This window comes from Triticum urartu, chromosome 3 (assembly GCF_003073215.2).
Source record: "Triticum urartu cultivar G1812 chromosome 3, Tu2.1, whole genome shotgun sequence".
Taxonomy (NCBI): Eukaryota; Viridiplantae; Streptophyta; class Magnoliopsida; order Poales; family Poaceae; genus Triticum; species Triticum urartu.
Window position 1 is genome coordinate 400,932,751 of NC_053024.1, and position 144,179 is coordinate 401,076,929.

Below are 144,179 nucleotides of genomic sequence, written 5' to 3' on the forward strand. Positions count from 1 at the left end.
TACATTAAAGATCCACCCAAAATACTTTTTCCGCCGCCACAATTTTCTGTTCTTCGGAGATCCCATCTGGGGACCTTTTCCGATAATCTGTCAGAGGGGAAATCGATCATGGAGGGACTCTACGTCAACCTTGCTACCCTTTTGATGATGTGTGAGTAGTTTACAACAGACCTAGGGATCCAAAGCTAGTATCTAGACGACTTCTTCTCTCTCTTTGATCTTCAATACAATGTTCTCCTCGATGTTCTTGGAGATCTGTTTGATGTAATCCTTTTTTGCGGTTTGTTTGTTGGGATCTGATGAATTCTGGATTTATGATCAGATTATTCATGAATATTATTTGAGTCTTTTTTGATACATGATTGTTATTGCTTTGTATTTCTCTCTGATCTATTCATTTGGTTTGGCCAACTAGATTGATTTATCTTGCAATGGGAGAGGTGCTATCTGATGGGTTTGATCTTGCAGTGTTCAATCCCAGTGACAGAATGGGACATGCCACATATTTGTATCCATGCCATTAAGGATAAAAGTATGGGGTTTATTCATATTGATTGGGTTTACTTTTTATAGATCATATCATCTTACTTAAGGCATTACTCCGTTCTTTATGAACTTAATACTCTAGATGCATGCTGGATAACGGTCGATGTGTAGAGTAATAGTAGTAGATGCATGCATGAGTTGGTATACTTGTCTCGGACGTGATGCCTATATACATGATCATTGCCTTGAACATCGTCATAACTATGCGCTTTTCTATCAATTGCCCAACAGTAATTTGTTTACCCACCGTATGATATGTTCAAGAGAGAAACCTCTAGTGAAAACTATGGTCCACGGGTCTATATTTATCATGTATTAAAATCCAAAAATACCTTGCTACAATTTATTTATCATTATTTTATTTTGTGTTTTTGTTTATCTATATACCATTATCAGACTTGATCCTTGCAATTAACCGCCGAGGGGATTGACAACCCCCTTGTTCGCGTTGGGTGCAAGGATTTGTTCTTTTGTGTGTAGGTGTTGTTCATGAGGTCTTGCGTGGTTTTCCTACTAGTTTGTTAACCTTGGTTCTTAACTCAGGCAAATACTTATCTCTACTATACTACATCATCCTCTCCTCTTAGGAAATCCTAACGCAGCTCACAAGTAGCACAACCTTAAGTATCTGTAGGGGAACTATCCAAGGTTGTAGTTAAGCATGCCTGAGACTGGTGCGATCAGATTCCTCACCCCTTATGATAATAGCTGATGACTTTCAATAATTTATGCGTACGACCGATGCCTCTCCAAAAGCATGAAGGCTGCTCCTGACGAATGACACGTCTTGCGATGATGGCTGAATGAAGAGGGCAACATTGTCAACATAAATAGATAGCCGCTGAGTTGCCAAGATGCCCGGGAAGGTACTGATAACCCCCACCTCCATCACTTTACTGATAGATCAGTCAAGGCCTCCATCGCCATGACAAATAAGGGGAAGATGGGATCCTGTTGGTGCAACCCACGCGCGTGTGCAATTTTCCTTCCATGGACGCCATTTACCACCACCTCGGTGCCAGAAGATTGTAATGGGATGGCAATCCATCTCATCCAAGTCATCCCAAAGCCCTTGATGCACAATACTTCAAAGGGGAAAGGCCATGAAAGTGACTCAAATGCTCTTGATATGTCAAGTTTCAGGAACAAGGCCACCTCTTTGTGAGCATGAATCTTCCTGGCAACCTGTCTAATTAGAATGAAGTTGTCATGGAAGTTTCTTCCTTGTACGAAGGTCGACTGGTTGAGCCCTACAATCTCTTGCATGCACCGCCTAGCTTGATTTCCAAGCATTGTCGCGAATAGTTTAGCGAAGCTATGCACGAGGCTAATCAGCCAGAAGTGACCTACCTCCTCGGCATCTAGTTTATTTGGTATGAGAACGATGAGGGCCTTGTTTAGTTTCCTGATACCAGGACCATCTCCCACATACAGCTTCAACAAGATGGACATTATGTCATGCTTAATTATAGGCCAAGATTTGTAATAAAAAGCCCACTGGCAATTCCTTTATCACCTCCGAAACCTCCTTCTCTGTAAATATGTTTTCTAACTCCTGGAGGTTCAGCTGATTCATACCTAGGTAGCCCAAATCTAAGGTCTGCTCTCTAGCGACGGCAAAGCCAAGAATATTCTCATAAGCCTCCATAAAAATTTCTTGTTTTGGCTCTGCTCCGTGATCACCTTGCTGTCATGCTTCAGATGAAGGATGAAGTTCTTAGACCTCTTGCCATTGTCCACATCTTAGAATAGCTTGGTATTCGCGCCCTCCTTCAACCAGCGGATTCGAGACCTTTGCCGAGCAATGGTCCGCTCAAGCCATGCTAATCCAAGGAGTGACATTTTGAGTGATCGTCCTAGCCATAGTTCCTCCAAAAACAAGGCCATGTTCTCTTGTGCCTGCTCCAGCTTGAATACTACATAGTTAGCCACTGCCATCATGATCTTGACATTGCCGATTTTCCGTTGACCCCATGCTTGAAGAGCCACAACTGTGTTCTGAATAGCGCATCCAATCTGTTAAAAGGATCAACAATATTTTCGTCACATACCCAAGCATCTCGAACAACATCTTCAAACCCCTCCATCTTGTCCCAGGAGAACTCAAAGTGAAACCTCTTCTTGGAACAGAATGGGGCGGTCATGGAAAGGTGTAGTGGCGCGTGATCTGAGACACCCGTAGACAAAGCTTGTAGAATGCAGTCAGGGTTGTCAAGCTCCTAGTCCATCGAGACTAATAGCCGGTCAATCTTAGTCATCATAGGGGAATCACACTTATTAGTTCATGTGAACCTTCTTCCAAGCATGCATAACTCTTTTAGCTCATGATCATCCAAAAAGCTCCTATACTTATTGATGGTATTGTAATTTAAGTTAGAATTTTTCTTCTCTGTCACCCTGAAAATCATGTCAAAGTCACCCCAAATCACCACAACCTCGAGTAAACAATGCACCTATCCCTTGGCTCCTCCAAGAACTGGAACTTAAGATCATCTCCTTATGGACCGTAGACACAAGAGATCTACCACTTGCTGCCATCTTTAGTGTGCACAAGGCCTGTGAGAAAGCTAGTGTTGAGGACAATGTTATCAATCAACATCCAATAAATGTCCCACACAAGAATAATGCCACCATGTGTTTCAATCATCAGTAAGTAAGAAAATCTGTCCATGGATGGTCCAAGACATTGCATAACAATGAAATTGTCAATTACATCAAGTTTGGTCTCTTGAGGGCACACCGGATTCTCCTTAATAGACCGAAATAACTCCCTAACTGCGTTGCTCTTTGCAGGATTGTTTAGGACATGAACATTCCAATGTAATACTTCAAGGTTTATATCCATAGGGAACGAGAACTACCATCCACCGAACATGCACCAATTAGTGTGCACTGACCATCGATGTTACATTCACCTGGAGCTCATCTCTAGATGGGAGAGATCTGCCAAAGATTGTAGTGATGACTCAAACATGTTGCTCGCATAGGGGTGAATCAAATAGTCCAATACAATCTCCAAGGCTCGCGGAAGCACATGCCCGAGGATACCTGAGACTCAGTTGGATCGTCATCACCTTGCCTACTGATACGTCTCCAACATATCTATAATTTATGAAGTATTCATGCCATGTTTACAACAATTTTATATGGTTTTGGTATGATTTACATGGAACTAACCCGGACTGACGTTGTTTTCAGCAAACTACCATGGTGTTATTTTTTGTGCAGAAATGAAAGTTCTCCAAATGAGCTGAAACTTTCTGATGATTTTTTTGGAACAAAAGAGACCTCCGAAGCTTCGTGGGAGGGCCAGATGAGCCACGAGGAGGGCACAACCCACCAGGGCACGCCTGGTGGGCCTGGCTTGCCCCGGTGGGTTGTGCTCACCTCGAGGCCCATCTTAGCGTGAAACCAACGCCAAAAAATCCTATAAATAGAGAAACCATCAGGGGTTAACCTAGATCAGAAGTTCCGCCGCCGCAGGCCTCTATAGCCACCGAAAACCAATCTAGACCCTGTTCCGACACCCCGCCGGAGGGGGGAATCATCTCCGGTGGCCATCTTCATCATCGCGGCGGCCACCATGATGAGGAGGGAGTAGTCCACCCTCGGGGCTGAGGGTTTGTACCAGTAGCTATGTGTTTAATCTCTCTCTCTCGTGTTCTTGAGATGTCATGATCTTGATGTATCGCGGGCTTTGTTAATATAGTTAGATCATATGGTGTTTTCCCCTCTCTATCTTGTGATGAATTGAGTTTCCCCTTTGAGATTTCGTTTTATCGGATTGAATACTTTTAGGGATTTAAGAGTACTTGATATATGTCTTGCAAATGAATACTCGTGGTGACAATGGGGTATTATTTTGATTCACTTGATATATGTTTTGGCACTCAACTCGCAGATTCCCGAGGTGACATTGGGGTAATCTACGCATAGGGGTTGATGCACGTTCTTGTATTTGTTTCTCTGGTAGAAATCTTGGGACACTCTTTGAAGTTCTTTGTGTTGGATTGAGTATTATGAATCTGAAATTATTTGGTGTTATTTTAGTACGAACTCTTGGATAGATCGATCGGAAAGAATAGCTTCGAGGTGGTTTCGTACCCTACAAACGATTTCTCTTATGTTCTCCGCTAGATAGGAACTCTGGAGTGATTCTTCATCGCACTTTGAGGGGTGGTTATATGATCCAATTATATTAGCACTGTTGAGAGATTGCACAAGCGAAAGTACGGACTCTAGGCCTCATTTTCAAGCATTGCAATACCGTTTTTGTGCCCGTTTACTATTTGCTACCTGACTGTTTTTATTTATTCAGATTATAAAAATATATTTCTACCATCAATATTACACTTTTATCACCATCTCTTCATCGAGCTAGTGCACCTATACAAATTACAATTGTATTTGGTGTGTTGGGGACACAAGAGACTTTCTATTATTTGGTTGCAGGGTTGCTTGAGAGAGACCATCTTCATCCTACACCTCCCACGGATTGATAAACCTTAGGTCATCCACTTGAGGAAAAATTGCTACTGTCCTACAAAACTCTGCGCTTGGAGGTCCAACACGTGTCTACAAGAATAACGTTGCGTAGTAGACATCAAGCTCTTTTCTGGAGCCGTTGTCAAGGAGGTTACGTAAGCAGCACTCACACCCCGTCAACGAAGCTCTTTTCTGGCACCGTTACCCGGGAGGTGAGTGCTTGAAGGTATATCTTTAGATCTTGCAATTGAATCTTTTAGTTTCTTGTTTTATCACTAGTTTGGTTTATAAAAGAAAACTACAAAAAATGGAATTGAGGTTGCATCATATTATTCATCTTTATAATGTCTTCCGTGAAAATGATGGAAAGTAAAATTGTGCTCAATTGATAGAAGAAGAATTCAATAAAATGTTTGGCATAAATGATGAGCATGATTGCAATGTTGTTAGTATGAATTCTTTGAATATCCACGATGCTAATGATATGCAAAGCCATAAGCTTGGGCATGCTATGTTCGATGAAGATGATATTTTTACTCCTCTAAGATTTGATGTGAAAATTTGTTATAATGATTGCATGCCTCCTATTTATGATGAATATAATGACGAAAGTGGATTTGGAGAGGTCATGACTTTATTTATTGACGAATTCACCATTTTGGATGAGGCTTCAATTGACTATGATAACAAAGTTGATATCTATGATGATTATGGTGATGACATGTATGCTATAAAGAATAATGATAACCATGAAACTTGTCATCATGATTTTAATTTTCAATCACATGATAGTTATTTTGTTGAGTTTGCTCCGACTACTATTCATGAGAATAAATTTGCTTATGTGGAGAGTAATAAAATTTCTATGCTTGTGGATCATGAAAAGAATGCTTTATATGATAGTTATATTGTTGAATTCATTCATGATGCTACTGAAAATTATTACGAGGGAGGAACTTATGCTTGTAGGAATTGCAATAATATCAAGTTTCCTCTCTATGTGTTGAAAATATTGAAGTTATGCTTGTTTTGCCTTCCTATGCTAGTTGATTCTTGCTCCCATAGATTGTTTGCTCACAAAATCCCTATGCGTAAGAAGTGGGTTAGTCTTAAATGTGCTTGTCATGTGATTCATGATGCTCTCTTTGTGCTTCAATTCTTATCTTTTATGTGAGCATCATTGAAATCATCATGCCTAGCTAAAAAAGCATTAAAGAAAAGCGCTTGTTGGCAGACAACCCGACACTTTTACCTACTGTTTTTGTGTGTTCACATGATTAGGCTACTGTAGTAATCTGTTTTATTTCTTTCATTTCAATAAAGTGCCAAGTAAGACCTTTGGGATGGCCTATGGTGATAGTTGATTTGATCTTGCTGAAAAACAGAAACTTTTGCGCTCAGGAAAACAATTCTCATTTTTAAAAGAAGCATGATAAAATGCTGATTCTTTTTGCAGAAGATTAATAGACATATTACCCAGGCTTTCGTATTTTTTCATAAGTTTTTGAGTAGCAGAAGTATGGTTGGAGTACAGATTACTATAGGTTGTTCTGTTTTTGACAGATTCTGTTTTCAATGCATGGTTTGCTTGTTTTCTAGTTTTATGGCTTACATTGCTCAATATAAATTGTGGAAATGATATGCTACAGTAGGCATTGTATGATAACAATTATGAATCTTGTCTTTGACAGTACCAAAAGTGAAATGGTTTGCTCTTTATCATACCAACCTATCTCACAAAGTTCCGTTAAGTTTTGTGTGATTGAAGTTTTCAAGTTTTGGGTGAGATGTCGATATGTGGAGAATAAGGAGTGAAAAGATCCTAATCTTGGGGATTCCCAAGGCACCAAGGTAATATTCAAGGAAAATCCAAGCAAATAAGCTTGGGGATGCCCCAGAAGGCATCCCCTCTTTCGTCTGCAACATTATTGGTAACCTCACTTGGAGCTATGTTTTCATTCGTCACATGATATGTGTTTTGCTTGGAGAGTCATTTTATTTTGTTAGGATTTGCTTGCTGTTATTTAGAATAATTTTTTGCATCTTTTATTTCAATAAAAGTGGCAATGATAGCCTTTGTCATGCTTATTTTGCAAGTATACATGTTGCTGTTTGAAAACAGAAAGTTTACCGCTGTTGAAAAAATTCCCTAGAAAAGTTAGAATGTGATAAAATGTTGAAACTTTTTGCAAAATTATATCTGATAAATTTTATACAATGTGGCAAATTTTTGTAACTTTTGGAGTTAGGGAAGTATTGATACTCTTGCATTCTTTACATACTGTACTATTTTGGCAGATTGCTGTTATGTTTGCATTGTTTGCATATGTTTGCTTGTTTAATGATTATATTTGAGGATAGGAGTATTAAATATGCAGAGGCATTTAGTATGAAATGTTGAATAATAATTTTAGTGATTTGCTACAGTAGAGAATGATAAGGTTTTTGCATTGGTTTATACTAACTTATCTCACGAGTTCTTGTTGAGTTTTGTGTGGATGAAGCTTTAGAGATTTAGGAAAATCGTGATATGAGAAGAATTAAGGAGACATGAGCTCAAGCCTGGGGATGCCCAAGGCATCCTAAGGTAATATTTCAAGAAGTCTCAAGCATCTAAGCTTGGGGATGCCCCGGTAGGCATCCCACCTTTCTTCTTCAACAATTATCGGTTAGTACTGGTTGAGCCTAAATTTTTGCTTCTTCACATGATGTGTGATATTCTTAGAATGTCATTTTGTTTTGTTTTTTCTTGCTGTTTTAATAAAATACTTAGATCTGAAAGTTTTCAAATAAGAGAGAGTCCTCACATATCTACCTATTTACTTAACTACTCGCTTGATCCTCACTTATATCTTTTTGGAGTAGCTTGTCACATGCTCATGATCTTCACTTATATCTGTTTGAGCTTATCAAAAGCAACATATGAAAATTAGTCCCAAAGTGATAGATATCCATGAAGGATATAATAAAAACTTTCATGAAGATCATTCGACAAAATAAACTTGATTCCTCGTAATAGTTTTGAGATATGATGATGCGATATGTGAGTCATGTTAATGAGTAATTATGCTTTAGTAAGAATATTGGTGTTATGGTTTGTGATTCCCTATGCAAGCACGAAAGTCAATAGTTGTGCAATGAAATTACATCCTACTTGTGGTGCATTATTCGGTGTTAATGATGCTCAATGCTCTCTTATGAGATTATTTGTTTCTTGGTTGGTCACTTCTCAATCTTTTGCTAGCCTTCATTTTGCACTAAGTATGATCATTACTTGTGCATCCAAAATCCTTTAAACTAGTTTTGACACATGAGTCCACTATACCTACCTATATGCGGTATGCCGTTCTAAGCAAATTTGTATGTGCCATCTCTAATTTTCAAAATAAATTTCTCTTTTGTGTGCTCGTACCGCTCGCGAGGCGGTGAGGGGTGGCCAATATTTTCCATGCTAGATGTGTTATTCTCACAATGAGTGTTTATTCACTTGTCATGGCACGAGAGTAAGGCAAAGGTATTAGGGATTCCTAGTCCGGAAATGAAAAATGAATTTACTTTATGTTGTCAAATAATAAATTCCTTGGAAAGTGTTGGTATGGAGGGCACTCGTGGATACGATTAGCCATGGAAAGTGAAAGTATGGTGGAAAAAGGAATAAACTTTATTTTCTGTTTGGGAACTGCCTATGATATATCTATCATGGAAAGTCTTGGGAGCTCTAAGTCGTTTTCGTTGGTGGGAAAAGTATGCCTCTCAAAATGTTTTTATCTCTCAATTTTCGCTTTAAGCTTTGGCACCTCTACAAATCCCTACTTCCCTTCGCGAAGGGCGTTTCTGTTACTTTATGCAATTTTTATTTTTAATTTGAGTCTCCATCTTCTCTTATAAACACTACAAAAAAGACACATCTGTGACATTTTGGGCCGAACAAATTTTTTTTCTATCATGCTTATGACACTTCTATGACGATAATTGTGACAAAACCTAGTATCATCATAGATGTGGTGGGCTCCTACTTCTATGACAAAAAATCATGACAGAAAATGGGCTTTTCGTCCTGGGCGGGCCGGAGACGCAGCTGCATGACATTCTTTGGGCCGTCCATGATGGAAAAAACCGTGGTAGAAGCGAGGGTGAGGAAAATATCGGAGAGTTCCCGGTTACGGTGAGTGGTCGGGGGCCGAGCGATGCGCGTTTCTCTCGTACACGTACGCACGTGGGTGCGAGGCGTTGGGCTCTAACTGAACCCGAGCGAGGCGTTCACCTACTGAACCCGAGCGATTGCACTGTAGGCTACACATTACTGAACCTGAGCGATCGATCGATGGCTGTTAACTGAACCTGATCGAGCGATTCCTTCGCCACACTGCTGCTAACTGAAGCCGATCAATGCTGCCTCTGGATGAACAGTGAGCGTTGTTGGGGGGGGGGGGTTAGATGAACAGTTCCCGGTGGGGGTCGGATGAACCGGACCCCGTGGTAGTAGAGGCCGTTGCCGCTGGATGAACAGGACCCCGATCGAGCCGGTTGGGAGTGGATGAACAGGACCCCATGGAGGGTTGGATGAACAGGACCCCATGGAGGGCTGGTTGAATAGTAGCCGGTGGAGGGCTGGATGAACAGTAGCCCGTGGAGGGGTGGTTGAACAGGACCCCATGGAGAGGGCTGGTTGAACAGTAGCCGGTGGAGGAGCAGTGGAGGCTGGATGAACAGGAGCCCGTGGATGAACAGGCGCATGTGGAGGCTGGAGGAGGTCGACGGTGGATGAATAGTAGCCCGTGGAGGCTGGAGGAGGTCGACGGTGGAGATGAACTGTATCCCATGGAGTCCCGTTTTGCGGTACGCCACACCCCTCCCGATGAACAGGACCCCTATTTCGACCGTAGTGCTCCAACACAAGTCCGTTTCCTCCATTTCGCGGTACGCCACACCCCTCCCGATGAAAAGGACCTCGTTTCGACTGTACGAGGTCCAAGAGAAGTCCGTTTCCTCCATTTTGTGGTACGCCAGACCCCTCCCGATGAATTTCGACCGTGTCCGCTCGAACACAAGGCCGTTTCCTCCGTTCTGCGGTACGCCAGACCTCGTTTTGATCGGCTGTTCCGTCCAAGCCGGTTGGCTCCCGATGAACACGACATATTCCGTTGCCTCCTGATGAACACGACGCATTCGGTTGCCTCCCCATGAACACGACGACGACGCATTTTCTCCGTTCCTACCCAGCCATGTACACGAGCCCTGGCCATATGTATGCGTGAGTAGGCGTTCGAGACCCCGCCCGTATGTACGTACGTGGCCGTATTTACTTTCTTGCACCCTGGCCCTTGTACGTACGTGTACATGCTACGTGCGTGCCTTTACTACGACACATGCGCGCCTATACTACGACAGTGCACGCCTCTACATCGACCAGTATATACGTACACGTTCGCGACCAGAATGCCAATGCTACATACGCTTCGACCAGGTGGGTCCTGATTGCCAGGCGCTTCCTTGCGTGCGAAGATGTAGATGGTGGGTCCCAGCAGTCAGGGGGAAATGTTTTTTTCACGAAATACGATGGCCCGTCCGATGGGTCCCTGCTGTCAGGTGGAGGAATCATTATTTTGTGCGTAATAAGAAGGCACTTCCTTGCTGTGGCTGTGGACCCAGCTGTCAGCCTCTCCACGTATAGTACTCTTTCGATGGAAGTCGTTCCTTGACCACGTTGACCACGCCACACCGAGAGCACCAGAGCGGTGGACGACGACGAGACCTAGGAAGGGGACGACGCGGAGCCGGGGAAGACGCGATAGTGGAAGCCCACGCGGAGAGGAGTACGAGGGTTCACTGGTTTGGTTGCGGTGTGAGGCTGTCGTCGCAGCAGAATAACAGGGGGTGCGGGTGAGTAGAGGGATGGCCTGGCCAGCGGCGGGAGTAGTAGGAGGCGGTGAGGCCTCCGCGGCAGCACAACCAGCCACGGGAGGCAGGAGCAGGCGGCACGACTACCACTGGTTTGGGCGGCTGGAGCAAGACGACCAGAGGTTGAAGAAGCACTACGGCCGTTGGATGGACATCGTACGGTCACTGGAGCTAATATCGTTCATATTGACTAAGTTGACAAAGCGCTCCGTCCCCGTCAACTTAGTAGGCCCACAAGTCAGCCTCCCACTACGGTGGGTCCCAACTAGCAGGGGGAGTATTCATTTTTTGTGTGTAATAAGGAGACACTTCCTTGCGTGCGAAGATATAGCTGGTGGGTCCGAGCTGACACAGGGGGAACGTTTTTAGTGAAATACAAAGGCCCTTCCAGTGGGTCCCAGCTGTCAGGTGGAGGAATCATTATTTATGCACGTAATAAGGAGGCATTTCATTGTGTGGTCCCCTACTGTCAGCCTCTTCCGATGGTTGTTGTTTGTTGACCATGTTGACCTCGCCATGCCGAGAGCACAAACGCGGTGGACGAGGGCGAGGCCCAGGAAGGGAACGACCCAGAGCTGGCGAAGCCACCGCAGCGGATGCCCACGCTGAGGGGAGTACGAGCGCTGACTGGTCGGCTGCGGGGTGAGGCTGACGTCACCAGAAAATAACTGGATGTGCTAGTGGGTAGAGGGATGGCTTGGCGGCAGCACAACCAGCCATGGGAGGAGGGAGCACGCAGTCCCGCCAGCGCTGGTTTGGGCGGCTGGAGCAGGAAGATCATAGAATGAAGAAGCACGGAGGCCGTTGGATGGACATCCAACAATCACTACTGTGTGTTGATTAAGTTTACAAAGCTTTGCGTATGTGTCAATTTTTTTAGGATAGCGTCATCGTCAACCTAGTAGGCCCAGAAGTCAGCCTCCAAATATGTGAAAAATAGCATACAGCCCATTAGCCATTATTTTCAATAATTTACATCCCATTTGCTAATTCTTAAGGATATTTGAAGCCCATATTCTTTTTATTAGCATTATAGACCATATATTTTGGGCACTCCTAAAAAAATCAATGAAATTTTGCATATTTAGGTGGGGTCCAAACTCTTTTAATCACGAAATTCCGAGTCACGTTAAAAATAATTAAAAAAAATTATATCAAAATAAAATTCAAAAAAAAATCTCTACAAAAAAGAGAATGAAATTCAAAATCTTAACTAGCAAGATGCTCGTGCATTGCACGGAACATGAAGATGCATTTGTGTGAGTAGTTTATCTTGTGGGAGAAAAGACGACATTTTAATGTAATTGCCAGTTGGCTTTGGTTTTTATAAGAGTAGAGAGTAGAGAAATCCAGAGAAAATGATATTTTAATGTGATTGCCAGTTGGCTTTGGTTTAAAAATTTATAGCCCATTTCTTACAACTTATAGCCCATTTTCTGGGGAAGCCCATTTCTTACTACTTACATCCCTCCTCGTCTTGAAAGATTTGCAGCCCAGCAGGGCTGAGAGAAGCAAGTAGGCCTCGGTTTTGGTATTCTCCAAAAAAAAGAATTGGGCTAGCCATTTTCAGAAAGAAAAAAAGATATCAATTGGGCTCGTCATGTGCTTAAATAAAAGCGTAAGCGTGGGCTAGACGGGCCACAACCCCCTCACTCGCATAGTTGAGCTCTATCTCTGAAACTAAAAAACAACTGGGCGAGTTGCTGGGTCCCTGGTGTTATCCGCTCGTTGTGTAATTTTCTCGTTTATTGACTACATTGACAATGGCGTGGGACCTAGTTGTCGAACAATTAGGAGGAAGCATTTTTTTGGCTTGTAATAACGAGGCACCTGCTTGCGTAATGCAATGACCCTGGTTGTTGACCATGTTGACAATGCCAGACGGCGGCGGGCACAATGAGCGAACCAAGGCGGAGAACGACGGCGAGGCCTCGGACGGGAACGAACAGCAACCATGGAAGATGCGGCAGTGTAGTGGCAGGTGGAGGGGAGTACGAGGGCAACAACATGCGACTCAAGCTTACAAACGGTACAAAAAGCCCAAGGATTAATTGTTCATCAAATTTTTAGACAAAACCCAGATTGAACTTGGCAGTAACATCTAACCCAACCACTCGTTTTCACAGTCACAAACAAATGGATCGGGCTGATCCATAAAATCAACATCCCGTGCAAAAAAAATTATTTCAGGACCACTACAACTTGTTGTAAATAGAAGCCGAGCATGTTTAGAAGCCCATTTGTCCACCTAAAACTTCTTTTTTGCTGTTCAACGTGTCCATCCGTGAGAAATCTCTTGTTGTAAAACTTAAGCGTCATGGACAACCTCGCATTCAAAAGGAAGAATGTGACAAAGCTTCTGTTTGCCTGGTTGGATGCATTTCTTTCCATCGTTATTGTCCTCAAACGAATGTCATGAGAACTGAAAAAATCCTAGTGCTTATTACGCCACCGATTGGTTATACATTTTTCTCCATGTGATCACAGTACCTAAGTAGACATGAAGATTGAAAACAGCTGAACGGTTAATTCTAGTACAATATATACGGGCTTTCAATGTGCATGAAATCATCACCTCTCTATATAAAAATTCTCCAGAGATCGAAAGCATCACAACAAGCCAATAATTATGTTCAGATCAAAACTAGACATTCCGATATATAAGATCTTGACAGAATCCAGCAGCATTGATAGGCTATCCATGGACGAACTCTTCATTGAGCATATAACATAATATTAGTACCCAAAGTGTACTCCAGGATGATATAAAACTTATGCGCACAAATGAAAAATGCAGCTTATGATTACAAATGTGTAGATGATAATATACGGTACCTGAAAAGTGAGGAGCCAAACACCAACTTCCTGTGATCATTAAACGGATCAAGAATTACACCCAATGTCTCCAGTTCTGGCGCAGAGACAACAGTTATTTGCGAAGGTTTATAACAATTATCAAGGAGCAACCTTAGTGAATAGGCATCTTTGATGATGAGCTGCTGTCCTTCAAAACAAATTCCAATGCTTTTATGGTGAGGTGACTTTATTTGGAGACAACTGATAGGGATTTCTACTCCCAAAATAACCAGCAAGCGCTCCAGGGCAGGGCAACTGGAGTGGATGATGTTGTGCAGTGAGGCTTCCGACAGACAAACCACCACAAGTGAAAGTTTTTTTAGCAGTGGGAGTCGAAGCATTTGTACCAGATCGTCTGGTAGATGGCACCAGGCGAAGGTGGCGGTGTGGAGAGAGGAGGAAAACCGCGAGATGGACAACGGTGGTGTGGGCACGAATTCTTGGTGTGTTCATGGTATGAAACTTTCGTGGTAATGGTAGAACTCAAACTTCTGGAGTTTTCCGAATTTAGGGGATGTCAGCTAAGCGTCCATCGTGTCGGGTATGGACAGCAGGTAGCATGTCGGGATGCAGAGGCGTTGAACGGGGCCCTACTGGTGACAGGAGACGATGGCTTTGAGGAGACCAAGTTTAGGAAGGACAGATATCTAATGACGGTCGAGATTGAGGGGCGCGGTGCACCATAGAGTGCGCCACCGAGTTGAGAGGACTTGTGTGCGATAGCAATCCTTGGTGGGGAGAAGCTAGATGATCTCCTCAAGGATGACGTCTGGGAGATCGCTAATGTGGTCCACCGGAGATTCTACCGGTTCCTCAGATCCGAGTGTGTGTGTGTGTGTGGGGGGGGGGGGGGGGGGGGGCTCGCCGCTTCTCCCCGCACTGCCGGGTGCGGGATCTACAACTGGCGTCGCCGCTGGCAGGAGCCTCATCTTCTTGGCGCTGGGGACAGTCGACTCAATTTTCCTTGTGGGTGTTGCACTGAGCTCATGGGTTTGAGCAGAGTAGCCAGCGATGAGCCTAGTGGCAGTGCGAGTGGGGAAGAAGGAGGGTTGGGGTTTTCTGTAGGAGTGGAAGAAGAGGAGCAGGCATTTTCTGTACGGTTGAGGAAGAAGGTGAGCGGAGGTTTTCTGGACGAGTGAGGAAGATGGGGAGCGGGGGGAATTGGGGGGAGACGGAAGCAGGAGAGCGAACTGCAGTATAAGTGGAAGCGAGGAGGAAGGAGGGTTTTTCTAGGATCACCCCCTCTTCAAGAAATATGGGCTTCTCCTCGCAAAAAATAAAAACAAATGGGCTTTAAGATGGATATGCTTTTGTATCGGCCCAGTCGGCTACCCGTGTTTCGTACCGGTGGGCCTTGTGCTAGAGGCAACCCATTAGAGACACTCTCCAGCTCTCCAGCTTATTGCCCATTCAAAATAAAATAAGAGACGCCTCCAGCTTAATTATGCTCCTCATCGGTAACATTTTTCAACTTGAAAAAAAGTTATAGCTCCTTTTCGGGCCGGCTTGGCATCCACCAAATTAGAGGATGGTGTACTGCATGCAGACACTCACATTGGTCGTAGCGCGGAAAAATGAGGGGCCAAATAACATGCCCACAATATACATAGATTAACAGGGATTGTGGGGGATTAAATCATGTACAAGCCAAATTCCCCTCCATTCCTCTCCAAACCCCTTGGGAGGAGGTTGAACTGAACAAGGCCTAAGACTAACCACAGGGGGAGTAACTTAGGTAGTAACATAGGGCACTCCAAGAAAATTTTGCTTATGTGGCATGTAGTTAATGAGGAGAGAGATGTTTAGAGTAACATAGTAATATGTTACAGTATAAGTTACTCCCCATTGGGAGTAACTTAGGTAGTAACATAGCGCATTTCCAGATTTTTTTTGCTTATGTTGCAAGTAGTTAATGAGAAATGGTAACATAATATGTTACTATAACATAGCGCTTCCCAAGACAAGTTGAGTCTACAAGCCATTAAATGAAGCCACATATGACACTACTACTATGTTACTTTGCACTATGAAGATAGTAACTTAGACTAGTGCCATACACATGACATTAGTATAAGTTACTCCCCACTATGACCAGCCTTAAGCCTCTCCCAGTGCTCCACCATGTATAGGTGCTAAGCCTGCCACATAGGCATAAAATATGATGTGGGCAAGTTAATTAAGAAGAGAGAGACTAGTTTGGTGACCCCAGGAAGAAACGGTGCTAAGCGCGTGTACCTAGGTGGAAAGACAATTTTGAGTCTATAGCTAATTAAATGAAGCAAGCTTAGCAACAACAAACTAAGCACCTATGCATTGGAGACTTGAGTTGCTAAGCCATTTAATGCACTTAGCACCTCATCTAAGCACATTTGCATTGGAAGAGGTCTTATATATTCCATAAGGTCTCATAATATGATACTCAACTCTCTCTTTCTTCATTTAATTCTACGCCACCTAATCAAATTTGCCTACAACTAGCTGGCATGCATGAGACTATTTATAATACTCCCATTACAACCAGCCTGGTAGAATTAAAATACCTAATCTAAATGGTCGCCGCCCGATCTCTTTGTCCTCCTCCAACATCCGACAGAAGAAGAATTGTGCAAGACACTGGCTGTATTCGCCGGCGTCGCCTCGGCGGTGGCCTTCATGGGATACAATCGACGACGGCCTCCCGTGTTCTACATCTCCTTGATGATGGCGGCGGGCGGGGACGTGCTGCCCGTCATCTTGTCGACATCCGCGTAGCCGCGTTACCTCGTCGACATCCGTGGCGGCTTCTTTCTCTACCTGCATGTCCCGGCTACGCGCGCGTCGACGACGGATGGTGCAGTCGCAGACACTGGAGGCATTGTATGACGTGGCGGCGTCGAGGGCAGCGACGATGCTTGTGCCGCCGTGCTCCCCGACAAGCCGGCGTGGAGCAAGTCGGCACTCTTCCTCGAGCTGTATTGGAGAGGCCAGCTGCGGAACCACACGCTGGTTAGTGCGGCAACTGCCTCCGATGGGCTAGGCGAGGTAGGTGGAGAAGCAAGCGGCCTCGCTCATAACTGCTGGGCTCGGCGGGCCATCCAGACGGCTTTTATGCCGGAGAACTGCTCTTCCTACTCATCGGATGCCGCCGAAGGAGTGGACAAAATGGTGGAAGGAGGATCTTGGCCCGTTGGCCAGCGTCCTGCTCCTGAACGGACATGTGTGGACGGAGTTGGTTTCTCGCATTCCACGTGGGTTTAAATGTACTAGGTTTTTGAATGCGGCGAGGAGGCTGGTACAACTGGGAGTGTAGCGGGCGGCGCCCTGGGCCGGCGCGCCTCTTGAAATGGCGGACGCAGTGAGAGGTCGCGTCCGCCCTGACCCCCTTGACCGTGGACCTTGACGGTGTACGTCACCTTGTGTCCAGATCTAAGATGCCACATTTACCAGATGAATGACTCCAAGTTCGACCACCATGATGCTAGAGGTGCGAGCCGAGGAACACTGTTGGAGACACCCCCCTCAGACTAGCCACAATGGGTAGTAACATAGACTAGTAACATGCTCATGTTACTAGTCTATATGTTACTACCTCTATAGTGGGGACATGCAACACTTCATTTATTAGGCTATAGACACATCTTGCGTTGATATGTGTGATGTTACTCATACTACTAGTAACTAGCTATGTTACTCCATAATATTGCTTGCCACATTATCTACTTTATCTAGATATGTGTGATGTTACTACCTATGTTACTCCCACTTTGAGTAGTCTCATAATTTTCCTCATCATCATCTGAGTCCTAGAAGATCTCACCCACATCATCATTAGGCATGCAACCGCCTTCATAGACAACGTGCGCAGAAGGATTAGAGGCGACTGGGGACGCACCACGTCGTGGGCACTCCGTACGTGCTTGTGTGCATGCAGTGTGCGTGCTTTTCCATTGGTGCTAGCTCTAAGGCCGAGGCTGCGGTCGTCTTCGTCTCCAGATAGTTGTTGAGCAACGACGGCAAAGAGGTGCTACAAGAGATGCGTAGGCGCCGTTGTGTGCGAGCTTCGCCATAGCACGACGAACTAGACGTCACCGTAGATGGCGCACGCCTCCATGCAGCTGAGTGTGTGCGCATGCATGTGTTATTCACGTGCATTCTGTGGCCGAGTGTGTGTGCATGCATGTGTTGTGTACGTGTGTTGTGTGCTCCATGTTGTGCGCGTATGTGCATGCGTTGCATCGACATGAGTTAGTGTGTTCACGTGTGTACATGCGTGGATGCATGCGTCCTGTACATGCGTGACTTCTTGCTTGGTTATCAATATAAACTATACAATATCTTCAAATTAGCATCTTGATGTATCGTCTCTAGTGGTTAGCGAAGAGTTCATGTTCTTTTATTTTTTATGGGTGGGTAGGTGGCAAAAAACAGGGGAAAACGTGTAAGGTTCCTTGCGTACGCTCCACCACGAGGTTCCTTGCTCCTTCTCGGTCGTCGGGAATCTATGTTCTTCCACTCTTTTTTTACGTGAGCTTTGTTCATCCTTTTGCCAACACGCGAGACATCTAGCATCAAGGTGCATGTGTCATGCAAGAAAATGGAGATAATCAGATAAGCAGTGCGTAAGTGAGTCATGCACTTCGATGGCACCTACTACGCAATATTTTTTCTCCTCAATGGCACATGAATAGTGCATGTACTCAACGACGGAGCACAAGATGGTAGCCATGACATGGCCAACCCTTTTTTTGGAGAGAGTACGTACTAAATAACTCTGATCTGTCCCGTCAACTCATAGAACGACGAGAAGCTTGCTTACTATGCCTTCTCCCTTGCCAACGCGTGCGCGGTGGCTCGTAGCACGAGGAGAAAAAATTGCTTACAAGCGGTGGACGTGCAGCAGTTCATTTGGTGTCAGATTGCCAGAAGTACTACTATAGTACCATCATATTGTCCGACTTCCAGAAGAGGCGAAGAGCCAAGCGCAAGGTCACCTACTAACCTTAGGCTAGCCATAGTGGGAGTAACATAAGTAGGAGTACCTCCTCTTTTTTCCTCTAGAAACAACCACAAGAGAATATTGGATGGTAGCAGCACAGTAACTGAATCAAAAATCGAAACCAACCAATGAACTAGTACTACTGATGGTGAGCGTTTGCTAGTATCATGTACTCCGTCTGTCCATGTATATAAGGCTTAATGCGTTTTGCGAGACTAACTTTGGCCCTGTTTGGATCCATGGGTTAGAGTTAGTTTGAGCTAGTTGGGGCTCAAATAGCCCTAAAGTATCCAAACATGAGGGTTAAATTGGAGCAAGTTGCCCCAAACCCACCAAAAAAACTATCCCACCCAAGAGTCGCTAACATGTGATGAGTTAACTGACCTCAATAGACGGCAAAAACGCCAGCCCGCCGCACTTTGAGAGAGACGAGGAGCGAGAAGCGATACAAGCTGCTGGATTACTAGAGCTAGGTGTCGCATGGAGGCCAAGAAATATGGTGATACCGTAGGTTAGTCATGTAGTATGATGTAACTACATTGGGCTGCCGTGTTTCATACTCTTCCGGTCTACTGTGGAGATTATTGGTTGATTTTATATCACTGAATAATATAAAATATTATGAGTGCAGACGCTCCACCACGAGGTTCCTTGCTCCTTCTCGGTCATCGAGAATCTATGTTCTTCCACTCTCTTTTTTGACGTGAGCTTTGTTCTTCCTTTTGCCAACACGCGGGACATCTAGCGTCAAGGTGCACATGTCATGCAAGAAAATGGAGATAAGCAGTGCGTAAGTGAGTCATGCACTGCGATGGCACCTAGTGCTACGCAATATTTTCCCTCCTCGATGGCATGTGAATAGTGCATGTACTCAATGACCGAGCACGGGATGGTAGCCATGGACATGGTCGGCCCTTTTTGGAGAGAGTACTAAATACATATTAATTTTGATGTGTCCCATCAACTCGCAGAACGACGAGAAGCACATGCTGAATGACAAAGCATGGGATGGTAGCCATGGACAAGGTCAACCCTTTTTGGAGATTAATGCACTACTTTTGACGTGTTTGGGCCCCATGCTCATGTATGCCAACGTGGTACAAGTTAATTATTTTGCCAGAGTCAGCTATCACACCCTTTCGATGCCACGTCAATGGTACCCACTAGAAATAAGTTAGATTTGTTCGGTTCAACCGCCTCCCTAGGTGTTTGGAGAGGAATTGGCCAGCGCAAGGCAGTTCTATAGGTGGGCAGGCGGCTTAAGACGAGGGAGGGAAAATTCTACATTCGCAGGGGATGTGGAATTGGCTATTGGGCGGCAACATGTGGTCATCCGGTACACCATAAAGGATAAGAAGATGCATCCTATATCAGCAAGGACCAACTTCCCTACCGATAGCTCATCTAACAAAACTCTCAAGTTAACTGTGCTGAGACTGGTGTAGTCATGAGATGGGTGACCGGATGGGAAGTGGACTCGATATTAGCTAGACGGATGGGTCACTGCAAGGTCTTTGTTTTGTAATTTTTGACATTTTTTGTTTTTTTGAACACATGTTAATCGATGGTTTTTTTGAACATAACGCATCCCAAGACATATATGCTTATGTGGCATGGAGTTAATGAGGAGAGAGGTGTTTGTAGTAACATAATATGTTACCGTAACATAACGCACACCAATGCAAAATGAGTCTACAACATAATAAATGAAGGCTTGCATGACACTACATTTATGTTACTACCACTATGATGATAACATGCATATGTTACTAGTCTAAATTACTGCCCACTATGACTAGCCTTAGCATGGTTAATAATATAGTCAACTGATGGCTACAAGGAACCGCCATGTCATCTACAACCATCATCTATATGCACTCATGCAATAGTGTGGGCTATAAGGTTGGCTATTAGTACATTAGTACTTTTTTCCATCTTCTCTCTATCTCTTTCTTCACATTTATTGCATTTATTACATTATTACTTTCTTCACATTTATCTCATGCAAGAGCCTAGCTATATGCGGATTCCTAGACAGATAGAATAAATGTGAAGAAAGAGAAAAAGAGAAGGTTGAAAAAAGTAGTAATGTTATAGCCAACCTTGTAGCCCACACTACTATATGAGTGACTATAAATGATGGCTATACATGACATGGCAGTTTCTTATAGCCATCAGCTGGCTATACTATTAACCATGCTCTTAGTAGTTGACCTTGCGCTTGGCTCTTCGCCTCTTCTGGAAGTCGAATGAGAGCATGGTTAATAGTAGAGCCAGCTAATGGCTATATGACATTGCCATAGCATCTACAGTCAACCTTGTAGCCTTCAAGTATAATAGTAAGATACAAAGATGTGCTACTTCATTAATACATGGCCCACCTCTCACTCTCACATAGTGCCTAGGAGCATGTGTTGCAGCTAGCTCTTATTCTGTAGCTGGCTCATCTTCTCTCTCCTCTTCTCTTCCCTCCATGTCAGCAGAAAAACAATATTTTAATCCTTACAGCCTACTTACATAAGCTTATTATACTTGCTCTGAACTGCTGGCAATCTGAGACCAAATGAACTGCTGCACGTCCACTGTTTGTAGGCAACAGTTCCTCCTCGTGCTGCGAGCCACCATGCACGTGTTGGCGAGGGAGAAGGCGTAGTAAGAAAGCTTCTCGTCGTTCTATGAGTTGCCGCATGTTGGCAAAAGGATGAACAAAGCTCATGTAAAAAAGAGTGGAAGAACATAGATTCCCGACGACCGAGAAGGAGCAAGGAACCTCGTGGTGGAGTGTCTGACTCATAATATTTTATATTATTCAGCAATATAAAATCAACCAATCATCTCCACAGTAGACCGGAAGAGTACGAAACACGGCATCCCAGTGTAGTTACATCATACTGCATGGCTAACCCACGCTATCACCATATTTCTTGGCCTCCGTGCGACACCTAGCTCTAGTAATCCGGCAGCCCGTATCACTTCCCGCTCCTCGTCTCTCTCAAAGTGCGGCCGGCTGGCGTTATTGCCGTCTATTGAGGTCGGTTAACTCATCACATGTTAGCGACATGCCAAGAGCATTCTAAAAAAATTAGTGTACTCTATTGTTATGCCAAGAAGAGGAAGCGCTTTGACCGATGGACCAAACGAGACAGGCGTGCCATGCCACGAGTGGGTCCAGTTTCCCATTTTGAACTTGTTTGGTGTAGTAGTAACACTTGGTTTTGACTATTGATAAGATTTTATATAGGGCCTAATGTATTCTTCCAGGATGTCATTGACTATTGATAAGATTTTATATAATTTGAAAATTATATCATTTGAAGATCCTTTCATGTCCCGTTTAAAAAAATATCCTTTCACGTACGAATTTGACTGTATGCTTTGAGCAACTTGCATGTCCTATACTGCTCCTGTTTGGATACTCAACTTAGCTAGAGGTTAGACTAACTCATCACTAACCCTGAACTAATTGTAGCCAAAGAGGTTTTTGGGTGACAGGGTTAGATTGACAATAAATGCACTTAATGGAGAGAGAAAAGTGATTTTCTAGTGGGCCCAATGAGAACTATCTCCAATTAGCACCTCTTGGGTGGGATAGTTTTTTTGGTGGGATCCATGCAACTTGCTCCAATTTAACCCTCATGCTTGGATACTTTAGGGCTATTTGAGCCCCAACTAACTCAAACTAACTCTAACCCATGGATCCAAACAGGGCCAAAGTTAGTCTCATAAAACACATTAAGCCCTATATACATGGACAGACGGAGTACATGATACTAGCAAACGCTCACCATTAGTAGTACTAGTTCATTGGTTGGTTTCAATTTTTGATTCAGTTACTGTGCTGCTACCGTCCAATATTCGCGTGTGGTTGTTTCTAGAGGAAAAAAGGAGGTACTAGTACTTACTGTGGGAAAGGTGAAGTGATGGTTGCTCCGTCCGAGCAACTTATTACTCTGGGAATATGGGAGTACCAGCGGATTCAACGAATAGAGAAATGATGGTTGCTTTGTCCGAGCAACTTACTATGGCGAAGGTGGGGCTCTATGATATGACTGCTCACTAGTCATTACTACTGCGGCACAACGACCGGGGTGAATCTTTCCCTGTAGTTGTGCACTCAATATTGCTACATGGTAGGTGGAGCCGATGAAGGATGTCCCACATGTCAGCGAAACGAAGTTGAATTGTTTCTGGCATTGCTATCAATCCTTCAGGATTTGTTTATATGTACGCATAATTTTAATAAAATTTTACTGTGATGCTATGAAGGTTTCAACTTTGGTTCCCGCAGGAAAAAAGGTTTCAACTTAGGATTCATGTGTCCTCTTGCCTCAAGATTATCTCGTTACAACATTCCATCAAATACAAATGAAACTACCATGGCTGCTAATGCATCTCAATGGTTCGCAAATTAGTGCCAATATTCACATCACAACCGAAGACAAAGTTGTGAGAAGGTGTACAAATAAAGAAAAATATATAATTGATCGATGTTGTTCATAGGCATGGCTCCATTTCCTGGGCACAATGTTCATTGGTTGGCAGCTAGTTTCACCCAGCTCTGTAGCCAAAAAAGAGGTGTATTGAGGACACCACAATCCGATCATTTTGTGCAGCTCCACTACAATCGAGCTGACCATCCCGGTTTGCAAAGATATCCAGTCAGTGTGATCACAATAATAGTGAAACTAGTTGATGAAACATAACACACACAAATAGAAGCCGATCACCTCTGTGATCTCTCTTTAGGAATAACTACTTGTTGGAGAAGATTAGGCACGGGGTTGGATGAGGAGGATAGCAAAATCAATATCCCTTTCCGCAGTCCCACAAAAATGTAAAAATGTTGCCCGTGTGACATTTTGGCGGAACTGCACAAAACACTCTTAAGAAAAAAGTGATTTGTGCAGTTCGCCAAAAGGTCGCAATATCAACGAGGTGAAATGGATAGCCCTGTTTGCAAAAGGAGGTAGAAAGGAAACAATTACTTCCCAATAACATGAGTTGAAGACACACACGCCGACAAAAAAAGAAGCATATTCCATGTAATAAGGGAAAGATAGAAGCATGGTGGTTTATCAAAAATGGTTTGAGGACGAGATTGCAAGATGGAAAGTACGCCGGCCGAGATACGTTTTAAGCAAACAACTAAAGAAGATCCACATGCAGCAATGTGGGAAGATGGGCAGTGGAGCAAGGCCGAAGGAAGCCGTACCTGAGGATAGTCGGGATGTTACTAGGAGGACGCCGACGGCCGGGATCTGCCCATATTGTGGCAGCTAGCAAGTGGCGAAGGCCCTACCACGCCGGAGCTTGGTTAGAGAGAACGACGGGTACCGCGGATCGGGACATGCTGCCTCAACGCCGTCGAATGGAGAAATGATGCACATCCTCCCTTTCCGCTGGCGGACGGGCTGCGGCCGGATCACTGACCAACGATGTGTGTGAGAGAGATGCCACCGCCGCCTTGTGTGAGATGGTGTGATGAGAGACAAACCCCGACAGGCAGGCTTCGTTGTATATAGTGGAGCAGATTTTTCCATTTCCCCCACGACAATCATTTTATATTCTGTACGTGCCATTGAGGAATATATAACTTTATTTAATACTAACGCGTCAAGTCGAACTTTGTTCCGTCTAGCGTGGTACCTGACCCTCCTTCGAGTAAACAACCGCTACACGCGTCAAATTATCATGTGTGCTGCCTTTTCGTACAGAAACGAACTCCACCGTGTACCCGTGCGGGTGTGGCCGGGAACGAGACGTGAGCACGTGTGTCCTGGGTGCACCTCTTCTTTAGGTGCAGGTACGTACGTGGGTGGGTGGGAGAGAGATGGTTTGTGCAAAACAGAGGCAATGTGTTGATGATATCTCAAACAAAAAAACGTAACATATGCAATGTGTGTGAAATAGAGTCATGGATATATCATATATAGAGGGAGCGATCCACGAGAAGAGAGTGGGGGGATCATCGGCGTGAGATATTGATAGAATCGAAAATAGGGATGAAGTGTGTGGCTGCGCGATCGATAAAGAGTGCCATCGAATTTGTGTTTGCCCACGTCAAAGATACAGGGTGGCTGGCCTACTGGAATTTGAGAGGGCAGAGGTGCAGTTTTTCTCTATGGCATGGATACCTACCTACAACGTTCGACTATCGGTGTGTGTGTGGGGGGGGGGGCAGAGACCTAACTATAGAGAGGTAGATCGACTAGTATATGTGTGGAGAAGGAGAGAGACCTAGCTATGTATTGAGGGAGATCGATCGACATCCATGCATATGTGTAGTAGAGGAATAAGGTTGGGAGAAAGACAAAGGTAGAGTGTTGGAGGGTTGGTGGTGGAGTGGCGTCTCACAAATGGAGGGAGAGGCCTGCTAGACAAACAAAGGGTACGAGTGCAATATCAATAAGAGAGGGCTGGGGATGTTTGTCTGTCTATGGACGTGCGTGTGAGAGACGGGTCGGGAGGTATGCAAGGATGATGAGGGGAGACGATATGGTTGTGGTAAGCATACGTAACTACATAGGAAGATCAATCGTCGTGTGTCCGAGAAAGGGAGAGACATAACTAGTGAGGTAAGTCTATCGGTGCGTGGGGAAAACGAATTATAGTCAACCTGGCTATATGTAGGGAGATCGGTACGTATACATGCATGCATGTGTTAGAAGCAAATAAGGTCCGGAGAGACAGACAGGGGGAGATGGGTGCGGCTGGGAGGTGGTGCGACAGGCCTACCATGTCGAGGGGGAGAAGTGTGCGAGTATGAGATCGATGAAAAGAGGGGTGGGAGTGTGCACCTACGTGGAACCGTATTGGACATAGGGGGCATGGACGGTGAGAAGAGAAGAGGGGGAAGTATGTGTTTGTGGTAGGCACACTTGGCTAGAGAGGTATATCGACCGGTGTGTGCCGGAAAGAAGGAGCCGGGGGGCCTACACACACCGCGGGTGAACGACCTAAAGAGAAATAAGGAACATGCGCGATGGAGGGGACGCTCAGGGAGGGTGAGAGGGGGCGGGTGTGTGCATGCACGATAGAAAGTTAGTGCTAGCTAGCTACAAAGAGAAGAGGATCGTGAAGGTGTAAAAGACGAGCAGAGATCATAATTCATTATGAAAAAGTGGATACAGATACTTGAAGAAGATATCATAATGTAGAACATTGATTATAATTTGGGCTAATGTGTGGCTTTTGCAGCTCAGGGCTAAATACTCATCATAATGTAGGGGGCAGGGCACTATACTTTGTGTGATAAACACGGTGTATGTATGGAACATGGTTTAGATTATGAATATATAGTTAGTACATCAAATGTACTATTATTTGGAATCAACATCAAGTGTATTAAAAAAATTGAATTCGAGTTCATGTAGTACACATAGTTCATATCTATGTCTATAGTAATCATGTGGTGTGTTGTTAAGGTAATACATGAATGGTGGTTGAAGTCGGCAACAATCATGATTATAGATTCTTATTGAAATAGAGAAACGAATTCAAATTTAGTTCGAATTGCAGCGGTAGTATAGACATTTGGAATGCACTAAAATGTTGGTATGAGTAGGTTACATGCATTATACAGCCACCAAAAAAATTTAATTGGACATAACATGTTGGTATGAGTAGCTTTGAATAGCATTTGTATAGTAAAACGGGACAAGACTCTCTTTGTGTGGTGTGAATAGTTTTATTTTTTTCATTTTTTTCGTTGAGGGAAGTGTGAATTGATTTGGTATGTACAAGTACAATATTACACGTTAGGCTTGTCCCTAAAATTCAACCCGCGCCTTGTTATATCCCGAAAATTCATATATTGTGCTCCCAAAACTGGCGCCTTCACAACCCGCGCCTTGCTTTCCCGAAAATACAACGCGCACAAAAACTCCCTCCAGCTGCCAAATACCGACATGCGAAATCCCCCTTATAACCCTGAGCCGAAAGGGCCGCTAGTTCAAATCGGTGGGGGTACTTTTGTAACACACCCTACATTTTGGACAAGTGCGTCCCTAAGTCATGGTTCCCCCTCCCATCGCCTCCTTTTCGCAATTCGAAATCCTATGCCGCCATAACCTCTCTGCTCTAGCCGCGAAACCCCACCCTCCTCCGTCCGCCACCTCACCGCTGCCCAGCCGGAGCCTCTTCCCTGACGACGTCGTCCACCGCAACAGCTCGACGTCCCTCATCCACCTCCCCGGATGAGGATCCGTCGTCCATCTCGTTGTCCCGCCGGTTCAGCCGCCCCGTCCTCCACCTCCAAGGAGCTGCTCCGACGATCGCCTCGTCTATCACGGCTGCTCCAACCCCATAGCGCCTCCTTAACCTGCTCCACCGGAACCGTAGCATCCTCGCCGACTCCTCGGACAAAGTCGAGGCCTACTCGGCGCCACTAATGAGGTTGTACACTCATCGCATCGCACCTTCTCCTTAACTCGACCTCTCGGCACCGACTGTGCTCCATCCCGCACCCCCATGGAGTGGCTACCTCGAAGCCGACGCCGCGGGCAACATCTCCACGGCGGCTCTCCCCTAGTGCGAGGCCCCTTCAGCGGCGGTGTCCATACCAGCCAGATCTTCTGCTGCTACTTCGGTTCTCGCTCGCTCGCTCGCACTGCTGCTACTCCGGCTCTCGCTCGCTCGCGCAGTAGCTGCTGCTGCTCCGGCTCTCGCTCGCTCGCGCTGCTGCTGCTCTCCCCCTCACTCGTGCTGCTGTTCTGCTCCAATTTAGCTACACTTCAGTCGACTGTATCGACTTTTGGGTCAGTCGATTTTCAGGGGGGGGCTCGCAGGAGTTAAGGAAGAACCACCCGCAGCGGGGAGGGGGGCTCGCCAGTGAGGTACCCCACTATCTATCTCAGGGTTCATGGTGGGGGCGGTGGTCGTTGACGGTGGGGGCGGTGGCCGTGGGGATCGCCGAGAAAAAGCTCGGCGGGGGGGGGGGGGGCTAGAGGGACGGACCGGGCGACGATGGACCGGCGGTGGGGAGTTGTTTCGGGGCGGTAGGGGGACGGCCGACCGACGGTGGGGAGTTGTTTCGGGGTGGCGAGGCGGCGATGGACTGGCAGTGGGGAGTTGTTTCAGGGCGGCGAGGCGGCGCGGGGGCCGGTGGTGGCTGGCGGCTGCTACGTCTTGAGCTTGCGTTGGTTTTCCCCGAAGAGGAAGGGATGATGCAGCAGAGTAGCGTAAGCATTTCCCTCAGTTTTTGAGAACCAAGGTATCAATCCAGTAGGAGGCCACGCTCAAGTCCCTCGTACCTGCACAAAACGATAGCTACTCGCAACCAACTCGATTAGGGGTTGTCAATCCCTTCACGGCCACTTACGAGAGTGAGATCTGATAGATATAATATTTTTGGTATTTTTGATATAAAGATGCAAAGTAAAAAGTAAAGGCAAAGTAAAAATCAAAGCAAGATTAAAGTGATGGAGATTGATATGATGAGAATAGACCTGGGGGCCATAGGTTTCACTAGTGGCTTCTCTCAAGAGCATAAGTATTCTACGGTGGGTGAACAAATTACTGTTGAGCAATTGACAGAATTGAGCATAGTTATGAGAATATCTAGGCATGATCATGTATATAGGCATCACGTCCGTGACAAGTAGACCGAAACGATTCTGCATCTACTACTATTACTCCACTCATCGACCGCTATCCAGCATGCATCTAGAGTATTAAGTTAAAAGCAGAGTAACGCCTTAAGCAAGATGACATGATGTAGAGAGATAAATTCATGCAATATGAAATAAACCCCATCTTGTTATCCTCGATGGCAACGATGCAATACGTGCCTTGCTGCCCCTTCTGTGACTGGGAAAGGACACCGCAAGATCGAACCCAAAGCTAAACACTTCTCCCATGGCAAGAACTACCAATCTAGTTGGCCAAACCAAATGGATAATTCGAAGAGACTTGCAAAGATAACCAATCATACATAAAAGAATTTAGAGAATATTCAAATATTATTCATAGATAGACTTGATCATAAACCCACAATTCATCGATCTCAACAAACACACCGCAAAAAGAAGATTACATCGAATAGATCTCCACGAGAGAGGGGGAGAACTTTGTATTGAGATTCAAAGAGAGAGAAGAAGCCATCTAGCTACTAACTGTGGACCCGAAAGTCTGAGGTAAACTAGTCACACTTCATCGGAGGGGCTAGGATGACGTAGAAGCCCTCCGTGATGACGGCCCTCTTCCGGCGGAGCTCCGGAACAGGCCCCAAGATGGGATCTCGTGGATACAGAAAGTTGCGGCGGTGGAGTTAGGTTTTTGGCTCCTGTTCTGATCGTTTGGGGGTACGTAGGTATATATAGGAGGAAGGAGTACGTCGGTGGAGCACCGAGGGGCCCATGAGGCAGGGGGCGCGCCCTAGGGGGGGGGCGCTCCCACCCTCGTGACCTCCTCTTTGACTCCTTGGAGTAGGGTCCAAGTTTCCTGGATCACGTTTGGTGAGAAAATCACGTTCCCGAAGATTTTATTTTGTTTGGACTCCGTTTGATATTCTGTTTCTCCGAAACACTGAAATAGGCAAAAAATAGCAATTCTGGGCTGGGCCTCCGGTTAATAGGTTAGTCCCAAAAATAATATAAAAGTGGAAAATAAAGCCCAATATAGTCCAAAACAGTAGATAATATAGCATGGAGCAATCAAAAATTATAGATACGTTGGAGACGTATCAGGCATCTCCAAGCTTAATTCCTGCTCGTCCTCGAGTAGGTAAATGATAAAGATAGAATTTTTGATGCGGAGTGCTACTTGGCATAATTTCAATGCAAATCTTCTTAATTGTGGTATGAATATTCAGATTAGAAAGATTCAAGACAAAAGTTTATATTAACATAAAAATAATAATACTTCAAGCATACTAACAAAGCAATTATGTCTTCTCAAAATAACATGGCCAAAGAAATTTATCCCTACAAAATCATATAGTCTGGCTATGCTCCATCTTCACCACACAAAGTATTTAAAGCATGCACAACCCCGATGACAAGCCAAGCAATTGTTTCATACTCTAACTTTTTCAAAACTTTTTCAATCTTCACGCAATACATGAGCATGAGCCATGGATATAACACTATAGGTGGAATAGAATAGTGGTTGTGGATAAGACAAAAAGGAGGGGAAGATAGTCTCACATCAACTAGGTGTATCAACGGGCTATGGAGATGCCCATCAATAGATATCAATGTGAGTGAGTAGGGATTGCCATGCAATGGATGCACTAGAGGTATAAACGTATGAAAGCTCAACAAAATAAACTAGTGGTGTGCATCCAGCTTGCTTGCTCATGAAGACCTAGGGCAATTTGAGGAAGCCCATCATTGGAATATACAAGCCAAGTTCTATAATGTAAAATTCCCACTAGTATATAAAAGTGACAACATATGAGACTCTCTATATGAAGAACATGGTGCTACTTTGAAGCATAATATATGAGACTCGCTATATCATGGTGCTACTTTGAAGCACAAGTGTGGAAAAAGATAGTAGCATTGCCCTTTTTTATTTTTTTGGGCCCTCTTTTTTTCTTTGGCCTCCCCCCTTTTTTGGGATAATGCTCTATTGAATGATGATCATCACACTTCTATTTATTTACAACTCAATGATTACAACTCGATACTAAAACAAAGTATGACTCTATATGGATGCCTCCGGCGGTGTACCGGGATATGCAATGAATCAAGAGTGACAAGTATGAAAAAATTATGAACGATGGCTTTGCCACAAATACTATGTCAACTACATGATCATGCTAAGCAATATGACAATGATGAATGTGTCATGATGAACTAGATGGTGGAAAGTTGCATGGCAATATATCTCGGAATGGCTATGGAAATGCCATAATAGGTAGGTATGGTGGCTGTTTTGAGGAAGGTATATGGTAGGTGTATGATACCGGCGAAAGGTGCACGGTATTAGAGAGGCTAGCAAAGGTAGAAGGGTGAGAGTGCGTATGATCCATGGACTCAACATTAGTCATAAAGAACTCATATACTTATTGCAAAAATCTAGAAGTTATCAAAGCAAAGTACTACGCACATGCTCCTAGGGGGATAGATTGGTAGGAAAAGACCATAGCTCGTCCCCGACCGCCACTCATAAGGAAGATAATCAATAAATAAATCATGCTCCGACTTCATCACATAACGGTTCACCATACATGCATGCTACGGGAATCACAAACTTTAACACTAGTATTCTTTAAATTCACAACTACTCAACTAGCATGACTTTAATATTATCACCTCCATATCTCAAAACAATTATCATGCTTCAATCTTTTCTTAGTATTCAACACACTCAAAAGAAAGTTTCACAAATCTTGAATACCAAGAATATTATTATTAAGCAAATTACCATGATATTAAGACTCTCAAAATAATTTAAGTGAAGCATGAGAGATCAATAGTTTCTTTAAAATAAATCCACCACCGTGCTCTAAAAGATCTAAGTGAAGCACATAGAGCAAAATTATAACGCTCAAAAGATATAAATGAAGCATATAGAGCAAAACTACTTAGCTCAAAAGATATAAGTGAAGCACATAGAGTATTTTATCAAATTTTAATTCATGGATGGCTCTCTCAAAAGGTGTGTACAGCAAGGATGATTGTGGCATACTAAGACACAAAGACACAAATAATACAAGACGCTCCAAGCAAAACACATATCATGTTGGTGAATAAAAATATAGCTCCAAGTAAATTACCGATGGAAGTGGACGAAAGAGGGGATGCCTTCCGGGGCATCCCCAAGCTTTGACTTTTTGGTGTCCTTGGATTATCTTGGGGGTTCCATGGGCATCCCCAAGCTTAGGCTCTTGCCACTCCTTGTTCCATAATCCATCAAATCCTTACCCAAAACTTGAAAACTTCACAACACAAAACTCAAAATAGAAAACTCGTGAGCTCCGTTAGCGAAAGAAAACAAAAGACCACTTCAAGGTACTGTAATGAACTCATTCTTTATTTATATTGGTGTTAAACCTACTGTATTCCAACTTCTCTATGGTTTATAAACTATTTTACTAGCCATAGATTCATCAAAATAAGCAAACAACACACGAAAAACAGAATCTGTCAAAAACAGAACAGTCTGTAGTAATCTGTAGCCAGCGCAAGATCTGGAACCCCAAAAATTCTAAAATAAATTGCTGGACGTGAGGAATTTATCTATTAATCATCTGAAAAAATAATTAACTAAATATCACTCTTCAAATAAAAATGACAGCAGTTCTCGTGAGCGCTAAAGTTTCTGTTTTTTACCGCAAGTTCAACAAGACTTTCCCCAAGTCTTCCCAACGGTTCTACTTGGCACAAACACTAATTAAACACAAAAAACACAACCAAAACAGAGGCTAGATAATTTATTTATTACTAAACAGGAGCAAAAATCAAGGAATAAAAATAAAATTGGGTTGCCTCCCAACAAGCGCTATCGTTTAACGCCCCTAGCTAGGCATAAAAGCGAGGATAGATCTAGGTATTGCCATAGTAGTAAGATAGATTATTAAAACTCATTTCATATTCTCTACGTTCGGCAGCAAGTTTTCTTTGAGGCAAGCAAAAGTAATCAAAAGGGCTAAATTTAACGCGACAAAAGTCCCCAAGATCAACCTTGGGAGGTATAGGTTCCTCCTGTGGTCCTTCATAATGCACAACCAATTCATCATTATAAGCATTCTTTTGACAGAACTTTGTGAGCCTATATTCAAGAGAATATCCCAGTTCATTATTTTGAATAGCCAAATCATCATTAAGTTCAGAAATTATGTCAACTAAAACATTGGTAGGAACCCTTTTTCTAAGATTTTCATTGAAAGCAACATAGTCTAGAGATTGAAAACACATTATTTCTTCTTGATCAAAGAGGATAGTCTCTATGGGAGGACGGCAAGCGTCCACCCTATAATGCGCAAAGATTTCTTTGGCCTCTTTTATTATGAATCTAAACTCATGACCCAAAAAGATAGTAGCGGCACGCTTAACAGAAGAATGCTCAATATTAGAAAATTCCAGAAAAATCCTTTGTATGGAAGGATGCATGTGCATGAATTGTCTTTCAAGTTCAACTACAAGAATGGCAATAGCGTCCGCAAGACTACTAGTTCTGTGAAGGATAGAACTACACATAGAAGGTAAAGCACCGGCACAAGTAAAGAAATCTTGAATAACTCCTTTTCCAATAATATTACCACTACCAACACGGAATTTTTCTGTATGAAAGATGGTAGGTTCTTTAGCGGGAGCATCAGAATTTTTCATTATATTATTATTGTCCATATCGACAATAATTTCCCCAATTTCAGACATATAGGCAGAGGGTAAAGGACTAGACATAATGACAAGCAAACTAACTAACACACGAGCAAACAAAGGCAAACGGGCAAAAGAGGCAAATAGAGAGGGAGGATAGAGAGAGAGAGGGCGAATAAAACGGTAAGGGTGAAGTGGGGGAGAGGAAAACGAGAGGCAAATGGCAAATAATGTAATGCGAGAGATAGGGATTGCGATGGGTACTTGGTATGTTGACTTTTTGCGTAGACTCCCCGGCAACGGTGCCAGAAATCCTTCTTGCTACGTCTTGAGCTTGCGTTGGTTTTCCCTGAAGAGGAAGGGATGATGCAGCAGAGTAGCATAAGCATTTCCCTCAGTTTTTGAGAACCAAGGTATCAATCCAGTAGGAGGCCAGGCTCAAGTCCCTCGTACCTGCACAAAACGATAGCTACTCGCAACCAACTCGATTAGGGGTTGTCAATCCCTTCACGGCCACTTACGAGAGTGAGATCTGATAGATATAATATTTTTGGTATTTTTGATATAAAGATGCAAAGTAAAAAGTAAAGGCAAAGTAAAAAAGCAAAGCAAGATGAAAGTGATGGAGATTGATATGATGAGAATAGACCCGGGGGCCATAGGTTTCACTAGTGGCTTCTCTTAAGAGCATAAGTATTCTACGGTGGGTGAACAAATTACTGTTGAACAATTGACAGAATTGAGCAGATTTATGAGAATATCTAGGCATGATCATGTATATAGGCATCACATCCATGACAAGTAGACCGAAACGATTCTGCATCTACTACTATTACTCCACTCATCGACTGCTACCCAACATGCATCTAGAGTATTAAGTTAAAAACAGAGATGTAGAGAGATAAATTCATGCAATATGAAATAAACCCCATCTTGTTATCCTCGATGGCAACGATGCAATACGTTCATTGCTGCCCCTTCTGTCACTGGGAAAGGTGTAGGATCTTGAAGTAGATGTGTCTAGAGGGGGGGTGATTAGACACTTAATGCTAAAGTTGCAATTTTTAAGCTTTTTCGGTTTAAGTGGAGTTTAGGCATAATTTCAACATTCACAATACATATCAAGCAAGTATGCAAAGAGTGTATAGGCAGCGGAAAGTAAAGCATGCAACTTGCAAGAATGTAAAGGGAAGGGTTTGGAGAATTCAAACGCAATTGGAGACACGGATGTTTTTCCCGTTGTTCGGATAGGTGGTGCTATCCTACATCCACGTTGATGGAGACTTCAACCCACGAAGGGTAACGGTTGCGCGAGTCCATGGAGGGCTCCACCCACGAAGGGTAATGGTTGCGCGAGTCCAACGGAGGGCTCCACCCACGAAGGGTCCACGAAGAAGCAACCTTGTCTATCCCACCATGGCCATCGCCCACGAAGGACTTGCCTCACTAGCGGTAGATCTTCACGAAGTAGGCGATCTCCTTGCCCTTACAAACTCCTTGGTTCAACTCCACAATCTTGTCGGAGGCTCCCAAGTGACACCTAGCCAATCTAGGAGACACCACTCTCCAAGAAGTAACAAATGGTGTGTTGATGATGAAACTCCTTGCTCTTGTGCTTCAAATGATAGTCTCCCCAACACTCAACTCTCTCTCATAGGATTTGGATCTGGTGGAAAGAAGGTTTGAGTGGAAAGCAACTTGGGGAAAGCTAGAGATCAAGATTCATATGGTAGGAATGGAATATCTTGGCCTCAACACATGAGTAGGTAGTTCTCTCTCAGAAATAGGATGCTGGAAGTGTAGGCTTAGTCTGATGGCTCTCTCACGAATGAAGAGGAGGTGGAGGGGTATATATAGCCTCCACACAAAATCCAACCGTTACACACAGTTTTCAATCTCGGTGGGACCGAATCAACAAACTCGGTCGGACCGAAATAGCAAACCTAGTGACCGTTAGAGATTTTAGTGGGACCGACTGGATCAACTCGGTGGGACCGATGTGCTAGGGTTAGGGTAAAACCAAAACTCGGTTTGACCGATTACTCAAACTCGGTGGGGCCGATTTGGGTAATAAGTGAAACAGAGAGTTGGCCAAGCAAACTCGGTGGGACCGATTGCATATCTCGGTGGGACCGAGAATATTGCAATAGGTAACAGAGAGTTTGCAAGCCCATCTCGGTGAGACCGAGATCCCATCGGTGAGACCGAACTGATTAGGGTTTGGCAGTGGCTATGACAAGTGAAACTCGGTGGCGTCGGATAGGAAGAATCGATAGGTCCGAGTTTGGCTTTGGGTTTTAGGTCATATGTGGAAGTGGGAAAGTAGCTGAGGATTTTGGAGCATATCATTAAGCACTTGAAGCAAGAGGCTCATTAAGCAACACCTCATCCCTCCTTGATAGTATTGGCTTTTCCTATGGACTCAATGTGATCTTGGATCACTAAAATGTAAAATGAAGAGTCTTGAGCTTTAAGCTTTAGCCAATCCTTTGTCCTTCGCATCTTGGAGAACTTCCCACAACCTTTAGTCCATGCCACTCCATTGTTGAACTTATCTGAAACAAACATTAGTCCAACAAGAGATATGTTGTCATCAATTATCAAAACCACCTAGGGAGCACTTGTGCTTTCAATCTCCCCCTTTTTGGTAATTGATGGCAACATACATCAAAGCTTTAGATAAAGATATAAAGAATAGCAAGTAAAGCTTTGGAAGGACATGTAACAAACATAGGCTCCCCCTTACATGTATGCAATCATATGAATAAAATATAGAAGCATGTGAGAGCATAATCATGACAGTGTAGGCAATGTGTTACATGTATCTTGGCCATATGCATCAGAGCAAAAGATTATCAAGGAAAATATCTTCATGCTTACGAGTCCTTCTTGCAAATAGTATGTACATAAGCAAGAATCCCTCATACTCATGATTTTGATGCATACACTTACCTTGTAGTCTTTGAGTAGGCTTAGGATGGAATGAACCTGCACAAACAAAGTTAGATAACATAGGTACATCCACTAGCGAGAGCAAACAAAAGAAACCACAAGAATACCAAGACTGGGATGACATGTAGAGAGTAAGTACTAGGTACTACATTGAATTCAACATGTCCCCAAGAGTAAATATATGCAATGAATTTGAATGATTTCTTTCCCTTAGGTGTCTTGCTCCCCCTGAATCTTTCATGGGATATTGGGAGAAGATAGGGAACAGAAAATCAGAGCTGAAAGATACAACTGGATAGAACTTAATGCAAATAAGCGTATATGAACATGTCTTTCCCCCAAAAAGACATGTGACATCTCTCCTCTTGAACATCAAGCATCTGGGATCCTTGAGTATTTTCTTTCCCTGGAAATCTCTCTCTCCCCCTTAATAACATCTGGGAAATCTCTCTCTCCCCCTTAACAACATCTGGGATCCTTGAGACTTTCTCTCCCCCTTGAGCTTCCCTTAACAACATCTGGGATCCTTGAGACTTTCTCTCCCCCTTGAGCTTTGATGTGATCTCTTTCTCCTCCTTTGACATCAATTTACAAGAAGGGCTTTCTGGAATCCGTCGTATAGGTTTGGTCCTTGAGACTCAGCACAAAGCAAAGGATAAAATTGTGATGCTTGTAGAGGACAAGATTCATTGAGTGGAGCTGGATCAGAAGAAATGTAGAACAAGTGGCAAACTGTTTTTCTGATTGCAAAGTCGGTGGCACCGAGTGGCACATTCGGTGGTACCGAAAGGATTCGGTTGGACCGAAAATTACAAGTCGGTGAAACCGAGTTTACACAGAGAAAAACATTTGTCACCTCAGCTCACTAGACATGTAGGATCTCACAAAGATTTGCAATGAATTACCTGAAGGATTTTCAAGGAATTGAATGCAGAAAATGCAGACCAAAATCAAAAAGAAAAGAGAAGAAACTGAAAGATCTAGATGAAGTTTTTCTTTGTTTTTGAAAAAGAGAAAGAAAATAAATATGCATGAGACAAATGCAATAACACAAAGAAAGAACACAAGAGAGCTTCATCTAGAGTTGGGCGGTGACATAGTCTCCTATGTTAGAGTATATTGACTTAGGAGTCAAGTGAGAACACTTGATCATAGGTCATACTCATCGTTTAAGCTCAAAAATGGGGTTACCATTTTTCGTTTGAGCATCTTGATGTATTCACATCTTGTTGAGTTGCTTTGACTCATGTCTTGGAGTAAAGCTTCTCTAAGATGGAATAACATACCTTGGGTGGTGGTGTGGTTCTTGCTCATGTAGTTGAACTTGTGTGGGTGCTCAAGGTTGATGTAGCTCATCAAGAGTTGGGAGCACCACTTGGAGTTTGAGTTCATCTTCCTACATGGGTTAGTTCTTGCAAGGAAAAGCACTTGTGTATCCAAAAATGACAATCATGAAGCTCAACATAGAATTTGTCAAAGGATATGTTTGAATGGTTTTGTGCTTCCTTGTCTTCAACCACCATTATGTAGAGTCTTGGTGATGTAGAGATTGCTCAAGATGTGAGTGAGTCACAATCTCATGGAATTAGATTCAACCAAGCACCTACATGGGTTAGACAACATGCAAGGTGCAAATATATCCAAGACATAAGATAGTTATCATAAGAGATATATCATGGATTAGTCATAAGCTCATGTCTTGCATGTATCCAATGGAGTTTCTACTCCAAGTTCGAAGCATCAATAATGTTCAATTCACCTCTCAACCTGCAAAACACTTTCTCATCAAGTGGTTTAGTGAATATATCCGCTAATTGCTTATCGGTGCGAACATGCTTAAGATTAATGTCACCCTTAGCAACATGATCTCGAATGAAATGATGACGAACTTCAATATGCTTAGTTCGAGAATGTTGTACAGGATTATGACCAATTTTGATAGCACTTTCATTGTCACAAAGCAATGGAACATGTTTCACATAGATCCCATAATCTTTAAGAGTTTGGGTCATCCAAAGCAATTGAGCACAACATGAACCAGCGGCAATGTATTCCGCTTCGGCGGTGGATAAGGACACCGAGTTTTGTTTCTTGGAAGACCAAGACACAAGAGATCTACCAAGAAATTGACAAGTACCCGAAGTGGACTTTCTATCAACCTTGTCTCTGGCATAATCCGAGTCGGAATAGCCAACAAGATCAAAAGAGGACCTCTTAGGATACCAAATGCCAAAATTTGGTGTATGGATTAAGTATCTCACTATCCTTTTCACAGCCTTAAGATGACATTCTTTAGGAGCAGCTTGATATCGTGCACACATGCACACACTTAGCATAATATCGGGACATGAAGCACATAGGTATAACAATGAACCAATCATAGAGCGATAAACCTTTTGATCAACCGATTCACCATCTTTGGTTAAATCATTATGTCCACTCGTAGGCATGGGTGTAGACATACCTTTGCATTCTTGCATATTGAACTTCTTGAATACGTCCTTGGTGTACTTTGTTTGAGAGACAAATGTACCTTCCTTAGTTTTCTTGATTTGCAAACCGAGAAAGAATTTGAGTTCACTCATCATAGACATCTCAAACTTCTCTGACATTAGCTTTCCAAACTTTTCACTAAAGAGAGGGTTAGTTGAACCAAATATGATATCATCAACATAAATTTGGCATACAAATAGTTCTCCATTAACCCTTTTAGTAAAAAGAGTAGAATCAATTTTACCAATTTCAAAACCACTTGCAATAAGGAACTTGGTCAAGCATTTATACCATGCTCTAGGAGCTTGTTTAAGACCATAAAGAGCTTTGTGAAGTTTGTAAACATGATTTGGTTTCTTAGGATTGATGAAGCCGGGAGGTTGTTTGACATAAACTTCCTCCTCTATTTCACCATTTAGAAAAGCACTTTTGATGTCCATTTGGTACAAGGTGATATTATGGTGATTAGCATAGGCAAGTAAGATGCGAATGGACTCAAGTCTAGCAACGGGAGCATATGTCTCACCATACTCCATACCTTCGACTTGTGTGTACCCTTGGGCGACGAGACGTGCTTTGTTGCGAACCACTTGTCCATCTTCATCTTGCTTGTTGCGAAACACCCATTTGGTACCAATGATGTTATGGTTGTTGTCGGGCTTCTCAACCAATGTCCAAACTTGGTTTCTCTCAAAGTTGTGTAGCTCTTCATGCATAGCGTTTATCCAATCCGGATCTTCCAATGCTTCTTCAACCTTCATAGGTTCAATGCTAGAGATGAATGAATAGTTTTCACAAAAGTTAGCTAAACGAGTCTTTGAGCGAGTGATTCTCCCGGTTTGTATATCGTTGAGGATTTGCTCGACGGGATGATCTTTGGCAATTCTTGCTCGAACTCGTGGGAGCTTTTGCTTGGGTCTTCATTGAACGTCTTCTTCATCTTGTTCTTCTTCTTGGCCTTCTTCATTGTTGACGTCGTCGTTCTCTTGTCGTGGTGGAGAAGGAGGTTGTTGATGTTCGTCTTGATGCATTTCCTTGTCTTCTTCATCTTGGTGTGTCCCACTTGTGGATGCTTCCGTATCAATTCTTGGTTCACCTTGTCGTGAAGTGGAAGCTTCCACTTGGACGGATGATGTACTCTCCTTCACCTCCGTTGGACGAACTTTGCCTATGGACAAGTCTTGGATTGCTTCTGAAGGGTCTTTGTCTCCTACATCAATTGGCAATTGCTCTACTTGCGAGCCATTAGATTCATCAAACTTCACATCTACCGTCTCTTCAACCTTTCGGGTGAAATTGTTGTAGACACGGTAAGTGTGAGAGTTTGAGCCATAACCGAGTAGGAAACCTTCATGAGATTTAGGAGCAAACTTTGAACGATGATGCTTATCAAGAATGTAGCACTTTGAGCCGAATACTCGAAAGTATCCAACTTAGGGTTTGTTACCGGTGAGAAGCTCGTATGCCGTCTTGCCGAGTAGCTTGTGAAGATACAAGCGATTTGTTGCGTGACAAGCTGTCTCAACCGCTTCTACCCAAAAGTGTTTCGGCGTCTTGTATTCATCAAGCATCGTTCTTGCCATCTCGATGAGCGTCCGGTTCTTCCTCGCAACAACTCCATTTTGTTGAGGTGTGTACGTAGCCAAGAACTCATGTGAAATCCCTTCTTCGTCAAGAAAGGTGTCCACATTTGCGTTCTTGAACTCCGTTCCGTTGTCACTCCGAACCTTCTTGATCTTCACGTCAAACTGATTTTGGGCCTTCCTAGCGAAGTTTTTGAAGATCTTCTGGACCCGCGACTTGTCATTAAGAAAGAACACCCACGTAAATCTTGAAAAATCATCAACTATAACTAGACCAAAAGAATTTCCACCGAGACTCTTGTAGGCGTTGGGACCAAAAAGATCCATATGAAGTAGCTCGAGTGGCCTCCTTGTGGTCATGATGTTCTTCACGGGATGTCTTCCTCCAACCTGTTTACCTGCTTGACAAGCACTGCAAAGTCTATCCTTATCAAATATGACATCGTTAACTCCAAGGATATGATTTCCTTTAATAAGCTTGTCAAGGTTTCTCATGCCAACGTGACCTAGTCGTCTATGCCACAACCAACCTTTTGAGGATTTAGCAATAAAGCAAGTTTTAGGTTGTGCCTTTTTAGAGAAATCGACAATGTAAAGATCACCTCTACGCATACCGGTAAAGACCATTTTATGATTGTCTCGACGAAATACTTGGCAATCTACCTTAGTAAATAGGACATTCAAACCGAAATCAGCAAGTCTAGATACTGAAAGTAAGTTATAGCCAAGAGATTCAACGAGCATGACATTTTGAATGGAACTATCATGTGAGATGGCCACCTTACCAAGGCCAACCACTTTAACCTTTGAATTATCACCAAAGGTGACATATTTTCGAGGGCCGTCATTTTCAGCAAGCTCAAGGAACATCTCTTCATCTCTAGTCATATGATCAGTACATCCACTATCAAGAACCCATTCCTTTCCTCCTGACGCATATCCCCGAAGATTTGCCATAAGACCAAAATGTCTCATTGCATCATCAAGATCGAAGTCACTATCATCATCATCATCATCATCATCATCATCATCATCATCATCATCATAGTATCCATGTTCATCATGATCTTGTGACTCATCATTTCCTAGAGAGGGTAATTCATTAGATAAATGGTCATCAAAGTGGTCACTTTTATGAATTCTTATAGCTTCGAATATAATATCACTAATGATTCCAACATCTCCTTTAGCATGCTTGAGATTGGTAAGCTCAAATAGACAATCATCAAAACTAGGATCACTAGAGTTCATCTTACTCAAGGCAATAGATTTATGGAGAATATCATCCAAATTTTTCAAGGAATGATCGGGAAATCGTTCCTCAAGAAATTTCCATATAGTATAGGCACAATTAAGAGTAGGCAAACTAGCAATCAAATTTTTGGGCAATCCTCTAATGATGAGCTCAATAGTTCTAAGATTGCGAATCATGTCAATATCTTCATCTAGGGTAGGATGCAAGGGATCAATATGAGGTGCACAAGGGCTAGCAATATACTTGTTCAAATGATATCGATTGAAGATTACAAGCATCTCATTTTTCCACTCATGAAAATATTTTTCATCAACAATAGGCACTCTATGTCTAAGACTCCCTAAAGTAGACACATCCATATTCCTCCAATGGTGATTAAACCAAGGCAATGGAGACCAAAGCTCTGATACCACTTGTAGGATCTTGAAGTAGATGTGTCTAGAGGGGGGGTGATTAGACACTTAATGCTAAAGTTGCAATTTTTAAGCTTTTTCGGTTTAAGTGGAGTTTAGGCATAATTTCAACATTCACAATACATATCAAGCAAGTATGCAAAGAGTGTATAGGCAGCGGAAAGTAAAGCATGCAACTTGCAAGAATGTAAAGGGAAGGGTTTGGAGAATTCAAACGCAATTGGAGACACGGATGTTTTTCTCGTGGTTCGGATAGGTGGTGCTATCCTACATCCACGTTGATGGAGACTTCAACCCACGAAGGGTAACGGTTGCGCGAGTCCACGGAGGGCTCCACCCACGAAGGGTAATGGTTGCGCGAGTCCACGGAGGGCTCCACCCACGAAGGGTCCACGAAGAAGCAACCACCCACGAAGGGTCCACGAAGAAGCAACCTTGTCTATCCCACCATGGCCATCGCCCACGAAGGACTTGCCTCACTAGCGGTAGATCTTCACGAAGTAGGCGATCTCCTTGCCCTTACAAACTCCTTGGTTCAACTCCACAATCTTGTCGGAGGCTCCCAAGTGACACCTAGCCAATCTAGGAGACACCACTCTCCAAGAAGTAACAAACGGTGTGTTGATGATGAACTCCTTGCTCTTGTGCTTCAAATGATAGTCTCCCCAACACTCAACTCTCTCTCATAGGATTTGGATCTGGTGGAAAGAAGGTTTGAGTGGAAAGCAACTTGGGGAAGGCTAGAGATCAAGATTCATATGGTAGGAATGGAATATCTTGATCTCAACACATGAGTAGGTAGCTCTTTCTCAGAAATAGGATGCTGGAAGTGTAGGCTTAGTCTGATGGCTCTCTCCACGAATGAAGAGGAGGTGGAGGGGTATATATAGCCTCCACACAAAATCCAACTGTTACACACAGTTTTCCAATCTCGGTGGGACCGAATCAACAAACTCGGTCAAACCGAAATAGGAAACCTAGTGACCGTTAGAGATTTTCGGTGGGACCGACTGGATCAACTCGGTGGGACCGATGTGCTAGGGTTAGGGTAAAACCAAAACTTGGTTTGACCGATTACTCAAACTCGGTGGGACCGATTTGGGTAATAAGTGAAACAGAGAGTTGGCCAAGCAAACTCGGTGGGACCGATTGCATATCTCGGTGGGACCGAGAATATTGCAATAGGTAACAGAGAGTTTGCAAGCCCATCTCGGTGAGACCGAGATCCCATCGGTGAGACCGAAATGATTAGGGTTTGGCAGTGGCTATGACAAGTGAAACTCGGTGGCGCCGGATAGGAAGAATCGATAGGTTCGAGTTTGGCTTTGGGTTTTAGGTCATATGTGGAAGTGGGAAAGTAGCTGAGGATTTTGGAGCATATCATTAAGCACATGAAGCAAGAGGATCATTAAGCAACACCCCATCCCTCCTTGATAGTATTGGCTTTTCCTATGGACTCAATGTGATCTTGGATCACTAAAATGTAAAATGAAGAGTCTTGAGCTTTAAGCTTTAGCCAATCCTTTGTCCTTCGCATCTTGGAGAACTTCCCACAACCTTTAGTCCATGCCACTCCATTGTTGAACTTATCTGAAACATACTAGATGAAAACGTTAGTCCAACAAGAGATATGTTGTCATCAATTATCAAAACCACCTAGGGAGCACTTGTGCTTTCAAAAGGACACCGCAAGATCAAACCCAAAGCTAAACACTTCTCCCATGGCAAGAACTACCAATCTAGTTGGCCAAACCAAACGGATAATTCAAAGATACTTGCAAAGATAACCAATCATACATAAAAGAATCCAGAGAAGATTCAAATATTATTCATAGATAGACTTGATCATAAACCCACAATTCACCGATCTCAACAAACACACCGCAAAAATAAGATTACATCGAATAGATCTCCATGAGAAAGGGGGAGAACTTTGTATTGAGATTCAAAGAGAGAGAAGAAGCCATCTAGCTACTAACTATGGACCTGAAGGTCTGAGATAAACTACTCACACTTCATCGGAGGGGCTAGGATGATGTAGAAGCCCTCCGTGATGATGGCCCTCTTCCGGTGGAGCTCCGAAGCAGGCCCCAAGTTGGGATCTCGTGGATACAGAAAGTTGCGGCGGTGGAATTAGGTTTTTGGCTCCTGTTCTGATCGTTTGGGGTACATAGGTATATATAGGAGGAAGGAGTACGTCGGTGGAGCACCGAGGGGCCCATGAGGCAGGGGGCGCGCCCTAGGGGGGGCACCCCCACCCTCGTGACCTCCTATTTGACTCCCTGGAGTAGGGTCCAAGTCTCCTGAATCACGTTTGGTGAGAAAATCACGTTCCCGAAGATTTTATTCCGTTTGGACTCCGTTTGATATTCTGTTTCTCCGAAACACTGAAATAGGCAAAAAACAACAATTCTGGAGGCAAAACATCCACCTAGACCTACTTTTCAATATCCTATGCATGAAAAGAAGACCAAGTGCATTGGTGGCAGAATAACATTCTAATTGTACACACTTTCATATGGTTTCACTTTGTTTTGGCTATGTTTCTTTGCATTCCGCCGCTCTTCCAATTCCTGTGAACCAAACACCCAAATTGACAGAAATCCTGTGTTTACAAATGCTCTATTTACCATGTGCTTTCCTATCCTATTCTGGTGTTTTTCCTATCCATGCGTTTTTAGAATCATGCAAGCCAAATGAGCCTTACAGAAGTACTTCAGTTACAGGTAGGTGTCGAAGGAAACTTTGTGTCGTTTGTCCTTCTCCTGTCGTGACATCGTCCACCTCACCTGAGCTCCTCCATCGACAGAAGCATCCACCAAACCAGACATCATGACTCCTGACCATCTTTCGCCGCCTCAGATCTCCTTCCCTGCCGTCGGCACCCACCGCAACGGCATCACCATCATCGACTCAGCAGATGCACCTAAGGAGTACACGGGTCCACAAGAGAGGTCACACTCTTTTGTTTCTGCTTATGGTATGCATTGCTTAAAATTACCTGCTACTTTATCGTCCTGTTCACCTCTTAGACTCCAAGTTAGGTCCAAATTAATGTTCAAACTTGATTTCTAAATTAGTTGTGGGGCACATATCGAGGCAACAATGAATAGTATCTGTGTCTAATATCTGGTTCACCTAGGGTATGCCTATGTTGTTCATCTTGGGTGGGAAACAAATAGTAAAGCAATCATCATCTATCTTTTTTATTAAATTAATGCAATCATCAGCCTGCTATCATTATTTTTGGATCCATCCACTGGTTGTTACCATCACTCTAGATTTCCGCATGCTCTCCTTACATAATCTGACCATATTTTTTTCGTATGCATGTCAGATATTGTACACAGTCATGATGAACATGTAGAGAAAAAGAGAAGAGTTTTGCGCGGCAATACAATGTCATGCAGACATCGCTCCATGGTGGGTTCAATGGCAAACCCTCCCCCACTCTCCAGATTGTAATCCAGAGGAAGATATCTGTTCTGAGGCGGATTGAGACGCAGCTAACCACTCCTATTTACCCCCAAGGTGTTTGCTCTACCTTGGCATGATGATGTTAGTCATATCATGCATATGTTGCCTTGCAGTGCCTATTTTTGACATCATATATGTCATTTGCTTAGTTTAGACACGTTCTGTAATGCCAACTATTTAGTTTCTATATCATATATGGGAATTATGCAGTCTCATGTCTTTTAGCCAGCCATAATATATGTGAAATGTGCAATGCCATCCTGTTTAACCAGGCATCATATATTTGAATGATATCTTGCCCATCCTTTTCTACATTACATTTCCATTTGTCGATAATGTTTGTACATTGAACTACTCTTATTGTGAATCAGCCATTTGGGTGGGAGATGGAAAAATCTGGAGTGAAAACAAGTCCTTCAGAGCAGACAGTGCTACCTGTCGAAGAAGATCTCTTGTTGGGCCCCGATAGCTCCTCAGAGATGGATTCAGAGACAGATGACCAGTCCTATTCCCCCATCGAGGTGTATGCTCTAACTTGGCACGGTTATACTGCTCATATCATGCATATGGTGTATTGCATTGCATAGTTTAGACATCATATACACAATATTCAACACCATGTTCTTAGTTCAGACATCATATATGCGAATGCCCTCTGCTTAGCATATATCACATATGTGAATTAAATCATGCGATCCTGATTACTTAGATAACATGTATGTGAATTATGTATGCGATCCTGTTTAGTTATTCATCATATCTTTGAATTATGTTATGCTATGCTATCCAGTTTAGATAGACATCATATAGGTGAAATTATGTCATGCTATCCATTTTAGTTAAACAATATACATGTCAACTATTTCATGCCCTGTTTTTTCCACACTATCTATTGCATCTGTCTCTCATACAATGTCTGCACATTCAACTATGTTTCATGTTTATCAGCCATTTGAATTGGAGCGGGTGATGCCAGTATCTAGCGGAGTAAAAACGGTCTTCAAATAAAACAATGCTACCTCTTGGTGAAGATAGCACCCCGGTTGTACATGCACGAGAACCAGCCCTACCACACATAACCCAGACTCTCGCAGATTGTACCCCTACTGTGATGGACAGAGAACCAACTTCACCCAATCTAACCCCAACCCCAGCAGATAGTAACACAGTTCCTATTGACACAGCACCATCTCCACCATAGAGCTCCCAAACAAGAGCAGTTAGTAAGGCAGCTCCAGTTCCCAAAGGTCCAGTACTACCACGGCGAACCCCAACTCCACCAGTTAGTACGCCTATTCCTGTGGAGGAAGCACAACCAACCAATCGTAGTTTAGCATCTATCGCATTTGGTGTTGTTAAATCCTATGCGCGTATCTTCCCATCATGGAAATATTATACTAAAGATGAAGGAAAATGCCAGTTGTAGCTGTTTGTCCAGGAGTTATGTGTAAGTAATGTTATTCATGGCAATTACTTTGCTTTGTCCCATACATTCTACCTCCATGATGGTTATAATACAGAAAATTTTCCCATTTTTCTATATAGAGAAGGACCAATTTGGAATCTCAGGATGAGGTAACCTGTGCTAATACCTCTACTATCTTCAAGAATGCTTGGTGGCAGTATCGAAATTACCTGAAGAAAGCGTACTTCACTGGCAAAGAAACTCATCAAATTCCCTTACGTTCTCCTGAGACACATTTACTGGATGATGACTGGGAATGCCTTGTTTTGTACTGGTCCCGAACCAAGAATTTGGTAAGGTCTATGAGCTCATTTTCTATTTTTAAGTACTATATTCTTGCATCTTACTGTAGTCTGTTCATGTAGAACAAGTGCTTAAACCTGAAGAACAATTGTTCTAATTTAAGATTCCATTGCTATCGTGCATATTGCTTTGCTCTTGTATCACTGTATTTACTCATACAAACTTATTTTTAAATTGAAGGATCCAATCGAAACTCCAATGGCACAACAGGTATGTTCACGCATGTTTCTTTAACAGGTTTGCTCTTATCAATAACTCTGTTGATTTCAATTTCAGTTGTGTATACAGTTGACCTCTCATATCATGCACATTACTAGCATTACAACATAGCTAATAGTGTTGTTGTACATGTAGACCCGTGGTACCCATCTGGAATCTTGTTGTGCAATGTAGTTTCCCACGCTTTGTATTCTAGCAGTGCTGCTTTGTCTTGAACTGATATGATTTGAACCATGTCTCTATTTTTATTTGGCAATACAATCCAGTGACCATAGGAGATAGATATATGTTTGTTTGATGCTTTTATTATGTACTGCTTGGCAATAGAAGACTTGGTAGTTTAATCTTGTCCACCTTACTAATGAACTGGTTCACCGAAATGAGTTTCATATACTACTACATGCTAAACCTGTTATGTGTCTACTTGTTTCTTATTTTAGAATGCTGACAAAATATTGGGGAAGAGTGCCTTATTAAGCACTGGTAAAGGAAGTAATGCAGATAAGAGACATCCTTGTTGGTTTCCAACAAAGCTGATAAAACAGCTAAGGAAAACTATCTTGAAGACAGTGAGACTACCCCAAAGTCCTGTCTTGGTTTAGTGTTCGAGTTACTGGCCACTACCGCTTGCACAAGCTATTCAAACTCACTGTCTGAATCAGTTCGGTTTCTTGAGTCTCAACTACAAGCTGAAAGACATCGATTAGCTGTGCTGCGACAAGAAGCGGAAGGACTGTGTAAGTCCCTGGAGCATTCAGATGCATACTTTCGGGTGCAACAACAAGCGTTGGAGGATTTTAGCGTCAAACAGGATAAAGCTAATAAGATTGCCAAGGTTATTGCCAGCATGGTGGATACCCAGGATAACGTTTCTTGAGCTCTTCGGAAATTGTTTCAGTTATGGACTTGTTTTGCGGCCGCGTTTATTTGCACTGGTGGCCAATTTAGACGACCATTGTATGTAATATGCTGCTTTGTTCCCTATATTTGCACTGGCGGCGAACTTTGATGCCAGTGGATGTAATATGTGTAACAGCCGTAATAGCCTAGCGTTAGTTCCTTGCTTATTTATTTCCTTATTGTCTTGTTTAGTTGTTCCCTTGTAGTCACTGTAGTTCTTTTTCCGCGTTTTTCTAGTGGCCACAATAAAGTAGGCCACAATAACCATGGCAACACACGGACCGTTGTGACCATGGTCTTGCTACCTGCGTAGTGACCATGGCCCTCCATGGGCTGTACGATCCATGGGCCTTCCACGGGCCATAAGATCCATGGGCCTTCTACGGGCTGTAGGATCCATGGGCCTTCTACGGGCCGTAGGATCCATGGGCCTTCTACAGACCGTCTCATCTATGGGCCTTCTATGGGCCATATAATCGTTTCGCCAAACATGGGCCGTACTATTCATGGACAAATGACGAACCGCAAAATGGGCTATAAACGGGCTAGAGTGGAAATCATCTATTTTATGGCCCGACCATAACAGGCCATTAATGGGCCATAATTGATGATGCTACGAAAACAGCCCAACGTGTTAACAGGCCACAAGCAGGACGACTGTAACCATGGGCTGAATTTGGCCCACAAACTGAACATGCCAGTAACGGACCGTAAGTAATCGAATTCTGGAAATGAGCCCAAGAATAAATGGGCCCTTATGGTGGATGCCACGTGTCGGTCACCTTTGACGAAAGCACTTCGGTCACCCTTGTCGACAAGAAGCGGAAGGACTGCGGAAGTCCCTGGAGCATTCAGATGCATACTTTCTGGTGCAACAACAAGCGTTGGAGGATTTTAGCGTCAAACAGGATAAAGCTAATAAGATTGCCAAGGTTATTGCCAGCATGGTGGATACCCAGGATAACATTTCTTGAGCTCTTCGGAAATTGTTTCAGTTATGGACATGTTTTGCGGCCGCGTTTATTTGCACTGGTGGCCAATTTAGACGACCATTGTATGTAATATGCTGCTTTGTTCCCTATATTTGCACTGGCGGCGAACTTTGATGCCCAGTGGATGTAATATGTGTAACAGCCGTAATAGCCTAGCGTTAGTTCCTTGCTTATTTATTTCCTTATTGTCTTGTTTAGTTGTTTGCTTGTAGTCACTATAGTTCTTTTTCCACGTTTTTCTAGTGGCCACAATAAACTAGGCCACAATAACCATGGCAACACACGGACCGTTGTGGCCATGGTCCTGCTACCTACGTAGTGACCGTGGCCCTCCACGGGCTGTACGATCCATGGGCCTTCCACGGGCCATAAGATCCATGGGCCTTCTATGGGCTGTAGGATCCATGGGCCTTCTACGGGCCGTAGGATCCATGGGCCTTCTACAGACCGTCTCATCTATGGGCCTTCTATGGGCCATATAATCGTTTCGCCAAACATGGGCCGTACTATTCGTGGACAAATGACGAACCGCAAAATGGGCTATAAACGGGCTAGAGTGGAAATCATCTGTTTTATGGCCCGACCATAACAGGCCATTATTGGGCCGTAATTGATGATGCTACGAAAACAGCCCAACGTGTTAACAGGCCACAAGCAGGACGACTGTAACCACAAGCTGAATTTGGCCCACAAACTGAACATGCAGGTAACGGACCGTAAGTAATCGAATTCTGGAAATGAGCCCAAGAATAAATGGGCCCTTACGGTGGATGCCACGTGTCGGTCACCTTTGACGAAAGCACTTCGGTCACCCTTGTCGACAAGAAGCGGAAGGACTGCGGAAGTCCCTGGAGCATTCAGATGCATACTTTCTGGTGCAACAACAAGCGTTGGAGGATTTTAGCTCAAACAAGACAAAGCTAATAAGATTGCTAAGGTTATTGCCAGCATGGTGGATACCCAGGATAACATTTCTTGAGCTCTTCCAAAGTTGTTTCAGTTATGGACTTGTTTTGCTGCCCTGTTTATTTGCATTGGTGGCCAATTTAGACGACCATTGTATGTAATATGCTGCTTTGTTCCCTATATTTGCACTCGCGGCGAACTTTGATGCCCAGTGGATGTAATATGTGTAATAGCCGTAATAGCCTAGCGTTAGTTCCTTGCTTATTTATTTCCTTATTGTCTTGTTTAGTTGTTTGCTTGTAGTCACTATAGTTCTTTTTCCGCGTTTTTCTAGTGGCCACAATAAACTAGGCCACAATAACCATGGCAACACACGGACTGTTGTGGCCATGGTCCTGCTACCTACATAGTGACCATGGCCCTCCACGGGCTGTACGATCCATGGGCCTTCCACAGGCCGTAGGATGCATGGGCCTTCTACGGGCTATAGGATCCATGGGCCTTCTACGGACCGTAGGATCCATCGGCCATCTACAGGCCGTAGGATCCATGGGCCTTCTACGGGCCGTCTCATCTATGGGCCTTCTACGGGCCGTATAATCGTTTCGCCAAACATGGGCCGTACTATTCATGGACCTATGACGGACCGCAAAATGGGCCGTGAACGGGCTAGAGTAGAAATCGTCTGTTTTATGGCCCGACCATAACGGGCCGTTAATGAGCCATAATTGATGACGCTACGAAAACATCCCAACGTGTTAATGGGCCACAAGCAGGCTGACTGTAACCACGGGCTGAATTTGGCCCACAAACTGAATAGGCCAGTAACGGACCGTAAGTAATCGAATTCTGGAAATGAGCCCAAGAATAAATGGGCCCTTAGAAGGCTGAAAGTTAACACGGGCTGGAAACGGCCGACTGACTAATGGGTCATTAATGGGTATAAAGCGATACACTGTTCATTACGGGCTAGTTTCACCACGGGTTGTTAATGGGCCAAGATTTACAAAGGGCCTCATATGGGCACAAATATGCCATGGGCCAGACATTGGGCCGGAAGTTACAACGGGCTGGAATCATACTGGACGGCCCAGATGAGGCTACTAGGCCTAATTCGGATGAGCTGTAATGGGCCATGACCTAGCGGGTTGTATATGGGCTATATGGTAACATGCCATTAATAGGCTTTCTGTGGGCCAACCCTCTACCTCTTTGACCAAGTCAAACGGGCCGGCCTTTTCACCGGAATGTGCCTCTGTTGGGCCGTGCGACGTGTCGATGTATCATAGGCACCTCCTGTCCACTGAGTGGATGACATCTGTCCCAATGGTGAGCCAACATGTGTTTCCTCCGGCCAATGAGAATTCTACACGTGGAAAATCCCCATTGGTCCAGGCTGTTAACGGGTTATCAGATCCAAAACCGGACCCGATAGCTTAACGGCGACCCGTTATGGTGGATGCCATGTGTCGGTCACCCTTGACGAAAGCACTTCGGTCACCCTTGTCGACAAGAAGCGGAAGGACTGCGGAAGTCCCTGGAGCATTCAGATGCATACTTTCTGGTGTAACAATAAGCGTTGGAGGATTTTAGCGTCAAACAGGACAAAGCTAATAAGATTGCTAAGGTTATTGCCAGCATGGTGGATACCCAGGATAACGTTTCTTGAGCTCTTCTGAAGTTGTTTCAGTTATGGACTTGTTTTGCTGCCGCGTTTATTTGCACTGGTGGCCAATTTAGATGACCATTGTATGTAATATGCTGCTTTGTTCCCTATATTTGCACTAGCAGTGAACTTTGATGCCCAGTGGATGTAATATGTGTAATAGCCGTAATAGCCTAGCGTTAGTTCCTTGCTTATTTATTTCCTTATTGTCTTGTTTAGTTTTTTTTCTTGTAGTCACTATAGTTCTCTTTCCGCATTTTCCTAGTGGCCATAATAAAGTAGGCCACAATAACCATGGCAACACACGGACTGTTGTGACCATGGTCCTACTACCTGCGTAGTGACCATGGCCCTCCATGGGCTGTACGATCCATGAGCCTTCCACGGGCCGTAGGATCCATGGGCCTTCTACGGGCCGTAGGATCCATGGGCCTTCTACGGGCCATAGGATCCATGGGCCTTCTACGGGCCGTAGGATCCATGGGCCTTCTATGGGCCCTCTCATCAATGGGCCTTCTACGGGCCGTATAATCGTTTCGCCAAACATGGGCCGTACTATTCGTGGACCAATGACGGACTGCAAAATGGGCCGTAAACGGGCTAGAGTGTAAATCGTCTGTTTTATGGCCCAACCATAAAGGGCCGTTAATGGGCCGTAATTGATGACGCTACGAAAACAGCCCAACGTGTTAACGGGCCACATGTAGGCCGACTGTAACCACGGGCTGAATTTGGCCCACAAACTGAACAGGCGAGTAACGTACCGTAAGTAATCGAATTGTGGAAATGAGCCCAAGAATAAATGGGCCCTTAGAAGGCCGAAAGTTAACACGGGCTGGAAACGGCAGACTGACTAATGGCCCGTTAATGGGTATAAAGCGATACACTGTTCATTATGGGCCAGTTTCACCATGGGTCGTTAATGGGCCAAGATTTACAAAGGGCCTCATATGGGCAGAAAGGCGTCATGGGCCAGACATTGGGCCGGAAGTTACAACGGGCTGGAATCATACTGGACGGCCCAGATGAGGCTACTAGGCCTAGTTCGGGTAAGCCGTAATGGGCCGTGACCTAGCGGGCTGTATATGGGCTATATGGTAACATGCCATTAATAGGCTTTCCATGGGCCGGCCGCTACCTCTTTGACCAAGTCAAACGGGCTGACCTTTTCACCGGAATGTGCCTCTGTTGGGCCGTGCCATGTGTCGACGTATCATAGGCGCCTCCTGTCCACTGAGTGGATGACATCTGTCCCAACGGTGAGCCAACACGTGTTTCCTCCGGCCAATGAGAATTTTACATGTGGAAAATCCCCATTGGTCCGGGCTATTAACGGGTTATCGGATCCAAAACCGGACCTGATAGCTTAACGGTGACCCGTTACGGTGGGTGCCACGTGTCGGTCACCCTTGACGAAAGTACTTCCATGACGCGCCATTTATCGTCATGGAAGTGGACACTTCCGTGATGATAATTTTGATAATGTCATGTAACACTTCTACGACAGCACAGGTATGACTATCTTGATTCTGCCATAAAATCTTCATGGATGTACATGCATGACAGAAAACGCGACCTATTGTGACAAACACGTATCATCACATAAGTGTATTTTTTTGTAGTGAAAGCACCAACTAGGGGGCACTATGATCGTACTTGAGCATTGGGTGTAGTTAATATGCGAGTGTGTTTCATGAATGGATCAATGATTGAGCATGATGGGCTAGGGATAACTTATTTTAGCATTGATATTTTGAAAGACATGGTTTCTTGGTGATATGCTTGAGTATTGATGTCCTCATGTCAAATTATAGACTATTAGTTTGAATCATTGAAGTACAAATGTCCATGCTACAAAAGAAAAGAGTATATGATGAATATGATAGGTAGCATTCCACAACAAAAATTCCGTTTTAAATTGGTACTTTATCATGATAAGTTTTATGAGAAAGAGTTGTTGTTATGATGCTAGGAAAAGTGATTGAAATTATCATTGCTCAAACTTATGCACTTTGCTAGCATTCACAGTTCATAAATTATTTCTTTTATCATTCACCTACTCAAGGACGAGTAGGAATTAAGCTTGGGGATGCTGATACGTCTCCAACGTATCTATAATTTATGAAGTATTCATGCCATGTTTACAACAATTTTATATGGTTTTGGTATGATTTGCATGGAACTAACCCGGACTGTGGCTGTTTTCAGCAAAACTACCATGGTGTTGTTTTTTGTGCAGAAATGAAAGTTCTCCAAATGAGTTGAAACCTTTTGATGATTTTTTTGGAACAAAAGAGACCCCCGAAGCTTCATGGGAGGGCCAGAAGAGCCACGAGGAGGGCACAACCCACCAAGGCTCACCTGGTGGGCCTGGCTTGCCCCGGTGGGTTGTGCTCACCTCGAGGCCCATATTAGCGTGAAACCAACGTAAAAAATTCCTATAAATAGAGAAACCATAGGGGTTAACCTAGATCAGAAGTTCCGCCGCTGCAGGCCTCCGTAGCCACCGAAAACCAATCTAGACCCCGTTCCGGCACCCCACCGGAGGGGGGAATCATCTCTGGTGGCCATCTTCATCATCCCGGCGGCCACCATGATGAGGAGGGAGTAGTCCACCCTCGGGGCTGAGGGTTCGTACCAGTAGCCATGTGTTTAATCTCTCTCTCTCTCTCTCTCTCTCTCGTGTTCTTGAGATGTCATGATCTTGATGTGTCGCGGGCTTCGTTAATATAGTCGGATCATATGGTGTTTTCCCCTCTCTATCTTTTTGTGATGAATTGAGTTTTTCCCTTTGAGATTTCGTTGTTATCGGATTGAATACTTTTATGGATTTGAGAGTACATGATATATATCTTGCAAATGAATACTCGTAGTGACAATGGGGTCTTATTTTGATTCACTTGATATATGTTTTGGCAATCAACTCACGGATTCCCGAGGTGACATTGGGGTAATCTACGCATAGGGGTTGATGCATGTTCTTGTCTTTGTTTCTCTGGTAGAAATCTTGGGGCACTCTTTGAAGTTCTTTGTGTTGGATTGAGTATTGTGAATTTGAAATTATTTGGTGTTATTTAGTACGAACTCTTGGATAGATCGATTGGAAAGTATAGCTTCAAGGTTGTTTCGTACCCTACAAACGATTTCTTCTTATGTTCTCTGCTAGATAGGAACTTTGGAGTGATTCTTCATCGCACTTTGAGGGGTGGTTACATGATCCAATTATATTAGCACTGTCTAGAGATTGCACTAGCGGAAGTACGGACCCTAGGCCTCATTTTCAAGCATTGCAATACCGTTTTTGTGCCCGTTTAATATTTGCTACCTTGCTGTTTTTATTTATTCAGATTATAAAAATATATTTCTACCATCAATAATTACACTTTTATCACCATCTCTTCACCAAACTAGTGCACCTATGCAAATTACAATTATATTTGGTGTGCTGGGGACACAAGAGACTTTTTATTATTTGGTTGCAGTGTTGTTTGAGAGAGACCATCTTCATCCTACACCTCCGACGGATTGATAAACCTTAGGTCATCCACTTGAGGAAAAATTGCTACTGCCCTACAAAACTCTGTGCTTGGAGGCCCAACACGTGTCTACAAGAATAAAATGGCGTAGTAGACATCACCTACCTGTGTGGTCTGCTTGCATCGCTAATTCTCATTGCCTCTCCTCTTAAACCACCTAGCATGGAACCACCTCCTTAGGGAAACTCCAACGCGTCGATGCAAATGGTCTGCACTTGTCCATTTGGGTCGAAACAGACGAAAACATTGGCCTAACGCACCGAGCAAACCCAAAATCTATCTGCTTGCTATCCATCTGGAAGCATTCCCGACTCAAATTTGCATCTAATTTGCGTCCAGTCAGACATGAGATGGACGGGCCGCGCGCCCCCTTGATGTCTGCCTTGGGCCTGCGTGTCGGCTGCCCAACTACCCCACACAGCTGCAGTCAATGGGGCTCTCCACTTCTCCTACCACTCCCCTCCACATCTGACCACCCTCACTCCCTCGTCGGTGATAGAAAAACCTAACTAGCCCGTGGGTCCGCCATGGGGTTCTTCAGCAACAAGTGCAAGTTCGACGATGGCAGTGGCTCATCCTGCGCACAGCCAGATGCCTTAATGTTGGTGCCGCAAGAGGGGAGGACTCGCCAGCCACATGACTGGCTCTACATCCTGGTGCACCACGCACATTACCACTAGCAGTACCACATGCCACTATCGTGGAACGACGTCAACCTCCCCCACGTCTAGCACCCGCACTGCATCCCGGTGCTGGTAATGCCGAGGTCGATGCGCGCACACATGTAGGAGGTGCGCAGACCCCGTGCCTTCCTGGTGCCAGAGTGGTGTTGCGACCCTACATACGCGCCAGACTCCCCCAAATGGGAAGTCTGGCTCGCCGCTACTTGTGAACTGCGTTGGGATTTCCCTGAAGAGGAGAGGATGATGTAGTACAATGGAGATACGTATTTGGCACAACTTTAGGTTTAAGGAATTGGATGCACTAGCAGTATTTCCGCTTAGTACAAGTGGAGGCTAGCAAATAGATTGAGAAGCGACCAACCAAAAAATGAAAACGGTCATAAACATGCATTGAACATAACTAACACTGAAGAATGCACCGTAAGTATGATGTAACTTCGTTGCATAACTATTGACTTTACATGCATGCATACGGAATCACAAACCTTAACACCAATATTCTTACTAAAGCACAATTACTCACTAGCATAACTCACATATTATCCTCTCCATATCGCAAAACTATTGCAAGGAATCAAGCTTATCACATCCAATGATCTATATGAAAGTTTTTATTATATTCCTCTTGGATATTCATCATATTGGGACCAAATTCATATTTTGTGCAAATTACCATCACTATTATCAACTCTCAAAAACATATAAGTGAAGCATGAGAGTGCAAATATTTACATAAAATATAATCTTATCATCTCTCAAAATAATATAAGTAAAGCATGGGAGTGCAAATATTTCTTTAAAATATAATCACCGCCGTGCTAAAAAAGATATAAGTGAAGCACTAGAGCAACTGTCTAGCTCAAAAGATATAAGTGAAGCACATAGAATATTCTAACATATCATGATAAACGTGTGGCTCTCTCAAATAAGTGTGTTCAGCAAGGATGATTGTAACAAACTAAAAAGCAAACAAAGCAAAGACTCATATAATACATGACGCTCCAAGCAAAACTCATGATATGTGACGAATAAAAATATAGCTCCGGGTAAAATTACCGATAGTTGGTAGAAGAAAGAGGGGATGCCTTCCGGGGCATCTCCAAACTTAGTTGCTTGGGAATCCTTGAATATTATCTTGGGGTGCCTCGGGCATCACCAAGCTTAGGCTCTTGCCACTCCTTATTCCTTCATCCATCGTGATCTCACCCAAAACTTGAAAACTTTAATCACATAAAACTTAACAGAACCTTCATGAGATCCGTTAGTATAATAAAGAAAATCACCACTTTAAGTATTGTTGCAAACCGATTCATATTTTGTTATTGCATTATATCTATTGTATTCTAACTTTACCATGGCTCGTACCCCCGGATACAATCCATAGATTCCAAAATAAGCACACAATGCAACAAAAACAGAATCTGTCAAAAATAGGACAGCCTGCAGTAATCTGAACATTGACCATATTTCTGTTACCCAAAAATTCTGAAAAAGGACAACGTGGGAAATTTGTATATAAATTATGTGTAACAAATTCAGAGCAAAAGCATGTTTATGTGAATTTACAAAATTCCAGAACTGAGCGCAAAAGTTTTTTTTCACAGAATCGAATCAACTATCATCCAAACCATCCTAAAGGCTTCACTTTGTACAAACACTAACTAAAACACAAAAACACAATCATAATAGTAGCATAATTGTGTTCTTATTAAAAACAGAAAAGAAACAAAAAAAATTAAACGATAACTATTGGGTTGCCTCCCAATTAGCACTATTGTTTTACGCCCCTAGCTAGGCATAATGCATAGTTTCAAGTGTTATCATCTTTGGTTTTGATAATCTTAGGAGTTTTGTCAAACCCAGGAGGTTCTTCACTCTTCCCATTATTTTCAGGAAATGAGGCTGTCGGTGTCAAAACCGGCGGATCTCGGGTAGGGGGTCCCGAACTATGCGTCTAGGCGGATGGTAACAGGAGACAAGGGACACGATGTTTTTACCCAGGTTCGGGCCCTCTCGATGGAGGTAAAACCCTACTCCTGCTTGATTAATATTGATGATATGGGTAGTACAAGAGTAGATCTACCACGAGATCAAGGAGGCTAAACCCTAGAAGCTAGCCTATGGTATGATTGTTGCTCGTCCTATGGACTAAAACCCTCCGGTTTATATAGACACCGGAGAGGGCTAGGGTTACACAGAGTCGGTTAAAATGGTAGGAGATCTACATATCCGTATCGCCAAGCTTGCCTTCCATGCCAAGGAAAGTCCCTTCCGGACACGGGACGAGGTCTTCAATCTTGTATCTTCATAGTCCAGGAGTCCGGCCGAAGGTATAGTCCGGCTATCCGGACACCCCCTAATCCAGGACTCCCTCAGTAGCCCCTGAACCAGGCTTCAATGATGACGAGTCCGGCGCGCAGATTGTCTTCGGCATTGCAAGGCGGGTTCCTCCTCCAAGTACTTCATAGAAGATTTTGAACACAAAGGTAGTGTCCGGCTCTACAAAATAAGTTTCCACATTCTTGCCATAGAGAGAATAATATTTACACAAATCTAATCTGCTGACGTATTCCGTAGCATGACATTACACCATGTCCAAGTCTTTATTCGAATCATTTTACTGTCCCACCTCAGCGTGTTTAGCGAGGCGGTTTCCTTGGAACGTCTTGTCAAAGCAGAGATCGTGTCCCCTTATTCCGGGATTCTCATCAATACGGGCGTGGGTAACCCAACCGTACCCGTTGGTATGTTTTCTCGATCAAAGGCGAGTCCCAAACGGTCACGGGGAGGGCCCTTAGTATTCAACCTCTTATAAAGAGATCAAGGCCCTACTCCTTTCTTTCAATCTCAAACGAGTTCGCCCTTCGCCTCGAGTTCCAACACCGAAGGCTCCAGATTTCAGGCGCTTCGGACCTTCGATAATGTCCGGTTCTGACCTTCGAGGTCGATGGATGCCCTCCTCCGTCATGGAGGAGGACGTGCTGAAGTTGAGAGAGGCCAGGTTCTTGACCGGCGAAATCTGGCATAGGCTGCCTGCTCAAGGGCAGGTCATTCCCACTCCCAAGCCTAGTGAGAGTGTGGTGTTCATGTCTCACTTCCTTCGGGGGCTAGGCTTCCCGACGGATCCCTTCATGAGGGGGCTCATGTTTTATTATGGGCTGGAATTTCACGACTTATCTCTGGAGTCCATCCTCCATATTTCCTCATTCATCGTCGTGTGTGAAGCCTTCCTCCGTATTACTCCTCACTTCGGACTATGGCTCAAGACCTTCAAAGTAGAGCCGAAGATGATCGAGGGACGGCATGCGGAGTGCGGAGGTGCTTTTATAAGCAAGAATGCTGGTGCTCCATGGCCCGAGGGCTCTTTTCAAGAGGAGTCCAGCTTATGGCAACGAGAGTGGTTTTACATCACAGCTCCCAGGAGCACCAAGTGGGTGGCGCTGCCTGCTTTCCGCTCGGGTCCCCCGCCACGACTGGCGTCATGGGTTAATAAGGGGCTGGACTGGGGGTCGGCAAAGGACGTGCTCCTGTTGCAGGGCCGCATCTGAGATCTCCTAGAAAGAGACATCAGTCTGGTCATGGTGATGCAGGTTATGTTAATTTGCCGAGTTCTGCCCTGCAAACATCGCCCCCTCCGCCTGTGGGAGTTCAACCCAGAGGGACCACGAGTTCTCCAACATTTTCTTGGCATGACGCCCGTGGAGATGTAGAAATTGTTCTTCGGACCACAAGTAGTGTGTCCGGATTCTACGGAGGACGCAGGTCTGAGCTGCAATCGTCCGGATACTCAAGTAAGTAGCCTTGTGCCTGGACTCGCTATCCGTATATTTGTCATAAAATTGCCCCTAAAAGAGCTGTCCTTTAAACAGGAGTGGATAGCGAAAGCAAAGCTAATCAGGTGTCCGCCCCCCCTCCCCGAGACCACGCCAGATCCCGTGCTAGTCAGGATGTTGGAGGTTGTGCCTTCGGACGAAAGTGAGGGAGGGGACAAGGAAGCTACAGCCTCCTCGAAGAAGGTTGTCCGGAAGGGAGGAATCAAAAATTCCTCTCCTCAGGGGAAGAAGAGGAGCGCCTCTGACGACCCGGAGACCATGGCCTCAAAGCGGGGGAAGAAATCTTCGTCAGAGGGTCCTGCGCCGGGGGATACTTCGGCCGAATTATGCCCTCAAGGGGATCAGCCCTCCACCAAGCCGTAAGTAGAGAGGAGTTTTTCTTTTTAAGAAATGAGAGAAATCCTTGCATTATATCTGAGAAGAGTAATCAAAAATTTACCTTGTAGCTCGGACCTTAGCCCTTCTCAACAGAGCTTGTCTTCGGGGGATCTTCTTCCGGAGATGATGGAGAGCGGAACGCCTCCCCCTACCGTACCGCCTTGCGAGGCGGGCGATCCTGAGGTATCGTCGCGGAGGGTTTCTCCGAATCCGGCAGGGCCGGAAGGTAGTCATATGGCCCCCCAAAGCCCTCCGCGTCCGGCCTTTGAAAAGGGCCATCGGACGAGTCCGGCACCGTCTAGTGCGCGGTCGGAGGAGCTGAAGGATCTGCTAGGGCGAACATCTATCTCAAAGGAGCACCGTGCATTGATGAGTACGGTGATTGAGAGGATTTCATCCGCGGAGAGCGGATTGCATGAGGCCGTCAGGAGTTTACTGACAGGTTTTGAGGTACGCGAAATAATGTACCCTTTTTGGACAGTTGCGCATAAATAAGATACGCCCTGTGTAGATAGTTGCCCCTGAGACTCTGTGCGTTGTCAAAAGTGACGGCGTGCAGAGGATCATAATCCCAGGTCTAATATGCCGCCTTCATACGTAGGTGGCGAAGTGTCGGGTGGCCAGCCGGACTGATGAATTTGCCGAGCTAAAGCGGCAACTTGACATGGCAGATGCCGACATCGCGCTTGTAAACAAGCGGCTTGACGAGGCACAAGGTATATAATTACTCCGGCGACACCTGGTAAGAGGAGCTTTATGCCAGTATCTTACAATGTGTGCGCTTGATGCAGATGGTGCTGCTGCCATGGAGAATCTTTGGGCAGAACTTGCCCGAGCCAAGGAGCAAGCCAGGAAAAGTGATGCGGCTGCCGGTGGCAATTGAAGAGCTGAAAGCCGAACAGGCTGCTCACTGCCGAAGCAAGAAGGAAATGGCCGAGATGGCTGTGAAGCTGAAGAGCGCTGCTGACCGTTGCAAGCTTCTTGAAAAAGAAGATCAAGCAGAACAGACGAACCTGGAGAAGGCCGTTGCCGATGCCAAGGATGCTCGCTCTGCGATGAGAGCTATGAAGGAGGAGCTGTGTTAGGCCAGAGAGATCGTGGCTGGAAAGCCCTTTTATGCTGCGGAGGAAGTTCTGTGATCCTAAACATGCTCTGTTAAACCGGATGTGGAGTACGGCGGACACCTATCTGGATTTGGCAGCGAGTGCCGCAGATGCGGCCGAACACTTCCGAGATCAAGAAGATCGCGAAGTGGAAAAGCTCTTTTGGTCACAGTTCCACAATCCGGAGCGTCCACTGTCATTAGCCGATCGTTTGGCCGAATGGGCCGAGCTAAATAGGTTGTCCGGACTCGCCATGAAGTATGTCATGAGTCATCTGTGGCTAGAGAGGCCAGAGCCGAAAAGTTATTTCAACTTGGTGCAGCAGTTCCTTGGTGCGGCACCGCATATCAATGCGATGAAGAGGTCAGCGTGCATAGAGGGTGCACGGATGGCTCTTGCCCGTGTCAAGACATACTGGGCGGAAATGGAGGCCACCGCTGTTGCATCCCCAGACTCGGATGGAAGCCGAGTACCTGCCGAGCACTATTTTCAGGAAGTTCTACAAGGCGCTCGTTTAATAGAGACGCAGTGCTCGAAGGATACTATATTCGAATAGCATATATTATTGTAAAACAATATTTTGATAAATTGTAGAAGCTTTTTATACTTGTGCCTGCAAGTATTATAATACCTCCTGTGCGGCCGTTTAACATATATGTATATATAATCTGAAAGATGGCAGTCGTCGGCTTCAGCCCCCACGCACATAATGCGGGGGTGTTCGCAGAAGGTGAATTTTCACACTTGATCCAACGTCTTGGTCCTACAAAGGAGGTGATAGCGCAGCGAACTAGGCAATCGGACTATGATGCTTTATCACTTTCACTTAGCCATAAGAGTTTGACAGTGAGGCTACTTATATAGCCCCTGGTGGCGCCTGCGCTTGCCCGAACTTGGGGCGCGTATGTGTCTGGCCGGGAAGCGGCCCTTCATTAATGCGGAGGAATCCTAAAGATTCCGGTAAGTCATCGAGTGGTTGACCAGTCTCACGCTATATCATGACAGTCAGTTTTCGGCTTTCTCTACTAAGGTGCTCGCCTGGCCGAACCGGGGCACAATCGCAGTAGTTCTCCTGGTGCCGCCTTAGCCGATAGAGCGGAACGTAAGTTAGCAGAACACAGGAGCCGGGCAAACCCAACATTTGACCAAAGACATGATTCGGAGCTGATGCATATAAGGCCAAACTCGCGACGCCGAACACTCCCTAAGGTATTCAGTCTTTATGAGGGCGGGCGGGATAACGCCCTTAGTAATAAGCCCCTGGTGTCCAGGTACGTGCAAAACTCTGACGTGGCCACATGCCAAAACGCCAGCCTCCTCCTTGGTTATACCAAGAAACCAGGGGATGTGTATCAACAAGAGACAGTAAAAAAGGTTTACGCAGGGTCTTAATCTGAAAAGAATCCTTGGAACGGGTCCCTGCTGCACGTCTGCGCCTGTGTCTCCGTTGTGCCGTATCCTGGACGGGCGTAGCACGGTGTTCATCTGTAAAACAGAGGAACTTAGTTGAAGAAAGATCGTGCCGAACATGAGTTATACTAAATAAACAAATTATAAATCGAAATGGGTAAAATTGAGCTTTATTGTCTCTTGTTTTATATGTGTCGAGCCCCTAGTACAGGGGTATACGGCTATTAAGCCTTTATCAATTGTATGTTTATGCCGAACTTGTCTAGCCGTGTCCGTGGTCTTGATGACCTATTAGGTGCTTTGGCTAGTGAAGCCGCTTTATTGTGGGGCTGTCAAGGCAGCCGCACTGTCTTCCGCGTGGGAGGAACACTCAATGTTTTCCCTTTAATGAGATGATGCCTCATGGACCGGGCATCTTAAGCATAAGAGATGCATAATGCGGTATTGTGTTAAAGCGGGTGAAAGCTTCGCGTCCCAGCAGTGCTTGATAGCTACTTGAGAATGGGGCGATGTGGAAAGTTAGCTGTTCGCGACGGAAGTTATCGGGGGAGCCGAACATAACTTCTAGCCAGAGAGAACCCATGCAACGGGTATCCGGGCCTGGCGTTACCCCTTAAAAGGAGGTTTTGCTATGGCGAATTTTTGTTGGGTCTATCCCCATGTTGCGGATTGTGTCCTGGTATAACAGGTTTAGACCACTGCTGCCGTCCATCAGGACATTTGTAAAGTGGAGTTTGCTGATTATTGGATCTAATACCAAGGCAGTCCTGCCTGCGTTCCGAATACTTCTAGAGTAATCATGATGGTCGAAGGTGATTGCTTTTAACAACCATTGGCGAGACTCCTTTGGGATAGGCCGTATGGCGCGTATCTCCGTTGGCGTAAGGTTGTCCGGACTGTTGTTTTCGCCGGGGACGGGGTGTTCGGTTTGTTTATCCAAGTTGCCTTGTTCGGACGGTTGCTTGAAGGCATGTTCGTCGTCCGCCGGCTCGTCCTGCTCTATGGCTGGGTCTGTATGGCTGCTGTCTCTGTCGAGGCGGGGCTTGGAGTGGCGCTTACGTCGCCGCTTTGATTGCTTTTCGAGTGAACGATCCCTCGTTGCATCCCTGTGTTCCTCATCGTCGCTTCCTTTGGGTGTGTCCACCATGTATACATCATGAGATGAGGTGGCTGTCCAGTGCCTTATAGGCGTTGGTTCATGTTCATCTCCTACATCGTCATCCATACCATCGATGTCTTCGGAGTCGAAGTCGAGGACATCGTTTAAATTATCGACATTGGCTACGAAGTGGGTGGTGGGTGGGCATCGAATTTCTTCGTCATCCGCATCCCAATCCTGCCGGTCATAGTCCGGCCAGGACTCTCCTGACAAAGAGAGAGACTTGGGTGAATTCAGAATGTCACCAAAGGGCGAGTGCTGAAAGATGTCTGTGGCGGTGAACTCCATGATTGGCACCTAATCGGATTCGATCGGTAGGGGCGTGGAGGGCTCGGAGTCCGGAGAGGAGTCCAGCATCTTGGAGTCACGGGCTTCGCGGAGGACAAGGCTGGTGTTCGGCTTGATCGCCGTAGAGATTGCAGCCCTCGAGGCGGTGTCTAGCCACCCATCCTCGATTGGTGTGGTCGGCTCCGAGCCAAGGGTCGGAGCGGACACAGGTGCGTCCTCCAGGGCACTGTTCGGCGGCAGAGCTAGATCATGCCCACCGGGACAGTGTGGCGCGCTCGGCTGTGGCTCAGATCCGTCGAAGATCAAGTCTCCACGGTCGTCCGTTGTGTATTTTAAACTTCCAAATCTGACCTGACGGCTAGGGGCGTAGCTTTCGATCTGCTCCAGATGGCCAAGCGAATTGGCCCGCAGTGCAAAGCCGCGAAATACGAAGATCTGTCCGGGGAAAAAAGTCTCACCCTGGATCGCATCATCGTTGATGATCGGAGGAGCCATCGGGCCTAAAAGTGACGACACAGAGGAACTCTCAATGAAAGCACCAATGTCGGTATCAAAACCGGCGGATCTCGGGTAGGGGGTCCCGAACTGTGCGTCTAGGCGGATGGTAACAGGAGACAAGGGACACGATGTTTTTACCCAGGTTCGGGCCCTCTCGATGGAGGTAAAACCCTACTCCTGCTTGATTAATATTGATGATATGGGTAGTACAAGAGTAGATCTACCACGAGATCAAGGAGGCTAAACCCTAGAAGCTAGCCTATGGTATGATTGTTGTTCGTCCTACGGACTAAAACCCTCCGGTTTATATAGACACCGGAGAGGGCTAGGGTTACACAGAGTCGGTTACAATGGTAGGAGATCTACATATCCGTATCGCCAAGCTTGCCTTCCATGCCAAGGAAAGTCCCTTCCGGACACGGGACGAAGTCTTCAATCTTGTATCTTCATAGTCCAGGAGTCTGGCCGAAGGTATAGTCCGGCTATCCGGACACCCCCTAATCCAGGACTCCCTCAGAGGCCATTTTAAGATCTAGAATATCCAATCGCTTATTGCAAAGAGTAATCAAAGTGTTCATGCGTTTGAGGTTTCCCCTGATCTTTTGAGAGGTTCGTTAGACTTTTGCAATTCAGTCGAATTTTTCTGCATATCACACAATTTGTCTAATATTTGAATCCTCTCTTGAGTAAAAACAAATCCCTTTTGTGGTGGTGGAACCCCCAATGTACCCTCTATTATTTCAGAGGTTGTTTTGGCATCACTCTCAATAAAATTCCCTTTTGTGGCAAAATCCAAAAGTTGTCTATGGTGCACGGTTAAACCTATAGAAATTGCGAAGCAAAAATTTTACGTCCCCTTTTATAGAACAAACACGGTACGATTCCTTTAAACTATACCAAGCATCTTTCAAATTTTCTTCTTGTTTCTGTTTGAAGTACAGGACTTCAAAATCTGGTGACAAAGGAGGGATAATTATGCTAGTCATAATGGCAAGGCAAGCAAACACGAGAAAGGCAAACAGAAAATATTTTTGTATTTTTGTGAAAACATTTTAGAAGTGGGGGAGATGAATATGAGAGGAAAATGGCAAATAATGTAAATTCAAGGAGATGAAAGTTTATGCGAAGGTACTTGATAGATGTTGATGATGTCTCCTCGGCAACGGCGCCAGAAATTCTTCCTGCTACTTGTGAACTGCGTTGGGATTTCCCCGAAGAGGAGAGGGTGATGTGGTACAGTAGAGAAAAATATTTACCTCAGATAAGAACCAAGGCTATCAATCTAGTAGGAGAACAAAGCAACACCTCATTAGTAGCACCTGCACACAAACAACAAATCCTTGCAACCCAACGCGAACAAGGGGTTGTCAATCCCTCGACGGTTACGAGCAAGATTAAATTGTATGATGATAGATAGATAGATCAAACAAAAATACCAAATAAAATAAATAAAAGAAAAACGCAACAAGGTATTTTTGGTTTTAATATTTGATAAAAGATAGATCTGGGGGCATAGTTTTCACCAGAGGCTTCTCTCGTGAAAATAGCATATGGTGGGTAAACAAATTAATGTTGGGCAATTGATAGAAAAGCAAATAATTATAACGATCCAAGGTAATGATCATATAGAGGCATCACGTCCGAGACAAGTAGACCAAAACGATTCTACATCAACTACTATTACTCCACACATCGACCGCTATGCAGCATGCATCTTGTGTATTAAGTTCATTGAAAATGAAGTAACGCCTTAAGCAAGATGACATGATGTAGACAAGATAAACTCAGGTATGAATAAACCCCATTTTTTACCCTTAATAGAAATGATACATACGTGTCATGTCCCCTTTTGTCACTAGGATTGAGCACGACAAGATCGAACCCATTACAAAGCACCTCTCCCATTGCAAGAAAAATCAATTTAGTTGGCCAAACCAAATCAATAGATCAAAAAAGAGTTTAGAGAAAACTCAAATAATATTCATGGATAGATCTGATCATAATCTCACAATTCATCGGATCCCAAGAAATACACCGCAAAAGTCATTACATCAAGTAGATCTCCAAAAACATCAAGGAGAACAAATCAATAGATCAAAAAAGAGTTTAGAGAAAACTCAAATAATATTCATGGATAGATCTGATCATAATCTCACAATTCATCGGATCCCAAGAAATACACCGCAAAAGTCATTACATCAAGTAGATCTCCAAAAACATCAAGGAGAACAAATCAATAGATCAAAAAAGAGTTTAGAGAAAACTCAAATAATATTCATGGATAGATCTGATCATAATCTCACAATTCATCGGATCCCAAGAAATACACCGCAAAAGTCATTACATCAAGTAGATCTCCAAAAACATCAAGGAGAACATTGTATCGAACATCAAAGAGAGAAGAATCCATCTAACTACTAACTATGGACCCGTAGGTCTATGGTAAACTACTCATGCATCATCGGAAGGGTGGCAAGGTTGATGTAGAGCCCCTCCATGATCGATTCTCCCTCCGGCAGAGTATCGGAGAAGGCCTCCAGATGGGATCTCGTGGTTCTCAAATTTTCAGTGGCAGAAAAAGTGTTTTAGGTGGCTCTCTGATGTTAGGGGAATATTTGAAAATTTATAGAGGTGGAATTAGGGTTGGAGGTGCCATGAGCGACCCACAAGCCTGGGGGCCGCCCCCCAAGGGCGCGCCCTTAGGGCTTGTTGCTCCCTCATGGCTCTTATGGCCTTCTCCCAAACCTTCTAGGGTCTCTTCTGGTCCAGAAAAAATTAATCAAAGTTTTTTCTCCATTTGGACTTCGTCCCGAGAAGCCAAAAACATGCAAAAAAGCAGCAATTGGCACTGAGCACTAAGTTAATAGGTTAGTCCCAAAAAATGATATATAATTGCATATAATGACATATAAAACATCCAAAGTTGATACTATAATAGCATGGAACAATAAAAAAATATAGATATGTTGGGGACATATCACTCGCCACCGAGCATGACATGTGTCACCCCTGGTGGCGGCGCGGGAGGAGGAGCAGCCAGAGGCGGCATATCAGGCCACACTCGAGGAGGCGCTCTAGCACGCTTATACATCTCCACTCATGGCAATCCTTACTCCTCGCATTGATATCTATTGTAGGACATCTACATTGCCTAACGATCCACCTAGTTGTTGCGAGACTTCCTAAAAAGGTTGTCCTACATTATAAACCCCAATCATCATTCTCTTTTCCGTTCAAAGTGCTACTTCCATGGCTCACACTCATGTATTGAGTGTAGTTGAAAAAATATGAAGTGAGAAAAAATATGACACAATTGCTTGGTTTGGCATTGGAGAAAAAATATGATACAATTGCTTGGTTTGGCACCGGAGAAAAAACATGATACAATTTCTTGGTTTGGCATCGGAGAAAAAATATGGTACAATTGCTTGGTTTGGCACCGGGGAGATCATGATTTATACTTTACGTTAGGAAGATGGAGCTATGACATGCTTACATGATTAAATGAGTAGGAATACCATTCTTTATTTTGAAGGGTAATGATTACTTTCTAGTACTCATGCATATTATTATTTTTGATATCAAATAAATCATCGCCTCCCAATATTCAAACCGTAAAGAATTACATGAATAAGACATGTTAGATAGCATTTCACATAATGTGCCGCCGCCAATTCAGTTGTACACTAATCATACACGCAAATGTGTAAGATCAAGATTAGGGAATCATAGGAAGATATCACAACACAACTCTAGACACAAATTAAAGTCATACAAGCTTCATATTACAAGCCAGGGGCCTCGAGGGCTCGAATACAGAAGTTCGATCATAAACGAGTTAGCGGAAGCAACAATATCTAAGTATAGACATAAGTTAAACAAGGTACCATAAGATGGCTAGCACAAGCATGGATACAAATCGAAGAGGCGCATGCCTCTGATACGTCTCCAACGTATCTATAATTTTTGATTGTTCCATGCTATTATATTATCCATCTAGGATGTTTTATATGCATTTATATGCTATTTTATATGATTTTTGGGACTAACCTATTAACCTAGAGCCCAGTGCCAGTTTATGTTTTTTCCTTGTTTTTGAGTTTTACAAAAAAGGAATACCAAACGGAGTCCAATTGACCTGCCAATTTTTGTGGATTTTTTATGGACCAAAAGAAGCCCCAGAGTAAAAGAGTTGGGCCAGAAGAGTCCCTAGCCATCCACGAGGGTGGGGGGCGCACCCTACCCCCTATGCGTGGGCCCCTATCTCGTGGACGAGTCGGAGACCCCCCTGGCGTGAGACCTATGCCAAAAATACCTATAAATACAGAAACCTCCAAAAAATAACCTAGATCGGGAGTTCCGTCGCCGCAAGCCTCTGTAGCAACCAAAAACCAATCGGGACCCTGTTCCGGCACCCTGCCGGAGGGGGGAATCATCACCGGTGGCCATCTTCATCATCCCGGCGCTCTCCATGATGAGGAGGGAGTAGTTCACCCTCGGGGATGAGGGTATGTACCAGTAGCTATGTGTTTGATCTCTCTCTCTCTCTCTCGTGTTCTTGATTTGGCACGATCTTGATGTATCGCGAGCTTTGCTATTATAGTTGGATCTTATGATGTTTCTCCCCCTCTAGTCTCTTGTAATGGATTGAGTTTTCCGTTTGAAGTTATCTTATCGGATTGAGTCTTTAAGGATTTGAGAACACTTGATGTATGTCTTGCATGTGCTTATCTGTGGTGACAATGGGATATTCAGGTGATCCACTTCATGTATGTTTTGGTGATTAACTTGCGAGTTCCGTGACCTCGTGAACTTATGCATAGGGGTTGGCACACGTTTTCGCCTTTACTCTCCGGTAGAAACTTTGGGGAACTCTTTGAAGTTCTTTGTGTTGGTTGAATAGATGAATATGAGATTGTGCGATGCATATCGTATAATCATACCCACAGATACTTGAGGTGACATTGGAGTATCTAGGGGACATTAGGGTTTTGGTTGATTTGTGTCTTAAGGTGTTATTCTAGTACGAACTCTAGGATAGATCAAACGGAAAGAATAGCTTCCTGTTATTTTACTACGAACTCTTGAATAGATCGATCAGAAGAATAACTTTGAAGTGTTTTCGTACCCTACAATAATCTCTTCGTTTGTTCTCCGCTATTAGTAACTTTGGAGTGACTCTTTGTTGCATGTTGACGGATTGTTATATGATCCAATTATGTTATTATTGTTGAGAGAACTTGCACTAGTGAAAGTATGAACCCTAGGCCTTGTTTCAACGCATTGCAATACCGTTTTCGCTCACTTTTATCATTAGTTACCTTGCTGTTTTTATATTTTCAGATTACAAAAACCTATATCTACCATCCATATTGCACTTGTATCACCATCTCTTCGCGAACTAGTGCACCTATACAATTTACCATTGTATTGGGTGTGTTGGGGACACAAGAGACTCTTTGTTATTTGGTTGTAGGGTTGTTTGAGAGAGACCATCTTCATCCTATACCTCCCACAGATTGATAAACGTTAGGTCATCCACTTGAGGGAAATTTTCTATTGTCCTACAAACCTCTGCACTTGGAGGCCCAACAACGTCTACAAGAAGAAGGTTGTGTAGTAGACATCAAGCTCTTTTCTGGCGCCATTGTCGGGGAGGTTAGCGCTTGAAGGTATATCTTTAGATCTTGCAATAGAATCTTTTTGTTTCTTGTTTTATCACTAGTTTAGTCTATAAAAGAAAACTACAAAAAATGGAATTAAGGTTGCCTCATATGCTTCATCTTTTTAATGTCTTTCGTGAAAATAAGGATTCTGATAATTGTGCCAAAGTGTTAGAAGAAGAATGTATTAAAATGTTTGGCACTAAATCTTTGGATGATGAGCATGATTGCAATGTTGTTAGTATGAATTCTTTTAATATCCATGATGCTAATGATATGCAAAGCCACAAGCTTGGGGATGCTATGTTTGATGAAGATGATATTTTTTGTCCCCCAGGTTTTGATGAGAAAATTTATTTTGATGATAGCATGCCTCCTATTTATGATGATTATATTGATGAAAATGGGTTTGGAAGAGTGTTAACTTTAGGAAGTAATGATCCCTCTACTTTGGAGGGTGTTGAATCTTATTGTGATAATTATGAAAGTGGGTTTGGAGAGGTCGTGACTTTATTTAATGTTAATCCCACTATTTTGGAAGAGTGTCAACTTTGCATACATGTGGATCGTGTTAAGAATATTTTTGTGATAGCTATATTGTTGAATTTGCTTATTATCCCACATGTAATTATTATAAGGGAGGAACATATGCTTGTAGGAATTGCAATAATATCAAGGTTCCTCTCTATGTGTTGAAAATCTTGAAAATTTGCTTGTTTTACCCTCCTATGAAAGGTGATTCTTGTTCCCACAAGTTGTTTTCTCACAAAATCCCTATGCATAGGAAGTGGGTTAGACTTAAATGTTCTAGTCATATTCTTCATGATGCTCTCTTTATGTTTCAATTCTTATCCTTTATGTGAGCATCATTGAAATCATCATGCCTAGCTAGGGGCGTTTAATAATAGCGCTTGTTGGGAGGCAACCCAATTTTATTTTTTTCCTTTCTTTTTGTTCATGTTTAGTAATAAATAATCCATTTATCCTCTGTTATGATTGTGTTTTATGTTTTAATTAGTGTTTGTGCCAAGTAAAGCCTTTAGGATCTTCTTGGGTGATTGTTATTTGATCTTGCAGTAAAAAACAGAAAGTATGCACTCACAAGAATAATTTTAATTTTTTACCAGAGGGCGATAAAATACCAATTCTACTTGCAGCAGATTAATAAACAAATTGCCTAGGACTTCCTAATTTCTCAGGATTTTTGGATTTACAGAAGTATTCGAAACCTACAGATTACTACAGACTGTTCTGTTTTTGACAGATTTTGTTTTCTATGTGTTGTTTGCTTATTTTGATGAACTTATGAGTAGTATCTGTCGGATGTGGGGTTCCGGAAAACCCTTAAGGTTCGAACACTGGGGTGCGCGCGAATTCTCTTCCTTCTACCAATCTACGCCCTAGCTCGCTAAGATATCACGGACGAACTCGATGAACTCGCAGCACAGAAAGAAACATGATTTATACTGGTTCGGGCCACCGTTGTGGTGTAATACCCTACTCCAGTGTGGTGGTGGTGGATTGTGTCTTGGGCTGATGATGAACAATACAAGGGGAAGAACGGCCTCCTCAGGTTGAGGCGTTCTTGTGCTTGGCTAACTTGTGAGGGTGAGAGTGATCTAAGATGTCATCTCCTCTCGCCCCTCACCTCTCTTCTCCCTTTCTATGGTGGTGGCTAGCCCTACTTATTGGGGCCCTAGTCCTCTTCCCAAATATTGAGCGGGAAGGGAGACAACAACGGTGGGCTAATTTGAAGGGGGACAACTAGTACAAGCCGTCCTGACAAAAGGTGGTCTGCGCCTGCGAAAGGCTCTGGTGGTGACGCAGTCTTGGGCTCCACGATGACCTCCGTCTTGCCGTCCTTCTGGTCTTGGTCTTGTTACACCAAAATGGCAACCTTTGCCTGATGCCTCGGTACTCCTCGCCTGCGCTAGTGTCCTTAGCACCAAAGAGGAAACAAGGATGTTGTGCGCGCTGGCGCCCGCCTGGCGCCCGCTTGGTGTCGATCGTCATGGCTCACGTCACGAGAGCCTCGTGAGGTTCGCCTCGCCTTGATGTCTCCGCTCCTCGTGAGCTTTCCTGGCTAGGACGCTCCAGAGGAGATTTCATGTCGCCCTCCTCGCGTGGCTTATCCCCTTGCAAATGTCTTGGATGCCTTGTTGGTGAAGATGGGCCGTACGGCCTGATGACTTAGCCACGCAGCGGGTCGCAGGCAGGCAAGTCTGGGGACCCCTGTTCCCAGGATGCCGACAGTAGCCCCCGGGCCCAAGGTGCGCTCGAGCTTGGCTTTGCGGCGAAGCCAAGGGCCAAGCACGGAGCACCGCGGGCCCCCAAAGCCTGCAGCCTTGGTTGACGCGTGGCGGTTGATTGGTCGTGGGCGTCTCCTCTCCCCCATGCTGCCTCGGCGACTGCACGACTTGACGGGTCCCTACGACATTCAAGGGAAACCATCATTACCTGCGGTCGTGGGAGGTGCCGGTTGGCCTTCTTTTGCTATAAATGGGGAGGGGGGCGGAGCCCCCGTCGCCCATCTCTTCCTCGCTTGCTGCTTCTTCTTCCTCGCTCCACTCCTAGCTTCTTCTTCCTTGCTTCGTTGCTCGTTGTGCCACCAATGGCGCCTATCAGAAGGTTCTCCGCTGAAGAAAAGGGGAAAGCCCCCCGGGATGTCCCGGAGCGACTCCCGCCGAAGAAGAGGGCGACCTACCACCGTGAAGAAGCGGAGATGCAGGTGGTGGCGAGGCCTTGGTGCGAGCGGCCTCCTCCAGGGTACCCGCTACCCCTGTACGCCCAAGCCGAGGGCTCGGGAGGGCGGGGCGACGAGCAACGCCGCCTGCGCTACGCCCGGGGTCGCCGTGCCACGGCGACGCATGCCGTCGCCCCCAGAATCCACGCCGCGGACTCCTCGCGTGAGCTGGTGCTGTGGGTGCTGATGCCGCCAAGCTCTTGGATCCGCTTCCCGCGGTTCTTCTCTGACGTGATGCCGCGGAGGGGGCCTCTCGAGCTCTAGTTGCAGCACGCCGACTGCGGCGCTCCTGCTACTAGATCGGAGACCGAAGCGGTCCCCTTAGGCAAGATCTTCATGACCCGCGACTGGGGCGAGATCGCGCGGGTCTGCCGCGCAAGGGGCGCCCTCGCAATCCATCTTGAGTACGACGGCGCCTCCATGCTCTTCTTCAAGGTCTTCGACACCGAGGGCCGCCGCCTGGAGTGCTGCTCCGGAGAGGAGCGCGAGGCTGATGTGTGCTCCGCTCGCCACCACTCAAGCAGTAGCAGCCCCTGGGAGTCCAGCAGCTCTCCTGAGCTCTACGAGACTCCGGAGACGAGCGACGGCAGCTACGTGCCCCCGAGCTCTCGCCGCGCTCGAGGCAGTGCCGCCGCGTTCGGCCGCCGCCGCCGCTGATCTGGATGGGCTTGGCGCCGGCCTCCCGTGGCCCACTGTTGATGATGGCATTTGCCACGGGGGGTTGTAGATAGGATCCTCCTCAGTTTTAGCTTTTGTTTCCTGCGAAGAACCATGAAGCACCCTGTGGGGGCATGTAAGGGTCTGTAATGTCTTTTGTGCTTTTCTTCCCTGTTATGAAGATTTGATGAATGCGTGTCTCGTTAAGGCTCGGTCCCCCCTTTCTTTCCTCGAGATAGCTTGTTGCTCTAAGCCGACAGGTCCCGGTCCCCAGGCAGGCTACAACCATCGCTGGTATGCCAGGTCGCCTGCTGTGGTCAAGGCCAGGAGGTGTGCGGCCCGAGGTCCAGTAAGAGCCCCTGAGGCGCGATGCTCAGGAGGTCCCCCTTAGCGCTCAAGCGGCCATGGTTAGGGAAGAAAGGGAGTTGACGTGGTCGCAAGGGGATTGCGGTAAGGCGTGAGTGTCCATGAGGCCTAGACATTTAGCCGATCCGAGGGTGAGACTTATCTTGCGAACTTCATGACGATTCCTAACGTTGCGCTGGGGATGCGCGCCAACTTGTGCGGCATAGCCAGGCCGGCCCATACAAGTTTCCCTCCTCCCATGCTATCCTTGGTGCTCTGTGTCCTCAGGTCCCGGCCCTCGAGTGAGCTCAGCCGTCGCTGGTATGCCAGGTCGCGATGCCGTGGTCAAGGCCAGGGGGTGAGGGCTGGAGAGCCAGTAAGAGCTCCTGAGTCGCGATGCTCAGAAGCCCCCCTTTTAACGCGCAAGCGAATTGCACGAGAGAAAAGGAGACTTGCGGTGCCGCCTGCTATCCTTCCTGCGGGGTCCCTGTGAACAGGCACAAGAAGAACAGGGTTTGCCGTTACAACCGTCGGCCTGCCGCTGGTTGGTCCAGATGAAATGAAGGCACTGAGGGCCTAGTGAGGTGACGTGCGCGGGGCATGCCGCAAGCCAGAGCTCGAACGCTCAGGTTTGTCGACGTGGCAGGGACGGACCCATGCACCAGCGCCGTGCCTGTGAGGAGGCCCCGTGGGAGGCGATGATCGGGCAGATGATGACCGTAGGAAGGTTAAGCAGGGAAGGCAAATCAGCTTGGGTAAATGCAGGAAGATACATGCCAATGGGTCCGGCCCGAGCGGCTTGGGGATGATGCAGCACGAGGGGCGCCCCCAGCAAGGTAAGTTAAAGACATAAGCAAATGGGATACATGCCGTAGGGACGGACCCACATGGCCTGGGAATGATGCAGCCCAAGGGGCGCTCCCAGCTTAACGAGCTCGGAAGATGTCACCTGGTTCTGTAGACAAAGAAGAGTTGGTGCAGCTGAAGGCGCGCATTGAAGAAACGACTCCTCATGAGCCACCGGAGCCCTGAGCCTTGCGAGGCTCTGGGGGCTTAGGAGGCTCCCTGAAGACCATCTCCATTCCCTCCAGGACGACGCGGTACCTGGCCTCTTGAGCCGCCAGGTCACGCCGCATGGCGCGCCGATAGTCCAACGGCACGCTGGGCAAGCCAAGGGGCATGCAGACATAGCTGTGTGGCGGGCCTCCACAACGGCCCACACGTGAAGGCCAGAAGCGCTCCTGAGATGCGGCCCTGTTGAGCCCTTTAATGTCGATGTAGACACGCAGCTCGGCATCCTCGCCTGGGTGGTGAGCCGCGCCCTGTGTGCGGCTATCGCCGCGCATGGCCCCTGCGTCTTGCAGTTCCTGTGTGGTCTTGGCGATGAACTCCCGAGTGTTGGACACCCCTTGCCCTATGTTCTCCTAAGGAAAGCGTGCCATGTAGCACGCCTCCAAGTGGTGCCCAAGTGCCTCCCTCGTGAGGTGGGCAAGGTTTGAGGCCCTCCAGAAGAGAGCCCCCGAGCCCTGCCCGAGGAGGGCGCCAGGCGCGCCTCCCTATGCGATGGAGGGAGGCGCCCCTGGGACGGACGCTGATCCTGATGAGGCTCCTGCCGCGGCGCCATCCTCCTAAGGTCCTGCGTGGCGCAGCCGCTTCTTCTTGGGGATGGCCTCCGGAGGACCCTCACTTCTGCTGTCGGGGTTGTCGATTGCTGCAGCTTGGAAGGCGCGCTCGAGGGAGCACACCATATCCCTCTCTTCACATGGGACCGTGATGACCCCTCCACTTCTAGGCATCTTGAGGACGTTGTAGCCGTGGTGGGTGACCGCCATGAACTTCGCCAGGGATGGATACCCAAGGATGGCATTGTACGTCAGGCGAATGTGCGCGACGTCGAAGTCGATGAGCTCAGTGCGGTAGTTGTCGCGTGTGCCGAAGGTGACAGGCAGGCGGACCTGCCCTATCGGTGTGGTGGAGCCGTCGGTCACTCCCGAGAAAGGTTTGGTAGGCTGGAGCTGCTCATATGGCACTTGGAGGTTGTCGAAAGTGTCGATGGACAGGACATTGAGTCCTGCACCGCCATCGATGAGAGTCTTGGTAACATGCACATTGCTAATGACTGGGGAACACAACATCGGGAGGACGCTGGCGGTGGCCGCGCACTTGAGCTGATCTGCCGAGTTGAAAGTGATGGCGCACTGGGACCACTTGAGTGGGCGCGCGACCTCAAGCTTGGGGAGCGTCGCGTTCATCTCGCGAGCGAATCGTTTGAAGATGCGCTGAGAGGCTGGGGCCTGGGCGCCGCCCAAGATGCAGACGATTGCACGCGGCTCCTGGAAGCCCCCAGCCCCCTCGTCCTGATGATGGTCGTCGTTCCTTCTTGGTGGCGGCAGTGGGGGAAGACTGGTGTTGCCTTGGGGGCGATCCTCACGAGGCTGGTCCCTCCAGGGCCCCTCGCGAGGATGGTCCTGCCAGCGGTCCTCACGAGGCCTGTCGCGCCATTCCTGGCGCAGGCTGCGGTCGTCCCAGCGTCCGCCCCTCATCTTCCTCCACGGCCGTAGCCCCGGTCACCGCGCTCGGGGCGTCGACCATAGCGTCCCTCACGTAGGGCTCGGAGCTCTTGGCAGTCGCTGGTGTTGTGGGTGTTCAGGTTGTGGAAGGCGCAGAACGGTCGGCTGTTCTTGTATGACTCGGGCTGAACTCTGCCCCGTTTGGTGTCAGGCTCCGCAGCTAACACTACCACTTCCTTGCACTTCACGTCCTTGGCCTTGGCTTTCTTCTCCTCTATGCCTACGGCTGGCAGCTCAAGGAGGGAAAGGTGGCCCTCCTCAGCTCTTGCGCACCTGGTTGCTAGGCTGAACAGCTCCTATGACGTGCAGAGCTCCTCGTGGATGGCGAGCTCTTCCTTCATCTTGACATCACGGACGCCGTCGGAGAACACGGAGATGATGGCCTCATCCGTGACCTTGGGGATCTTAAGGAGGGTGTTGTTGAAGCACTAGATGTACTTCCGGAGGGTCTCCCCTAGTTGTTGCTTGATGTGGCGCAGATCGGTCGCGGCCGGTGGGCGGTCGCGAGTGCCCTAGAAGTTGGTGACGAAGCGGTTGCGCATCTCGTCCCAGGAGGAGATCGAGGCGTGCTGCAAGTTCAGGAGCCAAGTGCAGGCCCCATCCTTGAGAGCCATGGGAAACCAGTTCGCCATGACTTTCTCGTTGTCGTTGGCTTCTTCGATGCTCAGCTCGTAGAGCTACAGGAACTCTGCGGGGTCGTCAGTGCCGTCGTAGCGAGGAGGCAGATCCGGCTTGAACTTGCCAGGCCAGGCGACACTACGGAGCTCAGGGGTGAAGGCGTGGCAGCCGACCATGGTTACCGGGGCCCGCCTCGGAGGTGGAGCCTGGTATTGTCGAGGTCCGCGCGGCGCTGCCGCAAGCGGCGCACGGTCTTGATAAGGTGGTGCGGGAAGCGCGGGTGCAGCTTCTCGCGGCCGTGGGATTTCTTGGCAGCTTCTCTCTTCGCGCGTGGGCACCGGTCGTGGCGGATCGCATCGCGGGGCCGCGCGCCTTGGTGCCAAGGCTCCGTCTTTGGGCTAGGGTGGTGGAGGCGTGCCTCGGGCCTCGTCGCCCGTGGCTGGCTGAGGGTGAGGCCGAGAGAGGGACGGCGTCTGGGAGCCCCCTGCGGCGCGGACGAGGCCGGCGACGCGGTCGAGCCACTCCTTGTAGAGGTTGTCGACTGGGCGGTAGCGCAGGAGCTCGTTTGTAGCGAGGAGTGCGGCCCGTGCCTCCATGGGAGCGCGGTGTGCGTGAGACGAAGAACCGGCTGGGGCCAGCAATGGAGTGGCGGTGCGGCCGTCCTGCCGCACCGAAGGATCCAGCGAAGACGCTTGCTGCTCGTTCCCCACCGGGCCAGTGACAACATTGGCAGCGGGGGACGGAGAATGACGTGGTGGCCCGCGGATGGGAGCTGTCTGAGCAACGCGAGCGGTGAGAGCAGCCTGATGCTCAGCTCGAGCACGGCGAGTGTCCGACATGGAGACGATGGAGCGGTGGAGCGACGAACTGACAGAAGGAAAGCTTCAGCGCACCCCTACCTGGCGCGCCAAATGTCAGATGTGGTGTTCCGGCAAACCCTTAAGGTTCAAACATTGGGGTGCACGCGAAGTCTCTCCCTCCTACCAATCTACGCCCTAGCTCGCGAAGATCTCGCGGACGAACTCGCAGCATAGAAAGACACATGATTTATACTGGTTCGTGCCACCGTTGTGGTGTAATACCCTACTCTAGTGCGGTGGTGGTGGATTGCCTCTTGGGCTGATGATGAACAATACAAGGGGAAGAACGACCTCCTCAGGTTGAGGCGTTCTTGTGCTTGGCTAACTTGTGAGGGTGAGAGTGATCTAAGATGTCGTCTCCTCTCGCCCCTCGCCTCTCTTCTCCCTTTCAATGGTGGTGGCTAGCCCTACTTATTGGGGCCCTGGTCCTCTTCCAAAATATTGAGTGGGAAGGCTGTTGGGGATCGTTGCAGAAATTTAAAATTTTCTACGCATCACCAAGATCAATCTATGGAGTAATCTAGCAACGAGGGGAAGGAGAGTGCATCTTCATACCCTTGTAGATCGCTAAGCGGAAGCGTTGCAAGAACACGGATGAAGGAGTCGTACTCGTAGCGATTCAAATCGCGGTTGATTCCGATCTAAGCGCCGAACCACGGCGCCTCCGCGTTCAACACACGTGCAGCCCGGTGACGTCTCTCACGCCTTGATCCAGCAAGGGGAGAAGGAGAGGTTGGGAAGACTCCGTCCAGCAGCAGCACGACGGTGTGGTGGTGGTGGAGGAGCGCGGAACTCCAGCAGGGCTTCGCCAAGCACTACGAGAGACGAGGAGCGAGAGAGGTAGGGCTACGCCAAGAGAGAGATCGAATCGTGTGTTGGGCAGCCCCCATACCTCAAGTATATATAGGGGGAGGGGAGAGGGCTGCGCCCCCTCTAGGGTTCCCACCCCAAGGGGTGTGGCAGCCCTAGATCCCATCTAGGGTGGCGGCCACAAGGGGGAGAGGGGGAGGCGTACCTGGGGTGGGCCTTAGGGCCCATCTGCCCTAGGGTTTGCCCCCTTCCCCTCTTGGAGACACCTTGGGCCTTGGTGGGAGGCGCCCCAGCCCACCTAGGGGCTGGTCCCCTCCCACACTTGGCCCACGCAGCCTTCTAGGGCTGGTCGCCCCACCTGGTGGACCCCCGGGACCCTCCCGGTGGTCCCGGTACGTTACCGTTAGCACCCGAAATATTTCGATGACCAAAACAGGACTTCCCATATATAAATCTTTACCTCCGAACCATTCCGGAACTCCTCGTGACGTCCGAGATCTCATCCGGGACTCCGAACAACATTCGGTAACCGCGTACATACTTTCCCTATAACCCTAGTGTCATCGAACCTTAAGTGTGTAGGCCCTACGGGTTCAGGAGTCATGCAGACATGGCCGAGACAACTCTCCGGTTAATAACCAACAGCAGGATCTGGATACCCATGTTGGTTCCCACATTCTCCATGATGATCTCATCGGATGAACCACGATGTCAAGGATTCAATCAATCCCGTATACAATTCCCTTTGTCTATCGGTACGATACTTGCCCGAGATTCGATCGTCGGTATCCCGATACCTTGTTCAATCTCGTTACCGGCAAGTCTCTTTACTCGTTCCATAACACATCATCCCGTGATCAACTCCTTGGTCACATTGTGCACATTATGATGATGTCCTACCGAGTGGGCCCAGAGATACCTCTCCGTTACACGGAGTGACAAATCCCAGTCTCGATTCGTGCCAACCCAATAGACACTTTTGGAGATACCCGTAGTATACCTTTATGGCCACCCAATTACGTTGTGACGTTTGGCACACCCAAAGCACTCCTACGGTATCCGGGAGTTGCACAATCTCATGGTCTAAGGAAATGATACTTGACAATAGAAAAGCTTTAGCATATGAACTACACGATCTTTGTGCTAGGCTTAGGATTGGGTCTTGTCCATCACATCATTCTCCTAATGATGTGATCCCGTTATCAACGACATCCAATGTCCATGGTTAGGAAACCGTAACCATCTATTGATCAACGAGCTAGTCAACTAGAGGCTTACTAGGGACATGGTCTTGTTTATGTATCCACACATGTATCTGAGTTTCCTATCAATACAATTCTAGCATGGATAATAAACGATTATCATGAACAAGGAAATATAATAATAACCAATTTATCGTTGCCTCTAGGGCATATTTCCAATAGTCTCCCACTTGCACTAGAATCAATAATCTAGTTCACATCGCCATGTGATTAACACTCACAGGTCACATCTCCATGTGACCAACATCCAAAGAGTTTACTAGACTCAATAATCTAGTTCACATCACTATGTGATTAACACTCAATGAGTTCTGGGTTTGATCATGTTATGCTTGTGAGAGAGGCTATAGTCAACGGGTCTGCAATATTCAGATCCCTATGTATTTCGCAAAATTTTATGTCATATTGTAGATGCTGCTACCACGTTCCACTTGGAGCTATTCCAAATTGTTGCTCCATTATACGTATCCGGTATCTCTACTCAGAGCTATCCGGATAGGTGTTAAGCTTGCATCGACGTAACTCTTTACGCCGAACTCTTTATCACCTCCATAACCGAGAAACATTTCCTTATTCCTCTAAGGATAATTTTGACCGCTATCTGGTAATCCACTCCTAGATCACCTTTGTACCCTCTTGCCAGACATGTGGCAAGGCACACATTAGGTGCGGTACTTAGCATGGCATACCGTATAGAGCCTATGACAAAAGCATAGGGGACGACCTTCGTCCTTCCTCTTTCTTTCGCCATGGTCAATCTTTGAGTCTTACTCAACTTCACACCTTACAACTTAGGTAAGAACCCCTTCTTTGACTAATCTATTTTGAACTCCTTCAAAAACGTGTCAAGGTGTGCGTTCTTTGAAAGTATCATCAGGCGTCTTGATCTATTTCTATAGATCTTGATGCCCAATATGTAAGCAGCTTTATCCAGGTCTTCCTTTGAAAATCACTCTTCAAACAACTGTTTATGCTTTCCAGAAATTCTACATTATTTCGAATCAACAATATGTCATCCACATATACTTATCAGAAATGTTGTAGTGCTCCCACTCACTTTCTTGTAAATACAAGTTTCTAGCAAACATTGTATAAACCTAAAAGCTTTGATCACTCCATCAAAGCATATATTCTGACTCCGAGATGCTTGCTCTAGTCCATAGAAGGATCGCTGGAGCCAGCATACCTTTTAGCATCCTTAGGATCGACAAAACTTTGATTGTATCACATACAACTCTTTCTTACGAAAACTGGTAAGAAAACTTGTTTTTGACATCCATCTGTCAGATTTCATAATCGAAAAATATAGCTAATGCTAACATGATTCCGATGGACTTAAACATCGCTATGGGTGAGAAAATCTCATCGTAGTCAACTCCTTGAACTTGTGAAAAGACTCTTTCCCACAAGTCGAGCTTCATAGACAGTAACATTACCGCCCACGCCCGTCTTCTTCTTAAAGATCCATTTATCTCAATGGCTTGCCGATCAACGGGCAAGTCCACCAAAGTCCATACTTTGTTCTGATACATGGATCCTATCTCAGATTTCATGGCTTCTAACCATTTGTCGGAATACTGGCCCACCATCGCTTCTCCATAGCTCGTAGGTTCATTGTTGTCTAACAACATGATATCTAAGACAGGATTACCGTACCACTCAGGAGTAGTACATATCCTTGTCGACCTATGAGGTTCGATAGCAACTTGATCCGAAGCTTCATGATCACTCTTATTAAATTCCTATTCAACAGGTGTAGGCGCCATAGAAAACATCTTTCTGTGTTGCATCACTCTCTGGTTGAAGTAAAGCTTCGACAACCTCATCAAGTTCTACCTTCCTCCCACTCAATTCTTTCGAGAGAAACTCCTTCTCGAGAAAGGACCCGTTCTTAGCGACAAACAATTTGCCCTCGGATCTGAGATAGAAGGTGTACCCAACTGCCACCTTTGGGTATCCTATGAAGATGTATTTGTCCATTTTTGGGTTCGAGCCTTTCCGGCTGAAGCCTTAAGCATCGCAGCCGCAAACATTAAGAAACGACAACTTTGGTTTCTTGCCAAAGCAATGTTCATACGACGTTGTCTCAACGGACTTATATGGTGTCCTATCTAAAGTGAATGCAGTTGTCTCTAATGCATAACCTCAAAATAATAGCGGTAGATCGGTAAGAGACATCATAGATCGCACCATGTCTCATAAGGTTCGATTATGACGTCCGGACACACCATTACGCTGTGGTGTTCCAGGTGGCTTCAACTGCGAAACAATTCCACAATGTCTTAAGTGATTTCCAAACTCATGACTAAAAAAATCCCCTTTTGATCAGATCGTAGGAACATGATCTTCTTGTTATGATGATTCTTCACTTCACTCTGAAATCGCTTGAACTTTTCAAACGTTTTAGACTTGTGCTTCATTAAGTAAATATACCTATATCTACTCAAATCGTCAGCGAAGATGATAAAATAGCGATATCCACCGCACGCTTCAATTCTCATTGGATCACACGCATCAGCATGTATGATTTCCAACAAGTCACTTGCCCGTTTCATTGTACCTGAAAACAGGGTCTTAGTCATCCTGCCCGTGAGGCATGGCTCGCATGTGTCAAGCGATTCAAAATCAAGTGACTCCAAACATCCATCGACATGGAGTTTCTTCATGCATCTTACGCCAATATGACCTAAGCGGCAGTGCCACAAGAAAGTGGTACTATCATTATTAACTCTACATCTTTTGGCGTGAACATGTGTATTACCACGACCGAGATTCACTGAACCTATTCACATAGGGTGCATGACCATGAAAGGTATTATTCATGTAAACAGAATAACCATTATTCTCTAACTTAAATGAATAACTGTATTGCAATGAACATGATCTAATCATATTCATGCTCAACGTAGACACTTGATAACATTTATCTAGGTTCAATACTAATCCCGAAGGCAGATGGAGCGTGTGATGGTGATCTCATCAACTTTGGAAACACTTCCAACACACATCGTCACCTCGCCCTTAGCCAGTCTTCGTTTAGTCCGTAGCTTTTGCTTCAAGTCACCAATAATAGCAACCGAACCGGTATCCAATACCCAGGTGCTACCAGGAGTACTAGTGAGGTACACATTAGTAACACATATATACTTTGTTGAAGTTTCCAGCCTTCTTATCTACCATGCATTTGGGGTAATTCCGCTACCAGTGACCATTCCCCTTACAATAGAAGCACTTAGTCTCGAGTTTGGGTTCAACCTTGGGTTCCTTCACTGGAGCGGCAACTAGTTTGCCATCCATGAAGTCTCCCTTCTAGCCCTTGCCCTTCTTGAAACCAGTGGTCTTGTTAAACCATCAACACTTGATGCACCTTCTTGATTTCTACCTTTTGATGTCTTAAGCACCGCGAACAGCTCCGGGATCAACTCCATCCCTTGCATGTCATAGTTCATCACGAAGATCTAGTAGCTTAGTGATAGTGGCTAGAGAACTCTATCAATCACTATCTTATCTCGAAGTTTAACTCCCACTTGATTTAAGTGATTGTAGCACCCAGACATTCTGAGCACATTCTCACTAGCTGAGCTATTCTCCTCCATCTTGTTGGCAAAAGAACTTGTCAGAGGTCTCATACCTCTCAACACGGGCATGAGCCTGAAATCCCAATTTCAGCTCTTGGAACATCTCATATGCCTTATGGCGTTCAAAACGTCATCGGAATCCCGATTCTAAGCCGTAAAGTATGGTGCACTAAACTATCAAGTAGTCATCAGGACATGTCTGTCAGGTGTTCACAACATCCACAGACGACGTTGTAGGGGTCTGCACATCGAGCGGTGCATCAAAGACGTAAGCCTTCTATGTAGCAGTGAGGACACTCCTCGGACTACGGACCTAGTCCGCATCATTTCTTACAATATCTTTCAACTTAGTCTTTTCTCTAGGAACGTATTAAAACAGGGAGCTAAAGCGTGAGCTATTTATCCACAACATATTTGCAAAGACAATTTAGACTATGTTCATGATAATTAAGTTCATCTAATCAAATTATTCAATGAACTCCCACTCAGATAGACATCCCTCTAGTCATCTAAGTGAAACATGATCCGAGTCAACTAGGCCGTGTCCGATCATCACGTGAGACGGACTAGTCAACATCGGTGAACATCTTCATGTTGATCGTATCTTCTATACGACTCATGCTCGACCTTTCGGTCTTCCGTGTTCCGAGGCCATGTCTGTACATGCTAGGCTCGTCAAGTCAACCTAAGTGTATTGCGTGTGTAAATCTGGCTTACACCCGTTGTATTCGAACGTTAGAATCTATCACACCCGATCATCACGTGGTGCTTCGAAACAACGAACCTTCGCAACGGTGCACAGTTAGGGGGAACACTTTCTTGAAATTATTGCGAGGGATCATCTTATTTAAGCTACCATCGTTCTAAGCAAATAAGATGTAAAACATGATAAACATCACATGCAATCAAATAGTGACATGATATGGCCAATATCATTTTGCTCCTTTTGATCTCCATCTTCGGGGCTCCATGATCATCGTTGTCACCGGCATGACACCATGATCTCCATCATCATGATCTCCATCATCATGATCTCCATCATCGTGTCTTCTTGAAGTTGTCTCGTCATCTATTACTTCTACTACTATGGCTAACGCTTTAGCAATAAAGTAAAGTAATTACATGACGTTTATGTTGACACGCAGGTCATAAATAAATTAAGTCAACTCCTATGGCTCCTGCCGGTTGTCATACTCATTGACATGCAAGTCGTGATTCATATTACAAGAACATGATCAATCTCATACATCACATATATCATTCATCACATCCTTTTGGCCATATCACATCACAAGGCATATGCTGCAAAAACAAGTTAGACGTCCTCTAATTGTTGTTGCAAGTTTTTACGTGGCTGCTATAGGTTTTGAGCAAGAACGTTTCTTACCTACGCCAAAACCACAACGTGATATGCCAATTTCTATTTACCCTTCATAAGGACCCTTTTCATCGAATCCGATCCGACTAAAGTGGGAGAGATAGACACCCGCTAGCCACCTTATGCAACTAGTGCATGTCAGTCGGTGGAACCAGTCTCACGTAAGAGAACGTGTAAGGTCGGTCCGGGCCGCTTCATCCCACGATGCTGCCGAATCAAGATAAGACTAGTAACGGCAAGTAAATTGACAAAATTGATGCCCACAACAACTTGTGTTCTACTCGTGCATAGAAACTACGCATAGACCTAGCTCATGATGCCACTGTTGGGGATCATTGCAGAAATTTAAAATTTTCTACGCATCACCAAGATCAATCTATGGAGTAATATAGCAACGAGGGGAAGGAGAGTGCATCTACATACCCTTGTAGATCGCTAAGCGGAAGCGTTGCAAGAACGCGGATGAAGGATTCATACTCGTAGCGATTCAGATCGCGGTTGATTCCGATCTAAGCGCCGAACCACGGCGCCTCCGTGTTCAACACACGTGCATCCCAGTGACGTCTCCCACACCTTGATCCAGCAAGGGGAGAAGGATAGGTTGGTAAGACTCCGTCCAGCAGCAGCACGACGGCGTGGTGGTGGTGGAGGAGCACAGAACTCCAGCAGGGCTTCGCCAAGCACTACGAGAGACGAGGAGGGAGAGAGGTAGGGCTGCGCCAAGAGAGAGATCGAATCGTGTGTTGGGCAGCCCCCATACCTCAAGTATATATAGGGGGATGGGAGGGGGCTGCGCCCCCTCTAGGGTTCCCACCCCAAGGGGAGCGGCAGCCCTAGATCCCATCTAGGGTGGCGGCCACAAGGGGGAGAGGGGGAGGCACACCTGGGGTGGGCCTTAGGGCCCATCTACCCTAGGGTTTTCCCACTTCCCCTCTTGGAGGCGCCTTGGGCCTTGGTGGGAGGCACCCCAGCCCACATAGGGGCTGGTCCCCTCCCACACTTGGCCCATGAAGCCTTCTAGGGCTGGTGGCCCCACCTGGTGGACCCCGGGACCCTCCCGGTGGTCCCGGTACGTTACCGATAGCACCCGAAATCTTTTCGATGACCAAAACGGGACTTCCCATATATAAATCTTTACCTCCGGACCATTTCGGAACTCCTCGTGACGTCCGGGATCTCATCCGGGACTCCGAACAACATTCGGTAACCGCGTACATACTTTCCCTATAACCCTAGCGTCATCGAACCTTAAGTGTGTAGACCCTACGGTTTCGGGAGTCATGCAGACATGGCCGAGACAACTCTCTGGTCAATAACCAACAGCGGGATCTGGATACCCATGTTGGTTCCCACATGCTCCATGATGATCTCATCGGATGAACCACGATGTCAAGGATTCAATCAATCCCGTATACAATTCCCTTTGTCTATCGGTACGATACTTGCCCGAGATTCGATCGTCGGTATCCCGATACCTTGTTCAATCTCGTTACCGGCAAGTCTCTTTACTCGTTCAGTAACATATCATCCCGTGATCAACTCCTCGGTCACATTGTGCACATTATGATGATGTCCTACCGAGTGGGCCCAGAGATACCTCTCCGTTACACGGAGTGACAAATCCCAGTCTCGATTCGTGCCAACCCAACAGACACTTTTGGAGATACCCGTAGTATACCTTTATGGCCACCCAATTACGTTGTGACGTTTGGCACACCCAAAGCACTCCTACGGTATCCGGGAGTTGCACAATCTCATGGTCTAAGGAAATGATACTTGACAATAGAAAAGCTTTAGCATACGAACTACACGATCTTTGTGCTAGGCTTAGGATTGGGTCTTGTCCATCACATCATTCTCCTAATGATGTGATCCCGTTATCAACGACATCCAATGTCCATGGTTAGGAAACCATAACCATCTATTGATCAACGAGCTAGTCAACTAGAGGCTTACTAGGGACATGGTCTTGTCTATGTATCCACACATGTATCTGAGTTTCCTATCAATACAATTCTAGCATGGATAATAAATGATTATCATGAACAAGGAAATATAATAATAACCAATTTATCATTGCCTCTAGGGCATATTTCCAACAAAGGGAGCCAAGAATGGCGGGCTAATTTGAAGGGGGACATCTAGTACAAGCCGTCCTGACAAAAGGTGGTCTGCGCCTGCGAAAGGCTCTGGTGGTGACGCCGTCTTGGGCTCCATGATAACCTCTGTCTTGCCGTCCTTCTGCTCTTGGTCTTGTTGCACCAAAATGGCAACCTTTGCCTGATGCCTCGGTACTCCTCTGTGACACCCATGATGCGGCTATATCTCCCACGTGTCGGAGCACGACTTAGAGGCATAACCGTATTGTAGGCATGTTGCAAGAGGGGTAATCTTTACACATCCCATGTACTGAATAAGAGAGGGATGAAGAGTTGGCTTACAATCGCCACTTCACACAATACATAAATATAGCATTACATCATCCAGAATACAAACAAGGTCCGACTACGGAACCAAATAAAGAAAGACCACCCCTAATGCAAAAGATCCTCGATCACCCCAACTGGACTCCACTATTGATCGAAAGGAAAACGAAACAACACAACGAACATGATCTTCATCGAGCTCCTCCTTGAGCTCGGTTGCGTCACCTGCACGGTTATCATCGGCACCTGCAACTATTTGAAGTAATACGTGAGTCACAGGGACTCAGCAATCTCACACCCGCGAGATCAAAACTATTTAAGCTTATGGGTAGGAAAAGATAGTGAGGTGGAGCTGCAGAAAGCGCTAGCATATATGGTCGCTAACTTACGCAAATGAGAGCGAGAAGATGAGCAAATCATGGTCACAAACTAGAAGTGATCAAGAAGTGATCCTGAAACTACTTACGTCAAGCATAACACAAGAACCGTGTTCACTTCCCGGACTCCGCTGGAAAGAGACCATCATGGCTACACACGCGGTTGATGCATTTTAATTAAGTTAAGTGTCAAGTTCTCTACAACCGGACATTAACAAATTCCCATCTGCCCATAACCGCGGGCACGGCTTTCGAAAGTTCAAAACCCTGCGGAGGTGTCCCAACTTAGCCCATCACAAGCTCTCACAGTCAACGAAGGATATTCCTTCTCCCAGGAAGATCCAATCAGACTCGGAATCCCGGATACAAGACATTTTGACAATGGTAAAACAAAACCAGCAAAGCTGCCCGAATGTGCTGACAAATCCCGATAGGAGGTGCACATATCTCGTTCTCAGGGCACACCGGATTTGTCCAAGATTCCGGTAGGCCAACCCAGAGTTGCCCCTGGTGGTCACCGGCTGCTGACAGGTTGGACCAACAGTCAGAGGAGCACTGGCCCGGGGGGTTTAAAATAAAGATGACCCTTGAGTCTGCAGAACCCAAGGGAAAAAAGGCTTAGGTGGCAAGTGGTAAAACCAAGGTTGGGCCTTGCTGGAGGAGTTTTATTCAAGGAGAACTGTCAAGGTGTTCCCATTATAACCCAACCGCGTAAGGAACGCAAAATCAAGGAACATAATACCGGTATGACGGAAACTAGGGCGGCAAGAGTGGAACAAAACACCAGGCATAAGGCCGAGCCTTCCACCCTTTACCAAGTATATAGGTGCATTAAAGTAAATAAGAGATATTGTGGTATCCCAACAATAACCATGTTCCAACAAGGAACAAACTCCATCTTCACCCGCAACTAACAATACTATAAGAGGGGCTGAGCAAAGTGGTAACATAGCCAAACAACGGTTCGCTAGGAAAGGTGGGTTAGAGGCTTGACATGGCAATATGGGCGACATGATATAGCAAGTGGTGGGTATCGCGACACAGCAATAGAGCGAGCAACTAGCAAGCAAAGATAGAAGTGATTTCGAGGGTATGGTCATCTTGCCTAAGATCCCGCAAGGAAGAAGAACGAGTCCATGAAGAAGACAAACAGACAAATTCAAACGAATCCTCACAAACACGACGTTACCGGAACTAACACAAAGAAGCAACACCGGAAAGGAGCAAACAACATAGTAAACAACCATCACATAAACATGGCATGATGCACAACCAAGTATGATGCATGTCCGGTTTAATGAAGCATGGCATGGCAAAGTGCAACAAACAACACTACAAATTAAGTGGAGCTCAATATACAACAGAGTTGCATATTGAAGAAAACACCACATGACTTATTTAGTTCTCTCCGGTTTATATACTCAACAATATTAAATGTTGGTTAGCATGGCAAGAGGTGAAGCAAAAGAAAACTACCTATCTAGTCAAGTTTAAATGAGGCCGGAACAACAAACAACAAATCTGGAAACTCCTCATGTGCATATATTAGGTTTGGTCCTGTTCTGCCCTAAACCATATTTAAGAGTTGTTAAACATGCAAAGAGATGCCACCATGTTAAACTATGCATTTTTCTACCCCATTTACATATAAAGATTATTAAATTTGGAGCTACGGTTAAATAGTTATGAATTAAATCATTTTAGCATGGCATATGGGCAAAATTACACAAACAACATTTTAAACATGGATGAAAATGACATATTATGAGACTAGACAAAATTCTAAGCATGTTACATATATAACTTATTTTAATCCGATGCACGGTTCTGAAGTTACTATATGCATGAACATTAAGGGGTTTTCTAAAAAACTGCAGTCTCTGGAATAAAGTCTAAATTCGTTACACAGAAAAAATGAATCGGGCCGCATCTGAGATTGGGCCCAACAGAAGGAAAAAAAAGAAGGGGCACTCGGGTGTGGCATCACCCAGTGGGCCTGGCCCAGTAGGAGAAGGCGACTAGGGAGTCAACGCGGGCTTGACCCGTTGCCCTCTGTCGCTCGAAGAAGATGATGCAGTGAATGAGGGGGTTCGGCGCCTCGCTCAAGCTCGATGCAGAGCGTGACGCGACATCGGCTGCAGGCGAGCTGGGTAGGGCACGGGTCGACGCGGGCAGCTCCGGCTGGGGTCCTCCGGATCGAACGTAGCAGAGGACGGAGGAACCCTGGGGCGGCTGGATTGGCTAGGCGGCAAGCTGAAGATGGCCAGAGGTCTGTGGGCGTCCAGATCGGGTGGCCTCCTGGCTAGGCGATGACGACGGCAAGGCTGCCTGAGGCATGGGTTGGAGCTGTGGACCTGGGCGTCCATGGCAGGTCCTGTAGAGAGAAACTGAGAGAGAACCAGGGAAAGGAAAAGAAACGAAGGAGAGACATGGAAAAAGAGGCGTGATGGGGCGACCTGCTGGTGGTGGAGAGCTCCGGGGACGACGAACAATAGGAGGCTGACCTTGGAGCCCGGGGGCTCAAGGCGAGGAGCATCTCCTCGAGGAGGAGGATGCCGCCATGGGAGAAGAGACCGGGGTAGAGGAGGCCATCAGCGTGGGTGCAGAGGCGATGCGCTCGGGGCTTCGAGGCTGAGCTTTGATCATGGCAGAGGTCATCGATTCCTGTCCCGGACGAGGTAGGGAGGAGGCCGGCGGCGTGAACATGCAAGGCGGCGGGGACACGCTCGGTGCTCACGATCCATTCAGGATCGATCAGAGGTGGGAAGAGGAGGCACGACCTCGGTCGTCCTCGAGCATACGGGCGGTGACGAGGCAAGGCGGTGGTGGTTGCAGGCGAAAAGAGGAGCTCGGGCACGCGACGACGGCCTGGACCTTGGGACGACCACTGCGGCTTGTCGCTCGGCGCAGGGTGAAGTAGAGGAGGCAGGAGTCGCGACGGACGAGGAGACGAGGTGGTAGGGCGGCGGTGGTCTTGTAGGTGAGGAGGGACTCCGGCGGCGTCGGTTCCTGGGGCGGCTCGGATCAGCGACCGAGGTGAGCTCCAAAACCATGGCGGGGACGATGGGCATCGGGGAGAAGGAGCATGTGGGCGCGCTGGATGCCTGCGGGGCTTCCATGCTTGATGGGTTGGATCGATGGGAGGAGGTGGTTGGCCAGAAGCTGAAAACGAGGGAAGTTGTCAGAAGCTTCGGTGGCGGAGAGGTGGATCTGGGAGGATCCCGATGGAGAAGGTGAGTGGGTGGCGGCGGCGCGATGGGAAAAGATGGATGTGACAGATCCTAGGACTAGGGTTTGGGCGCATATATATAGGTAGGGATTAGGGTAGGGCTATCTCGTCCCTACGATTATAATCGGACGGCCGAGAAAAATATATGTTAGGAAGTCCAATTAACAAAACGGAGATGTTTTGTAGATGTTAGGGGATGATCCATACCCATCGGTGACGACTGTCCGGGTCGGGTTCGGGGAAGTTTTTTCGGACACGCGAGGGGTTCTCAGAACTAAGCGGAGAGGAGGTCTGACAAAAGGCCACAGAGGCAAGGGGGTTTGATGGGCTCAGGAAAAAGAAGAGAAGATAAGGAGAGGCCCGGCAACTGTTTCCGGAGACTGATAACGTCCGACGTTAGACTGGCTATATTGCCGCTATAGTTATCTGTTGGGGCATCAAACGGACTCCAAATGCGATGAAACTTGGCAGGTGGTCTACTGACAAAAAAACAACACCGCACGCCAACTTTCATCCCATTCCGAGAACATTTTCCGGCCACTTATAAAATAACATTAAGGACGTGCCGCGGGCGCGTGCAAGTGTGTCTGGACTCAGAACGGACAACGGAGAGAACGAGGAGACCAGGACGGATGCAAGTTTCGAAAACATGATGATGCAATGCGGATGATGACATGGCAAGATGCAACACGCAAGCGAAAAGCAAGGCAACAACAACAAATAACTGGAAGACACCTGGCGCGTTGGTCTCGGGGCGTCACATCCTCGCCTGCGCTAGTGTCCTTAGCACCAAAGAGCAAACAAGGACGCTGCGCGCGCTGGCGCCCGCTTGGTGTCGATCGTCATGGCTCACGTCACGAGAGTCTCGTGAGGTTCGCCTCGCCTTGATGTCTCTGCTCCTCATGAGCCTGCCTGGCTAGGCCGCTCCATAGGAGGTTTCGTGTCTCCCTCCTCGCGTGGCTTGGCCCCTCGCAAGGGTCTTGGATGCCTTGTTGGTGAAGATGGGCCGTACGGCCTGATGACTTAGCCACACAGCGGGCCGCAGGCAGGCAAGTCTGGGGACCCCCGTTCCCAGGACACCGACAGTATCAGAGGGTATGAACCATAGAGAATTTGGAATACAGTTGATATTACACCAATATGAATTTAGAATGAGTTCACAACAGTACCAAAAGTGGTGACTTATTTTCTTATACTAACGGAGCTCATGAGATTTTCTGTTGAGTTTTGTGTTGTGAAGTTTTCAAGTTTTGGGTAAAGATTCGATGGACTATGGAATAAGGAGTAGCAAGAGCCTAATCTTGGGGATGCCCAAGGCACCGGAAGGTAATATTCAAGGACAACCAAGAGCCTAAGCTTGGGGATGCCCCGGATGGCACCCCCTCTTTCGTCTTCGTTCATTGGTAACTTTACTTGGAGATATATTTTTATTCACCACATGATATGTGTTTTGCTTGGAGCGTCATTTTATTTTCTTTTATTTTTCTTGTTGTTTGAATAAAATACCAAGATATGAAATTCTTAAATGTTAGAGAGTCTTCACATAGTTGCATAATTATTCGACTACTCATTGATCTTCGCTTACATCTTTTGGAGTAGTTTATCGTTTGCTCTAGTGCTTCACTTATATCTTTTTAGAGCACGACGGTGGTTTTATTTTGAAGAAATAGTTGAACTCTCATGCTTTACTTATATTATTTTGCGAGCCTTAAACAGCATGTTAATTTTCTTTGGTTATAAATTTAGTCCTAATATGATGGGCATCCAAGAGGGGTATAATAAAAACTTTCACATACAGTGCATTGAATACTATGAGAAGTTTGATACTTGATGATTGTTTTGAGATATGAAGATGGTGATATTAGAGTCATGCTAGTGAGTAGTTGTGAATTTGATAAATACTTGTGTTAAAGTTTGTGATTCCCGTAGCATGCACGTATGGTGAACCGTTATGTGATGAAGTCAGAGCATGATTTATTTTTTGATTGTCTTCCTTATGAGTGGCGGTCGGGGACGAGCGATGGTCTTTTCCTACCAATCTATCCCCAAGGAGCATGTGTGTAGTACTTTGTTTCGATTACTAATAGATTTTTGCAACAAGTATGTGAGTTCTTTATGACTAATGTTGATTCCATGGATTATACGCACTCTCACCCTTCCACCATTGCTAGCCTCTCTAGTACCGCGCAACTTTCGCCGGTACCATAAGACCAGCATTTACCTTCCTCAAAACATCCACCATACCTACCTATTATGGCATTTCCATAGCCATTCTGAGATATATTGCCATGCAACTTTCCACCTTTCCGTTTATTATGACACGCTTCATCATTGTGATATTGCTTTGCAAGATCATGTAGTTGACATCGTATTTGTGGCAAAGCCACCATTCATAATTATTTCATACATGTCACTCTTGATTCATTGCACATCCCGGTACACTGTCGGAGGCATTCACATAGAGTCATATTTTGTTCTAAGTATTGAGTTGTAATTCTTGAGTTGTAAGTAAATAAATGTGTGATGGTCATCATTATTAGAGCATTGTCCCATACGAGGAAAGGATGATGGAGACTATGATTCCCCCACAAGTCGGGATGAGACTCCGGAAAAAAAATAAAAAAGAAAGAAAAAAGAGGCCATAAAAAAGAGAAGGCCAAAAAAATGAGAGAACAAGAGAGAAGGAGCAATGCTACTATCCTTTTACCACACTTGTGCTTCAAAGTAGCACCATGATCTTCATGATAGAGAGTCTCCTATGTTGTCACTTTCATATACTAGTGGGAATCTTTCATTATAGAACTTGGCTTGTATATTCCAATGATGGGGTTCCTCAAAATGCCCTAGGTCTTCGTGAGCAAGCGAGTGGGATGCACACCCACTTAGTTTCTTTTTGAGCTTTCATACACTTATAGCTCTAATGCATCCGTTGCATGGCAATCCCTACTCACTCACATTGATATCTATTGATGGGCATCTCCATAGCCCGTTGATACGCCTAGTTGATGTGAGACTATCTCCTTCTTTTTGTCTTCTCCACAACCACCTTCTATTCCACCTATAGTGCTATGTCCATGGCTCACGCTCATGTATTGCGTGAAAGTTGAAAAGGTTTGAGAACATCAAAAGTATGAAACAATTGCTTGGCTTGTCATCAAGGTTGTGCATGATTTAAATATTTTGTGTGATGAAGATAGAGCATAGCCAGACTATATGATTTTGTAGGGATAGCTTTCTTTGGCCACGTTATTTTGAGAAGACATGATTGCTTTGTTAGTATGCTTGAAGTATTATTATTTTCATGTCAATATTAAACTTTTATCTCGAATCTTTTGGATCTGAACATTCATGCCACAATAAAGAGAATTACATTGAAAATTATGTTAGGGAGCATTCCACATCAAAAATTCTGTTTTTATCATTTACCAACTCAAGGACGAGCAAGAATTAAGCTTGGGGATGCTTGATACGTCTCCAACATATCTACAATTTTTTATTATTCCATGCTATTATATTAGGGCCAATTCCATTTTCCCCCTAACTTTGTCCCGACCTCATCTTTACCCCTAAATAAAAACAGTGCCCAACTTTGCACCTCTTTCGTTAGGTGCGCTTATAGAAATGCCCTTCCGTACATTTTCCGTCTAGTCAAAGGCCTTTGACCGTTAGATTTTTCTATACGCGCACTTAACGGTCAAAGGCCTTTGCAAGTTTTCTGTTTTTCCTTGTTTTTGAGTTCTACAGAAAAGGAATACCAAACGGAGTCCAATTGACCTGCCAATTTTTGTGGATTTTTTATGGACCAAAAGAAGCCCCCGAAGTAAAAGAGTTTGGCCAGAAGAGTCCCGAGCCGTCCACGAGGATGGGGGCGGGCCCTACCCCCTGGGCATGGGCCCCTATCTCGTGGACGATTCGGAGACCCCCCTGACGTGAGACCTACGCCAAAAATTCCTATAAATACATAAACTTCCAGAAAATAACCTAGATCGGGAGTTCCGCCGCCGCAAGCCTCTGTAGCCACCAAAAACCAACCGAGACCCTGTTCCAACACCCCGCCGAAGGGGGGAATCATCACCGATGGCCATCTTCATCATCCTGGCACTCTCCATGACGAGGTAGGAGTAGTTCACCCTCGGGGCTGAGGGTATGTACCAGTAGCTATGTGTTTGATCTCTCTCTCTCTCCCTCTTTCGTGTTCTTGATTCGGCACGATCTTGATGTATCGCGAGCTTTGCTATTATAGTTGGATCTTATGATGTTTCTCCCCCTCTACTCTCTTGTAATGGATTGAGTTTTCCCTTTGAAGTTATCTAATCGGATTGAGTCTTTAAGGATTTGAGAACACTTGATGTATGTCTTGCATGTGCTTATCTGTGGTGGTGACAATGGGATATTCACGTGATCCACTTGATGTATGTTTTGGTGATCAACTTGCGAGTTCTGTGACCTCGTGAACTTATGCATAGGGGCTGGCACACGTTTTCGTCTTTACTCTCCGGTAGAAACTTTGGGGAACTCTTTGAAGTTCTTTGTGTTGGTTGAATAGATGAATATGAGATTGTGTGATGCATATCGTATAATCATACCCATGGATACTTGAGGTGACATTGGAGTATCTAGGTTATGTTAGGGTTTTGGTTGATTTGTGTCTTAAGGTGTTATTCTAGTACGAAATCTAGGATAGATTGAACGGAACGAATAGCTTTGTGTTATTTTACTACAGACTCTTGAATAGATCGATCAGAAAGAATAACTTTGAGGTGGTTTCGTACCCTACAATAATCTCTTCGTTTGTTCTCCTCTATTAGTGACTTTTGAATGACTCTTTGTTTCATGTGGAGGGATTGTTATATGATCCGATTATGTTATTATTGTTGAGAGAACTTGCACTAGTGAAAGTATGAACCACAGGCCTTGTTTCAACGCATTGCAATACCGTTTTCGCTCACTTTTATCATTAGTTACCTTGCTGTTTTTATATTTTCAGATTAGAAAAACCTATATCTACCACCCATATTGCACTTGTATCACCATCTCTTCGCCGAACTAGTGCACCTATACAATTTACCATTGTATTAGGTGTGTTGGGGACACAAGAGACTCTTTGTTATTTGGTTGCAGGGTTGTTTGAGAGAGACCATCTTCATCCTACACCACCCATAGATTGATAAACCTTAGGTCATCCACTTGAGGGAAATTTGCTACTGTCCTAGAAACCTTTGCACTTGGAGGCCCAACAACGTCTACAAGAAGAAGGTTGTGTAGTATACATCAGCCTCCTGCCTGGGATCCTCCTAAACTACTCTTGGCCGTCAGCGGCCTGAACGTAGTAGTAGGCACCCTCGATGTAGTAGGGTCATCAAAGGTGGCGTTTGGCTCTAGGGTTCCAACATCTGGTTGTGACATCCGAGAAGAAAGGAAAAGGGGGAAAACAGGGAGCAAAGCAACCGTGAGTACTCATCGAAAGTACTCGCAAGCAAGGATATACACTCCATATGCATCGGTATCAATGAAGTGGGTAGTATCTATGGACTGAACTGCAGAAAGCCAGAATAAGAGGGGGAGAAGCTAGTCCTATCGAAGACTACGCTTCTGGCAGCCTCCATCTTGAAGCATATAGAAGATAGTAGCAAGTATAGTAACAAGTAACATCGTATAGCATAATCCTACCTGCCGATCCTCTCCTCGACACCCTGCGAGGGAGCGATCACCGGGTTATATCTGGCACTTGAAAGGGTGTGTTTTATTAACTATCCGGCTTTAGTTGTCAAGAGGTTGGAATACAACTCCAAGTCGTCCTGTTACCATGGACACGACTATTCGAATAGATCAATCTTCCCTGCAGGGGTGCACCACATTACCCGACATGCTCGATCCCTCTAGCCGAGCACACTTTCCTGGGTCATGTCCGGCCTCGGAAGATCAACATGTCATAGCCCTACCTAGGCCCAACATAGAGGTCAGCATGCCGGTCTAAATACTAAGCACGCAGGGGTCTTGGGCCCATCGCCCGTTGCACTCCTGCATGTTGCGTACGCGGCCGGTGAGCAGACCTCGCAGCTTCCATTATGAAGGAGGGTGCTTTACACGGTCCAACCCGGCGCGTGCCGCTCAGTCGCTGACGTCTGGAAAGCTTCAGCTGATACTACGACGTCGGTTGCCCATATCTTGTCCCACGCGGCGGTTAGTGCATATAGGTCAATACCAACTCAAATCAAATACCAAATCTCGTTAAGCATGTTATTTTAAGTATCCGCATACGCCGACCATGGACCATGCCCACCTGTCTCCTAGGTGGTCACAACCTGCCCTGCCTCGCCGCCACAAGGTATCACTTGGGGGCCGTCGGGAACCCAGGCCCACCACTACCTGGGTGGAACCACCTACCCCTTCAGCCCCCATATCCGAACAGTGACATAAGTAATGTAATAGTATATAGTATATACCCGTGATCTCCTCTCGAAGTGATCACGACCCGATAGTATAGCATGGCAGACGGACAAGTATGTTGGGCCACTGATGACATTCTAGCAACCTATACTAAGCATTTAGGATTGTAGGTAAGGGTAACAACAGAAGTAACAAGGACATACTATGCAATAATATAGGATCAAACTAATAAATCAGTAACACTACTCTAATGCAAGTAGTATAGGGAAAGAGTAGGTGATATCAGGATGACCAAGGGGGGTTTGCTTGCTTGGAAGATCGCTCGAGAAGGAGGGGTCGTCAACATCATAGTCGACCGGGGCAGCAGTGGCGTCGGTCTCAAAGTTTACCGGAGAGAAGAGGGGAAAGAACCAATGAATACAATGCAAATAGATGCATGACATGGCATTTAGCGGTGCTAGGTGTGCCCTAACGCGGTACTAGGTGATACCGGCGAAGGGGGAAACATCCAGGAAAGTATTCCCGATGTTTGGCATTTTTGGACAGACGAACCAGGGGAGGATGGTTGCATGTCCGCTATGCTAGGGACATGTGGTGAACGAATGGACCGCGTATTTGGATTCATCTCGCCTTTCGGAGAAACTTTCATGTACAAAACATTTTCATCTGAGTTACGGATTATTTCATGTTAATTTTCATAGTTTTAATTCATTTTCGAAATTATTTTAATTCGAAAATTAAATGTCAAATCATTAGATGTACCCAGCACAATGTACAAAAAAATGTACACTGGCTGACATATGGGACCAGGGGGTCCCAGTTGACCAGTCAAAGTTTGACCGGTCAACACGGGTGTGGCCCCCTGTCATTGTGTGCTTAGTTAACTAACATGATTAATTACACTAATTAGGTAGTTAACAGGTTAATTAACATGATCAATTCATTTATTTAATTATTTTAATTATTAATTTTATTTCTTTTTTATTCATTTTCGTTCTGGGGCTGGGGCCCCTAGCCTTTGGCCTAGAGGGGCGGGGCCCAGCTGTCATTGCCCCGGGGGGCCTCTACGGCCGTGGGCGACGGGCACAACCCGAACGGGCGACAGGAGGGCATGATACGTCTCCAACGTATCTACCTTTCCAAACTCTTTTGCCCTTATTTTGGACTCTAACTTGCATGATTTGAATGGAACTAACCCGGACTGGCGCTGTTTTCAGCAGAATTGCCACGGTGTTATTTTTGTGCAGAATAAAAAGTTCTCGGAATGACCTGAAACTTCACGGAGCCAAGTTTTGGAATAAATAAAAATATTGGTGAAATAATCAGCACCAGGGGGCCCACACCCTAGCCACAAGGGTAGGGAGTGTGCCCACCCCCCTGGGGCGCGCCCTCCGACCTTGTGGGCCCCCTGGACCTCCATCGACCTCAACTCCAACTCCATATATTCTCTTTCAGGGAAAAAATTGGAGAGAAGGATTCATTGCGTTTTACGATACGGAGCCGCTGCCAAGCCCTATTCTTCCTTGGGACGGCAGGTCTGGAGTCCGTTTTGGGCTCAGGAGAGGGGAATCCGTCGCCATCGTCATCATCGACCATCCTCCATCACCAATTTAATGATGCTCACCGCCGTGCGTGAGTAATTCCATCGTAGGCTTGTTGGACCGTGATGGGTTGGATGATATTTACCATGTAATCGAGTTAGTTTTGTTAGGGTTTGATCCCTAGTATCCACTATGTTCTAAGATTGATGTTGCTATGACTTTGCTATGCCTAATGCTTGTCACTAGGGCCCGAGTGCCATGATTTCAGATCTGAACCTATTATGTTTTCATGAATATATTTGTGTTCTTGGTCCGATATTGCAAGTTATAGTCACCTACTACGTGTTATAATCCGGCAACCCTGGAGTGACAATAGTCGGGACCACTCCCGGTGATGACCGTAGTTTGAGGAGTTCATGTATTCACTAAGTGCTAATGCTTTGGTCTGGTACTCTATTATAAGGAGGCTTTAATATCCCTTAGTTTCCAATAGGACCCCGCTGCCACAGGAGGGTAGGACAAAAGATGTCATGCAAGTTCTTTTCCATAAGTACGTATGACTATATTCAGAATACATGCCTACATTACATTTATGAAATGGAGCTAGTTCTGTGTCACCCTATGTTATAACCGTTGCATGATGAACGCCATCCGACATAATTATCCATCATTGATCCATTGCCTACGAGCTTTTCATATATTGATCTTTGTTAAGTTACTTTTCCGTTGCCACTGTTACGATTGCTACAAAACTAATACTGTTACTTTTGCCACCGTTACCCTTACTTCCATACTACTTTGCTACAAAATACTTTGTTGCAGATATTAAGTCTTTCAGGTGTGGTTGAATTGACAACTCAGCTGCTAATACTTGAAAATATTCTTTGGCTCCCCTTGTGTCGAATCAATAAATTTGGGTTGAATACTCTACCCTCGAAAACTATTGTGATCCCCTATACTTGTGGGTTATCAGGGCGGACATTAACGGGCGAACACGGGCGGCGCCGCCGGCGCGGCGAGCAGTGCCGGGTGAGGACAAGCGAGTGGTGGCAGCGGCTGGCTAGGAGGGACGTGGATCGGGGCGGGCGGGCGCCGGGAGCACGCCCAAGCCTGGGGACGCAAGCCGCGGTGGCCAGGAGTGAGGCCATTGGAAGAGACGAGCGAGGTGAGGCGGGTGGCCTGCGCGCGTGGTGGCGTTATGGGGGTAGGGGCGCGCGCGTGCGGTGGTCGCGGGTCGACGGCAGGTGCGGGGAGGGGGCGACCTGGGGCAAGGGAGTAGTGGGGCCTCGCGGGTGGCAGGGCGCCGGTGACCAGCGGGGTGGAGCACTTCATCGCGAGGCAGCGTGAACGGGAAGGAGTAGCACAGCGGGCGCGGGCTGTGCGAGGCTGTGGGCACGCACGGATGGGGATGGGTGCGTCCAGGGCCTGCGCGAGGCAACGGAGCACATTCGGGATGTGGTCGGCGCGCGACGAGCACGGTACAGACGGCATGCGACGGAGAGGGGGATCTGGGTCTCACCCCTGTTGCATGGGATCGGGCATCGAGGCTTGGGGAAGCCGACGTGAGGGGGAGATGAGGACGGGGCGGCGGTCCGGCCGGGAGGCAGACGGATGACGTGGCTCCGGGCGGTGTCGTCGGTGGCTGGGATCATGGTGGCGATGGGTGTCTGTTCCCCTTCACGATCCAGATCGGGATCGAGAGGGGGGCAAACAAGGGAGCGAGAGGGGAGATGAGTGGGGGAAGTGCAGTGTTACGGGCTAGGGTTTCGGCACCAAGGGGTTAAGGGGGACTGGGGATGGGCCGGTGATACGTCTCCAACGTGTCTATAATTTATGAAGTATTCATGCCATGTTTACAATAGTTTTATATGATTTTGGTATGATTTGATTAGAACTAACCCGGTTGACGCTGTTTTCAGCAGAACTACCGTGGTGTTGTTTTTGTGCAGAAATAGAAGTTCTCGGAATGCACTAAAAATCAACGGAGATTTTTTCTAGAAAAGATAAAAAATACTGGAACGAAGAGTTACCGGAGGGGAGTCCCATGGGCCCCACAAGGGTGGAGGGCACGCTCACCCCCTCGGGCGCGCCCCTGTGCCTCATGGACTCTCCGTGGGGCCCCCTGACTTGTTCTCGACGCCAACCTCTCCTATAAATCCCCAAACCTCTAGAAAATAACCTAGATCAGAAGTTACGCCATCGCAAGCCTCTGTAGCCATGAGAAATCAATCTAGGCCCTCTTTGGCACCCTGCCGGAGGGGCCATCATCACCGGAGGCCATGGAGGAGGATCCCGGAGGGGCCATCATCGCCATGAAGGGCAAGATCCAGAGCGAGAACCTCTCCCCATCCAGGGGAAGGCTATGGAGGAGGAAGCACAAGGGGGAGAACCCCTCATCCTCTCTCTCGGTGGCACCAGAGTGCCATCGGGAGGGGAATCATCACCGCGGTGATCGTCTTCATCAACATCACTATCATCATCACCATCCTCATCTCTTTTACGCGGTCCACTCCCCCGCACCCCGATGTAATCCCTACTTGAACATGGTGCTTTATGCCACATATTATGATCCAATGATGTGTTGCCATCCTATGATGTTTTGAGTAGATATCCTTTATCTTTGGGTTGATTGATGATCTAGATTGGTATGAGTTGTATGTTTTATTTTGGTGCTGTCCTATTGTGCCCTCTGTGTCGTGAAAGTGTGAGGGATTCCTGCTGTAGGGTGTTGCAATACGTTCATGATTCGCTTATAGTGGGTTGCTTGAGTGACAGAAGCATAAACCCGAGTAAGGGGGTTGTTGCGTATGGGATAAAGGGGACCTGATATGTAAATGCTATGGTTGGGTTTTACCTTAATGATCTTTAGTAGTTGTGGATGCTTGCTAGAGTTCCAATCATAAGTGCATATGATCCAAGAAGAGGAAGTATGTTAGCTTATGCCTCTCACTCATATGAAATTGCAATGACGACTACCGGTCTTGTTAATGATTGCCTAGGAAAATTCCGCAAACCGATCCATCATTATTCCACACTCGCTATTTATAATATTTAGTAATATATTCTAACTTTATGATAACAGCCCCTACTTTTATATTTTATCTCTCCGATACCATGCAAAGTTATCCTCTTCATACCCACAACGTAGTTTTATTTCTCATTTCTAGTTGGAAGCAAACGTTCGGTGTACGTAGAGTCGTATCAGTGGCAGATAGGACTTGAGAGAATATTGATCTTACCTTTAGCTCCTTGTGGGCTCGACACTCCATACTTATCACTCCGACCGTTGGGAATTGCTATGATGATTCCCTGCACATGGGGATTATCAAGCTCTTTTCTGGCGCCGTTGCCGTTGAGCAATAGCGTGGGGTTGATATTCTCGTGTGTGCTTGTTTGCTTTCTTCAATAAGTATATTTTGTTTTTCCTTTTTGTTTCTGTTTAGTTGTGGGTGAAACATACAAAAAATTTAAAATAATGAAATACAAAAAAATTTACTTGCCTCTCATACCTAAAATGTTTTTCAATAAGAGAAGTGATTGGAAGGTTATGCATTGGAGAAGTGAGGGTCGACCTTGAACACTTGTGTTCATGCTCATGGAAACAATGTAAAAAAATTCATGGAAGCTTCTCTGAAAATAATTATCCCCTTGTATATATCCATTGTATAATAAAAATAATGTGCCAAGCTTCGGTTTTAGGATGATTAGATTGCTTGTTTACTATGTGCAGTACAAAAACAGAAACTTTGGCTATAGCGCGTGAATTTACGTTTTTTACTGGGAAGTGAAATGGGTGTGAAACTTTTTGCACATTACTTCTGTACAAATTGTTTAAATTTTCATATATTTTTAGAATTTTTTGGAGTTACAGAAGTTTACTAATCTTCCAGATTACTACAGATTGTCCTGTTTTTGACAGATTCCGTTTTCTATGTGTTGATCGCTTATTTTGATGAATCTATGGGTAGTATCGGGGGGGGGGGGGGTATGAACCATGGTGAAGTTGGAATACAGTAGATAAAGTGCTAATATGAAATTGCAATGAATTTTCAATAGTACCTAAAGGTAGTGATTTGCTTTAGTATACTAACGGATCTCACAAAGTTTTTGTGGATGAAGTGTTCGAAGAACGAGGAGTTACCAATGTGATACGAATAAAGAGAGGCAAGAGCTCAAGCTTGGGGATGCCCAAGGCACCCCAAGTAAATATTCCAAGGATCTCAAGCATGTAAGCTTGGGGATGCCCCGGTTGGCATCCCATCTTTCTTCTTCAACAATTATCGGTATACCTCGGTTTTTGTTTTGTTCACATGATCTGTGTCCTTTGTGTTTTTGTTTTTCCTTTAAGAACCATTGTTGGTGTCAAAACCGGCGGATCTCGAGTAGGGGGTCCCGAACTGTGCGTCTAAGGCGGATGGTAACAGGAGGCAGGGGACACGATGTTTTACCCAGGTTCGGGCCCTCTTGATGGACGTAAAACCCTACGTCCTGCTTGATTATTCTTGATAATATGAGTAGTACAAGAGTTGATCTACCACAAGATCGGAGAGGGTAAACCATAGAAGCTAGCCTATGGTATGATTGTATGTTGTCCTACGGACTAAAACCCTCCGGTTTATATAGACATCGGAGGGGGCTAGGGTTACACAAGGTCAGTTACAAAGGAGGAGATATACATATCCGTATTGCCTAGCTTGCCTTCCACGCCAAGTAGAGTCCCATCCGGACACGGGAGGAAATCTTCAATCTTGTATCTTCATAGTCCAACAGTCCGGCCAAAGGATATAATCCGGCTGTCCGGACACCCCCTAATCCAGGACTCCCTCAGTAGCCCCCGAACCAGGCTTCAATGACGATGAGTCCGGCGCGCAGTATTGTCTTCGACATTGCAAGGCGGGTTCTTGTCCAAATTTCGAACGTCTGTAAGCAGTGTCCGGCCCCATAAATGTTGGACCTCTTGGCTTCTGCGCCCAATAAGGGCTATCTTCCATGTGTCGAATGAATATGAGGAGCCAAGGCGTTTTTACATTCGCCCCCCTAGCCAGATAAATAAATTGTCTATTAAAGGGATGGGGATTCAGAGATCCAATCCATATCATCCTCCCCCAGCGAGAATCCATTGGAGCGTGCTTCGAAAAAATCCACTCAAGCATGGCCGACCTCCGCAGCTCCTCCTCCCGCCCCCGTAGCCCTAAGCCCGGTCATTGGGAGAGGTGTTCTGTCCCACACAGTCGATTAGTCGAACTGCAGACTAAGGGATTTCTCCCTCCAGCGTATATGGTTCCCGTCTGAGCCGGGCTCGCCACCTATAATGGCGGGGAGCAAGCGGAGAGCTTCCCCAGCCCCTCTACGGGGGAGCGGGTATGCATTGTCCCTTACTTATTGAGGGGACTCGGATTTCCGATTCATCCGTTCCTCCGCGGGCTCCTGGAGTTTTACGGCCTCCAACTACATAATTTCACCCCTGCTTCCATTTTACACATCGCCGGCTATGTTGCCCTCTGCGAGTTATTCCTGGGCTGCGAGGCTCATTTCGAGCTATGGAAAAGGTTATTTTGGCTCGTCCCTCGCACACAGAAGGGGTCACTTTATCAAGTGGGCGGAGCCGAAATATGGCGCATCGCCGAAACCGGATACATGTCCGGTACTCCGAAGAAGACGTCCGAAGACTGGCCTTCGGAATGGTTTTATATGGAGGATGTCCCCCTTCCGGACCCTGTTCGGCGAGGTCTTCCTGAGTTCAGCAATGCTCCTTTGAAGAAACGCCGAAGTTGGCGCCCACGGAGCCCCCAAGAGGAAGACGACGGAGAAGTCCTTTACCTGATGAACCGGATTAAAGCGCTGGCTCAATCAGGATTGACAGTAATCGAGGTTATGTCAATATGCATAATGCGGGGAGTGCAACCACTTCAATATTGAGGGCACCCCTTGTGGTGTTTTAACGGGGAAGATGACGCCACCCGTTGCGGGCGTAAGGGTCCGGACAACGCTGCCGCTTTAGCAAAAATTCTGTCAGAATTGTTCAAGGGAGAGGAAGAGGAGTTCATCCTCATCAAGCCACGGGATGGATTCTCCATGTACAACCCTCCAAGCTGGGTGAGTTATATCTCCTTACTCCCATTCTTCCCGCATTCTTTGTCATAGGTACTCACCTTGCCATTCTGCGGCAGGAACTACGAAAAGCCATAAGGGAGGTCATTAGCCCATCTCCACAACCAGAGGACCCCGACCGGGCCCTTGGTCCCGGACTCGAAGAAGATCCGGACATATTCGTGGAGCTGATAGACCGGCAGTTCTATCAATTGAGCTGTGACGGTGCCAGGGTGGCCATTACGGCTGACTATCCCGGACTACTCCCTGCGTCGCTTGTAAGGAAAACCAAAATCCCGACTCCAAAAACTAGGATCCCCTTTTAAACACTTCACCTACCATATACATATGGTGCCTTACAAGGAAGGCATTCGGGACGCCGCGCCGAACCCGCAGCAACTCATCAACAAGAAGCGCCGAGGCCGGGTCGGCCAAAAAGGAAGGCGGTCAGGACGGAGACGCCGGCGCAGAGGTATGAAAAAACGCCGCTCCGTGGTTGTCGTCTCTCACAAAATGTAATGACGTCCATATTTCTTTAACAGAAAAAACGCTCGCCGGAATATGTCCGGTGAGGTTGCCGATCATGCCTCCACCAGTCGGGCTCCAGGGCCGAACACAGAGGCGGAAGCCGACATGGGGCGGATGCCGGATACTCCCCCTACAGAGGATGAGGATAGACTATCCGCTAAAAATTCAGAAGTGGAGAGCGCCATGAATCATAGGCGCCGTCGGGCCATACTCCGTGACGCTTGCTTCTCACCAGAGGCATTTGATGCCTTCAATTCTGGAGACGCGTACCTGCGTGCTGCTCAAAATGGTCTAGCCAGAGCCACGGACCAGTATGTAAGGGATGTACGGGTAAGCAAATCTGACGATTATATGTATCAATAGCCCCTGAGACTTGAAACAGTTAGCAGAACTGATTTAAGGATCATCTATTATGCAGGTTCTTACAGAGAAGAATACTCTACTGTCACAGGAGCTGGAGGAATGCAAGACCCAACTTCGGCCCGCCGTTGCCGCATTGAAGGAACCTAGAAAGTCCCCAGCTGGTAACATTTGTTTCAAAGAATTATATGTACCATATAGCGTGCGGCGTGGCTGCAGATCTAACAATAGATATTGCAGATGAATCCAGAGAGAATCCGGAGGACCAGCATGCCGTACGACAGCTAAAGGCTGGTGAACGCATGCTAACTGAGGTCAGGTGAGAGAAAAACAATCTCCAAGACACCAATACCAAGCTGAGAGTGGAACTAAAAGATGTTCGAGCCTAGCTTGCGGACTCCGAGAAGGAGAATAAGCGGCTTCGACGCGACATTTTCAGTAAGTGCTTGAACGATCCCTTAAAAAGGGGTCGGCGGAGAAGCCGGCTAACAGAGTTATGTCTGCAGGTATGCTGACAGGTCGTCCCGCGGAGGAGATGCCCGGGTCTGCGGGTGACCTTCTATCCGAGCTGTCACAACTACACGAACAAGTTCGGCAGGTGATGCAAGGTGTTGCCCAGGCCTTGTGGCCAGCCGTCTCCCTGCCAGAAGGTATTGGAGAGCTTGCGGAGAAGCTCAAGGGAGCACGGCGGCGCTTCCGATTATGGAATATATCGGCCTGCCGTCAAGGTGCCAGGGAAGCCTTGGCCATGGTGAAGACGCGGTATACCAAGACTGACCCGAACCACATGGCCGAGGTCGGACCTGTAGGGCCCGATGGGAAGGAGATCCCCGTTAGCTTAGTGTATGGGCAAGTAGAATTAGCCGCAAAGTATTCCCAACAGGATTGTAGGCTAGACCGCCTGTTGGATGGTATAGAAGAGGAATTTAGTCAGTCTACATGACTATGTAATTAAAGTGACATGTATAATGCCTTCTAGCCGGATTGTAGATCATTTGTCATGGCGGACCTTTTCGCTTCAACCTCGAGACTCGATAGTCCGGAGTGTGTCCGAATACTCGCTTAGTTATATAAGAACCGGGGTATGCGTGGAATCCAGGCGTAGGGGTCATTAGTGCTTGAACAGACAAGTGCCCAACTAGTTATGTCATATTACATGGGTAGTAAGAAACATCTTCCAGGGAGAATAGTTCTGTTAGGGGTTCCTTTCCCTGGGTACGCATGCCCTAAAGTGCATGTCCAGACTGCGAGCGGAGGCATAGGCAAAAACATCTGGGGGAATATATGGAAACTAAATAAAAATCATCTTTTGTTCGCTGACCGAATATTCCCTTAAGAACACTAGCTTTCGGCTTCACCCAGTCTGAGGTACACATCCGGCTGACCCGGCAGTAACAATCGCAGAGGTGCTCCCCTTATGCCCTAGCCGAATTAACGGGAACGTAGGGCATAAATACAAGAGCCAGGCAACCCAGCTTGGCCAAAACTTAAGTCATATCGATGCATATAATGGCGAAGAAAAGGTACATGCGGAAGAATAACACATGTGCGGGGCATGAAGCCCAGATAGATAATTAAGCTTCTGTGTAAGAAGCCCCCAGGTATAAGGAGCGCGGTTAGCGCGTCTATAGTGTGCAAGCAAGGCACAAGTTGGACCTTGAAAGCCTTGAGAAAGAATAAAAGAAAGAAAGAGTAAAAAGGACAAATAATGTATATGCAAAAAATGCACAGAGGAAGGAGACGAACATAGAGTCTGGCGCTAGGCGTAGAATCTTCGGAGCCTGTCTGCGTTCCATGGTTTCGTCTCAAGTCGATTATTCGATGCATCCCGCACACGGTACACTCCACCGGTTAGAACTTGGTCGATAATGAAGGGACCTTCCCATTTGGGCTCGAGCTTGGTCTTTTTCTTCTCCGGCAGGCGTAGAACTAACTCACCAACGTTATAAGTTTTGGCCCGTACTTCTCTGCTTTGGTATATGCGAGCCTGTTGCTGATAGAATGCGGAACGGGCTTTTGCCACGTCGAGCTCCTCCTCCAGGGTGTCCAGACTGTCCTGCCGATCAAGCTCGGCTTCTCTTTCTTCATACATGCGCACTCGAGGTGAGTCATGAATTATGTCGCAGGGCAGAACTGCCTCTGCGCCGTACACCATAAAGAAGGGTGTGTATTCAGTAGTGCGATTCGGCGTGGTCCGCAGCCCCAAGAGTACGGAGTCGAGCTCCTCTACCCAGTGCGTGTTATACTTCCTTAAGGACCGCACTAGTCTGGGTTTAATGCCTCTCATAACAAGACCATTTGCTCACTCAACTTGGCCGTTGGTTTGTCGGCGATAGACGGAAGCATAATCGAGCTTGATGCCCATGTTGCTGCACTAGAGTTTTACCTCGTCAGCCGTGAAGTTCGTGCCGTTGTCAGTGATGATGCTGTGGGGGATGCCATAATTGTGTACAACCCTGGATATGAAGTCTATCACCGGTCCGGATTTGGCTGTTTTAACAGGTTTGGCTTCTATCCATTTGGTGAATTTATCCACCATGACCAGTAAGTATTTTTTCTTATGGGTTCCCCCTTTAAGGGGTCCAACCATGTCAAGCCCCCAGACCACAAAAGGCCAGGTAATGGGGATTGTTTGGAGGGCGGTGGGTGGCATATGGCTTTGGTTTGCAAAAAGCTGGCAACCGGCGCAACGTTGGACCAAGTCCTGTGCGTCTGCCCGGGCCGTCGGCCAATAAAAACCTGTACGGAAGGCCTTGCTTACAATGGCGCAGGCTGCGGCGTGGTGACCGCCGAGTCCAGCGTGAATTTCTGCCAAAAGCTTCCGCCCTTCCTCCTCGGAGATACGCCTTTGAAGGACTCTGGTAGTGCTTTTCTTATACAGCTCTCCCTCGTGGACCCTGTAAGCTTTAGATCGCCACACTATGCAGCGTGCCTCATTTTGGTCCTTGGGAAGTTCCTACCTAGTTAGGTAGGCCAGGAATGGTTCTGTCCACGGGGCAATGATGGCCATTATTACGTGTGCTGAAGGTGTTATTTTGGTGGCAGAGCCTCCGATTATGTCAGAGTGTTCGGTTTCGGGCATTTTGGCCAGGTCCAGATTATTGTTACCGGTGTCCCCCTCCTATACCACGGATGGCTTAAACAACCTCTCCAAAAAATGTTGGGGGGGGGGGGGGGGGGAACGCATCACGTTTTCCGCCGGTGCTGGCGAGGATATCCGCCGCCTGATTGTTTTCCCGAGCCACATGGTGAAATTCGAGCCCCTCGAACCGAGCTGACATCTTTAGGACGGCGTTTCGATAGGCCGTCATCTTCGGATCCTTGGCATCGAAGTCTTCATTTATTTGGGATATTGTGAGGTTCGAATCCCCACATACCTCCAGGCGTTGAATGCCCATGGAAACTGCCATCCGGAGACCATGTAACAAGGCTTCGTATTCGGCTGTGTTGTTGGAGTCTGTATACAGTATCTGCAGTACGTATTGAACTGTATCTCCGGTTGGGGATGTAGGACGACGCCAGCCCCTAGACCAGCCAGCATTTTGGAGCCGTCGAAGTGCATGATCCAATTGGAGTGTGCGCCGTATTCTTTAGGGAGTTCGGCTTCCATCCATTCAGCGACAAAGTTGGCCAATACTTGTGATTTAATTTCTCGCCGAGGTTCATATGTTATGTCGAATGGGAGGAGCTCAATGGCCCATTTGGCAATCCGGCCCGTGGCGTCACGGTTGTTTATAATATCATTAAGTGGCACTTCCGAGGCTACTATAATTGAACACTCTTGAAAGTAGTGTCGCAGCTTCCGGGATGCCATGAATACCGCATAGGATATCTTTTGATAATGTGGGTACCGTGATTTGCATGGAGTGAGGACAGTGGATACATAATATACCGGCTTTTGAAGGGGGAATTTATGTTCGTCCGCTTCTCGTTCGAGGACGAGCACTGCGCTTACAACCTGATGAGTTGCCACAATGTATAATAGCATTGGTTCGCCAATGTTTGGCGCGGCCAGGATTGGGTTGGTTGCCAGTATGGCTTTTATTTCTTCCAATCCGACTGTGGCAGCGTCCGTCCACTCGAAGTGTTCGGTGCGCCGAAGGAGGCGATAAAGGGGTATTGCCTTTTCTCCTAAGCGGGAGATAAAGCGGCTTAGAGCCGCCACACATCCAGTTAATTTCTGGATTTGTTTGGGGTCTGTTGGGGTAGCCAACTGTGACAAAGCTCGGATTTTGGCCGGATTAGCTTCAATTCCTCTACTGGAGACAATGAAGCCCAGGAGCTTTCCGGCTGGTACGCCGAAAACGCATTTTTCCGGATTGAGCTTGATGTCGTATGTTCGGAGGTTGTCGAATGTGAGCCTCAAGTCGTCTATTAGAGAGTCGACGTGTTTGGTTTTGACAATCACATCATCTATGTATGCCTCTACTGTTTTGTCGATCTGTTTCTCCAGACATGTCTGAATCATGCGCTGATATGTTGCGCCGGCGTTTTTGAGCCCAAAAGGCATTGTGTTGAAACAGAAGGGGCCGTATGGTGTGATAAAAGCCGTTGCGGCTTGGTCGGACTCCGCCATCTTGATTTGGTGGTAGCCGGAGTATGCGTCGAGGAAACACAATGACTCGTGTCCTCTGGTAGCATCGATAATTTGATCGATGCGGGGGAGGGGGAAGGGATCCTTTGGGCAAGCCTTGTTGAGGTCCTTGAAATTGACACATAGGCGCCAGTATTTGTCCTTCTTTGGTACCATCACCAGATTTGCTAGCCAGTACGAGTGTTTTATTTCTCTAATGAATCCGGCCTCTAATAACTTGGCTAGTTCCTCTCCCATAGCTTGTCTCTTAGGTTCAGAGAAACGCCGAAGAGCCTGCTTGACCGGCTTGAATCCCTTTAGGATATTGAGGCTGTGCTCAGCCAGCCTGCGTGGGATTCCTGGCATGTCTGAGGGGTGCCAGGCGAATATGTCCCAATTCTCACGCAGGAACTCTCGTAGTGCGGCGTCCACGGCGGGGTTTAACTGTGCCCCGATGGAGGTTGTTTTTGTAGGGTCCGTTGGGTGGACTTGGAATTTGACTATTTCATCCGCTGGTTTAAAAGAGGTGGACTTGGATCTCTTGTCAAGTATTACGTCATCCCTGTCCACTGTGGAGCGTAGCGCAGTTAATTCCTCGGCCGAAAGGGCTTCGGATAGTGCCTCGAGGGCCGATGCGGCTATTTTGTTTTCGGCGCGGAGTGCTATGTCCGGATCACTAGCGAGAGTGATGATTCCATTGGGCCCAGGCGTTTTGAGCTTCATATACCCGGGTATGGCTTGGAAGATCATGAACGCCTCCCGTCCTAAAAGGGCGTGGTATCCACTACTAAACGGGGCCACTTGGAATGTAATTTCTTCAGACCTATAGTTCTCCGGCGTGCCGAATACCACATCTAGTGTGATTTTCCCAGCGCAGCGTGCTTCCCGACTGGGGATGATTCCTCTGAAGGTTGTGCTGCTTTGCTCAATGCGGTTCCAGTCTATTTCCATTTTTTGAAGAGTTTCCTCATAGATGAGGTTTAATCCACTTCCGACGTCCATGAGTACTTTGGTGAGTCGAAAGCCGTCCACAATTGGACTAAGGACCAGTGTAGCTGGTGCTCAGGCTGTTCAGAATTTAGGTTCGTCACTGGCATTGAAGGTAATAGCCGTGTCACTCCATGGATTCATCACTGCCACGTGGCAGATTTCGGCGAGGCTGCGGAGTGTTCGCTTGCGCCTATTATTTGATGCGAAGGTTTCGAAGATTGTTAATACTGTATTGTTATCCACGGGATGGTGTTCTATGGCATTTGGGATGAGAAGATCCTCACCACTTTTGTCCACCTGCCTGAGTATCCAACATGCTCTAAGGCTATGTGTTGGTATGGTATCCGCTGTACTATTAATATTGCAGGGTCCGTTAAGCCATCCCTCCAATACGGTTCCATGCCCTGTAGAGGGTTTTTATTTCTTTGTAACTAACTCGGGTGTCTTATGATGTTGCACCCTTTTACTTCGGACTGGGTGTATATTCCGAGCCGGATTATCCCAAAATTTTGTTTCGGTTTTCCAGGCGCTTTCCATCGCACAGTACTTTCGTACTATGGACGCCAAGTCAGCAAAGCGTGATACCTCACAGCGACTTAAGGCGTTAAGGATTCCCTTGTCCATGAAATTATTGCAGAAAAAAGAGACTGTGTCTTCCTCACGACAGTCCTTAACCTTGTTCATCACAAGGAGGAATCTGGCCCAGTAATGATGTACTGTTTCATGGGGCTCTTGCCTGATGTGGGAAAGATCATTTATGTCTGGGTGGGTGGGTGGAATTGAGTCTGAACCCCTACCCGATCTGAGACCCAGGGGCTGAGGAGTTTCCAATCTTGGAAGCTCGGGTTCCGGAGTGTTGCCCGATAAGTCTGGCCCGCTGTCTGACTCTAGGTTCAGGGCTTGGGTGATGTCCTCCCGTAAACGGGTATCCGGCTCGGAGAGCTCAGGAATCCGGACATAGTTAGTCCTCAAGATAGAGGAAGAATCGCTACATTGTTCCTCCACCACCGCAATATGATGGGTGACCGGTGGAGAATTAATCTCCCTTTGATCGGGTTTAAGCCCAATCCAATCATAGTCTGTAGCGACTCCCAAGGCGGCGATACGATCCAAGAGCTCGTTTAGGGAAGAGAGGTCCATTGGATCCATTTGCTCAGCGAATTCCGAGCCGACATGGAGGATGTTTTTCATGACCCGAGAAGTCATCGTCGATGCAGCGCCCGAACTGGCGGTCATGATGAAACTGCCAAGCCGGAGAGTTTGGCCAACAGCCAGGGCTCCTCCGGCGGTGATTTTTTTTTAACAACGAGACGAGGCATCCTTCCTTACGGCGATGACACAGTGGAACTCTCAATGAAAGCACTAATGTCGGTGTCAAAACCGGCAGATCTCGGGTAGGGGGTCCTAAACTCTGCGTCTAAGGCGGATGGTAACATGAGGCAGGGGACACAATGTTTTACCCAGGTTCGGGCCCTCTTGATGGAGGTAAAACCCTACGTCCTGCTTGATTATTCTTGATAATATGAGTAGTACAAGAGTTGATCTACCACGAGATCGGAGAGGCTAAACCCTAGAAGCTAGCCTATGATATGATTGTATGTTGTCCTACGGACTAAAACCCTCCGGTCTATATAGACACCGGAGGGGGTTAGGGTTACACAAGGTCGGTTACAAAGGAGGAGATATACATATCCGTATTGCCTAGCTTGCCTTCCATGCCAAGTAGAGTCCCATCCGGACACGGGACGAAGTCTTCAATCTTGTATCTTCATAGTCCAACAGTCCGGCCAAAGGATATAATACGGCTGTCCGGACACCCCCTAATCCAGGACTCCCTCAACCATGCTAGTATGAGATAGCCCTTCATTGATTTATAGAATGCTTCATGTGCTTCAGTTATGTCTTTTAACTATGATCTTATAGAATTGCTCTCTATGCTTCACTTAAATCTTTTGAGTATGGTTTTATAGAATGCTTTGTGTGCTTCACTTATATATTTTGGGCTTGGATATTAGTTAGTCTATATTAATTGAAGAATGCTCCATGAACTTCACTTATATCTTTTGGGGTATGAATAATACTATAATCTAAAGTGGGGTTGGAAGAGTGTCAACTTTAGGAATTAGTGATCCCACTATTTTGGAGGGTGTTGAATCTTAGTGTGATATTTATGAAAGTGGATTTGGAAGAGTGTCAACTTTAGTCAGTAACGATTCCACTATTTCGGAAGAGGTTCCAATTGATTATGAGAACAAAGCTGCTATCTGTGATGATTATTGTGATGACATGTATGCTATAAAGAATAATGTTAACCATGAAACTTGTCATCATGATTTTAATTTTCAATTGGATTATGCCTCACATGACCGTTATTCTGTTGAGTTTGCTCCCATTATTCCGAATGAGTAGAATTTTGCTTATGTGGAGAGTAGAAAAGGTTCTATGCTTGTAGATCATGAAAACAATGCTTTATGTGATGGTTATATTGTTGAATTAATTCATGATGCTACTGAATATTATTATGAGGGAGGAATATATGCTTGTAGGAGTTGCAATAATATCAAGTTTCCTCTCTATGTGCTTAAGGTTTTGAAGTTATCCTTGTTTCGCCTTCCTATGCTAGTTGATCCTTGTTCCTATAAATTGTGTGCTCACAAAATCCCTAAGAATAGGAAGTGGGTTATTTTTAAATATGCTATTCATATTCTTCGTGATGCTCTCTTTATGTTTCAATTCTTATCTTTTATGTGAGCATCATTGAAATCATCATGCGTAGCTAAAAGGCATTAAAGAAAAGCGCTTGTTGGGAGACAACCAAATAGTTACCCTTACTGTTTTTGTGTGTTCACATGATTAAGCTACTGTAGTAATCATGTATTATAGCTTTTGTTTCAATAAAGTGCCAAGTGATACCTTTGGGAAGACTTGGGTGAAAGTTAATGTGATCTTGCTGTAAAAAACAGAAACTTTGCGCTCACGAGATTAGCTGTCATTTTTTACAGAAGAGTGCATTTGAGTTGATTATTTTTTCAGAAGATTAATAGACAAATTCCTCACATCCACCAATTTATTTCGTAATTTTTGGAGTAGCAGAAGTATGGTTTCTGTTCAGATCATTACAAATTGTTATGTTTCTGACAGATTCTGTTTTCATTGCATAGTTTGCTTGTTTTCTATTTTCTATGGCTTATATTTCTCAATATAAATTGTAGAAATTATATGTTACAGTAGGCATTGTGTGAGAACAATTATGAATCTTATCCTTGACAGTACCAAAGTGAATGGTTTATTCTTTATCACACTAACCCATCTCACGAAGTTCCGTTAAATTTTGTGTGATTGAAGTTTTCAAGTTTTGCGTGAGATATCGATATGAGGAGAATAAGGAGTGTAAAGACCCTAAGCTTGGGGATGACCAAGGCACCCCAAGGTAATATTTAAATAAGACTCAAGCGCCCAAGCTTGGGGATGCCTCGGAAGGCATCCCCTCTTTCGTCTTCAAAACCATCGGTATACCTTACTCGGAGCTATATTTTTATTCGTCACATGATATGTGTTTTGCTTGAGTGTATTTTCAATTTTACTTGCTGTTTGAATAAAATCATTGGATCAGAAATCTTGAATGAAAAAGAGTCCTCCCATGGCTAGTTAATTATTTGACTACTCAGTGTTCTTCACTTATATTTTTTTGGAGTAGTTTGTTGTTTACTCACGTGCTTCACATATATCCTATGAGTAAATGGTTGAATGAATTTAATATCATAAATCTGAATTTAAATATGTTTCATATGCTTATACCATGGGGAGTAATGACTTCACACATAATAAGTATAGGTGGTAAATTTATTTAAAGTTAGCAAACACAGAATTGGTCACTTGAACAATTCACGAAAGAATATTAAAGGAAGAGATATTTCACATATAAATATTCTATCTTGGACATATTTTGTAATTGTGAGCACTCATTAAAATATGACATGCTAAAAGGTTGATGTGGGACAAGGAAGACAACTTAATGGGTTATGTTTTCCTATATCCGAAACGTTATATTGTCTTGGATCATCCAACATGTTGAGATTGCCTTTCCCCCTCATGCTAGCCAAATTCTTTGCACCAAGTAGAGATACCACTTGTGCTTCTAAATATCCTTAAACCCAGTTTTGCCATGAGAGTCCACCATATCTACCTATGGATTGAGTAAGATCCCTCAAGTAAGTTGTCATTGCTGCAAGCAATAAAAAATGCTCTCTAAATATGATCTATTAGTGTGGAGAAAATAAGTTTTATACGAGCTTGTGATATGGAAGAAATAAAAGCGACAAACTGCATAATAAAGTTCCCTATCACAAGTGGCAATATAAAGTGACGTTCTTTTGCATTAAGATTTTGTGCATCCAACCATAAAAGCACATGACAACCACTGCTCCCCTCAGCGAAGGGCCTATCTTTTACTTTTACCTTCTACCCTTATACAAGGGTCATGGTGATCATCACCTTACACTTTTTCCTTTAGCAAGCACTTTGTGTTGGAGAAATCCGGATATATATATATATCCACTTGGATGTGAGTTTTCATAAATTATTATTGTTGACATTACCCTTGAGGTAAAAGGTTGGGAGGCGAAACTATAAGCCCCTATCTTTCTTTGTGTCCGATTAAAACTTTGAACGCATAAATATCACATGACTGTTAGCAATTGTGAAAAATTAAATGATAGTTGAGTATGTGGAGTTTGTTGGATCAAGGCTCTTACATAGACCTTCCTGAAAATAAGATGAATTGCAATTGTTCGATGACTAAGAGCACGGTTTGTTAGTTTTCAAGAAAGTTTATGATCTATACTTTAACATGTGAATAGATTGTTACTTGATCATGAGAAGTTTTATGAGTTGAGCTACTGTTATGATATATAATGATGCTAGAAAAAGTGATTGGAACTATCATTGATCAAACTTATGCACTTGCTGGCATTCACACTTCATAAATTATTTCTTTTATCATTTACCTACTCGAGGACGAGCAGGAATTAAGCTTGGGGATGCTGACACGTCTCCAACGTATCTATAATTTATGAAGTATTCATGCCATGTTTACAATAGTTTTATATGATTTTGGTATGATTTGATTAGAACTAACCCGGACTGACGTTGTTTTCAGCAGAACTACCGTGGTGTTGTTTTTGTGCAGAAATAAAAGTTCTCGGAATGCGCTAAAAATCAACGGAGATTTTTTCTGGAAAATATAAAAATTACTGGAACGAAGAGTTACCAGAGGGGTGTCACGTGGGCCCCACGAGGGTGGAGGGCGCGCCCCTGTGACTCGTGGACTCTCCGTGGGGCCCCTGACTTGTTCTCAATGCCAACCTCTCCTATATCCCCAAAACTCTAGAAAATAACCTAGATCGGAAGTTCCGCTGCCGCCAGCCTCTATAGCCATGAGAAATCAATCTAGGCCCTCTTTGGCACCCTGCCGGAGGGGCCATCATCACCGGAGGCCATGGAGGAGGATCCCGGAGGGGCCATCATCGCCATGAAGGGCAAGATCCAGAGCGAGAACCTCTCCCCATCCAGGGGAAGGCTATGGAGGAGGAAGCACAAGGGGGAGAACCCCTCATCCTCTCTCTCGGTGGCACCAGAGTGCCATCGGGAGGGGAATCATCACCGCGGTGATCGTCTTCATCAACATCACTATCATCATCACCATCCTCATCTCTTTTACGCGGTCCACTCCCCCGCACCCCGATGTAATCCCTACTTGAACATGGTGCTTTATGCCACATATTATGATCCAATGATGTGTTGCCATCCTATGATGTTTTGAGTAGATATCCTTTATCTTTGGGTTGATTGATGATCTAGATTGGTATGAGTTGTATGTTTTATTTTGTGTTGTCCTATTGTGCCCTCCGTGTTGCACAAGCGTGAGCGATTCCCGCTGTAGGGTGTTGCAGTACGTTCATGATTCGCTTATAGTGGGTTGCTTGAGTGACAGAAGCATAAACCCGAGTAAGGGGGTTGTTGCGTATGGGATAAAGGGGACTTGATATGTTAATGCTATGGTTGGTTTTTACCTTAATGATCTTTAGTAGTTGCGGATGCTTGCTAGAGTTCCAATCATAAGTGCAAATGACCCAAGAAGATAAAGTATGTTAGCTTATGCCTCTCCCTCATATGAAATTGCAATGACGACTACCGGTCTTGTTAACGGTTGCCTAGGATAATTCCGCACACCGATCCATCATTATTCCACACTCGCTATTTATAATATTTAGTAATATATTCTAACTTTGTGATAACAACCCCTACTTTTATATTTTATATCTCCGATACCATGCAAAGTTATCCTCTTCATACCCACAACGTAGTTTTATTTCTCGTTTCTAGTTGGAAGCAAACGTTCGGTGTACGTAGAGTCGTATCAGTGGCAGATAGGACTTGAGAGAATATTGGTCTTACCTCTAGCTTCTTGTGGGTTCGACACTCCATACTTATCACTTCCACCATTGTGAATTGCTACGATGATTCCCTGCACATGTGGATTATCAGTCGGCTAGGCCGTTTGGCCCAGTTGGCCAGGGGGTCTTTCTCTTTCTATTTTTCTCTTTTGTATTTTATTTTGATTTATTATTCTTTTCGGTTTTATTAAATTTTAGTTTTTATAAAATACAAAAGTTGTATCTAAAATGGTATTAATAATTATGCCACTACCACAATTTACTTGGCACCTAAAGTAAAATAGTTTGTAATTTATTATTATTTTAAAAGCATTTAAATAATTATTTTTGCTATTGTTTTATTCATTTTAGAGTATTTAAACATTTTAGAAAAGTGTGGTTTCTCCACCATAATCTCTTATGATTTATTTGAGATATTTAGAACATTTTAGTTTTAATGTTTGAAAACTTTTGTTGTTTGCCTTTATATTGAATTTGAATTTGAAGTTTTTGAACTAACGCGAGATTAACAATGATAATTGAGGTGACATGGCATAATTAGCAGAGGTACACTATAGCTTAATTATCCAGGCGTTACACATAAAAAGTTTTGTTTTTATCATTTACCTACTCGAGAACGAGTAGGAATTAGGCTTAGGGATGCTGCTACGTCTCTAAGGTATATATATATATTTATTTATTGTTTCGTGCTATTATATTCCATTCTTATATGCTTCATATGCCATTTTATATCATTTTTGTGGACTAACCAATTAACTTAGTGCCCAGTGCCAGTTCCTTTTTTGCCTATTTTTTGTTTCATAGAAAAACCGTACCAAACAAAGTCCAAACACGATGAAACTTTATGATGGTCTTTTTTTTGGACTATAAGAGACCCTAGAACCTTCAAGGAGAGACTAGAAGATGTACGAGGGAGCGACAAGCTCACTGATACGTCTTCGTTGTATCTATAATTTTTTATTGTTCCATGCCAATATTATACAACTTTCACATACTTTTGGCAACAATTTATATGATTTATTGGACTAATATATTGATCAGTGCCCAGTGTCAGTTCTTGTTTGTTGCATGTTTTTTGTTTCGCGGGATATTCATACACTACTGCAGGATGCTGCTAACGCGACACTACGATTAGAGCCCTTCGACGAGACTGTGTGCGATGCCATAATCGCAAACGGTGGTGTAAAAACCCCGTCAAAAATGTGCAAAATGTTTGCAATGGAGGATGCATCAAACATGGTTCAGATTTTAGTTGTGTGTGCGATGCAGGGCATGCGGTTCAGCTCAATTAACTATTTGCAATGAGGAGGAACAAAAGAAACGGGCAGCCAGATGAAGGTGTGTGCGATGTACAGCATACAGTTCACTCGGATGAACTGTTTGTGATTAGGAAACACAAAAGAAACGGTCAGCTAGATCAAAGGTGTGTGCGATATACGGCATGCGGTTCACTCGGATGAACTGTTTGCGTTGAGAGATGAGAGTAGAAACAGTTCAAATGAACAAGATGTGTGTGATACGAGGCAAACAGGTGTGTAACGTGTGCGAAGACTGATAACAACACAGACGATTACTACTAACAAGCCATGTGCGTTGTGAGCAAATGATTGCTAGTATACTATTGTGAGTGATTGATGAAAACATCACCGACGGGTTACATTGTTTAGTCCGTGTGCGATGTGATTTTCTTTGTCCGCACAACATCTACGCTCTGTCTATAGAGCATCAACATATATACTTAAAAAGACAACATTGTGATACGTCTCCAACGTATCTATAATTTTTTATTGTTCCATGCTATATTATATCCTATTTTGGACATTATTGGGCTTTATTACACACTTTTATATTATTTTTGGGACTAACCTATTAGCCGGAGGCCCAGCCCAGAATTGCTGGTTTTCTACCTATTTTAGGATTTCGCAGAAAAAGAATATCAAATGGAGTCCAAACGGAATGAAACCTTCGGGAACGTGATTTTCGGAACCAACATGATCCAGAGGACTTGGACCCTATGTCAAGCAATCAACGAGGAAGGCACGAGGTAGGGGGGCGCGCCTACCCCCAGGCGCGCCCTCCACCCTCGTGGGGCCCACGTTGCTCCACCGACGTACTCCTTCCTCCTATATATATACCTACGTACCCCCAAACTACCATATACGGAGCCAAAACCCTAATTCCACCGCCGTAACTTTCTGTATCCACGAGATCCCATCTTGGGGCCTTTTCCGGAGCTCCGCCGGAGGGGGTATCGATCACGGAGGGTTTGTACATCAACACCATAGCCTCTCCAATGAAGTGTGAGTAGTTTACTTTAGACCTACGGGTCCATAGTTATTAGCTAGATGACTTCTTCTCTCTTTTTGGATCTCAATACAAAGTTCTCCCCCTCGCTTGTGGAAATCTATTCGATGTAATCTTCTTTTGCGGTGTGTTTGTTGAGACTGATGAATTGTGGGTTTATGATCAAGTTTATCTATGAACAATATTTGAATCTTCTCTGAATTCTTTTATGTATGATTGGTTATCTTTGCAAGTCTCTTTGAATTATCAGTTTGGTTTGGCCTACTAGATTGATCTTTCTTGCAATGGGAGAAGTGCATAGCTTTGGGTTCAATCTTGCGGTGTCCTTTCCCAGTGACAGCAAGGGCAGCAAGGCACGTATTGTATTGTTGCCATTGACGATAACAAAATGGGGTTTATATCATATTGCATGAGTTTATCCCTCTACATCATGTCATCTTGCTTAAAGCGTTACTCTGTTCTGTTGAACTTAATACTCTAGATGCATGCTGGATAGCGGTCGATGTGTGGAGTAATAGTAGTAGATGCAGGCAGGAGTCGGTCTACTTGTCTCGGACGTGATGCCTATATGCATGATCATACCTAGATATTCTCATAACTATGCTCAATTCTGTCAATTGCTCAACAATAATTTGTTCACCCACTGTAATACTTATGCTCTCGAGAGAAGCCTCTAGTGAAACCTATGGCACCCGGGTCTATTTTCCATCATATTAATCTTCCAATACTTAGTTATTTCCTTTGGCATTTATTTTACTTGCATCTTTATCATAAAAATACCAAAAATATTATCTTATCATATCTATCAGATCTCACTCTCATAGGTGACCGTGAAGGGATTGACAACCCCTTTATCGCGTTGGTTGCGAGGAGTTTATTTGTTTGTGTAGGTGCGAGGGACTCGTGCGTGGCCTCCTACTGGATTGATACCTTGGTTCTTAAAAACTGAGGGATATACTTACGCTACTCTACTGCATCACCCTTTCCTCTTCAAGGGAAAACCAACGCAGTGCTCAAGAGGTAGCAAGAAGGATTTCTGGCACCGTTGCCGGGGAGTCTACGCAAAAGTCAATATACCAAGTACCCATCACAAACCCTTATCTCCCGCATTACATTATTTTCCATTTGCCTCTTGTTTTCCTCTCCCCCCACTTCACCCTTGTCATTCTATTCGCCCTCTCTCTCTCTCCATCCTCCCTCTCTTTCTCTATTCGCCTCTTTTTGCTCGTTTCTTGTTTGCTTGTGTGTCGGATTGCTTGCTTGTCACGATGGCTCAAGATAATACCAAATTGTGTGACTTTACCAATACCAACAACAATGATTTTATTAGCACTCCGATTGCTCCTCTTACCGATGCTGAATCTTGTGAAATTGATGCTGCTTTGCTGAATCTTGTCATGAAAGATCCATTTTCCGGTCTTCCTAGTGAAGATGCCGCTACCCATCTAAAAAACTTCGTTGATTTGTGTGATATGCAAAAGAAGAAAGATGTGGACAATGATATTGTTAAATTAAAGCTATTTCCTTTTTCGCTTAAAGATCGTGCTAAAGCTTGGTTTCGTCTTTGCCTAAAAATAGTATTGATTCATGGAATAAGTGCAAAGATGCTTTTAGCTCTAAGTATTTTCCTCCCGCTAAGATCATCTCTCTTAGAAACGATATTATGAATTTAAGCAACTTGATCATGAACATGTTGCACAAGCTTGGGAGAGGATGAAATTAATGATACGTAATTGCCCTACACATGGTTTGAATTTGTGGATGATTATACAATTTTTTTATGCCGGATTGAATTTTTCTTCTAGAAATCTAAAAGATTCGGCTGCGGGAGGCACTTTTATGGAAATCACTTTAGGAGAAGCTAGTAAACTCCTAGATAATATTATGGTTAATTATTCTCAATGGCACACTGAAAGATCTACTAATAAGAAAGTGCATGCGATAGAAGAAATTAATGTTTTGAGTGGTAAGATGGATGAACTTATGAAATTATTTGCTAATAAAGTGTTTCTTCTCACCCTAATGATATGCCTTTGTATACTTTGATCGAGAATAATAATGAAACTTTGGATGTGAATTTTGTTGGTAGGAATAATTTTGGTCACAACGAGTATAGTGGAAACTTTAATCCTAGGCCGTATCCTAGTAATTCCTCTAATAATTATGGTAATTCCTACAACAATTCTTATGGAAATTTTAATAAGATACCCTCTGATTTTGAATCTAATATTAAAGAATTTACCTCCCAAAAGAATTTCAATGCTTTGATTGAAGAAAAATTGCTGAACATTAATGAGTTGGCTAGGAACGTTGATATAATTTCTCTTGATGTTGATTCTTTGAAACTTAGATCTATTCCTCCTAAGCATGATATCAATGAGTCTCTCAAAGCCATGAGAATTTCCATTGATGAGTGCAAAGAAAGAACCGCTAGGATGCGTTCTAAGAAATATTGCTTTTATAAAAACGTGTTCTTCTAGTTTCCATGATAATAAAGATGAAGATCTAAAAGTTATTGATGTGTTGTAACATCCCAAATTTTCAATTTGGAATGTTATACATTAGGTCATCATTGCATATCATATTTTATTGCATTTTGGCTTGATCCTCGAAATACTAAGCAACTCAAGGACCCTCGGAGAGAGAGTTGGGGATTTCACTGTTTTCATATTTGAATTTTATCAAATATTGAAACGAGGATTATTGGTTTTAATTATTTTTCTCTCCAAAAACATTTCATGTTAAAATATATGAGAGGAGATAATACGACTTCTCCAAAAGAAATGAAATATTTGAGGAAAAATATTAAAATGAAATATTTGCTTGTATTTGGATTTTATTGCAATTTTATTTGCATTAGAAAAATTGCACGTTTTCAAAATTGCATTTTAGGGCCAAGAAAATGTTCATCTTGTTCTAAATATTTTATTTAGACGGTGAAAATTTGTTTTGGCATTTTTAGTTTTTTATTTATTTTTCTAGGATTTATTTTTGTCAGAGCGTTATTAAAAACTAGGCCGAGGCCCAGTTGGCCCAGTCGCCGCCGAGTCGCCATCTCCCTCGTGGAGACCGCGACCACCATGCCACCGCCCGCCGAGGCCGAGTCGGCCACACCTCCTCGCCCCCTCCCGCAAGCTACCCTCCCCCCTTTAAAAGCCGACTCGGGGCCCCCCTAGAGCCCCAGACCACAGCCGCCGCCGCCCTGCGCCGACGCCGCCGCGCATCGCCGCTGAGCCACCCCACGCCACCCCGCACCGACCCACCGCACCCGCCGTTACCCGCGCAGCCGCCCCGCTCGCCGGAAGCTGCCGGAGCCGCACCGGAGTTCGAATCTCGCCGTCCGGTTTTTTACTGTTTAGGTAAAACTGTCGGTTTTTTAAAAACCCTAGTTTCGGTTTTTTAGAACGATTCGCCGGTTTTCTCGGTTCAGTTACTTAGCGGACGTTTGTCCGTATGTTCGTTTTAACGAACGGTGTTCACTCGTTAGCCACAGACAGCGAACGTTCGTTCGTTAGCCTGTTCATCAGTTTTTATTTTTTTCGGATTTTCCGCGATTATTTTTGATCGTGATTTCTGATCTAATTTTAGTTTTAGTTTATCTTTTCGCTCGTTTATCAAAATCAGGCGATTCAAGCGCCTAGATCTTCGTCTCAAATCCCTCTTTCTGTTTAACCAACTTGAACAAGATTTTGGTACAGTAAAATTTATTTTTAGTCCAGATTAGTAACCGTATCTTGTTTCTTTCGCCGTTTGAGTTTCATTGCTCCGTTTGATTTGATTCTTTTTGCAAACCGGAGTTCTTAAGTTGAACTTTCTGGTTAGATCTTCTTATTCGTGTTTTACCCATGCTTCTTTGCTTGATTGCTTATGTATGCTATTGTTTGTTTGTGATAGAACACCCGGAGTGCGAAGCGTGCTACTATGAGTCTCTAGGTTTTGCGGATCATCAGCAAGGCAAGTAACACTTTGATCATATCCCTTTATCACCCATTTTTTATGCATTAGTTTCAACCCTCAAACATTGCATGGTTAGGACTTGATAACATGTGGGATTGGGAAGTAGGTGATGAGGTAGAACCTATTGCCCTGTTATTATCAAACCCTTGGGAGTTACTTCTACGTATTGCTTATATTGCTATGCTATGCTCGTAGACGTGGTTTGGGTGAGTGAATCCATGACAGATGTGAGATTCTTAATTAATGGTTCAACTTAATGTGGCAACTTTAATACACATCTGGGTGGATTGTTTGTCGGGCACCTAGAGAACCCAGTGTTGTCCTAGGATATCCCAGAGTACCCGTGTGATAATCCTAAGGTCCACCACCCAGGCTCAAAGGGAACTGAGATATTTCATGCTAGAAACTTCCGTGTGCAGCCACAAGCTATTATGGGCTCTAGCATAGTTGAGTAAGTTGCATGACCTCTTCAAGTGGTAGGCTAGCAGATGTAGAGGGATGTAGGTTGGTACTGTCTACCCGGGGTTAGAGCTAATGCTTTTGAAAGACTGTGTCTCGGTCATCCGTTTCTCAAACACCATGTAGTGCGAGAAATCCAACGGAGGAGATCGAGTCTTGTGGGGAAAAGTGCGCAATCCTCTGCAGAGTGTACAAACTAATCATGGTTAGCCGTGTCCCCGGTTATGGACATCTTGAGTACCTAGTACTTGGATTATCATATGTATCTCATCACTCTAAATTAATATTGTTGGGTTGATAATTACTTTTAATTGGGATTGAGTTGGAGGAACCTTCTCAATGATGTTTCAACTACCATGATAGTTAAATAAAATCTATTCCTTTGTTGTAGGGAAAAATTGGCTTTTCGCAAAACCTTTAACCATAGAGCTTTCCACGAGCCAAATATGCATGTAGTGATAGCATTATTCAGTTCTTGCTCTACTATGTTATTTTGCCAGCATATTCCATGTGCTGACCCTTTTTCGGGCTGCAACGTATTATGTTGCAGACTTTTCAGACGAGTAGTAAGGTTCGTTAGGTCATTGCCGTGCAGCTCAGCTATGCCGTTGGAGTTGATGGACTCACTTTATCTTCCAAGCCTTCCGCTGTTATCGTATTAGATGGCCTTAAGACATATTTATTGTAATAAGTTCTCATTTGAGACATTCGATGTAATAAGTGTGTGATTGCTACTCTGTTATAAATCCTTCGAGTATTGTGTGTGTCAGCATTACCGATCCAGGGATGACACTAAAGCACAGAGACTTGACCCTCTGAGGTCAGGTCGCTACGAGATGGTATTAGAGCACACACTGAGTGTAGGACACGACCACTAAGCTAAAGCCCTAGATCACTATTCTCTTCTCATTTCTAACTCCTCTCCATTTTTTACTCTTTAGGATGGCGGACGTAAGGAACAAGTTTGCACAACCGGATGAAGAAGCACCTTTTGGACGACACTTGAAGGAAGTCACTAAGTACTTGAACATTGGAATACCAAGCTTCACCGGGACTTACAACGCCACTCTACCAAAAGAGGAGCGATGGATGATTCAAGTTCAAGTTCAAGGAAGGACATTCGTGCCAGTCACTAAGCCTATAGAGTTTTCCTTTGATGCACCAACCTGGAGTTTAGGAAAGAGTATGGCGGCTCACATCACCATGGGACACATTGGAGAAGTTTACCATAAGGAGCTTAAGGATACTATCTACCAGATTTGTGGGCGCCGAGATGAGCAATGGGAGATGATCAGCACCAGGAAGGATAGATCAATCACAGCTTTCATCCAGGAGTTAAACCAGCACATTCGTTGCCAGGAGAACCAGATGTGCGCAGACATGATAGATCTGAAGAAGGCGATGGCAAGGATCACGGAACTGGAGGAAACTCAAGGCTACTCGCGAAGATTATGAGGAGGAAATTGTCGTACTAGTGGAGAAGAATGACGATCTGGAAAGGAAGCTAGGAGTCTTCATGGGAGACCCCGTGCCAGGAGGAGAAGACGATGAACCCAAAGAGATTCGTTCTGAGGACTACATCATCATCGACGACACTGACTCAGACCCCGACGATAGCGATGCTGACTATGAAGACGAAGCTGGAGCAGACATCATGGAGTCTTCGACCGATCAATATTTCTACTAAACCACCACATCAGTAGTAGTATTCCACCATGTATATTGTATAGTCCGAGCACTTTTGTAACGATAGTTAGATCGATTGTATGCCCTTGCTTGATTGATTGAGTGATATGATTGTGTTTGTCTCATCTGCATATGGGTAGTATTTTCTCACTAGACCTCATTCTATTCTATTCTCTTCCCTCTAAACCCTCAGATGCCTCCGAGACGTGACCCCGGATTTACTTTCCCACCAGAGCTCACTCAGTTGATCCAACAGCAGAATGCACTGATGCAGTTGTTAGTTCAGAACCAAGGCAACAACAACAACAACCCACCACCACCACCACCAGTTGACAACTTAGCCCGCTTTCTGAGGTTGCAGCTGCCGGTGTTTTCCAGTAGCACCGAGCCGATAGTGGCAGATGATTGGCTCCGCAGGATCGGAAGGGAGTTAACCACTGCAGGAGGTACAAATGCTGCGAAGGTGCGTTTTGCCGCACATCAGTTGGATGGACGAGCAACCTCATGGTGGGAGAATTACACAGTCACCTACCCTATAGCCACTGTTACATGGGATCAGTTTCAGCAAGCATTCTACACCGCACATGTCTCAACGGGAGCTATGAGCATGAAGAAGCGTGAGTTTTGCAACTTGCGCCAAGGTAACCGTACTGTGGGGAAGTACGTGGATGAATTTAGTAAGCTGTCTCGTTATGCCCCTAACGATGTGGCCACAGATGCCGCGAAGCAGGAGAAGTTTATGGAAGGGCTGAACAATGAGATGAGCATGCAATTGATGGTGGCAACATTTAACAACTACCAGGAGTTGGTAGACAAGGCTCTTATGATTGAAGGGAAGCACCAGCAAATTGAGAGACGCAAAAGGAAGTATGGACAAGGAAGGTACAACTCAGGAGCCCAGCAGAAGCCTCGTCTAACCCCGAACTCGGGAGAACTTATTCATAACCATGGAAGCCATAACCACAACGGAGGAAGTTCGCATAACCACAATGGTTTCAAGAATGGGACTGGGAATGGAGTAAGCAACAATCAGAATCGCTCCAATCCAGCCACACCCGCCAAGAGAGACCTAAGTCACATTACTTGCTTCAAGTGCGGGAAGACTGGACACTATGCCACGGAGTGCCCTGAAGCGAAGAATGGAAATGGTAATGGGAGCGCTGGGAAGAAGCCCAATCCATTCAACAAAGGCAAGCGAACCACGTTAACATGGAGGAGGTTGAAGGGCAACCAGACGCAATTATCGGTAAGTTTTTGGTTAAGTCTTTTACCGCCATTGTTCTTTTTGATACTGGTGCATCACATTCATACATATCAAGGGGATTCGTGGATAAGTTTAAACTACCAACCCAAGCCCTTAGGATCCCTCTGTTAGTAAGTTTACCTAGATCAGAGTATATGGCTGGCCGATGGTGCGACCGAATACCCTTAACCATTGGTAGCCATGTTTTCTCGTCAGACCTGGTAATTTTGGAGTCACAAGGATTGGATTTGATATTAGACATGGACTGGATGTCAAAGTATGGAGGAAGCATTGACTGTTCTAGTAAGTCGATTTATCTCACCACCCAGGAGGGAAAAATGATCAAGTGTGTATCTAGGCATGCGCCTAGGAGGAGCCAAGTAAATACCCTCACGGGAGTTGTTCAGGAGGAAGTGCCTGTAGTGAAGGATTACCCATATGTTTTTCCAGAGGAGTTACCTGGCATGCCACCGGATTGAGATATCGAGTTTTTGATAGAGTTATTGCCAGGTACAGGGCCAATATCAAAGAGACCCTACCGGATGCCCGCAAATGATCTGGAGGAGATTAAGAAGCAGATCAAGGAGTTATTGGAGAAAGGTTACATCCGACGGAGTTCATCACCATGGGGAGCCCCAGTGCTTTTGGTTGAGAAGAAGGATAAGTCTCTAAGGATGGTTGTTGATTATCGTGCATTGAATGAGGTGACGATCAAGAACAAATACCCACTGCCGATGATCAATGATTTGTTTGACCAGTTGCAAGGAGCTAAGGTGTTTTCGAAGATGGATCTACGATCAGGATATCACCAGCTGAAGATCCGGGAGAAGGATATACCTAAAACCGCATTTACCACAAGGTACGGGTTATATGAGTATATAGTCATGTCATTTGGACTGACTAACGCCCCTGCCTATTTCATGAGCATGATGAACAAAGTGTTCATGGAATATTTGGATAAGTTTGTTGTGGTGTTTATTGATGATATAATGGTATACTCGAAGAATGAAGAGGAGCACAATGAGCATTTGCGTTTAGTTCTCGAGAAACTCAAGGAACATCAGTTGTATGCCAAGTTCAGCAAATGTGAGTTTTGGTTGAAAGAAGTTGGATTCCTTGTACATGTTATATCAGGAGAAGGTATAGCAGTAGACCCCACCAAGGTTCAGTCAGTCATTGAATGGTTGGCACCCACTTCAGTTAGCGAGATCCGCAGTTTTCTTGGACTCGCAGGATACTACTAGAGATTCATTGAGAATTTTTCCAAGATTGTGAAGCCAATGACAAAGCTATTGAAGAAGGATACCAAATTTAAATGGACGGAAGAATGTGAGGCGATTTTTCAGGAGTTAAAGAAACGCCTGACTATAGCCCCAGTACTGATTCTGTCGGATATACGCAAGGATTTCCATGTGTATTGCGACGCCTCTCGCTTAGGACTTGGAGGAGTACTGATGCAGGACGGAAGAGTTGTTTCATATGCCTCGCGACAACTGAAACCGCATGAGTTAAATTATGCCACGCATGATTTGGAGTTGGCTGCCATAGTACATGCGTTGAAGACTTGGAGACATTACCTTATTGGAAACCATTGTGATGTGTACACTAATCATAAGAGTTTGAAGTACATTTTCACATAGAAGGAGCTGAACCTTAGGCAGAGGAGATGCTTGGAGCTTATAAAGGATTACGACATGAAGCTTCACTATCATCCAGGCAAGGCCAACGTCGTAGCAGATGCTTTGAGCCGGAAGAGTTATGCCAACACACTCATAAGCGCGGGATTACCAAACAAGTTAGCAAAGGATCTCAGGGAACTTCGATTGGAGATTGTCCCTAGAGGTTTTGTTGCAATAATGGAAGTTCAGTCTACATTGTTAGGAAAGATTCGAGAAGCTCGAAAGGATGACAAAGAGATTGCCGAGATAAAAGAGAGAATGAGGAAAGGAAAGGCCAGAGGTTTTCGTGAGGATGAACACGACACCTTGTGGTTTGAGGAGCGTGTTTATGTGCCCAATAACACAGAGATCAGGAAGTTAATACTTCAGGAGGCTCATGACTCACCATACTCGATACACCCCGGAAACACCAAGATGTATGTGGATTTAAAGGAGCGTTTCTGGTGGACTGGTATGAAGAAGGATATTGCCGAGTATCTAGCCGTATGTGATGTATGTCAGAGAGTGAAGGCAGAACATCAAAAGCCAGGCGGATTGTTATAGCCTATGCCGATACCCGAATGGAAGTGGGATAAGCTTGGCATGGATTTCATCACCAGATTGCCTAGGACCAAATCAGGATATGATTCTATATGGGTAGTAGTTGATCGCTTGACCAAAGTAGCTCACTTTATCCCAGTGAAAACCACCTATACAAGTGCCAAGTTGGCCAAGATATACATGACCAGGATCGTATGTTTGAATGGAGTTTCAAGTACCATTGTATCAGATAGAGGAACCCAGTTTACCTCAAAGTTTTGGAATCAGTTGCATGAAACTTTGGGAACCAGACTGGAGTTCAGTACAGCTTTTCACCCACAAACAGATGGACAGACCGAGAGAGTCAACCAGATTCTGGAGGATATGTTGAGAGCTTGTGCACTAGATTATGGATCTAGTTGGGATGACAACCTGCCCTACGCAGAGTTCTCATACAACAACAGTTACTAGGCCAGTTTGAAGATGGCACCTTTCAAAGCCTTGTACGGAAGGAGGTGCAGGACACCGTTGTTGTGGGATGAAGTTGGAGACCGTCAATTGTTTGGACCAGATTTGATTAAGGAATCAAAAGAGATGGTTAAATTGATTAGAGACAGACTGAAGGTAGCTCAGTCCCGACAGAAGAGCTATGCAGATTCAAAATGCAAGGAGGTAGTCTATGAAATTGGAGACAGAGTATATCTTCGAGTATCACCACTCCGAGGATTTAAACGCTTTAGTGTTAAGGGAAAGTTAGCGCCACGTTTTGTGGGACCATACAGAGTTTTGAATGTATGGGAGAAGTTGCTTACAAGATGGAATTACCCGAAGGATTGTCAGGAGTTCACGATGTGTTCCACGTTTCTCAGTTGAAGAAGTGCCACGCAGAAATGGCTGACATTCCTCTGAGAGATACAGTACCGCTGGAAGCGGATCAATTGGACAATGATTTGACTTATGAGGAGAAACCAGTCAAGATTCTCAAGTTTGCCAGCCGAGTCACCCGCAGCAAGGTTATTAAGTTTTGCAAAGTTCAGTGGAGCCACCATACCGAGGACGAAGGCACCTGGGAACGAGAGGATGGTCTTCGCAAAGACCACCCACACCTATTTTCTAGCCAACCCGAATCTCGAGGGCGAGATTCATCTTAAGAGGGGTAGGTTTGTAACATCCTAAAATTTCAATTTGGAATGTTATACATTAGGTCATCATTGCATATCATATTTTATTGCATTTTGGCTTGATCCTCGAAATCCTAAGCAACTCAAGGACCCTCGGAGAGAGAGTCGGGGATTTCACTGTTTTCATATTTCAATTTTATCAAATATTGAAACGAGGATTATTGCTTTTAATTATTTTTCTCTCCGAAAACATTTCATGTTAAAATATATGACAGGAGATAATATGACTTCTCAAAAAGAAATGAAATATTGGAGGAAAATATTAAAATCAAATATTTTCTTTTATTTGGAATTTATTGCGATTTTATTTGCATTAGAAAAATTGCACGTTTTCAAAATTGCATTTTAGGGCCAAGAAAATGTTCATCCTGTTCTAAATATTTTATTTAGACGGTGAAAATTTGTTTTGGCATTTTTGGATTTTTATTTATTTTTCTAGGATATGTTTTCGACGGAGCGCTATTTAAAAAATAGAGAGAGAGAAGCCCGCTGGACCGAACTGGGCCGAGGCCCAGCCGCCGTCTCCCTCGCGGAGACCGTGACCACCACGCCACCGCCCGCCGAGGTCGAGTCGGCCACGCCTCCCCACCCCCAACTGCAAGCCACCCCCTGGAGCCCCAAGCTGCAGCCGCCGCCGCCCGCTAGCCGCTCCGCCGCCTTGCGTCGACGCCGTCGCTCGCCGCTGCTGCCGCCGCCGCCGCTGAGCCACCCCGCGCCACCCCACGCCACCCTGCGCCGCCCTGCCACACCCCGTCATTGCCCGCGCCGCCGCCCCGCTCGCTGGAAGCCGCCGGAGCCGCGCCGGAGTTCGAATCTCGCCATCTGGTTTTTTTACGGTTTAGGTAAAACCATTGGTTTTAAAAAAAACCCTAGTTTCGGTTTTTTTAGAACGGTTCGCCGGTTTTCTTGGTTCAGTTACTTAGCGGACGTTCGTCCGTACATTCGTTTTAACGAACGGTGTTCACTAGTTAGCCACAGACAGCGAACATTCGTTCGTTAGCCTGTTCGCCAGTTTTTCTTTTTTCAGATTTTCCGCGATTATTTTCGATCACGATTTCTGATCCGATTTTCGTTTTAGTTTATCTTTTCGCTCGTTTATCGGAATCAGGCAATTCAAGCGCCTAGATCTTTGTCTCAAATCCCTCTTTTCGTTTAACCAACTTGAACAAGATTTTGGTACAGTAAAATTTGTTTCTAGTCCAGATTAGTAATCGGATCTTGTTTCTTTCGCTGTTTGAGTTTCGTTGATCCGTTTGATTTGATTCTTTTTGCAAACCGGAGTTCTTAAGTTGAACTTTATGGTTAGATCTTCTTATTCGTGTTTTACCCCGTGCTTCTTTGCTTGATTGCTTATGTATGCTATTGTTTGTTTGCGATAGAACACCTGGAGTGCGAAGCGTGCTACTACGAGTCTCTAGGTTTTGCGGATCATCAGCAAGGCAAGTAACCCTTTGATCATATCCCTTTATCACCCAATTTTTATGCATTAGTTTCAACCCTCAAACATTGCATGGTTAGGACTTGATAACATGTGGGATTGGGAAGTAGTTGATGAGGTAGAACCTATTGCCCTGTTATTATCAAACCCTTGGGAGTTACCTCTACGTATTGCTTATATTGCTATGCTATGCTCGTAGACATGGTTTGGGTGAGTGAATCCATGATAGATGTGAGATTCTTAATTAATGGTTCAACTTAAGGTGGCAACTTTAATACACATCTGGGTGGATTGCTTGTCGGGCACCTGGAGAACCCAGTGTTGTCCTAGGATATCCCGGAGTACTCATGTTATAATCCTAAGGTTCGCCACCGAGGCTCAAAGGGAACTGAGATATTTCATGCTAGAAACTTCCGTGTGCAGCCACAAGCTATTATGGGCTCTAGCATAGTTGAGTAAGTTGCATGACCTCTTCAAGTGGTAGGCTAGCAGATGTAGAGGGATGTAGGTTGGTACTGTCTACCCGGGGTTAGAGCTAATGCTTCTGAAAGACTATGTCTCGGTCATCCGTTTCTCAAACACCATGTAGTGCGAGAAATCAAACAAAGGAGATCGAGTCTTCTGGGGAAAAGTGCGCAAACCTCTGCAGAGTGTACAAACTAATCATGGTTAGTCGTGTCCCCGGTTATGGATATCTTAAGTATCTAGTACTTGGACAATCATATGTTTCTCATCACTCTAAATTAATATTGTTGGGTTGATAATTACTTTTAATTGAGATTGAGTTGGAGGAACCTTCTCAATGATGTTTCAACTACCATGATAGTTAAATAAAATATATTCCTTTGTTGTAGGGAAAATTCGCTTTTTGCAAAACTTTAACCATAGAGCTTTCCACTAGCCAAATATGCATGTAGTGATAGCATTATTCAGTTCTTGCTCTACTGTGTTATTTTGCCAGCATATTCCATGTGCTGACCCGTTATCGGGCTGCAACGTATTATGTTGTAGACTTTTCAGACGAGGAGTAAGGTTCGTTAGGTCGTTGTCGTGCAGCTCAGCTATGTCGTTGGAGTTGATGGACTCACTTTATCTTCCAAGCCTTTCGTTGTTATCGTATTAGATGGCCTTAAGCCATATTTATTGTAATAAGTTCTCTTTTGAGACATTCGATGTAATAAGTGTGTGATTGCTACTCTGTTATAAATCCTTCGAGTACTGTGTGTGTCAGCATTACCGATCCAGGGATGACACTGAAGCACAGAGACTTGACCGTCTGAGGTCGGGTCGCTACATGTGTCCCCTATTAAATCTTTGTTTTGAAATATGAATCTTGATAATGATGGTACTAAATATGATCCACCTTTACCTAGAAGACGTTCCAAAAATTCTGAGTCTTTAAATATTGATGCTAAAATTGTTTAAAGTGGGACTGAAGAAGCAAAAACTTTAAATATTAATGAACCCACTATTTTGGATTTTAAGGAATTTAATTGTGATAATTGCTCTTTGATAGATTGTATTTCCTTGTTGCAATCCGTGCTAAATTCCCCTCATGCTTATAGTCAAAAATAAAGCCTTTACCAAACATATCGTTGATGCTTTGATGCAATTTTATGAAGAAAAACTTGAGTTGGAAGTTTCTATCCCTAGAAAACTTTATGATGAGCGGAAACCTACTATTAAAATTAAGATTAAAGATCATTAATGCTATGCTTTGTGTGATTTGGGTGCTAGTGTTTCCACGATTCCAAAGACTTTGTGTGATTTGCTAGGTTTCCATGATTTTGATGATTGCTCTTTAAACTTGCACCTTGCGGATTCCACTATTAAGAAACCTATGGGAAGAATTGATGATGCTCTTATTGTTGCAAATAAGAATTATGTGCCCGTAGATTTTATTGTTCTTGACATAGATTGCAATCCTTCATGTCCTATTATTCTTGGTAGACCTTTCCTTAGAACGATTGGTGCAATTATTGATATGAAGGAAGGGAATATTAGATTCCAATTTCCATTAAGGAAAGGCATGGAACACTTCCCTAGAAAGAAAATTAAATTACCTTATGAATCTATTATGAGAGCCACTTATGGATTGCCTTCCAAAGATGGCAATACCTAGATCTATCCTTACTTTCATGCCTAGCTAGGGGCGTTAAACGATAGCGCTTGTTGGGAGGCAACCCAATTTTATTTTTATTCCTTGATTTTTGCTCCTGTTTAGTAATAAATAATTTATCTAGACTGTGTTTTGGTTTTGTTTTTTGTGCTTAATTAGTGTTTGTGCCAAGTAGAACCGTTGGGAAGACTTGGGGAAAGTCTTTTTAATCTTGCTGCAAAAAACAGAAACTTTAGCGCTCACGAGAACTGATGCCATTTTTATTTTGAAAGTGATATTTAGTTAATTATTTTTGAATATGATTAATAGATAAATTACTCAGGTCCAGAATTTTATTTTAGAATTTTTGGGGTTCCAGATCTTGCGTTAGCTACAGATTACTACAGACTGTCTGTTTTTGGACAGATTCTGTTTTCCGTGTGTTGTTTGCTTATTTTGATGAATCTATGGCTAGTAAAATAGTTTATAAACCATAGAGAAGTTGGAATAAAGTAGGTTTAACACCAATATAAATAAAGAATGAGTTCATTACAGTACCTTGAAGTGGTGTTTTGTTTTCTTTCGCTAACGGAGCTCACAAGATTTTCTACTTTAAGTTTTGTGTTGTGAAGTTTTCAAGTTTAGGGTCAAGATTTGATGGATTATGGAACAAGGAGTGGCAAGAGCCTAATCTTGGGGATGCCCATGGCACCCCCAAGATAATCCAAGGACACCTAAAAGCCAAATCTTGGCGATGCCCCGGAAGGCATCCCCTCTTTCGTCTACTTCTATCGGTAACTTTACTTGGAGCTATATTTTTATTTACCACATGATATGTGTTTTGCTTGGAGTGTCTTGTATTATTTGAGTCTTAATTTGTTAGTTTTCCACAATCATCCTTGCTGCACACACCTTTTTTTGAGAGAGACACTCATGATTCGGAAATTGTTAGAATACTCTATGTGCTTCACTTATATCTTTTGAGTTATATAGTTTTTGCTCTAGTGCTTCACTTATATATTTTAGAGCACGTTGGTGGATTTGTTTTATAGAAACTTTTGTTATCTCATGCTTCACTTAGATTATTTTGAGAGTCCTACGAAACTGATGGTAATTTGCTTTAATTATGTTAGGCATTCAAGATTAATAAGAAAATTTTCTTATGAGTGTGTTGAATACTATGAGAAGTTTGATACTTGATAATTGTTTTGAGATATGGAGATGGTGATATTAGAGTTGTGCTAGTTGAGTAGTTGTGAATTTGAGAAATACTTGTGTTGAAGTTTGTGATTCTCGTAGCATGCACGTATGGTGAACCGTTATGTGATGAAGTCGGAGCATGATTTATTTATTGATTGTCTTCCTTATGAGTGGCGGTCGGGGACGAGCGATGGTGTTTTCCTACCAATCTATCCCCCTAGGAGCATGCGCGTAATAATTTGCTTTGATAACTTGTAGATTTTTGCAATAAGTATAAGGGTTCTTTATGACTAATGTTGAGTCCATGGATCATACGCACTCTCACCCTTCCACCATTGCTAGCCTCTCTAATACCGCGCACCTTTCGCCGGTATCATACACCCACCATATACCTTCCTCAAAACAGCCACCATACCTACCTATCATGGCATTTCCATAGCCATTCCGAGATATACTGACATGCAAATTTCCACCGTTCCGTTTATTATGACACGCTCCATCATTGTCATATTGCTTTGCATGATCATGTAGTTGACATTGTATTCGTGGCAAAGCCACTGTTCATAATTCTTTCATACATGTCACTCTTGATTCATTGCATATCCCGGTACACCGCCGGAAGCATTCACATAGATTCATATTTTGTTCTAAGTATCGAGTTGTAATTGTTGAATTGTAAGTAAATAAAAAAGTGTGATGATCATCATTTTAGAGCATTGTCCCAAGTGAGGAAAGGATGATGGAGACTATGATTCCCCAACAAGTCAGGATGAGACTCCGGACTAGAAAAGGAGGCCATAAAAAGAGAGAGAAAAGGCCCAAATAAAAAAATGAGAGAAAAAGAGAGAAGGGACAATGCTACTATCCTTTTACCACACTTGTGCTTCAAAGTAGCACCATGATCTTCATGATAGAGAGTCTCCTATGTTATCACTTTAATATACTAGTGGGAATTTTTCATTATAGAACTTGGCTTGTATATTCCAATGATGGGCTTCCTTAAAATGCCCTAGGTCTTCGTGAGCAAGCAAGTTGGATGCACACCCACTTAGTTCTTTTTGTTGAGCTTTCATATACTTATAGCTCTAGTGCATCCGTTGCATGGCAATCCCTACTCACTCACATTGATATCTATCAATGGGCATCTCCATAGCCCGTTAATACGCCTAGTTGATGTGAGACTATCTTCTCCCTTTTTGTCTCCTCCACAACCACTATTCTATTCCACCTATAGTGCTATGTCCATGGCTCACGCTCATGTATTGTGTGAAGATTGAAAAAGTTTGAGAACACCAAAAGTATGAAACAATTGCTTGGCTTGTCATCAGGGTTGTGCATGATTTAAGTACTCTGTGTGGTGAAGATGGAGCATAGCAAAACTATATGAATCTGTAGGGATAGCTTTATTTGGCCATGTTATTTTGAAGAGACATAATTGCTTAGTTAGTATGCTTGAAGTATTATTATTTCTATGTCAATATTGAACTTTTGTCTTGAATCTTTCGGATCTGAATATTCATACCACAATTAAGAGAATTACATTGAAATTATGCCAAGTAGCATTCCACATCAAAAATTCTGTTTTTATCGTTTACCTACTCGAGGACGAGCAGGAATTAAGCTTGGGGATGCTTGATACATCTCCAACGTATCTATAATTTTTTATTGTTCCATGCTATATTATATCCTGTTTTGGACATTATTGGGCTTTGTTATACACTTCTATATTATTTTTGGGACTAACCTATTAACCGGAGGCCCAGCCTAGAATTGCTGTTTTTTTGCCTATTTTAGGGTTTCGCAGAAAAAGAATATCAAACGGAGTCCAAACGAAATAAAACCTTTGGGAATGTGATTTTCGAAACGAACATGATCCAGAGGACTTGGACCCTACGTCAAGCAATCAACGAGGAAGGCACGAGGTAGGGGGCACGCCTACCCCCCCCAGGCGCGCCCTCCACCCTCGTGGGGCCCACGTTGCTCCACCGACGTACTCCTTCCTCCTATATATACCTATGTACCCCCAAACTACCAGATACGGAGCCAAAACCCAAATTCCACCACCGTAACTTTCTACATCCATGAGATCCCATCTTGGGGCCTTTTCTGGAGCTCCGCCGGAGGGGGTATCGATCACAGAGGGCTTCTACATCAACACCATAGCCTCTCCAATGAAGTGTGAGTAGTTTACTTCAGACCTACGGGTCCATAGTTATTAGCTAGATGGCTTCTTCTCTCTTTTTGGATCTTAATACAAAGTTATCCCCCTCTCTTGTCGAGATCCATTCGATGTAATCTTATTTTGCAGTGTGTTTGTTGAGACCGATGAATTGTGGGTTTATGATCAAGTTTATCTATGAACAATATTTGAATCTTCTCTGAATTATTTTATGTATGATTGGTTATCTTTGCAAGTCTCTTCGAATTATTAGTTTGGTTTGGCCTACTAGATTGATCTTTCTTGCAATGGGAGAAGTGCTTAGCTTTGGGTTCAATCTTGCAGTGTCCTTTCCCAGTGATAGCAGGGGCAGCAAGGCACATATTGTATTGTTGCCATCGACGATAACAAAATGGGGTTTATATCATATTGCATGAGTTTATCCCTCTACATCATGTGATCTTGCTTAAAGCGTTACTCTGTTCTCTTGAACTTAATACTCTAGATGCATGCTGGATAGCGGTCGATGTGTGGAGTAATAGTAGTAGATTGCAGGCAGGAGTCGGTCTACTTGTCTCGGGACGTGATGCCTATATACATGATCATACCTAGATATTCTCATAACTATGCTCAATTCTGTCAATTGCTCAACAGTAATTTGTTCACCCACCGTAAAATACTTATGCTCTTGAGAGAAGCCACTAGTGAAACCTATGGCCCCGGGTCTATCTTCCATCATATTAATCTTCCAATACTTAGTTATTTCTCTTTGCCTTTTATTTTACTTTGCATCTTTATCATAAAAATACCAAAAAAATATTATCTTATCTATCTATTCAGTATCTCACGCTTGGTTAGGTGGAACCCGGTGGAAGGGATTGACAAACTTCCCTACCAAAACTTACACTTGTATTGGCCATAGGTTGCGAAGAGAGTTTATTTGTTATTAGTTGTAATCGGTGCTGTATGCGGACTTCTCGTGATGTGCCTCCTACTCAAGATAGACATGGTTTCTCCAAAGAACTCTGGAGGGAAATACTATTACTGAATCTGCAGCCAATACACCCGCTCTACATATCGCAATTGATAGAGCTCTATACAGAGCATCAACATATATACTTAAAAGGACAGCATTGCATAACCAAATTAAGCATACAATTACACAAGTGACTACACACATAACATTTCCACACACCAAAGAAGCAATTACATGCATACTAAAGTAGGAGAAACGAGGATCTAATCATCTACTTATTGTTGCGACGACGCTTGCCATTGCTCTGCTTCCGGCTGGATCCCTGGCCGTTTTGGGGAAGGAGGCACTTCCTCATGTCAACGATCCGCCTGTACATGTCGTAGCTCGTGTACGCCTCCTTGCGCGTACACGACGTGAGCTTTGTCGAGTTTCTCCATCCAGGCCGAGTGCCAGGCACGCTTGTCCTTGTTGCACGAATCCTTCATGTCTCTGTAGTAGGGGTCGATGATGGCCTCGGCGAGGTGAACCAGTGAGTCCTTCTCATGCTCCTTGCTGCCCCAGATCTTGTATTGGCCCTGGATGTCGACAAGATTCTGGCAGGCCAATGCCCGAATTCTCGAGCGCCTTTACATCGTGATCGGTTGAATCGTCCACCGTATGCGAACATGTGAGTGTGGGGTCTGTTGACTCAAAACCTGTGCGAAACGCTCGCAAAGTCCTTTGTGGCCTCCAACGGCAGATAGTGGTAGACGAGGGATGTTGAGCATGGTGCAAACAACACATCTTCAGGTCGACCGCATTGCGGAGCGTGGGACAAGACAACAAGCGGCAAAACGCAGCCGCGGAATGTAATTGCGGAGGTTCGAAGCGAGCTTCCGAAGACCATTCCGTTGGTACATTCTCTCTTGCGGCTATAAGCAACATCCACTCCCATTGAATGTTGACGGATGATGTGAGTGGCTCACCCATCAGTATTTGGAATAGGTTGACACCTGCTGCTGCCTAATATATTAGGCAGCTCGTATCTCCTAAAGGTCTTCATCGTCGGATCAGGCACGCAAAATCGGACACTTGAGCGCCGATTTGGAGCCGTCCAGCGAATACAACTGTCTAAAGAATTAGTCTCTGTGGTGCCTGGTTGTCTTTGCAATGAATGGGAGCATCGATTTCGAAAGGTTTGATAGAGATCACACACGCTGGTTCTCTACAACTTCCGCACCGAAGATTGTTAATATATGGGAGGCTGGACCAGGCCTGTATATCGTCATGTCTTGTCACGGTGGTCCATAGTGGATGGATTCTATTTGTTGCATGCTATTGAGAAAACATCCGTTCGCCCCCATCCCGCAAACACAGCGCGTGGGGCTTCATGTCCAAAGTCAGCGCCAAATGTATCACATCGTCGAGACATACACACTGGTTTACACCTGAGAATGCTACAGCGCTAATTAGCTGTTACCACTATCTGCAATGTTTACCGCTGCAAACGCTTCCCGCCCGGCTTTGTTTGGCCAGTACGTGCTTAGAAGAGGGATCAAATCATCGTGGCAGTTTATTGGCAAAAAGCTTTGTAAAAATGAAGTGTGGTGGAATGACTTCAGATCATAAGTTTACCCATGGGTGATGAGGTCAAAGTTACACAGAAGGGTGATGATGGACACTCGAGTGCGATAATTAATTCTGCGCTCTACAGTGCACACTGGTGGAAGAAACCAACTGTGTGCAATAATGTCGAAGATCCAGTCGAGTTAGCTATACAGATCGTGTGCTGTGAGATCGACAAGGTAAACTGATTCGAGAATGGTTAATAAAATCTAAGACCATTGCATATTAAGGTCAAAATAGTGTTAGCAATATACGAGTCTCATACGATGCCATTTCAATGATTGTACCACAAAAGCTCGAAATGTTACAAGGTTCAAATTCCAGAGTTATATGGCTCAAATTCGAAGATTACAAGTTCAAACTGATATTAGAAATGAAATTCAGCTCATCAGCTGCAAACGCTCGCGCTGATGCGCTGAACATGGATATCAGAGAGGTTCAAACTAATATCACCGCTTCTAAGTCTGGTCTTCGAAACCTCACAATTTTTGCAAAGGGGTCAGCCACTGAGAAGTCATGTATGGGGTTGACACGATGACTTCCGATTACTCTGTCATCTGAAGTTCCAAAATGAAATTCAGCATTTTTGGAGCCTACTCCATTCTCGCAGGCACCGGCGCTGATCAACAAACCATTCATTTTTGTGAAATAAATGTAGGGCAAACCTCATTTCCTTCAGCACCCTTGCTCCAAGAACAAAGAACCTTGGCGAATATAATCTCCGTTAATATCCCTTGGTAGGAGTTCAAAGTAATTTCTAAGAGATGCAGATCTAGGCTTCGACGTGATTGTTATATTGTATCACATTATCCACCACTGGGCCTAATCTTATCCGCAAAAGAAGAAAATGTGTTAGTGCCTACATGCAGTTTTGAACATTACTACAAGCCTATTTGGTTTGTAGGATTTGTAAAATGCACTAACATGCCATCTTCGATCTGACATGCTTAACATGGGCATTTGATTACATTCTAGAAAAATGTAGCCTTCTTCTTCACAAGAGGTTGGAGTGGATGAAAAGTTCCCTAAGAAAACTTGAACTCCCTTATGGTTAACATTTAACAGGAAAGTGAACCATCACCATATATAGCTTTCGGTTCACGGACTCTTAGCTTTCGCTTAACACTCGATATATAGCTCTCCAGGCACGGAAAAGCATCTCAGGAAAACTGACAACATTGCTCCAGGTCTAGGTTGCGGGCGAATAGATTCTAGTGCCAAGACCTTCACTGTGCGCATTTCGTGGGTCAAGCTTGTCGGAATCATTTTGAATGACAGACGAACAAACATCTTCAAAATTAGAAATAATGTTAATTTGTAGAAGGAGAGGTAGAAGGCGGCTGTTGTACCTGAACAGGGTGTGGATCCAATAACAAGTTCAGAGTATTTGCGAGACGAGTAGCCCACCACTGTCAATTTCGGCGCAGAAATGACATTGATTCTTGTTGGACCTTCTTGATCAACTACAAGTAATCTCTCAAGTGCAGGTGTGTCCTCAATGACCATACCATGGTACACATCTTGTGATGTCTTCCTGCCGCACCAGCAACACACATAAATAGTCCGAGAGTCATGGAGGTGATGTGGAAGCTACTCAACCCATTGATCACCTGAAGACGAAGGTACTCGAGTGCAGTACAACCACGGAGCAGGCGTTCCATGTCACTGTTTGGGAGGCGTAGACGGCGAAGAGCTCGAGGTGCTTCAGTCATGGTAGAATAAGAGCGGGCACATCATTAATGGGGATGGCAGTTCTTGAACTTGACGACACGTAGCGTGGGCGCGAGGCAGAGCGCGGACGTTGGCAGCAAGCGCATATGACCATCATTAAAAGTGATGTCTCGCTCGACTGGATGCTAGGGCGGCGGCGATTGGAACAGCTCGATCATAGCTTGGCTCGGTCCTTGCCGTTGGATATGACGGAACTTGCCCCAATCTAAAGGCCTTTTCTGGTCTGGGAGGCTCGTGACCTGAGGATACTTTGGAGAACGATCCAATCTTTGTGCGAGAGAGCCTATTGGTGTAAGAGTCTTCCCAGTAGGGATGTTAGATCGAGGTCATATGAGGCGACTGGAGTTCAATAGGGGGCACACGCGACCTATCACGCTCGGGAAATGACGTGTTATTCACGCAAGCCCCATATTTGATTGGGAGGAGGGAGATGATGACTCTCAACATATCATCGGGGAGGCTGATTGATCTAGGCCTGCTGGAGTCGCTTGCGGGTTCTAGCTCGCCCCGCCTCCGCTTGTTGGCAGCCCCGTTCTCCACCTCCGGAGTCTCCTTGTCAGGACGGCTCTTTCTGATAGAAATGGGAGTACAGGGAATATTTAGTTAAACAGGGCAATAGAAAAGTGTATTGGTAACTAGAAGTTATTAGGTAGGAATATAGTAAGAAAAGGGAATAACAATTGGTTGCTTAAATACTACACAATTCATTTGACATTGCTGGGTAAGTCAACCAATGCAGATAGTTGAAAAGAAAACTTACTTCGAACAAAGTCTGGACAGATGATTTTGTCGGGGAAGTTAGCATATATCTCATGACCAGGCCCTTTTATGTGCAGTGCAATTTTAGTGCCAGCTTTCAGTACATAAAACTTTGCAATTTCTTTCCAAAAGCCAGTGCCAAAATAGGAGTCACCACGTTCATCAAGTCTTACAGTAGCAACGATTGTAAATCCATGGTTTGTGTGCAGTATGACATCCGTGGAGCCTTCATCTATGTAAAGGGAAAAATTGTGCACTACATAATCTGTTGCATAGCAAGGGATGTTCTGCAGAAAATGGTAGGATTGTTAAAGAAAATATGGTAACATGCAAATATGGGCCCAAATTGAAAGAACTGTACACAGTTGAAATCGAAGGACAAAAATCTATAATTAAACAGATAGGGTAAACATGATGTCATGGAAATATGAGAGTAATCGAAAGAACAATACATCATTAATTTGCCTAATATAGAAAGAAGAGGGGAAAATCCCCTTTGATGTATATGGTGCATGTGGCACCTTTTATCCAAATGTAGCAATATTTAGAATATGTTCAGGAAAGTAGGCCATGCCAACCGATTTAGGGTGAGATTGAACATACGCGCGCCGTCCTCAAGTTATCTGGTACGGTGAGATGGAATCTCTGGCGGAGGTCGCAAAGTCCTGAAGTGTCAGCGCACTGTACATTATATGAATGAAAGAAAACCCTCAAATCAGCTCGAATAAAAATGAATTCACGGATTTTCCTGCTGGGTGATTAAAGGAGGCAGATGAACTGGATAAGAGATGAGATAATATCTCTTAAATTAGTTACCTTGTCGTCCATGAGAAAGAACCCTCAGTACGCAGATTCCCAACTGAGCGGAGCTGGGTCGACCGCGAGAGCACGTCGAGAAATATTCGATGGCGATAGGCAGCGGCAAGTGGAAGTGGCGAAATGCGGTGGGCTTTGCCGGCAACCTGGCGGCGGCGGCATGAGTCGAGCTAAGTGTTTACCTCCGCGATAGGCGGTGCCATGGCATAGATGCGGAGGAGCTTGTGCAGGTGTGAACGGGAAACGTACCAGGGGGAGGAGGGCGGGGTGAGGGTTTTTGTGACGTGGGAATGGTAGAAGGTATACCCAATAGTTTCTTTAGGGTATCCTATGAAGACGCATTTTTCCGACTTGGGTTCGAGCTTTTCAGGTTGAAGTTTCTTGA